This window comes from Oryza glaberrima, chromosome 1 (assembly GCF_000147395.1).
Source record: "Oryza glaberrima chromosome 1, OglaRS2, whole genome shotgun sequence".
NCBI lineage: Eukaryota > Viridiplantae > Streptophyta > Magnoliopsida > Poales > Poaceae > Oryza > Oryza glaberrima.
In genome coordinates, this window is record NC_068326.1 from 26128847 (window position 1) to 26269024 (window position 140178).

The following is a 140178-nucleotide window of genomic DNA, read 5'->3' on the forward strand; positions in this document are numbered from 1 at the left end:
TTTACATAAATTTTTGATTTAAAGGGCCCTTATTTCTGGTTCAATTGTTAACTCATAGTTAGTATCACTGTCGATGGAACTATGGGAGGCCTGTAATCTCTTGATCTATGCATTAAATAACTCGTATTAATACTGTCAGTTAAACAACAAAGGCCGGTGGTGTCCTTTGCTCAAATTGTAGCTCGACCCCAAACGGCTGACAGTAGCGTCGAGAAGTACACGTTAATAAACATCTTTGAGCTAGCCTGTCAAATCTGAAATCAATACGATTCGCCTAATTTCGGAGTTCAATCACGCAAAAGCTGGAATAAGGTTCACATGCTTCGATTTAGATAATTGGACAAACTATCGTCTCGAATTATCTACTTTATTATACCATTATCTACTTTACTATACGCACAGGAGCGCTGAAGGGATAGCGTGGTGGTCCAACAACGGTCGTTGGGGCAGGACAGTTGTGTAGGGATTTGATTAGGAATCACTGGCGAAAGCCTTGCTAGGGCATGGGCCGGTATGACAACGACGGCACCATTAGGCGTCGTTTCCCTCCTTGGAGGTGTCGTTTTGGCGTTGACCTCTCTTAGCACCAAGAACCTTCCACGTGCAATGGTAGCCATTGGTGGACTCCTGCAATGCCTTCGAAGCTCTACAAGCCTAGTGTGTTTGACGAGGCCTTTGCCGCCTTGGTTTCATTTCTAGCTTTGTGGCAGGTATTCATCATCCTTGTTTGGTTACTACTGGGTAGAGTCGGAGCTGCTTTGCTGTAGGGGTGCGACGAAACTTGGCAACGATGACACACACCACGATCTCCTTATAGGGTTGTTGATGCTAACTGTGTGTAGGAATTTAGGCTGATGTCCTTCGTGGGTGTCGTTTTTGTTTGTTTATTTAGCGTTGGGGTAGCATTGCAATGAAGTCGAAACTGATGTGTCGCTTGGGTGGTAAGCTTGGCAATGATAACATGTGTGGGTTGCCGTGTCGCCTCTATGGCAAGCTTGACCGATGTCTTATGGTGGGCTCCGTCGTGGTAGTGTAAGTTAGGTTAGCTATTGATGTGGTGTTGTAGTTGTAGTTTTTGCTCAGTTTTTCCTAATTAACTAAACACTGTAAGGTTTGGTCCCGTTTTCTCCTTAAAATGGAACACCTTCTTCTTAATATAAAACGTCGGCAACGGCCTGACCGTTCGAAAAAGAATAAATCAAATACTTTTGAAAATAAATTTAACCAATAGCTTAAAAATGAATAAATGTATTTTTTGAAGTAGGAGTAAACAATTATATGAATAAGTTGAATAAGCTCTTTAGTAATGGATTAACCTGAGAGTTGCGAATTCATGATAAATAGAAGGAAGGAAACAAATATACTATGTGGATAAAATGAAATAGAAGAATATGACTACTATCTCACACACTCGGAGACTATCTATAAATCCTTGGCATATTTCAAAAGTACCAAAATGCCATTATCTCACTACTTCTCCTTTTTTTCCCATATAAATGGTTGAACAAGATATTTAACCATACAAAAATTATAAAATTAAATGAAATAAATTTATGATTCTTAATTTTTGAAAAAAAAAATACATGAAAAAAAATTCAAACTGATAAAAGTCATATATAACAACAAAATTAAAGTCAAAAGAAGTAAAATTACACAATCCATACGGAGTACAACTTTTTTTTTTTTTGTTACTTTACGTAGTACTACAGATTTAGACTTAGGAAAGTGTGATTTTACGATGTGAATTACACTTTGGCAATCTTTTATTACCGAAATTTAACTTTCGGCAATCCATTTATTCAATTATTTCATTTTAGACTAGGTATTTTTGAATTTGTTGTAATTTTGACCACCCCAAGGCGATGTTTGTCTAATGGAAATGTTAAATAATTTCCCACCCACCAAAAAACATCTTTAAATCCTAACCATTCATTCCCCCTCTTTCATTTAATCATAACCCTTCATTTATTTCCCAATCCTAATCCCACCCCCCATTTTCCATTATCCAAACAGACCCTAACACTTTTTCCTAGGTACTTCCAACTTCTCCCTCTGCAAAAATATGACATGCGTGTAAACTGGGGAGATTGTCAACATGAGTAAGGTTGTGTTTAGATCTAGGAGTGAAATTTTTTGCCGTGTCACATCAGATATACAGACACACATTTGAAGTATTAAACGTGGTCTAATAACAAAATAAATTACAGAATCCGTCTGTAAACTGCAAGATGAATTTATTAAGCCTAATTAATCCATCATTAGCAAATGTTTACTGTAGCATCACATTGTCAAATCATGGCGCAATTAGATTTAAAAGATTCGTCTTACAATTTACACGCAATCTGTGTTATTAGTTTTTCTTTTTATCTATATTTAATACTTCATGCATGTGTCTAAACATTCGATGTAACAGTGTGAAAAAACTTACCAAGCGATATAAACAGGTCCTAAGTCAGTGACGATGTCCTCGCGGTTATCGTTGGACTCATGAATAGAGCAGTAAAAAAAGAAGACAAAAGAAAAACGTAGTACGAAGAGCAAATGTTAATAAAAAGATGATTTAAAGTGAAACTTAGATTAGATAATAAAAGATGGTCCAAAGTGCAAAATTAGAATTCACTTAGAAAAATTTAAATTTTACAAATTTAGTTCGCTTAAAATCTAGCAATACCCTATTTATTTCGAACGGATTTATCTGATGTGTTAGATTTTTTTTGTTTGATTTAATTTGTTTTTCTATTGTATCATTGTAGGGAAAGACATTGCCCAACTGCATGTCTGCATATATGGCTGTGTTCGCTGGAGCGAGTTTCATGCACGGAAAACGGAACAGTCTATTAGCGCGTGATTAATTAAGTATTAGCTATTTTTTTTAAAAAAAATAGATCCATATGATTTTTTTAAGCAACTTTCATATAGAAATTTTTTGCAAAAAAAGCACCATTTAACATTTTGAAAAACGTTTAGCAGTTCGAAAAGCGTGCGCGTGTAAAACAAGATCGATGAGTTAGGAAACTACCTGGGGCAACAACACAGCCATAATATGTAGGGAAATCGCTTAGTAAAATGGCAAAAGATACATCAGTCTAAAAATACATCAAACATCAAACGGATTGAAATTGAAACATGCCAAATAGAAATCGACGGAGGGGTATGTAGAAAGCCCCGAGCTTACTGGAAATTTGGAGTAGTAAGCACTACGCAGTTACGAAAGTAACGCAGCACCGAAGAAAATCAACGGCGCTAATATTGTCTATTACCTTTGATATGCTAGTCAATCAAAACATCTATAAATTATTATCTTCTGAGATGAAAGGTTTAACATCGGCTGACAGCGGACTCAAATAGTTAATGTACAATACTCAGACATTGTTAGCATTAGAACAGAAGAAATGGTTAGCCAATCAGTCGGATGCCGTCTCCGTGCAGCTCGGAAAGGAATGCCGCATTGCCGCAGCTTGCAACCATGTCATTTCCTTGGCGGAAGACATGATGATGATAAGTCATATCATCGTCCTAAACAATATTCCTTCTATTCTTTACTTGTCACAGAAGCCTCAGTCCGCAATTGCAGGACGAAAGAGTACAACTACTGTACAACTTGCACGGGCTGCAAAATCATAGGAGCCCCTCGAGCACAAGCGCAATGAACCTTTAAGAAACCACCTCGGTATCCCTTGCTGACATCCTGTAACTTTGTTTGAAACAAGTCCAGCAAACGCAGACCCTTTTGAGTGACACCGCTGTCCTTGTCTGGGCTCTGTTTTACTCACATATCATCGTTGTTCACAAGGCAGTGTGTGTGCTTGTGATCAGGAAAGCCTTCTCGCATCTGATTGGAGTTTATACATCACATTTCACATAAGAGTTGCACCAGGAAGAGAGGAGGTTGCATCTGCCGTTTGCATTGCAGCAGGCACAAATGGAATTGGTGCCTGGTGCGGTTCATTGATGAAGCCCAGAACTTTCAAAATCTGTCTGCATTTGCAGAAATCAATGACAAAAGGCATGTTATGAATATGAAAAGGTAAGACAAGTGATACTTTGGAATCTTTTTGCAGAATATCGTGTATTAACGCGCCACTGATCAAAGACTCAATAGGACCCAATGAAACAGTTTTGACCAAATAATTGCAGTTTTGTAAAATACCCAGCTAAAGTTGTAACAAAGTGATAGTTTTGACCAAATAATTGTAGTTTTGTGAAATTTACTCATATATAAAACAAGGCAATAAACAGTTGAGAAGTGGGTGCTCTGCTAGTATTTGTGTCAACTAGTCGTTTTTGGTGAATCAGTCTGTTGGTGGTAACTATATGCTTAAGTATTTACTGCCCATAAAATCAAAAATGTAAAACGAAAAAGGAGCAAGCTGTCAAGACTAATAATAATATTGGGAAAGTACCTGGGCAAGATGCTGTGCATGTTCCGCTGATTAACAAAGGAACAAAGAGGAGTTCGTAGATTGGGGTACTTATTCAAAGCTATTTCAAGCTGGGGTGGAGGTAACTAAAAGTAGCATTGTGAAGCCATGTCAGTACAGTAGTGTATTGTATATCAAGGAGTGCATATTTTTTATAACATACATGCAAGAATGCATTCAGTTACTTAACATTGTACCTGCAAAATAACATCAAACGAGCGTGGCTGAGTCTGATATGCCAATTTTAAGAACCCAACCCACAGCTTTGGCATTTTCCATATCTGCAGCATGAAAAATAGCATGAAGCTTAAGAACAGCGGATAAAGAACTACTCAAAAAATATTGCAAACAAAAGAACTACTCAAAGAAGTTCCATCCTACTGTTTTCGCAAAATAAACAGGATAACAATAAGAATTGTGACAGATGAAAATGTTAGCATTATCATTGATTTGTTGAGGCACTGATAAGTTTGTGTTTTCATACACATGATTAGTGTACAGGGAGCGTGACTAAACTACGGATGTTAAGTTACAACACTTAAGGGCACCCTCTGGTCAGTATTTGATGTTTACTCCCTCTGGTCAGTATTTGATGTTTAGGACAATATTCAGTCAAACTTTTAAAACCCAACCATCAACATTTTTTCAAACGCTTAGTTCTAAAAACAAAAGAAATCATATATGTAGATTTGCCTCGAAAAGTACTATCATAATAATTAATATCATAAACTTATTCTAATATAAAATTGATAGTCAGAATCTCAGGATTTAGTTTGAGCAAATCTTGCCCTAAACGTCAAATATTAGATATAGCACAGACAGGTATCCAAGATAATGCAGAAAAGTGAATGGTTAATCAGTAGCTGGCAAGGAAAATCAAACAAATAATGTACCATAACTAACCTGCTTATTAACAAGCCTGGAGAGTATTTCCATGACAAAATCAACCTGATGAAAAAAATAATGATCAATATTTTAAGGTTTTCATATGGTTTTGCCTAAAGAGGTTTATTTGGAATATTAATAAAAAAACAAAAATGACAAGAAAAGGTTGTATCTATATGGAAAATATATTTTATTACATCTTACTGATAGACAATCATATTCATATATTCTAAAATGATATGAAAAGTGATAGCAAATAACCTTCCAACATATAACAAGATATATAAATTGCGCATAAATTAGAATGGAAATCACTGTACCAAAGCTGGGAAAGCATCAAGTGCTTGAATAACTGTTCTCATGAAAAGAAGTGGAATTGGTACATTGTCAACCTACATAACAATCCAAACAGTTAATCAAAGAGAAGAATATGTAAAAGAATAATAGGTAAAGAATAACAGCAGTCAAGTTAGTACCAATTTATTCAGTGACTTCTCCAAAACTTGCTGAGTAAATACCGTGCGCTGTTCAAAGCAAGCTGTGCAAGCATCAGTGACCTGAAAATATTTTCATTTCCATCAGAAACGAGAAAAAACTCATGTCAACCAAGAAAAAGGATATCTACTGCACAGGTGCATATGCATGTCTGTCTTGAACTCTTGATACAAAATCCATCAAGACATCCAATTTGTGTACTGGGCACTAATTTATGCTGTTGAGATGTTGGAATATAATGAATACATCAACATAACCAATAGCTCACCTTCTTCAGGGCAACTCTATCCTTTTCAGGATTAATATCATGAATGGCTATAAGAACTTCAGCAGGGGTTAAAGCCGGACCAGTATGAGCAGATCCCTGTCAAAAGGAAATTTACTTAAACCCCATCCAAGAAAATTTTTATATCCTAATAAAAATCAACTTACAAAATGCATAGTTAATAATAAGCATTGACATGGTTGTTTCCTGTCAATACAAATATTAAATAATTTTCGCGTTAGTATGCAAGTAATTTACAATCACTTGCCAAATGTGCCACAAGAATCAAGATAATTAGTAACTCCCTATCCTTCTATACTGGCATTTGAATCGGCAAAATTCTTCCCTCAACAGTTAAATGAGATGCTATGATTAATTGTCACCAACTATGATGATCTCAATATATATTCCATAGTTACAATTCTACTCAAACAATTATAGTTACAATTCTACTCAAACAATTATAGTTACAATTCTACTCAAACAATTGCATAATTCTGTAAGATCTATGTAATATCTATTAACTGAATGTTGAATAAGGACAAATACGATCACCTGCAATATCCGAGCAAGTGCATCTTGGAATCTATCAGGTGGGAGATCAACTAGTCTTGGAAATATGGGCAGCACCTGGGACCAGTGTAAAACAATCAGATCAATATGTGCAGCAAAATGCAGCCATATCATGATGACAAAAATGTTAAGTTCACAATCATGAGAAGCATTCAGTACTTGCTACTCCGTAGACATAAACAAATGATTTTGAGAAGAATAGATTATAAACAAAAGGACAACGGAACATAAAACATATTCCAAAATCCGATATAATAACTTCAAAATGACTTTTGGCACGTATTTATTATCAACTGCAAATAATTTTGCTTTCTAGATTGATGTGTAACTCAAAAATAAATTAGAACTATTTCAGGTTGACACCCTACGATTATTCTTAGTCTACAGCCTGATAAAGCATCCACGAAGTACAAACTGAATACCTATGAGTCACCAGAAATGAAATCTTAATCGATGCTTAGACCTTCGGTGCATCAGCTAGAATTCTACTTGCTTGGACTTGGACAGATTATCACAAATATGATAGCAGAAATTATTTTTTTTTTTAACCCTTGGCTAGAAATATTACAGTCCCTCTGTCCCAAAATATAGCAAATTCTCCGCCTACTCCCTCCACTTAACCAATCACAACCATTCCTCATTCAAATCGACCTACTTAATCTCCACGGAAAACCTCAAAAGTGTATTTTGGATTTTGGGATGGAGGGAGTAGTGAATCTAGCGAGCTACTTCCTCTGTCCCAAAATGTAAGCATTTTTTAGGTTGGCGTGGATATTAAAAAAGTAGATGTGAATGGTTGGACAAGGTATGTGATTGGTCAAGAAGAGAAAGTAGGTGAAGGAGAATGGTTGTGATTGGTTGAGAGGAGGAAGTAGCTGAAGAAATAGCTTCATGTTGGGACAAAGTACTGTGCTAGAAATAGCTACATTTTGAGACGGAGGTAGTAGCATATACAAGGAGAGAATTACAAACTGCACACTGCATGATCTGAATTAAGTGGTCCATGCCACCAGCCAATTTCTAAGTGCCATTGCATAGCGACTAAATTAGCTATCCTGACAACTCAATCCAGATTGTGCAAGGCATGCAAGTATTTCTATTTCTCAAACATTATCATGGCAAGGCAAGTATTTATATTTCTCAGATAACAAGCAACTAGACAGTTAGACAGTTAGAAGATGCATAAACAAAATAAAAGAGACCACTACCTCTTCCTTTGGAAATGAAGATAACAACGGAATGAGAATAGATGCATCCTGCCAGAGAAAATTACAAGATTCAGCAAAAGCACTAAATAACCAATACTACTAAGACGACAAACAAAACAATTTGCAGTATGATGATACACAGAGCACAGAGCAGGCAGAAATTCTTCAAACCTTCAGCTTGGTTTCATATAGATGTTTAACTGCCGCTACAAGTTCGGCTGAAGGAGTTGAATCTTCTGTCAGAGTTTGCAATATCTTTAAGAAGAGAAGATAATGAGTATAAGGAATATCCATGCTTCAATAATGCATAATGATGAATCAAGAGAAAGGATGGTAATACCAAGGTAACAAGCTCTTCACTGCCTTCAGGTGGGTTATGAATAATAGCCAGCATCTCAGAACATGAGGATCCCAGGTTTCTTACAAGATTGGGTATATGCCAATGGATACACTGCATGATTTTGCGACGTAATGAGCAGACAGTGGTTGTGATCCAATAGTCAAAATTCAGGACTTTAGAAGTTGAAAGTAGAACCTGCTTGACAACTTTTGGAGACCTTCCATAAACATTGAACAGATGTTGAAGAAGAATGGGCCTCTGGAAGAAGGAAAATGGTTTTACTACCTCCGGCAGAAAAAAAAAACAGAACAAGCTAACATTGTTTACATCTACAGACCTTCGTGCAAAGTGCAAAGAACAATGAAGTATGGCGTTTGGCCTCAGATACAGATACTGCAGATTGCTTAGGTGAAACCAAATCGGTCTTATTGCATGTACTTTCAGAAGGTTCAGCATCTGAAATATGGGAGCCACTAACCGAAGTTTCCTGGCTGCCTGCCTCAAACTGCTTTCAGAAAAAAAAAACCTTCAATATCAGTCAAATGTTCAATCAAAATGCAGTGTATATGTCAAAACTTAAGACATTTCAATGGCATCTGAAGAAAATTAGGACATTTGATCTCTTGTATCATTGAGAGTCAAACTACAGTGGAAAATTGAAAGAAGTATAGGGGAAATTTTGATTAGGAGGAGATATTAGAAGTCAACTAAACTAACTTTTTTCTGTGTGTGGTGTGTGCGGCGGCAAGGGGGGGGGGGGGGGGGGGGCTACACTCGATTGTGTCATAATTAACCCCCACAGAACATTTATAGTAAGTTGGGCAAATGCTTGAGCATGAATTGACATTAAATGTGAAAAGGTGTTTACTTATTTTGATACACTGCAACAAAAATACTAATGTTGATTTATCAAACTAGAGTTGAAGTGTGGACAATACAATATTTTGGATGGGACAGTAACAGTTCCCATCCTGACGTCCATATTTTTTTTTACAGTAAAACAAATACAAACAGAATAGACTATCGTTAAGGAGAGAATATGTAGGCCTCAACCATACATTGCATTTGCTACTGTTGAGTTCAGAAATAGAACAATTAGGATGGCACATCAGTTCCCACTCCTAGTTGAGTCTGAGTGCATGATAAAGCACCAAGCATAACAAGGAAAATCATCAAGAATTACCTCAGGTGAAGATTCTTTCAAGGATGTGAAATTAATGTCCGTCTCCACACCATGTTTATTAGCAATTGCCAAAAGACTGTCGATGGCAAACTGCTCAACTCTTTCTGATGCGTATGTTAGTTCATAGAGTTTTTTTGTAACCTACCAAAAATACAAGGATTAGCATTACAAAACCAGCACTAAATAAAAAAATGGCAAATTAACAGAACATAAGCATAGAGGCAATGATCCTACAGACCAATCTAACTGCCTTTCCCCTGACTTCATCTTGAGAGTGAATGGCACACTGCAAATTCATAATACAGGAAACATGATAAGTGAACATAGACACATAGTAAACCCATATCAACATTGTCCTTAATTCACAAAAATAAGTAAACATATCAGCCATAAATATGTTTAATCTTGGATTGCAACAGACATACAGACAAAAGTAACTTCCATATACACATCACCAAAATGCTTCTAGTGTAAAAAGCAGAAGCAGGTTTAATTCAAGTTGTCTTACCCTTTTCGTTACATTAGAATGTGAAAAGATGTCAAAAAAAAATTAATCACTCAAAATGATTTATGATAAGATCTACCAGTTAAAAAGGAAAAGAAAATGCAAACCTTAAGAGCAATATCTAAGCAATCTTGTCGAAGTGGAGGCCGTGCTAAGATAAGACTCCACACGGTTCCAAGGCCTTGGGTGACACGATCACCATCACTGTCCTTTGTTTGCTGGCTGTTGCCTTGTGACACACAAATATCCTCCAGTAATTTAAGCATAGACTCAGGCAAGTATGGTGCATCACACAGAAATTTGCTAAAAGATTTGTCTGAAGCAGGTAGCGAGTGAATCAAGGACCTTGCCTAAGAACGAAAGAATGAACATATATTAATACCACCCAAATTTCAACCTTCAGAGAAAATACAAAACAAATATCAAAATAAAGATTTCTTGCTTACAAGTGATATAAAGAAGTTCTCATAATTTTTAGAAGCAGGTGCGGTGCTTTCTGGTGAATCAGCAACACTCACACTGTGCAGCTGATACAGCACATGCATTGCTAGTTCATGACCCTGTAAATCACATGCTTCAGAAGTTAAATAGTCATGCAATGATAGTTACGAAGCACCTAACGTGTGGTGCCATGGATTGTGATGACATTTAGGGGCTCAAATTTGCATATGACAACTGCAGCTAGAGACAAGACAAACTGAGCAAACTCGACACAGTTAAAATCTCTCTCTCTCTCTCTCTCTCTCTCTCTCTCTCTCTCTCTCTCTCTCTCTCTCTCTCTCTCTCTCTGTGTCTTTCTCTCTGATCAAGGTTGATTAACCAGCACAAGGTCAACCAGAAGGAAGCTTGAATTAGCTCAAGCGCACTACAGACAGGACGTTCACCAATAGGATATCACATGTGAGTCCACCAAACCCAGAATCACTAGAATGGTTGAGAACCCTAGAGAAACACAACAGCTGCCAAAAGATATATAGCTCAAATAGGATAGAATGGGCAAGAATGACGTTAGCTCAACGTTATGCATATTCAAACAAATCCAGCTCAGACACCTCGAAATATATTTCAAGCATAATGTTGTGCTCAGGATAAAGCTCCTTCTGAAATTTGGTTCCACAAGTTCAGTCCAAATATATATATAAAAAAAGAGCTAATCCCAGTTTTCTTTCTTAACTGATATCTGACAAAATAGAATGATCTAAATTCATATTACAATCATAAAAAGACCACAACCAATACCAATGTTTAAATGCTAAAGAACCTAAACCCAAACCAAATCCTTTTTTTAATCCAGGTTTTGTTATCCTAGCAAATTTGATCGATTGAACACTGGATGATAACCGCCTCCGATAATGCTAAATGCAAAGAAAGAAGTAGTACGCTATCAGTAAAGTACCTGATCATGATAATGGTATATAATGTGTCTCTGAATCAAATCCATAATATTGTCATCAGCAGTACTCTGGAATAACAGAAACCTGGTGTGAGAACAGCACATATTGAAGTATTTCCAGAACACTAGCAAAGTTAGCTTGGGGATTAAAATTACTAAACATATATGTCACAGAGAAGAAACAAGTAATAATATGTCAGGCCATAAATATTACAGTACCAAAAGAATACCTGGGCAATCAAATGAGCAAGGAGGGAAAATCTTGTGTTAACGCTGTTTTTCTTGTAATCATCGATTATCCGTCTAATTGCTAATTTGTGCAACAAGATTTTCTCATCGTCACTTAATTCCAGATGAGATGGAAGAACTGGCAAATCATGATTAGTAGTATCCTCCGGCGTTGATGCCTTCAAAACTGGGGAAAATGGATCAACCTCCAATTCCACGCTATCCAATTCATTGTTTGAAGTAGCTTCTGGAGACAATGGATTGACCATCTCTTTATCAACATCAGAAGAATGAAATCCAACATCTGCTAATGCCTGCACTTCAAATTTCGGCTCCAGTTCCAAGGCATCATCCAAAATCTCACTATTTTCCTTTGGGAGTGATTGATTGGGTTGACAAGATGTTTGCTGCACGTCTTCATTTTTAGATAGGTCTCCTGAATAGTCTAAAGAGTTTTCAACCTTCCCTGAAACAGGATAAGGTACATTTGACAAGTTATTTGTCTGATGCACGCCGGTGGTTTCCCCCTTCACATGTATGGAACTAGTGGCTGCAGGGGCAACTGTCCGACGAGGATCAAGGCGACGAGGATCCTGCAATACATTGACAGTTTTCACAATATGCACTTTCTGTTGACTGCAAAAAATGTGAATTAAAGATAGATCATATCATACTCTTCTTGGGTCACGCTTAGAATCATGAACGCCAGACACAACAGGCACATCTGACATTGACATGCTGACTCCATCTGCAGGAAGTGTGAACTGCGTACTGTAGGGCATTGAGTGGGAGTTTGCTGGCAAGTTTTCTGTCAGGGGACTGGAGGAAGATTGAATTTTCTTTTGCTGGCCATTGTTGCTGGTAGCTAATAGAATTGAAGTTTCAGGTAGATGTTTCATTGTTTCTATTACAATGTCAGCCATGACATCTGCTTCTACTGTTGAGATGAGAATGCCAAGGGATTCAGCTCCTCTTTCCCCTTCAGCAAGTAAAGCACCAATCATTTCAATCATCTTCTCAACAGGAGACATATCACAATTCAAGAGAGCTGGATCAGAGGAATGATCCACATTCGCTTCATTGTCAACCTGCATATTAGAATAATCAGATGCTCCCTGAAATGGTGGGTTTAAAGCAGCAGAGGTATCAAATCTTGCTCTTTTAGCTACGCCATCAGCTGTAGCAAAAGCATCACTTGATCTGGCAGCAGGATATTTCCGACTAACATCTCCGTAAGGCATATCCAACGTTGAAGGTTCATCCTATAAATAAAAGAACACTTTAACATTCCTCAAAGGAACGTGCATAACCAAGGAAAACTAAAAAAGCAAATGCCAAATTTATTAATGCTGCAATATATATGCATACAGCAGTACAGGCATTACCTTGCTAGCACGAGAAGCGCGCTCAATATTTCTAGTCATCTTCTCTACTTGCCTAATAATCTGTTCTGTTGCTTCACCAGGGCTCAGAACACGAAGCTGCCTTACCAGAGTATCCTTGGACTGTCCAGACAAGAATGGCCACAATTAATTTCAGAAATAACAGGGAGCATACAAGGCCCAATTAAATGCACGAACACGGTTAAGTCCATCAAACAACATGAAAGCAGGAAAGGAAACATGATATTTGCAAATCCTATATAGACATGGGAAAGTAGTAAAGCCAGATCCTAGAACAGAGCTAAAAAACCCAGTTCATTTAGTTAACTAGAAAAAGCAATGGGAGGCAGTACAAGCTACTTTATATGTATTATAAAATCCAAGAAGCATTTTAAGCTCACACAGCTCACTAGTTGATACTACGAGTATTTAAGTATTATTAGCATTCATGTGATGGCACAGTTACATGGAACTTAATAGATGAAAGAAGATAACCAGATATCCACTAAATAATTAGAACAGAAATGCACAAACTGGACCATATAAGTCATTAGTTGATTATTATACACAGCCATCCTTCATGTGTACGGAAAGCAGCCATTAAGACAACTATACGTCCTACATCTATTATCAGTGTCACTAACTAATTTCATCAAAATTTATCATTAGATAATCATTAATCAAGTGACAATCATTTCACATGACATTTTTGCAAGTTAGCTAAGTTAATTTGTTTTCGTGACAATAAACCACAAGGACAACTTTACATTTTTTTTTTACTGAAATGAATGGCTTTTGGTATGATTATTTAAACAGTTAAATCAAGGACCGTGCACTAGAATCTACTAGTGTAGGCATGTAACACTAACAAAACAAGCTCAAGGATTAAAAAACTAAACAGGAGAACATGCAAAAAAAAAAAAAAAGAAGAAGAAGAAGAAGAAGATAGATGAGTACATTTTGTATACTTTGAACTCTAGAAAATGGTAAAGATGGCATATAACTATAAGGTGAGCTCACCTCAATCATTGCCTGGCAAGGACTCCTTAGAAACCCTAAAAAAGCTGTTTTCAGGGAATACCGCAGACTTGCAGGATGAGCTCTTTTTGCAACCTCCAAACTAGGGTCAAAACCAAGTAGCACTGGCAGTATGCGTTCGTAGTAAACAGGTCTATTCTTTGCAATTGCTGCAAGACTGGAAAGTGACAAACATTTATATTTCCAAAAGATAACAACATAGTTTGCAAGGTTGTACTGATAGTAAGATAACTTCCAACAGGAAAAAGACATTCCGAACATTAAAATCTTAAAGTAGTAGGCAACCACATGGACATAGTACAGTTGCAAGCTTTGCTCATTGGTAAACCTCATCACTGCCCATGTCTGTTGCGGCCAATTATATAACTGAAGTAAAGAACACAAAAGCCTAAATAAATGTTACAGTACCCACTTCACAAAGTACAACACTATGGGGATATCACTATAGATGTGTGACAGGTCAGAGACAACATAAGAAATAGTTACTGTGCATAAAATGAAACTGAATCAGAAACAACAGTTTATAAATGACACAAATAGCTATCCGCCAATCCATATATGGAGGCGACAACTCAAAACGAGCAGAAGGTAGAGGGAACTGGTACAGAGTCTTACGAATTAATGGTGCCAACTAGGAAGGATCCTTGATGAGCACAAGCTGACTGCAGTATATCCACAAGGAGGATGAGAGCCCTGTTTGCATCAGCTTCGAGAACAGCAGGGTTAAGGCTGGGATGGAATTGAGATAATCTTGAACTATCAAACAACCTCCTGTTCCTTCCTGTTTGTACAGCGAAAATACATTTCATTACTTTGATTGCAGGACCACATTATGCCCATTAATTCTTTGCAAAAATCTGCCTTAAAATACCTTCAGTTGGCTGCATCCGGTCACTTTTGGATTGAGGTGCGAAACACAGGATCCATGTTTCAATGAACTTTACAGCAAACAGTTTAGTAGCAACTGGGACAGACTGTTGTATATCACATGAAGAATAGCATTAGTCTTGGATTGAGCAGAAACAAAGAACTAAACCATCAATTCAAGTTTCAAAGTAGTCTTTTTTTTTTTGCGAGGAAAGTAGTCATTAGTTACAAAGCTGTGTATTTTCAGTAGGATGAGCAAAGAAGAGGTAGTCTGGCTCCTTTTCTTCATATCATATCACAAGGGCAGGGATGGGATTACTGTGGAATAATTCCCACTTTCGTAGTGCTCTGTGCTCAACATAGTCACAAATACACTCCACAAAAGAAAGTTTTTCCAGAGCACTAGATCATAGTTTTACATAAAATAAAGAGAAACAGTATAATAAAAAACCTGATATATGTAGGTTTTGTACTTTCATTTTATCTGCTAAATAGTGCTTGCAAATACACAACAGAACAACCACAGTATCAACGTATTATTGAAATTACGCAACGCATGAACTTGTATGCTACTAACCTCATGGATCAGATTATGGACTGCATCTTTAAACTGCTTCATCCAAGCCCACATCTCTTCAAGCCAAGCATCAACCCTTCCACACTTATTAATCTACATTCAGCATTAAAATGGAAAGTGAGTACCAAGAGCAAGCTATCAGTAATATCTTAGTGATAACACTTTAAGTAGCATCAATTCAATCAGGACAAAATCACAAAAAAATTTTGAAAGGGAGACATTACTTCATAGTGATTCTACATAACGTTTTGCATTTTCAGAACTAAATGAAAACATATGGGTTTTCTCTGACCCTACTGTGTAAAATACTACCTTAAATCTTCACGGGTATAATCACAAAACCATTGCTTGTAAAATAGTCAAAACAAATAGCTAACAAACAAATCTATGAGCATTGTATGGCTCAATTAGTTTTTAACTACTGAAAGAAGCTTCAAGTTGTTCTTGATCACATAGAGTCCTATTAGGATAGTAATATTTTTTTTATAATTACAGTACAAATGTAAGTTTAATGTTTTAACATGTGATCCAGTGGATAACATTTTCCTGGAAGCTTCTTCAAGGTTATAAAGTCACAGTTTACAAAAGGAAATATTATTCTTTGCTAGTATCAATCAGCACTAGTTATTAAATATGAATTGAACAAACATGACACATTTTTCACACTGCTTCAAATGTATACAGCTGGTACAGTTTATGTTGTATTTATGCAGAATCTTTTGTCACTTTGTAAGTGATATAGTTGTGCAAGATTGTCGACTTACTGTAGTAAAGTCACTTTAACTGATTGATTTAAGAAAAGAACACCAAATTGGCATGCAACAGCTTCTGTTCCAACTATTCTAGCACCAAACTGACATGCAACTACTTCTGGTCCAACTACTCTAGCACAAATATATACGAGACAAAGCACGCTCCTTCACCAATCGTCTAGAACATAGACCATTGGTAAATCATCAGAAAAAATGATTTCTGGGAGTAAAAGTGAATAATAGAAGCAAGCTAGACACAGTATTAATGGAGTCACAAGGATTTAAAGGCTTGTTCACTGGATGCACCATCTGAAATGGTTTGACCCTCTAGTGGTATCACAATAAGATTTGCGATTGCCGAGCACTTTTAGCATACTGACAGTAGAGAACAGACAGTACTACTCTTCATAAGCACTTTATGATAGGCAGAGGCTGTATCTGTCCTGCATAAAACTGACCCATGGGAACATGTGAAACAGAATAAATGAAAACAGCAAACAGCAAAGTACTGGGTTTATGCAGTGCCTCCAATAATACTGAAAGAGCAAAACATGCATTGCAATCAAGAAGTGCTGGTCTCTGAGGTTATAAACACGTCTTTTCCAAGAAAACAATTTAATATTTTGTATTTCCTTTGGCACAATTTGTTTATTTCTGAGACATACTCCCAAAACAATTAGGAGAAGCAAGTAAAATAAACCTCGTCAAACGATAATACCAGCATCGCAACGGTAGTAATTACAACAACAATGGATTTATTCATTAATAAATATCTGTTTTACAAAAAAGACCTGAAGTGTCATCTCTTCCAATACAGCAGCAAATAAATTTGTCCCACTAGCTATGGATTGATTAACAACCGCAGGATCATCATGTTTCAGAAATGATAGCAAATTTGGCATCAGCACAACCAAATCTTCTGTTACATTTGAGCCAAGCTCTCTCAGCAATCTGCCATCAACAAAGAAATCAATAAGAACATTAAAATAGTTTCTGCCGTGGGTAACTAGAGAACACAGAAATAAGCATTAGATATATTAGTGAACTATATGTTAAAAATTAGGTCCTTTTTATTGCTTGAGAAGTTAACAAACTTATTTCCACTTTAACAAGTCAAAGGAGATCAAGGCGTTTCATGCAAAACCCTGAAAAAAGATATATTCGATCAAAGTACACGCTTCCAAACCATGCAATCAGATAGATTATATTACCTTAAACAAAAATATTTCTGCATCCAACCGTGTTTTGACCCTAAATCTTCTCAACAAAGTTCAAATAATAATTTAAATTAGTGCCTGAGTATGGATTGTATCCCGTGAGTTTTTCAATACAATGAGGTCAAACAGACTTTTCTTCACTGCCCTGTCCTCGCATAAAATAAATTCCCCGTTCTCAAAAGTTAGATGGCATTTAGTACTTCATATAATATGAATTCCTTGTTCTGAAAAGCTAGATAGCATCTAGTAGTTCGTATAAAACCAATCATCAGTTATTGGCAGCGTATACAAAATTTATCCATATTCATGCTATTACCAGTGCTCGCCTAAACACTAGAAACTATTCCCCACACACTCAACAGGCATTTTATTGAAAATCTCTAACTTGGCCAAATTCGTAATCGTACAAAAGCAGAGCTAAGCACATCAACCTACAATAATAAATCCCACAGCAAACCCTATAAATTAAGTTCTACCGGAGCACGAGACGAATCACGGTGCGAGAGCTTTATCACTCATCTGAGGATTTTATTTCTCGAGACAAGAGAGAGAGGGGGTTCGCCGCTTACCTTAGGGCACGAGACGAATCGAAGCGAGGGGAAGGCGCATCGCCACGCTCCAGCGGCGGCGCCCCGGCAGCGTCGCCTCGAGGCTCCGGCCACCGGGCGCCGTCCGCCTCGAACTCCATGGCCCCGGGGGGTGTGAGGCCCCCCCCCCCCAAAACCCTAGCTCTGGGCTGCAGCCCCCTCCCGGGGAAGGCGGCCGCCGCGGAGAGCTAGGGCCCCCCGTATCTGTGGCTGGCTGGGAGGTGGAAGCAGCGGTTGCGGCGATGGGGGGCTGGTCTAGGGTTTTGATTTGGGAGGGAAGGCCGCCGCGGAGGAGGCAGGCGGCCGGTGGAACCGGGCGGGGCGGGGCGAGGCGCGGGCGACGTGGGGACGGGGAGAGAGAGAGAGAGAGAGAGAGAGAGAGAGGGGGTAGGAGAGGACGGGACGGGAGGGACAACGAGGAGAGAGAGAGTGCCCACACCGGTTTGCGCGATATTATGGAGGCGGGGGAGTGGGATACTGGCGTGTGGGGACCCTGTAGTTTAGCTGGGACCCACGTGTAAGTGTGTGGTCCGTACACTCTGTTCAAGGGGAGCTTGCTACGTGGTTGGGCCAGTGGAGCGGAGGCCCATCTTGCCCGTTAAGCGATCAGTTAAGTGGAATTTTTTTATTTTAAATTTTATTTATTATTAAAATAATTACAAAAAAATTTTCTATTTAAAAAATTTACAAAACTATTCACGCCATCGCCCTCGCCCTCCTAGAAGACGATTTTGCCGATATGGCAGACGGCCGTTGCCCTCCCATAACGGCCGGCCACAGAGGACACTGATTTTTTTTTTTTGCAAGCAGTCCCCTTGGGACCGCCTGCAAAAGGGCGGTGAGGCGGCGTGGCATTTTTGCAGACATACTTAAGCCTTAGTCTCAAACTCTCAATGCTTCAATAGCATTTCTTATCTCTGTTGAATGTCAAAAAAAAATTCTTAACTTTGTGTTATCAAAAAAAAACTACCTCTACTACTGTAAAAGTGGAGTCATCATACTTCTCCCACCACATAGAAAATTAAAAATAAAAAAACTGAAAGATAAAATTGAATCATATAAAAACCATTCGTCAGAAATCCTCCTAATGTAGCTATAAAGCGTGAGCATAGAACTATAACACCAAAAAAGACAAAATTTCGATGCTCTGGAGTCTGGATGAACAAATGCATCATTCCTGCAGGACTGCAGGTCCCCTCATAATACTGGAAACAAATCAAGGCTACTTCAGGGCGTTGACAGAAGGTTTGAGGGTTCTTTTGTCAGTTTTGTGCGAGAGCGGAAGAAGGTTTGGGTTTAGAGCATACCCCAAAACCGCCCGTACCCTTTAAAGGTTCAGTGCCTAAAATCGAAATCATTTGTAGGATAGTTGGATGTATTCATGTATATAGTATTCAACAATACATCATTCATGCCTTCGCACAAAAAAAATCCTTCAACATGGCTAGATTTTTGGTTAAGGTCTAAAATGGTCTTGATAGCCATCGGATCAGGCAATCAAGATAAGATGAAAATGAAGATGAAGATTAAGTTTTTTACACAAAACGAGGTGGTATTAACGTATGATTGATTAAGTTTTAATTAGTACAAACTTAAAAAATAGATTAATATGATATTTTAGAGCAACTTTCATATAAAAAGCTTTTGCACGAAACACACCGTTTAACGGTTTGAAAAATGTACCACAAAAATCTTAATCTTCATTCAACTCTTTGTTAGAGAAAAGAACAGCACCAAACGTAACATCCAAACGCAGAAAGTACCAAGGAAGACCACAAGGATAGATGCGAAGGGGAACAACTATGAAAGTACAGAACATGGTGCTGCAAGCCTCTTCAAGCTAGAGACTACTAATGCCTTGAAGCTTCAGGTTCAGTTGCTGTTGTCCACTGCTGCAAATTGCACTGCTTTGTTGGCAAGACAACAAAGAGTATCTAGTGTGTAAACTTGTTTCCCAACTTATGCACAAAATATTCATTGTCAACTTGATGACAGTATTCTAATTTGCTGGTGACTAGTGTGTGAATTATTATGGAGACTTGTTTCCTCTTTGGAGCAGAAAGTGAAAGAAAAACAAGTAGCAGAACTTCAGATAAAACACTATCCGGGAACTACTTTTGTTTTTCTGAAGGATCCAGAATAACAGATCGAGTTTCTGAACGATCAAAAAGAGAACTGTTATGTCAATCTAACAAAGTAGAGTGCGAAATCACCGGTGTTAAAAGGTGAAAATATTGGAAAATAACATGCTAGCCCTCCATACATGATTATATACATCGATCAAAGAATTGTTAACCCTAGATTCTGGAAGTGAAATCCAGAACAAAAAGAAGTTGTCCGTCCATATCCCGGAGGACCCGGACTACAACAAAAATGCGTGATGATCAGTATGATCACTGATCAGTCGCGGTTGCAGAGAAGCATGACGACGCATCGCCGGATGATGTACAGCCTCGCCTTGTGCTCCTTCAACATTCTGCCGAGGCCTCCTCTTCTCCCTTGGCTCCTTGGATTGCCCATACTGTTGGAGAAATCAGATCACACCTCTGAAGAAAAAAGACAGCCCTCCTTCACAAGTGTTTAGTGCTTAAGTGCTTCTGCTTAGCATGGTGATGCCTGTTGCATTTGGCGTGCTTATATAGAGGAGAAGCGCCCAAATCTCTAGCTCCTTTTCTTTAAAAGAAGCCTTCTATTGTCTAGCTGTAAACTACCAATAATATATCATACATTTTGATGTACTGGTAATATTTTTAGAGTGGGTAGCTGCAAGTACTCCACAGAGCACATGCCACGGTTTCTCAACTTGCACGAAGTGTGATGCAAGATCGATCTGGGGGACAACGCCTCTAAAAATTTTGTGGCCTATAATGCCTCATGAATCTTGCTCTGGGATTTGTTTAGCTATACGTATGGCTAACATTCCAACTTGTTTGACACTAACTTGGTTCTGTCTGGCCCTGGCCATACATATCTGAGTTTCTGTCCTCGGTTTTGCAAGATCCTGATGTGCTGAGATCGTCAGATTCCCCCAAATTAATGATCTGGAGGCTAACTTCTGGTCATCAATGATCTGCTGTGTTATTGATATGTCTGCAAAGATTGCAGACAAGTACATGATCGTAGATTGCATTTTGTTTCAAATCAGTCTATAGAGGTTTGTAACTTGCAAGCACCTCACCTAAAGGAATAACACAAACTAACGCAGGCGTCGGCAGTTTTGCGACCACATACTGTAGATGATGCATGTGTATCCCTACCTAATTCTTACCGGTTAATTAGTAGCAGCACCAATACTGTAGAGAGTAATAGCGGATTTTGGGTTCTTCTATTTGGGCTAAATCATCGGACGTAATACGAACAATGACCACTGGTTGAATAGCAAGAGAAGATTGTAAATGTGTTACGGGTTGGCAATGAGGAGCTCATCAGCCATTAACAATTTATCTGGATTACATGTTTGCAAATTTATCTTTTGGGAGGGTTTTTAACACTCTCCCTTCAGCTTTGACAGCCTCTTGTCAAAGACTCAAAGTGCAAAACCTGTATAAAAACACTCTCTTTCTTAATGAAATTTGGCCGACCTACTCTTTGGCCGGCCCGGCATACATGTTTGCAAATTGCAACAATTAACAACAAGCTCTTGTTTGTACAGATTACAGACACGTACATGATATGGATTGCATTTCTTTAAAATCTATCTATAGAGGTTGCAACTTGCAAGCATTTCGCCTTTGTTTTCTGAAAGGGAATACGAACTAACCACACAGCCGTAGATATGCATGTGAAACCCTACCAAATTCTCGCCAGTCAGCACACTCTGGCAGTAGCGTCTCTCTCTATTTGCAGGACTAAATGGCACGTCACCTGAACACGAATCGCTGGTTGAATAATCAGACTGCAGAGAGGCTTGAGTGTGCTGTCAGTTGACTACTAGGAGTTCATAAGCCAGTTTAGTAGTAGTAACAGTTTTCTCACTTTTCTCTGGATTGCAACAACGGCAAGCGCTCTTCTTTGACCGGCTTTTAAAAGACACACAGAGCCGTGGTCACACAATTTGTTATGCCAACGTTAGCGTTTGTGCCCACCGAGGTTTTCAGTCAACTGGCTTGTGCGCCAATGTAGCGATTCTGTCCCGTAGACGAGTGATCGATGCGATGGTATAGGACGTACGTTAAACTTGAGGTGCCGGCCAAATCCCGTAGCCGTTTTAACTTCGTCCTGATGCGATGTATCCTGCATATGCATGTCCAAAATGGATGGATCGTGCTTAGCTCATGGGAGTAGCATCGATATATTGGCCCTGTTTGGATCCGGAGGGCTATTTAATAGCCCTCCGGAATCTTGCTATTTAAGAGTATTAAACGTAGATTACTGATAAAACCCATTCCATAACCTCTACGCTATTTTACGAGACGAATCTAACGAGATATATTAATCCATGATTTGCTACAGTAATCAGCCGCTAATCGTGGATTAATATACATCATTAGATTCATCTCGCAAAATAGCCTAGGGGTTATGGAATCGGTTTTATCGATAATCTATGTTTAATACTTCTAAATAGCAAGATTCCGGAGGGCTATTTAATAGCTCGGAGCATCCAAACAAGGCCATTGTATTATTGTGTGGCCAGTCAAAGAGTAACTTGGATAGGGCCGGTGGCTTGTTATATATATACTGGATTAGTTGCGCTCCTTAAATTTTCAGAACCATATGGAAGTGTACTCTCTCCGTCTAAAAAAAGACAAACCTTGGGTTTCCGTGTCCAACTTTGACTGTCCGTCTCATATGAAATTTTTTTATAATTCGTATTTTCGTTATTGTTAGATGATAAAATATGATTAATATTTTATGCGTGACTTGTCTTTTTAATTTTTTTCATATTTTTTTCAAATAAGACGGACGGTCAAACGTTGGGCATGATAACCAGAGTTTGTTTTTTTGGACGGAGGGAGTAGACGTGTAGGATAGCAACCCTGACGAACTGATACTAACGTTCAGATCGATGGTTGATTGCACTGCACTGCAGATGAAAGAAAAAGATTCTTGCCGCTCGGTCAAGGCATGGAAGCAGACAGGACGTATTCGCAAACCTACAAAGAAAAGGTAATTAATGGCTCGCGATACGACGCATTGGTCAGCGATGCCGAACAACAAGCGGGTCGACGGCTGTATCGGCATACCCGGCATCGGATGGCCGATGGCGGATGGCAACATTAGCTGCAGGATCCGATCGTGTATCCTGGACTGTTTCTAACCTCCCTGAACAAAACGAACGGACGTTAATAATCAAGCACCAGGCGGTTTGACTTTAAATGCCGGATGGACGAGCCGACGTATCGATGATCCATCTGGTTACTGGATCGGGCCAGGAAAGTTTGCAGGTTGGTGCATGCGTTTGCACGGAACTCACCGTGAGCTACCCACGGTCAAGGCGTCGTACGTACGCATTGCACGTACGTACAGCTCGATAGCTGCACTGGAACTGCACCTAGCTAGCGCCTAGCGCGACCTACATTGAACCTTCCAGCGTCCGTCCAAGTGTACGTACGGTCAGAGCTAGCGCGCGCCGCGCGGTATATAAACACATCAACAAGCAGCCCCGACTCCATCGCGCACCCACACCGTCGCCAAAGTGTTTTTTTGGCATGCCAGCGCCCGGTTAATTAGCTGGCTCTCGCGCGCGGACGCATTTGCTAGTAGTTGCTAGCTAGCTCACTCGCTCTCGCGGCAGAGAGAGCCAGCGACGAAGGAGCGCGCGCCGCGCGGAGACCATGGAGCTCGTCGTCGCCAGGAGCCACGGGGCGAAGAAGCGCAGGGGCGCCAGCCAGCTCGGTGGCGGCTGCAGGGTCGCGCGGGGGAACGAGGCGAGGCTCCGCATCATCTTCCGCTGCGTCGCGCTGCTCGTGTGCTACCGCGACTGATTGGCCGATCGATACCTCTGGCACCGACGGACGCGGTCGGGCTGCCGCTTATTCTGTTTGTTTCGGTGTGCGTGTGTGTTCACAGTGTTGCTGTGTCCGTGTTCGCCTGATGGTGCGTGTGTCGTCGTCTCTCTCGTTTTTTTTCCTCGCCGGTGGCTTTTCCTACCGATGACGTCCTTCGTCTCTTTTTTGGGCCTTCTTTGGCGCAGGCGAATTAGAGGGTACATATACCGCATCTTCAGGCAACATGGATGTGATATACATGGTCAGATTTGATCATTTCACAAAAATGGGGAATAATTAAGCACTTGATAACAGAGTGCATATTTGCGTAGTTTACCTATTTGATCATGTATTCATGTATTCCTTAAATTTTCAACGGTCTCGTGATTGTTTGCATGATAACTAACTTGATCCCGGAGAACTTCATCCCTAGGAAGGGGCTTGAACACCAACATAAGTTAATATAACTTTGTGTTACTCCCTCCGTGTCCTAAAATATAAGCATTTTAGCATAGTGACATGTCAAAACATTTTAAACTTTAACTATTAATAGCAAAAATATAAAAAAAATCAATCATGTAAAATTGATGTTACTAGATTTATCATTGAACAAACTATCATAATATGCAACTCTTTTTATTTAAAACACCTTAATTTTATAGATATTATTGGTCAAAGTAACATCTTGAAGACCGTGTCAGAGTTCAAAATTGTTTATATTTTGGGACGGAGGGAATAGGAACCAGCTGGGCTACAACTTGGAGTGGATCATCTACTTTTCAAGAAGTCCAAGCGAACCCAAGAGACAACTATACATGAGAAGCAGCAGCACTTCCAAGAAATCATCGAACAAATCAATTGGCGAGCGGAAGCTCTTGGCGATGGTGACAACTTGGGTGGTCGGGGGCTCCCTTGTCGATTTCTCCCTACCTCCCTTTTACCACTACTTGTTCTAGAAGCTTCTGGCACCTTCCACCACTTGTATCTTCCTATTTGTTCCCCATCCAAATCTCTCCTATGTACTAGACTTTGCTGCTACTTGTACGGCTAGATTGTTAGTTGAGTTGGTGCTGAGATTGGTTGATTTGGGTTGCTAGCAATCTGGTGTCAGAGCTCACCAAGCCTACCAAACAAGCTACCATGGCAAGTGAGGATAAATTTGACACGCTTTTGAGGCGGATCGAGGAGTTCAAGCGAAGGCGGGAGGAGGCAGATCAGAGAAGGAGCGCTGATTTGCTATCTCTCAAGACGGTGGTAGAAGTGTGGATGACCAAAGTCCAGAAGAATGCCGAAGACTTGCAAAATTCGGTTGGGACAAGCAGTCCAAGGTGACGCCCACCATGTGTTTGACAAAATGCTCTAGCTCCGACGTCAAGCCCAATTCCCCTATTGTTTGTGGTGGTCACGTAGGCCACGACTGACACGACCTCTATGGAACTAGTAGTTGTTGAGAATGCCATCCATGCAACTACATCGACAATCGTTACTAAGTAACTCGTTGATGAGCGAGTGGAATCATGATGAGCAACTCGTTGATGTTATCATAGATGAGGCCTTTCGCAGTGCCCTACCCTAGACCGGTGCTATGGGGCGACACGGAGGATTTTGTCCGACGTGTCGCGTGGAACCAGGACCAAACTTGGTTGCTCGTCCCCAAGCAGAGCAACGCGCAACCTTGCTCGGTCGAATCCACGCGCCGCCAGAAAAACGCGAGGAGCGAGCGCTGTGGGCGTCGATGCTTGGCCGCCCGTGACCTCGCGCACGCAGCACTCGGAGAAATTCCAGATTCGCCCACGAAAAAAATCCCTTCCCGCGCCTGCGATTCATCCTACCGCCACCGAGTCCTTTTGCCCGCGCCGGCATCGGCCTTGCCGCCATGAGGACAAAATCCATGGCGGCCTCGGCATCGATTGGAATGGCGTCGGAGCAGCTACCGCCCATCTCAAGAACCCAAATCTCACTCACAAAGGATCCCCCATTCCCACAAGAAATCAAATCTCATTACATTACACAAAACCAAGAAAAGATTCCTCCGCTCCCGTGCCGAGATCCGACGCCGAGCTACCAACAAAATCACAAAAGAAAATCAAGTCACACAAAATCACACAAGAAAAATCAATAACACAGAACGCCGAGGCGAGGCGGCGGCGTCGACCACGCCGCCCGTTCTTGAGCCGCCGCCAAGAACGTTGAGGAGGAGCGCGCCCTCCTCCCGGTCGCCGCCTTGGCCAGGTCGACGCTGAGCTCCGCCGCCACGCGCACCGAGATCCGCCGTCGCCACCGCCACGTCCCTGGCCGCGCCGACCCCTCCCTGCCTCCGCATGGCGGCGGACTGAAGCTGCTGCCACCCCTGAGCAGAAACTGAACCCCACCGGCGGCCGCCGCCGCCTCCTCCCTCCGCCGCCAACGCGAGTACGCCGCCCCCATCGTCGCCGCCGCCACGAGGCCGCTGCAGCCACCGAAGCTGGTGATCTTGAGCACCACCTCGTGGGCGATGGGGTTCAAGAACTCGCGCGAGCCGGCAACCGCGGCTGCCGGAGAAGCAGAGCCAGCGCCGGCGGCGGAGGGAGGAGAGCCGGCGCCAGCCACCGGTGGAGGGAGGAGGGGAGCCGGAGCGGCGGCTGAGGCAGAGTGCTTCTCGGCGAGCTCGCAACCGGGATAAGGAGAACGGGAGCAATGTGGAGAGTTCGAGAGAAGGGTAGTTGCGAGAATTAATTTCTTGGGCTGGGCACTCTTGGTCCCCTGCATTGTGGTCCCATGTAAAAGAAGGAAGGTCACGAGATTAAGGTCACTAGCACTGTGGGGTGTGTGACTTAGAGATGAATTTAGGGCCAAAATCCTTGCTGGATTGGGATGAAGGCACGGTAGCGTGCCTTGCACTGCTACTGCCCTGAGATAGCACACGTCCCTACAGTTGTTGAAGACCGCGGTAGGGATAACGAGGTTATCCACCGCGCCCTCCAAAAGGCAGGAGAAGGGGATGCAGGCCGTCGGCCTTGGGTGATTGGGAAAGGGGCTGCGGCTGAGGTGTTTGGATGCCGCGAACCCCCGCAACGCCTCGTCGATCACATGGAGGAAAAAGTACACCGAAGGTCCCTCAACTTGTCATCGAGTTACAAAATCGTCCCTCAACCGCAAAACCAGATATATGACATCCCTCAACTTATAAAAACCGTTCACTATAGGTCCTTCGGTGGTTTTGTACCCGGTTTTATCCTACGTGGCGGCTGAGTCAGCGTGGGACCCACGTGGGCCCCACATGTCAGGATGCCACGTCAGCCTCACTCTTCCCCTTCCTCTCCCTTCCTCCTCTCTCTCTCTCACTCTTCTCTTCTCTTCTCTTCTCTGGGGCAAGCCGGCCGGCGGTTGGGGACGAGGCGACAGAGGAGTAGGCGGCAGCGGCTGTGACGCGCGAGAAGACGAGGGCAGCGGCCGGTCAAGAATGGCACCGACGGCGCTGCGTCGCCGCCGCCGGCGAAGCGGCCCCGCGTGGGCGGGCGCCGCGGCGTTGGGCGCGGAGGCGGAGCCGGGGCCGGGCGCCGCGGTGGTGGGCACGGAGGTGGAGGCGGGGCGGGGTTGGCCGCCGCGGCGGTGGCCGCGGAGGTGGAGGCAGGGCCGGGCGCCGTGGAGGTGGACTCGGCGGACTCGGAGCCCCGGCTTGCTCCCGCGCCGCATCCTCCCTCTCTCCGTGTGCTCGCTGTCGACGTCCCCACCTCCTCCCTCTTCGCGCGCGCACGCTGCCGGAGCTCGCGCAGGTGTACGTCGTCGTCGGCCGCGACGTGCTGGTCAGCCCGGTGTCAAAAATGTCTCCCGGTAAGTCAGCCTCGTCGTCAGGCAGAGGAGGAGCGGTGGCGGCGTACCATACGGTGACGAGGATGATGTTGGAAGCGGATTCGAGAGGGCCGCAGCAATGACCGCCGTGTCGTCCAATCGTCGCCGATGGGAGCACGGCGAGTGCCCAGATGTAGAAACCATGGATGGCGTCGAGGACGCACATCTTCAGAGACAGGATGTGTTCGCATGAGGAGAGGTCGTAGTTCACTGGTGAGTCGGTAGCCTCGTCGCCGTCGTATGGCGGCGCCACACCCACCAAGCAGCTGGATAGCTTCGTCTACATGGATTCGCAATCAAACGACAGGTTGGATGTACCCGAGTTGAGGAGAATCGATCCCTTGCAATTTGACCATGACAGGGGAGAGCTGACCGGCGAGGAACTGCAACGTCATGAGGCGCGGCAGCTCATCAGGCGCTGGATGTGCCGCTTTCAGCGCGGCGACCCTGAGCGCGACCTGGATGGGGAGCGGCGGCGTCGACGACTCTGCGCCGCTCGGCCTCATCGTCGTCGGCGGCTTCGGGTGGGGGCGCCACACCACCGGCTTCTTGTCGCTCGTCCGCGGCGGGGGCGCCGCGCCGCCGGCTTCTCGTCGCTTGTTCGCTGGGCCGCGGCCGGACCGGAGTGGCGAGCGTCGACGACGACGAGGCATGCGAACTGGTGAGCGGTGCGGACCTCTTCATCGGTGGCGACATCAACGACGAGGGCGAGGTCGTCCGCGCATACCTCCTCCGCCTCCCCCGCCGGCCGCAGCCGCGCGCCGCCATCGCCGACGCCCGACGGCAGCGACTTGATGGCGGCGTCGTCGAGTCGATTTCCGCATGATGGCCGCAACCGCACGCCGCCATCGCCGACCACACTAGGGGGACGGGGAGGCCGGCGAGCCCGCGCGCCGCCACTCGGGAGCCACCGTCGCCGGCCGCACGCGTTGCCGCTCGTGCGAGAGCAGAGAGCGAGGGGGAGGAAGGAAGGAGAGAACAGAGAGAGAAGAGGGGGAAATAGAGTATGTGCTGATGTGGCAAACTAACATGTGGGGCCTATGTGGGTCCCACGCTGAGTTAGCGGCCACATAGGATAAAACCGAGGTTAAAACCGCCGAGGGATCTATTATGACCGGTTTTGGTTAATTGGGGGACGCCGGATATCCGGTTTTGTGGTTGGGGGACAATTTTATAATTCGATGACAAGTTGAGGGACCTTGGGTGCACTTTTTCCATCACATGGATGGCGAGGGCGGAGAATTGATCTTTGGGGCCCTCGCTGAGGCGCACGTAGATCGTCAGGGCCTCTACCAGAATTCGTAGTGTGATTGGAGTTATAATAGCAAGACGCTGCATCGGGATAGCATACATGCGCACAATTTTCGGTCCAGAAGGAAGCAGATCCGTCAGATGCGCCTGACGCGGATCGCGTCGCGCCACTGGTGAAACCGTCGATGGCAAAGAAAAGAGTGTATAACAAAACGCACGGCAGAAGTTTGTTCACAGCGTAGGGCTTATTGGGCTCTCACAGGCTTCTGACTTGCTAAGTCCACTGAAATCCCAGGCCATCACCAAATACAGGGCCGGGATTTTGGCCCATTCCGAACGACGCATCGAGGGAACGGGCCGAATGCGTGTCAGTGTGTTTCTGTGCCATATGCGAGCGGACCAACTGCCGGTCGACGCCAACGCCAGCCGTCTGCTTCGTCCTCACATCCAAGTCCGGTGGGCGGTGGCGAGCCTGGGACCCGGCGAGACAACCCAGCTACCCCGACCGACTTGGAAAGGGAGAACGCAACCGTCCCCCGCATTCCCCTCCTCTTCAGAATCAGCAGCGAATCACTCTCCTCTCTCGTAGTCCCTGTCAATCCGACGCCGTGCATGCAGTTAAATCTTCCAAGCCACACGAATCCGCAGTTTTGTCACAGGTGAGACGTGCCTGTGAACTGGCACGGTGGCAACTCACCTCTCCCTACCTTTCTCTGGTACCAAATCTTTCCAAGGAAGAAACCAAGCTGCATGCGGCTGCGGTAGGACCACCGGTGTTAGGACACACTGGAGTTGTCAATCGTCTTTACAGCCAAACCACCACGCATTTTTCGTTCTGTACAGCATAAAATATGAATGACTTGTCTGTGCTGAGATTCTTTCTTCTATCATGCCTAGCGCATGCTCACGAGTCAAGCCATGCGCAGAAGAAAGGTTTAACCAAAGTTTTAAGAGTAATTTGGAACCATGCCATTATAACTTTGCAATGTTTAAGATATGTCATCGGTATCTCAATGACATGTAGGACCTACATGAGTCAATGACATGTGAGTTAGGATGACATATCTCAAATTTTACAAAATTATAATGGCATGGTTCCAATTTTCCTAAGTTTTTTAAACCGTAGCTTAATTGGGCCTTTTTGACAATGTTGGACCAGCCAACCTAAACACTTTCATGGAACTGCCTGGTAACCAAACCAGCTGCTACACTACCGCTTTTGATAGGAGCAGCAGCCGGCCTGAATTGACTCTAGCTTATTGCCTTCGAATTAGGCTTGAAAAATACTACTACTTAGTACTCTGTTACAGTCTAAAATATGAGATTCCACCAATTAATCAACAATCCAACAAACCAATCATCTGGACACGCTGTCTCAGGCGGCCATTGGAATTTTAAATTCGAGAAGTGATTCATTTTCTAATTTAAATCCGAGTATTTAAAAAGTTTCATCTCTCCTCGATTTAAAAGAAATCCTTTTTATAGCTTCTGCTCGTCAGGCTTTAGAAGGTGTGATGAAAAGTGCCAACGCGCCTTCACATTTGGCAATATCGGAAAAACGAAGCCTTCCTATTTATTTGCCGTTCCGTGCACCGAGCAATCTCGCGGACGCGTAGCCGGAAATCGAATCAGGCCGCAGGGCTGAGAGAAAAAAATAATCAGAAGCAAAGGGGGGAGAGAGAGAAAAAAAAAAGTCGAGGAGGCGGCAGCAGGCGGCGGCGAGCGAGCGAGCGAGCGGAGGAGGAGGAGGAGCAGAGAATGTCGGCGCTGCAGAGCTGGCGCAAGGCGTACGGCGCGCTCAAGGACACCACCACCGTCAGCCTCGCCAATCTCAACTCCGACTTCAAGGTCCGCGTCGAGCTTTTGCACCCTCCCCCAATCCAGTGGCGCAAACTGGTTCAGTTCATCCGATTTGCCGCAACCGACTGGGGGACGAGGAGTCCAGGAGGGGGAGGCGTTTGGATCTGTGTTGTACGCATCCATTGGGATTTATTTTAGTTTGCGATGTTTTTCTTTTCCCCTCTGTAGGATCTGGATGTGGCGATTGTGAAGGCCACGAACCACGTCGAGTGCCCGCCCAAGGAGCGCCACCTGCGAAGTACGTTGATTCGTCCTCACTACCAATCTGCCAATCTCCTATATCCTCGCTTGCGATTTTCTGCTTAATTTAGTTCAGTGTGTGTGGAATCAGATTTGAGAATTGAGATTGTTCGGTGGGATGGAGGGTACTTGCTGTTGGGGTTTTCCCCATTCTCTGTTGGGTTTGGTGTTTGATGGGTTGGTGGTTGTGTTGCAGAGATTGCAGCGGCGACGTCCATCGCTAGGCCTCGGGCGGATGTCGCCTACTGCATCCATGCTCTTGCTCGTCGCCTCGCCAAGACCCGGAATTGGATTGTAAGCACCGTGCACTCCTGTTGAGATTTTTCGTGTTTATGTTTTATGTTTGTATCTTTTATGCTTAGGTTGCGTTGAGCGCTTGCCATACTGTAGTCGAGTAACAGGCGGGTTGCAAAACTGAAATTTCTGCAGTATATAAATGTAGTCATTTATGTAACTGCCGCAGTGTAAGAAGTTAGGATACTGAGCTTGAGCTTTTTGTGGTTTAGCGGTGGTACAGTGGTGCTAATGTGGGCATCCAACCATCCAGGATAGTAGAATGTACATTTAAATTATGTTACCGCTTATGCCCTCGATATATCTCAAACTTGAAATATAACTTAACTCAATTGATTAACATTCTCTCTTCTCTATATCTGAGATGGTCTGCATTTTTCTGGTCTTTCTTGTTGATTTTGATAGCCTTTTGTTCACCATCCATGGTTTCTCTATTTTTCTGGTTGCCCTGAATCATGTTTTTCGATTCTGTGATGTTCTGTCTCATATTAAATGCTTGCTTTGATCTGGATCTTTTTTGGCTGATTTGGTGAAACTCAATGTGCTACTTCCTCCGTTTCACAATGTAAGTCATTCTAGCATTTTCCACATTCATATTGATGTTAATGAATCCAAATAGATATATATGTCTAGATTCATTAACATCAATATGAATGTGGGAAATGCTAGAATGACTTACATTGTGAAACGGAGGGAGTAAATCGGCTTGGTCCCAAACAAGTTTTTCTGATTTATGGTTTTCGTGCCACCACTTCAACAGCAGATCAGCAATACTTCAGACACTCTTCAGTGTTCTGTTCTATTTGCAAGTATTCGCTGGTCCACATCTGGAGCCAATTAATGTAACATTCATTTCATGCACTATGTAGGTTGCACTGAAGACACTTGTGGTGATCCACAGGCTTCTCCGGGATGGTGATCCTACATTCCGTGAAGAGTTTCTTACTTTCACACAAAGAGTGCGGATTTTGCAATTATCAAACTTCAAGGATGACTCCACCCCTGTTGGTTAGTAGAGCACATCAATTTTCTTTAGTATCACCTCCTAAATTCCCATTGTTTCTAATACAACTTTTTATCCAGCTTGGGACTATTCTTCATGGGTTCGTACATACGGTTTGTTTTTGGAGGAAAGACTGGAATGCTTCAGGGTCTTAAAGTACGATATTGAAGCTGAGCGTTTGTCGAAGCAGGGTCAAGGGCCTGAAAAGGTTTGGTTATTATCAATCTCATTTGGTTATTGTAGTCAAATTAGCTACCATGATTATAATTAGAGTTACAACATTTTGTCAATTATTGGTTTCTATCTTGCTGAATTCTTCATATTGTGACTTTTTCAGGGCCACAGTAGAACCAGAGAATTAGATTCTCCGGACTTGCTGGAGCAATTACCAGCACTGCAGCAGTTACTCTATCGACTTATTGGATGTCGGGTGATTTTCTCTTTTGCCAGTTTGGACTAATGGGGGAAATAAACATTCTAAAATCTAATTTTCCAGTCTGTTTTTTGTGAAGATAACCTGACAGCTTTCTTTCTTCTTATGCAGCCAGAAGGAGCTGCAAATAGCAATTATTTGGTGCAGTATGCTCTAGCTCTGGTAAGCTATGTTTTTTCTTTTACACCAGTGTTTTTCTTCTTGTGGATGCAGATGTGTTTCTTTTTATTACCCAATCGCTCCATTGCAAACATCTTGGTTGCCTTGGCACTTCATAATTTGTCAGGATGAAGAGCCATATCCTGCTATTACTGATATAATTGAGCAGTTCCTTCTCTGGACTAGAGTCTATTCTTAGAATAAGGGCATCTTTTGTGCAACATTGTATCTGTGCTATCTTTTCGCTCATGTCATTGCTTGCTTGTACAGATCTTTTGCAATATTTTGTAGAGCAAACTATGATCAGGTGGTGATGCCTTAGTAGAGTACATTCCTAGAAATTTTCCTTTGTTAAAATGGTTTTATATCTATATACTATCTTAGGACATTTGGACAGTTCTTTTTTCAGAATTTAAATCTTTTGGGGCATTCTATTTTGTGTTGATATCCTTAGTCATATAAGGAAATAAAAGTTTCTTTGGTGTTTTTTGTAATAACATTCTGGTCATAAGAAAACAAAAACGATCACTGTCCTTTTATGAATTAAATTTCCAGTTAGTGTTATGAATTAAATTTCTTGATAGTTTTAGTAATTTAATTTTATATTAGTTTAATATGGTAAGTTGAGTGAATCTCCTTGCTTTGCACAGGTTCTTAAAGAAAGCTTCAAAATCTATTGTGCAATAAACGATGGAATTATCAACCTTGTTGACAAGGTAATTTGTTTTTATATTGACAGCACTATACTGTTTATTTTTGTTCTGGCAAGTTGTGCATACTAATATTTTCTTTTGTTGCTCGAAAATGATGCAGTTTTTTGAGATGCCAAGGCACGAAGCACTCAAAGCCCTTGAAATTTACAGGAGAGCTGGACAGCAGGTGATTCTAAGATTCTGAAGGATGGTTATCTGAAATTTGTGGTATTTCAAAGATGATGATAATGGTAGAAATAACACTGTTATGCTCTAGGCTGGAAGCCTATCGGACTTCTATGAAAACTGTCGGGGATTAGAACTTGCAAGAAATTTCCAGTTTCCTACTCTGAGGGAGGCAAGTATTTTTGTGCTAACTGTGCAACTTCTTGTATTGTAAATCAGAATCAGATAAATCATTGTCATCACTTTCTTTTTCTATATTTGTTCCAGCCACCACAATCATTCCTTTCGACCATGGAGGAGTATGTGAGAGAGGCTCCACGCATGGTTCCAATTAAGGAACCTTTGGTCAGTTCTTAGTTAAAATGACCTGCTATTTCTTTTAAAAATGCCTTCTACGTTTCGATATGCCTCCTTTATATTATAATAATCAAGCAGCAGCCCTGATGATGATGTTTGTGCAATATTTATCTTCAATTGAAATTTGAAACCATAGCAAAAGAAGAATCACATGTGTTGTGTCACCACAGTAAAATAATCACATGTTGATTTGTACTAAAATAATCATTCGATCTATAAAACGGATTCTTAAACTCTTAATAATTGTTATTTCACCAGGAGTTTCCTGAGAGACTCCTCCTGACATACAAACCAGAAGAATCAGAAGAGATTCCTGAGCCTGTTTCTGCTGAGGAGGAAAAACCACAAATTGAAGAACCTGCTGTTGCAGTGCCATCTACTGAAGTAGTTCCACCACCACCTCCTAAACCTGAGGTCGTAGACACCGGTGATTTATTGGTAAGTAGAAGAAACCATTTACTGCATGCTGCACTGGTTCATTTATCACAATTTAATGATATGTACGCTCCTAGGGATTAAGCGATCCAACCCCTAGTGTATCAGCAATAGAGGAAAGCAATGCTTTGGCCTTGGCTATTATTCCTACAGGTATTTTGTCATCCTTCAATCCAGTGATGCCTATCATGAACCTTGTGTTAGATAATTCTGAAAATTGTGTGCAATATAACAGGTGGTGAGACGTCAACAAGTGGCACAGCTACACTGCAAGATAAAGGATTTGACCCTACAGGATGGGAACTTGCTCTTGTTACTACCCCGAGCACCAACACAAACTCAATGGCCATGGACAGTAATTTGGTGGGTTTTCTTACTCTTTCTCTGAGGATATTTATGGTTAGTATAATGTCCCGCTTTGGATTTGGAAACTGTTATTCTGCTGTTAGTGGCTCCTGCCAGCTTGTCTTGGTTTTGGATCGGACGGGGTTTTAGCCATAGCTCCCAAATCAATCTGGCTGGAAAAGCTTTGCTGGTTCATTGTTGGTGAAAACAGGGAGCACAACTACTCATATATATCTGTTTATCAGAAAGCATTTAAGTGAGAAAAAATGATAACTTTGTAATTGGTGTGAATTGCAAGTAAATGATTTATTTCCTAGAATTAATGGACCTCATGGAGTCTTGGGCTAATCTAGAAAGTGCTTGTAACAAACTTGGTTAAGGTTAAGTCCATGAAAGACCTGCTGACATGCTCTGCTTCTCAAAGAAAAAGTTCATTATGCTAGCAAATTCTGCAATATCTCATCCTAATAGTGATTAACTTTGGGCTTGGACTTTTCCTTTTGCGTTTTCAATTTATTTGGGCAAAAGTGTCCCCAACCTCAACTTTCAGGTGAAAATCACGCTTTTCATAGACACAGTCTTTGGATTTGCTTCTAAATTTTAATGACTGAGCTGATAGTTGGCATCTTTACAATTTGTTCTACTTTTATACTTATGATCTCATAATGGTAATATTTAAAATTTTGAACTGTTGAGTGATTCGGGTTGGGTTCAGTAACCATGTGATTTTTTACTCCATATTTGCCATTATTGGTCTAGCTGATCAGGCCAAAATTTATTCTCTTGTTTTTGTCTGCAGGGTGGTGGATTTGACAAACTCATTCTGGACAGCCTATACGACGAGGGAACCTACAGGCAGCAGATGCAGCAGCAGCAGCTGTATGGTTCAGCTGCCCCCAACCCTTTCATGGCGAGTGATCCTTTCGCTATGTCGATTCAAGTAGCTCCCCCACCATCAGTTCAAATGGCTAGCATGGCTCAGCAGCCCCAGCAGATGCCTATGATGATGCAGCCAAATCCCTTCGGGCCACCACTACAGCCGCAGCATGCAGGCATTGCTCAGGCACCCAACCCCTTCCTCGATGCTGGGTTCGGCCCTTTCCCAGCATTAAATGGGATGCACCCGCAAGCCAACCCGTTTGGAACCGCCCAACTTTTGTAGGGTCACAGTTAACACACGAGATGGGCACTTGGGCAGTGCAAATTCAAGTCTATTGAGTTGCATATTGCATATTCAGAAGTGAGATTTGCAGATGTCGCAATGGTATACATACTTTGTATTGGCTTCTCTTGGGCTGTGTGGCCGCTTGGCGATCTTGATTTTTTGTAGTTCAAGCCTGTAAACCTCCTGTGCAGTAGTATTTGTTTTTTTTTTCACCATTTGTGACGGCGGCTGGTCTGGGACGATTCTCCTTGTAAAGAAATTTATTTTCTCTGATTCATAGTTACATGTCAAAAAAAAAGGTCGTAAAACTGGTGATAGCTACCAGAGTATATATACTTTTGTAACTAAAGATATTTTCAGTTTATGACTTTGTGCATCGAACTGTAGGAGTAGCAATGGCAATTCTGCTATGATAGCTTGGAATGCTCGCGGATCCATATCGTGGCATATGTTACAGCTATTCTTTTGTTTTACCCCCAAGTTATGTCTTTTATGGTCAGAAGCACGCCGACGAAACGACAGTAGAGGGATACTCCCTGTCGCTCGTGAGTGTAATCACGTGGGACACTGGGTTCGCTACCTCATCCATCGACGTGGTACGAGTAATTCTTCTCATCGATTCAACTTTACTCCTAGAGATTTTACTCCGGTCCTATAAAAAAATATCTTGAGGTATCGTGTCACAATCCTCAACCCACCCACCGATTAATGCCCAACACCGGAAGCAACCGATAATTCACAGCAGTAATCACTCAAGTAATTTGGATATAATTGAGAGGAATTAGCAATGTAGATTGGGAAGAGAAGCAGGGGACTAATTTGGATACAATTGAGAGGAATTAGCAATGTAGATTGGGAAGAGAAGCGGGGGACTAGGAATAAGAGAACAGAGCCTAGGATTGGAAGAACAGAGAGATGAGAGGAAATTGGAGAGCCTAGGATTGGAAGAACATAGAGATGAGAGGAAATTGGAGGAGGAAGAAGCCTTGGCTTCAGTTCTGTTGATTTCTTCATCGATGCCTCATATGTTGCTGTTCCTTCTCTTTTAAAGGCATGCACCCTGTTTGCCTGGATCAAAGCCCAGTGCCTGAAGCCCGACCCATAGGACGTGACATTCTCCCTTCCTTTAGTTTCGGCTTGTCCCCAAGCCGATGCCTTTGATGCCTCCAGGATTCCATATTAGTTGCAAGGAGCATAGTGTATCATGATCATTAAGCAATAGTGACTCCCAAAGCTTGTTATCCTGCCTTTGCAATGTTTGTCCTTGTGGTCCTGGTTTGGAAAGCTCCTCAATAATTTCCCGCAGCCAGGATTTCTTCAGTGAAACAACCGTAGTTATTACCCTGACTAGATGATAAGAAGAATAGCCCAACCCGAGATCGACAAACTGATCACTTGTTGCAAACCATCCAATGGGTCTGGGCCATATTACAAACTCCTCATCTGAAGTTGGTAGCTACAACATGTCAACTGGAATCACTTCATTCAGATTAATTGACTTGGAGTTCAGTGATACCCATGAATATGTGCAACTCTTTGTATACCAGTCACTAGTCTTCATAGTAGGCTGTAGACATTGCAGTACTGCACTAGAGAGAAACTCACACTGTAATGTCCAATTTGTAGCATCTCCAAACAATCATAGTCTTCACCAATAAGAAATGTCGGTTGTCATGGGAAGCCATCCATTTTTCAAGGGATCTGCTACACAAACACACCATTGGCACAACTACTGAACTGGGGCAAAAGGATGGATTGAGTGCATGCATTGTTAGTTGGAGCTCATTATACTTTGCAGACCAGAGAGTGAAAACTGAAACCTGAACCTCTATAGAAGTTCCACCCGACCAAGAACACTTGAGGTTGTGCCAATTATGCACTTTGCCAGCTAAGAGAGGAATTGCACTCTTCTGTTGACACCTGATTACCTGCCAGTACTCATGCTTCCATAACCCCACGATAGTATGACTTCCTTTGATCTTGCACTTGCATGAAAAACTCTCTCTAGCATGCGCAAGTAATGTAACAGCACATGCATTAAGAGGAGGTGTCCATGGTATTTTCAGCTGAGCCATCTCCCTCCAACAAGAATGTATTTGTCCACGCAATAGCTCCAATCCAATCAACAATTCCAAGCAGTTCATTTCCTTGTATATAGCAGATTGCCACTGTGTCGAGCTTTGAAAGACTTGATCATCCAGCACTAATAGTCCTTGAATATTCTCCCATACATAGTTGGAAATCCAATTCATATTTACTTGATGACATATCTCCAATACTTCCTTGATCACCTCATTTAACAGAAAATAAGGTGGTGGCCAAGGCCTCAACTCAATAGAACACGTCCTCTCTGAAATCAGTGTTTTTGAAGCCTCACCTTGACAATCAACCTCAATGGAATTGAGTACACAGCCAAATAATTGTAGTGCTCCAACTTCAGCTTTAGCTTCTGCTTGAGAAGGTGGTTGCCGGGGATGTAAGAGCTTCGTCATCACCACGCCTCAGTTGTCTTGACTCAACCACGGATCAGGCCATGGTAAAGGCCGAGAACCTAAGGTCATCTCAGCTTTGTACCATGGAATTGCCGCTTTCCATGGTGGTACTGGTGGAGAGCTACCTGTTTTCTGTAGTGTGAACTTGGAGTTCACTTCAGTGAGCTCAACTAAATCCTCGGTGGCCATGTCATCGTCATCATCATTGATCATTTGTTCATTGCCTTCCGTCAAACACTTGGTAGCTGTCACCATGCACAACTCATTAGTATCAACCAAGCTGATTGAATTGGCCTCATTACTGACCTCCAATGTGTTGGGGGACTGATTTGGTGTTGGTGCTTGTAGCTGCCACAACTCTGGTGATATCAACGCTCGTAGTTGACTCAACCTTGATGTTGCGGCATGTCACGAGTATCTGATTGATCATGTCCTTTATCTCAACACACAAATCATGGAAGGTCTTTTCTGATTTATCCTCCGCCTTGCCCATGTCAGCCCAATTCTCCTTGGTCGCGGTGAGGGAAATCGGTGGCACCACAACTGCTGATTCGTCTGAGGGCGTGGATGGACTCATGGTGGCCGGGAACACATGTTCTAGAGTAGTAGAAGTGCTCTTGGCATCAGACTTGATGTTGGCGCAGCTTGGTACCGGCGTCGAACACTTGGTGGGCGTCATGTCGACACCGTTCCCGTTGAAAGGATGCTCGTGCTGGACATCAAGTAGACAACACCCATCATAGATATTGCGCCCATTGGTGACAGATCGAGCCCTCTCTGCATCACAGCTTGACCGGAACCACACGAAGGCCTCAACACCCAAAGGACTCGTGGTGAGGACTTGCACTGCCATAGCTCCATAGGTGTTGTAAACTTGATGCAGCACCTCGCTGGTCACCGGGTAAAGGACTTGGCTCACTTGGACAGGAAGAGCAGCGCCTGCGCCATCTCCTAGCCAGCTCGGCATTTCACCGAACACCTGGCGGGCACCACCAGCACCAACCCCTCCATGGCTCAAATTCCGCCTCCAAAGGTCACCATTGCAACTGTGTGTCGCCCAACACGCCTCCTTGCTTGGAATCCCACGAATCGACTGCTCTGATACCATATTGTCACGATCCTCAACCCACCCACCGATCAATGCCCAACACCGGAAGCAACCGATAATTCACAGCAGTAATCACTCAAGTAATTTGGATACAATTAAGAGGAATTAGCAATGTAGATTGGGAAGAGAAGCAGGGGACTGGGAATAAGAGAACAGAGCCTAGGATTAGAAGAACAGAGAAATGAGAGGAAATTGGAGGAGGAAGAAGCCTTGGCTTTAGTTCTGTTGATTTCTTCATCGATGCCTCATCTGTTGCTATTCCTTCTCTTTTAAAGGCATGCACCCTGGTTGCCTGGATCAAAGCCCAGTGCCTGAAGCCTGGCCCATAGGACGTGACATATCGGTATCTCACAGTACCAAATCGTTTTTTATCGTTGAACGTTGAATCTATCTAGGTAGGATGGACATTGTTAGATTCAACGATCGAAAATATTTTGATAGTACTGGTACCTCGAGGTGTTTTTTTTTAACTGAAGCAAATCTCTTACTCGTATTGCGCTCGTGCGTGTGGGCAAAATGCCAAAATCGATGGCAGTACTGCTTTGAGTTCTCGCTTTGATCTTCACAAAGTTTTCACCCTTTTGCCAACCGAACATGGCTATTCCTCTACGGTTCAGTTTTATACTAGTGCCACAACGAGCAGCGTGCAAGGTCGGGGGATGCAACTCTCAACTTTTCTGCTTCGTTCGCTTGGTTACACGCGACGATCAGCGAGGAGCTGCACGTGGTCCGATCCTTTTCCTTTTGCTTGGGGAGTAGTACCATGTTGTCGAGATGATTTCGACGTGGCGAGGCACGATAGAGTGTCGTATATCAGCACATGAGTACACGAGGCAGCGCGCATTAGCGCCGTCTGGAACGAAAGGCATATTTTCTCTCTGCTGCATCACAACACAGGAAAATTTCTTTATTCGAGCGCTTCGATTCTGCACCATTTCACATACTCCCTCCATCCTATTTTAGCCACGGTCAAGGATTTTGTGTTCAATATTTTATCGTCCGTCTTATTTAAAATATTTTTATAATTATATTTTTATTATATTAATGATAAAATATGAATAGCACTTAGTGTTATTTATTTTTAAACTTTTTTCTAAAATTTTTAAATAAGATGGAGAGTGAAATATTAGACACGAGAACTTATAACCGTACTTAGAATTGAGAGGGAGGGAGTATAGGGCCTGTTTAGTTCGCGAAATAAAAATTTTTGGGTGTCACATTGGACGTTTGACCGGATGTCGGAAAGAGTTTTCAGACACGAATGAGAAAACTAATTTCATAACTCGTCTGGAAACCGCGAGACGAATCTTTTGAGCCTAATTAATCCGCCATTAGTAAATATGGATTACTGTGACACTTATGGCTAATCATGGACTAATTAGGCTTAAAAGATTTGTCTCATGATTTACTCCCTAACTGTGTAATTAGTTTTTCTTTTAATTTATATTTAATACTTTATACATGTGTCAAATATTTGATGTGATGTTTTTGAGAAAAAAATTTTGGGAACTAAACATTGCCTAAAGATTTCTGCAGAAATACTCCTGTGATTCGGCCGCTTTGAATCTGCGCGGGACCCGAATGAAGCCAAGCGCACCACCTCATCTCAGGCAAAACGACGAAAAGAAAAAAAAAAATCTGATCTGCTCGGATCTCGCGGTCGATCTGATCGCGCGCTCAGCCGCTCCTCCCCTGGATCCTTCTTCTCCCCCTCTCCCCTCTCCCGCCTATAAGAGTCCCTCCCTCCTCCCCTTTGCTGCGCACTCACCTCTCATCGTCGCACGCACGCCCGCACCTCCTCCCCTCTCCCCTCAAAACCTCCGCCGTGATCCGGTGGTGGATGCAGCCGCGTGGGCGATCCTTCAACCGCCGCTCCCGGAGCTTCTCCCGCGCCCGCCTCGCCATCGAGGGGTCTTAATCTCGCCGGCCTCCTCCCCTCTCTCAGACTCTCAGTCGCTAAACCCTCCCCTCTAAAATCGCACTGAACGAACGGTCGAACGATCCCGCCGAGATGGACGCCGCGGCCGCCACCGCTGTTAATGGTAAGCAGAAGGACGTCTCCTCCCCCCCACGGATCGGATCGGATCGGGCCTGATCTGTTCTGTTTTGCCCTGCGTTTTGTTCTCGTTCTGCTTGATCTGGTTTGGGGATGGATGGGGGCGTGGGGGTGTTGGTGTTGGTGTGTTGGATTTTGCGGATCTCGTTCGTGCGGAGGGCGTTGTTTTTGCGGGGTGATGTTCTGACGCGTCTGCGTTTGTGTTCGCAGGAGTGCTTGAGGTGGAGGAGAGGAAGGCGCAGAAGAGCTACTGGGAGGAGCACTCCAAGGACCTCACCGTCGAGGCCATGATGCTCGACTCCCGCGCCGCCGATCTCGACAAGGAGGAGCGCCCCGAGGTGATACCACAGTGCCACCTGCCTAATTCCTTCTCCGCTGTCCAGTGATTTACTGGTGCTTAGCAGTAATTTCTGTGAAATGTACTGGTCATTTTCTTATCCGCTTACTAGATCTGGGGCGCGTGCATGCACTTTTTGGTACTTTTCCCAACCAAATACAGTTCCTACGTGGTAGTAAGTGGCGCGTGGTAAATGATGAACCGGGACAAACTGGTCGGCATTTCGTGCATTGCTTTTCTAGAATTGTTCAACACAGATGTACTCAAAGGAGAACGGAGGTTGGAGAGCCTGGTGTTCGTTTTTCTTTTGAGAGAGTGACTGATGTTGACTCGTATGTTTTTGGGTAATCCTTGAGTCAAAAGTGATTTTTCTTAGGCCTTGTTTAGTTAGGGAAACTTTTTGTGTTTGGTTGTCACATCAGATATCGGATATACGGACACACATTTGAAGTATTAAACATAGTCTAATAACAAAATAAAAATTACAGATTCCGTCAGGAAAGTGTGAGACGAATTTATTAAGCCTAATTAATCCATCATTAGCAAATGTTTATTGTAGCTCCACATGGTCAAATCATGGCGCAATCAGGTTTAAAAGATTTTTCTCGCAATTTACACGCAAATTATGTAATTGGTTTTATTTGTCCATATTTAATACTTCATGTATGTGTTCAAACATTTGATGTGATGCGTGAAAAGTTTTTGTTTTGGGAACTAAACAAGGCCTTAGCAAAATGGAGTGTACACATGACATGACAGCAGACCTTGACATAGTAGCATCACATAGGGTCCATATTACATAAGGTGTTTCTTAGGTAGACAGCTGAATTGTTGTCACTGTTTTACTTAAAGGAAAAATTCTGTTTTGCTGTTTCCTTTTTCCAGACTAGAAGATGATGCTAGACCTTTTACTTTAATGATCACAGACCTGTTTGCTGACTGTACGAAGTAAAACTCTTTTCACAAGAAAAATACCCACTTAAGAATTTCTGGGGACTGTACTCGCACGAGAATGTGTTACTGTAACTGTCAATAATACTACCATTAGCAGGTGAATGAGATTGTTCCCTCTCACTCAATTGTCACAGTAATTATTAACCTTTTTAAAATTAGCATAGTCACATTGATTAGACATGTTTTTTGGATGCTGGAAAATGTTTTCCTGGACTTATGTTCTAACGTATCTCTTCTGACACTTCTGCAGATATTGTCTTTACTTCCTCCTTACGAAGGAAAATCAGTACTGGAACTTGGTGCTGGAATAGGTCGCTTCACTGGAGAACTAGTGAAAACAGCTGGGCATGTTCTTGCAATGGATTTCATTGAAAGTGTGATTAAGAAGGTTTAACATTCACATCTCATTTAAAACCAGTTTGGTAGCTGAACTATGATTGGCTTCTTTTATCTCTACATGAATGTTATGCCTGATTCATTTAGTCTTGTGTGTCGTTTCTTGTAGAATGAAAGCATAAACGGTCACCACAAGAATGCATCCTTTATGTGTGCGGATGTCACATGTCCAGACCTGATGATTGAGGATAACTCCATTGATCTGATATTTTCAAACTGGTTACTGATGTATCTTTCAGACGAGGAGGTAATGAGCAGATAGTACTTAATAGGCCTCATATCGTGTCTCATTTCAAATAAATAAGCATATTTAAGATCTGTTGCGATCCTTCTTTGCACATCTGAATATGTCTTAGGAAATGAACCCTGGATGATATAAATCGACTTTGTGTTGAAACTTGGTATGTCTTGGCTATGTCTTCTGAGTTTGCTAACTCATACTGTTACTGTAGGTTGAGAAGCTAGTAAAGAGAATGGTAAGATGGCTAAAGGTTGGCGGCTATATCTTCTTTAGGGAATCTTGTTTCCATCAGTCTGGAGATTCAAAAAGGAAAGTGAATCCTACACATTACCGGGAGCCAAGGTTTTACACTAAGGTCAGTATGCTAACTATCTTGTTTCTGGTTCCCTTCTATCATTTGAATCTCAAGCTTGACAGTTCAAGGTTTTCTACTAGACTTGCCTCGTTAAATGTTACCCACTTTACTGAATCTAAACTATACACACAGTATGCTTATAGCAGCACTGAGCAATGTTATTTGCGCTACTTTGTAACAAGTTGTGATGATTGAAGGCTAACAGATTGATTTAAAAATAGGTGTTTAAAGAGTGTCAAGCTCTTGATCAAGATGGGAATTCCTTTGAACTCTCTGTACTTACTTGCAAGTGTGTTGGAGCTTACGTGAAAAGCAAGAAAAATCAAAACCAGGTACTTCTTTGTCCTTGCACATCCACATACACACTCATGTCCTGTGATCAAGTGAACTGATGGACTTGATGCCATACTATGCAGATATGTTGGCTATGGCAAAAGGTTGATTCAACAGAAGATCGGGGGTTTCAAAGATTTTTGGACAATGTGCAGTACAAAGCCAGTGGAATATTACGCTATGAACGCATCTTTGGAGAAGGCTTTGTGAGCACTGGTGGAATTGGTTAGTAAATGCATGTATTTTTTGTCATTTTTAAATCAGTAATATTCTAATTTGTTCTAATTTGTAGTATGCCTATTCTTTTATCTTCGTTCACCAGAAACTACAAAAGAATTTGTGGACAGGCTGGATCTCAAACCTGGCCAGAACGTTCTTGATGTTGGATGTGGAATTGGGGGCGGTGATTTTTATATGGCTGACAAGTATGATGTTCATGTTGTTGGTATTGATCTTTCGATAAACATGGTTTCTTTTGCACTTGAGCGTGCTATTGGGCGTAAGTGCTCAGTTGAGTTTGAAGTCGCTGATTGCACCAAAAAGACATACCCAGACAACACGTTTGACGTCATCTACAGTCGTGATACTATCCTTCACATACAAGTACGTTTTACACATTATTTACAACCCATTTGGATGTTTTGTTTCTTCCTGGTTTATTGCTCTACAGCCTACAACAGTTTAAATATTTTCAGCTTGAAATGGACTGTTTTAGGCAAGCCCTGAGAACCTGTATATACATTTGTAGTAATTGTTAGTGGGATTGTGGGAAAAATAAATTCTTGGAACTATTTGAATTACCTGCCACTAAATATGTTTTACCCTTTCTTTGATGCCAGAACAACTGTGTTTTGACCAGTGCTGTTTTTGCTCTTTGCAGGATAAACCCTCACTATTTAAAAGTTTCTTCAAGTGGCTCAAACCTGGGGGTAAGGTCCTAATTAGTGATTACTGCAAGTGCCCTGGGAAACCTTCAGAAGAGTTCGCAGCTTACATTAAGCAAAGGGGTTATGACCTTCACGACGTCAGGGCTTACGGACAGGTGCTTTTGCTAGCTACACTCTATATGATTAATAGTACTGTTTCTTTCATGAAAGTGTAGAGCTATGGTAACATCTGTTTGGTAAATTATCCAGATGCTTGAGAATGCTGGTTTCCATGATGTCATTGCTGAAGACCGCACCGATCAGGTAATCCCCCTCTGGCGCTACACTGGCTGCATTCCCATATTCTCTTCAACTGAAATGTAGATATGATTTTCTGTGGTACTGATCATATTCAATCTTGTATTGCAGTTCCTCGATGTTCTAGAGAGGGAGCTTGCTAAAGTTGAAAAGAACAAAAACGAGTTCGTCTCTGATTTCAGCCAGGTAATTTAGGCAAAACTGCGAGTTTAGTAGCTGCCTTCTTTCCATGTTGCTGGTATGCACATCAAATTCTTTGTTTCACTTATTTTCAGGAGGACTACGACGCCATTGTGAATGGATGGAAGGCAAAACTTCAAAGGAGTTCTGCTGGTGAGCAGAGGTGGGGGCTGTTCATCGCGACCAAGTGATGAATCAAGATGCGCACCGTGGGGGGGACTCGCAAATAAATTGGTTTCATGCCGTGTGTCCATCATATTACATTTTTGTTGTCAAGTTATTTAATTTCGAATTCGGTGTACTTCTTGTGGAGCTTTTGATGTTGTTGGGACAAAAAACAAAAATAACCAAAGTTCAGCCCGCGTTGTTTTCGACTTCTTGAGCTGGAAAGTTCAGTTGCATAAAGAAAATTCAGGTGTACTCGGTGTGAAACTTTTGATGTTGTTTGGATATAAACAAAAACCAAAGTTCGGCCCCCATTGTTTTCGACTTGTTGTAGAGCTGGAAAGTTCAGTTCCTTAAAGCAAAAGCGTTATCCGTGGGCAATTGCAGAACAGCAAGCCGGAATAACTAGCGGCGTGAAGTCCTCGCACTTAATGCATCTCCCGTCGCAGGCTCGCAGCTTCCCGCGTTAGTTTCTACAGGGACCGGGAGGGAAGCCGAAACCGCAAAAACGAGCCAACGACGCCACATCCGTTTCTCACGAGCCAAGTAGTCAACCAGGAACGGGTCCAGATCCCCCACGCGCAATGCGCAAAGGGCGTGGACGTGGCGGAGAGAGACGAGAGGCAGGTAGCTGAAAGGAAGTAGCGGCAACCGGCAGGGCAACACGGGTGGCATGGACGATGACTTCAGTCTTCAGAGTTTGGCCAAGACACAGGCTCTCTTCCTCTACAAGGCTGCCCCTACCTGCCTGTCTGCCTTGCCTGTACCGCTGTACGCGCGTGATGGCGCCATGTGCATTGCTGCATTTTCTCCTTTTAGAGAATGCTAGACAGGCGGGCTTCTGGAGTTTTAGAGAATGCTAATCAGCTCCCTTTTTATTTAGAAAAAAAAAATCAGCTGCTTTTATCTCAGGTGCAGACTCCAGAGGTCCTACTGGCTACTGCTGGCGTGGGGATGCACAGTTCTCACCGCGGTAAACGACGAACTTGGTAAACGAACTTGCACCGTCCTTGGATTGTTCCTCCCTGCAACGTTTGTCTTCTCTTTTGATTTGTAAACCAAAGATTCGAGAGGGACTGTGGTGATATATATTCTTCTTTTCTTACGATGGCAGATGATGCCGTTCCAACCGTCCACATGCCATTGATTTTTAGCGTCGAATGGACAGTGTGGTCTTGAAGGTAAACGCCAACATTGGTTCTGTGTGGTATAAAAGTGACCCAAGGGCTGCACACATACACAAAAAATAATGACATCAAGAAAGAAAACAAGTGGCAAAGCTCCACATTATCATGCTCAAAACCAATGATAATTTTCGATGGTCATCGGTAAAACTAAAAGGTTCCATTAGGACACAGAAAATTTTACAAAAAGAATCATAGAATATAGTTAATTTCTTAAGTACTACTTAATACAAAATTCCATTAAATTTACTCAGTTGAAAGGAGCCAAAACTACCACCCGTCTTAAAATGGAGGTACCTAATACAATATATGAGATATCATCTGATACTATCAATCACTATAGCTTATCCATAGTACTATATGAGCCATATATGAGCCATATTGTAATTTGTCTAAATTCATAGTATTGATATGTATTACAGTATTAGATAGCTATATAGCGAAATAAAGGTAGTACTTAATACTCCCTCCGTCCAAAAAAAACAAATTTAAAACTAAAGTGATACATCATAGTATTACGAATCTGGATAAAGATATGTCTAAATTCATGGTATAAGGATTTATTACATTTAGCACTAGGTTTTTTTTAGAACAGAGAGGGAGTACTCTGTATTTTAGCAATAGAGGCAGTAACACCTTGCCCTTAACGGAAGTTCCGTCATAACTGACGCTGATCCCGCCTGTCCCACCTGTCCACCACGCCGCGAAATCGCGAATCCCCCACCGGCCCGAGCCACGACTGGCCAGCCACTTTGCACGCCCGTGCCGCGCCTCGCCTCGCCTCTGTGCGACCGGCCCCCGCACCCACCCGCGCACGACGCAGACGCGCGCGCGTCACGAGGCCCAAAAATCGCACCAAAAGCTACGGGAAAACACAACACCACCACCACCACCGCCCCCCCACGTCTCCGTTTCTCCGCCGCCGCGGCGATCACAAGGAGATCTCCCCTCTCTCTCTCTCTCTCTCCTCGCGCTCGCTTTTAAATGCCACCGAGGCCCACGGTGTGGGCTGGTCCACCGCACGCCGCGCCCGCGCACGACGCCGACGATGCCGGCGGCGAAGAGGTCGGCGTCGGCGGGGTCGGTGCTGGCCCTCACGGTGGCCGGACGCCGCGCCGCGCGGGCCCGCCTCTGCCTCCGCCTGGCCGCGCCGCTCTCGTTCCTGCTCCTCCTCGCCGCGCTGCTCCGCACCCAGCCTCTCCCGGCGCCGCCTTCCGCGCCGCCGCCCTCCGGGGGCCCCGCTAGGGTCGCCTTCCTCTTCCTCGTCCGCGCGGGCGTCCCCCTCGACTTCCTCTGGGACGCCTTCTTCCGCGTGAGCCCCAATCATCCACCTCCGCTGATTTTCGTTTAGTTCGTTCATTTGTTCGTCCCTGTTTGACTATTCGATTGGTTCTGATCGACCGGGTGTTCGGCAGAACGGCGAGGAGGGCAAGTTCTCGGTGTACGTCCACTCGGCGCCTGGCTTCCAGCTTGACCGCACCACCACGGGATCGTCGTACTTCTACGGGCGGCAGCTTGCCAGGAGCGTAAAGGTTCGGCCATTTCTTTTGCGTGATCTCTTGCTTCTGATGTGATGGCGTGTATCGACATGAGACCTGGGTACGATTTGAGTAGCGAGGAATATGGTTGTGCCTTGCAGGTGGCGTGGGGCGAACCTACCATGGTGGAGGCAGAGAGGATGTTGTTCGCCGCCGCCCTCGAGGATCCAGCGAACCAGCGCTTTATTTTGCTCTCTGATAGGTACGGTACATTCCCCCACATGCGAGTGCCCTGTTCTTGCTCGTACATAGTTCAAATTTTATGGGGAGTGGACCATGATTAAATGTTCAACTGTGGTCTGTGGCTGTCAGACTCGTGATTGGTTTAATAGCTGAAGGTTTAGTAATGGCAAATCGGCAAGTGAACTCGTACGGAACCAGTTTGTACTTTGCAGGACTCTATAGAGGGCATTCTTCTTAGTGATGCATTTAGATTGTGGTTTCCTGTTGTGGTGCTGCTAAGGTTTCTTGAGAAGCTCTCTCGCTTTTGCTTGGTCTCATAAGTAATGTTAGAAAAAAAAATGCAACTGTGAAGGCATACCATAATTCTGTGAATGCCTTTTCTTGGTTTCCCTTGTGGGTGCTCACCTTGAAGAGTTTCAAGACTCCTCATGATGAGTGTTACCCATCTCTATAGGTTAGAGAGAGTTAGAGTGACATTCTGATCATATTCCCCACTAGTCAGTATGCTTTAAGTCTTTATGTTGTAGTTTGAATTTCAATTTTTTTTTATGTACCAATGTTTATCATCTTATAGACGTTTTCAACATTAACATTTCAAAATATCCTTTTCTACTGCAGCTGTGTTCCTCTGTACAATTTCAGCTACATATATACTTACTTGATGGCTTCGCCTAAAAGTTTTGTAGACAGGTAAGAGTAAAAAGATCATCTGAAATCTTGCAAGTTCATGTTTGTTCCTATAGGCTACATGCCATATTTCAATTTTTATTTCTCAAAATTAGTATGTTGATATTTTCCAGTTTTGTTGACAAGACCGAGAAGCGTTACAATCCAAGCATGTCTCCTGTTATCCTAAAGGACAAATGGAGGAAAGGATCACAGGTTTCTGTAATTTCTTGCCATTCTTGTTCTTGTAATCAGTATTTCATTTTTATTCAGAGTTTTACCCTGAACCATCTATCCTCTCATTTCAGTGGGTAGCATTGACCAGAAGACATGCAGAAGTAGTCGTTGGCGACAAACTTGTCTTGCAAGTATTCAGAAGGCATTGCAAGGTATATTGCCTTTTGAGTTTATTCTTTTCGACATTGGAGTACTTGCTTAGCTTGATTTAGTCCTTTTCAATCCTTCACATGTCAACCCATTTCAAGAAAATTAGTTATTAACCAGGTTACTAGGCTGTTCCAAGTATCCTTTTCAATTTCCCTCAAATTTCTGCTGTAAATGTTAGAACCTTTGTGACTTGAACTTCAACTTGTTTAGCAAACATGTTAGTAGGTATGTGGCTTGCTTATATGGGATGTGAATGTGAGACTAGTTTTCTGTTCCCTTGTTTGTAGATATTTGATGCCTTACAGTATTAAATAATCAAATGATACTATCTAATCAATTAAGAATGATAGTATCCTAGTGCTCTGCTGCCTCGATGGCAATGCTTTGTCTGTATATATATGCTATTTTTTAGGGGAAAAAAATGCCAACCAAGTTGCAGCATAATTGTCTGAGAAAAGTTCCATCAAATCTATACATGTTCAGTTCAGTCAAAAAAAAAAAAATCTATATATGTTCAGAATGGGGGTTTTGTGCTATACATTTACATTTTATCAGCAATACCTTTTCTGATAGCCTATATCATCCAGCTACATAATTACTGCATGATAAGAATATATATATTTATCTTAGCCAATTGTTTGTTCCTTGTAGAATTGTCCTTATGCACAATGCGAGCTGATTATGTTCTCATTAGATTAATCCAACTTCTAAAAGTTGTGTAAAACTGAAAAAAAAATGAATGGAGTTAAATTATTCTTATGCTGAATTAAGACAACTGTTCGTATTTATTTTGGTCCATTAATCCTACATATACTTCTATATGTAGCACTAACGATTCTATTGAATTTGACCTGATTGTTGCAGATGGTAGTAACTAAGGCTTTGCTTGGACAGAAGCCTAATTATGTAAGTGTTTACTTTAATTTGGATTCCTTTTCAGTCTAGTTTGAAGAGAGGATCATTTTAACATACATTGGCTAATATCATGTATAATAACAATCATTGACTTTGTCTTCCAATTCTTAAGTGACACCATTTCTTTACCGTAGGTATAAACAACTTTTCATATGTAATACTATCCTTCGCTCAATGATATACTAAAGCGAGTTTTTATTCTGCTGTCTGACATGTAGTTTTATATGATGTGAATGCGAATAGTCTTTTTTGTTTTCTCTTGATCACCAAAATCAAATGATTTATCTCATTTTTACACCCTTCTAAGGAATGTTTCATTATGTACCCAATAGTACTGTTGTTCCCTGAATTAATTATATTTATCAATACCTATGATTGTTGCACTTATTAAGTATTATGCTTCTCTTGCAGCGAAGATTAGGATTTGGACTTCGTCGAAAGCAGATATCGGTAAAGTTTCAACCGGTCACATTCTCTTTTATCTATTCTCAAGATGTCAAGCACGCATTCAGATGGAACTTTCATATATTTATTTGACAAATGGAAGTTCAGATTGTCAAACTTGTTCATATGTTTGCATATGAAATGCTACCGTCAATTTCAAGCTGTTGCTCACATCACAAAAGTTTCTTGCAATTGAGCTCTTCACTGAGACATGATATCCATGCTAAACCTTGCAGAAAGGATCTACTCGAATGGAGCATGATTGCATTCCAGATGAACACTATGTGCAGACATTATTTTCAGTAAGGCTTGTTATTGTTGATATTGATTTGCAGACTGCAGGACATAATCGTATGTTCTTCACAACAATTCATAATGTTTCCCATTCTTTTAACTTTGTAGATCAATGGACATGAAAATGAACTGGAAAGAAGAACTTTGACATATACATCATGGAACCAGTCCTCAGATCCTAAAGACAAAATGACTTGGCATCCAATGACATTTGAGTATGAGTCAGCAAGTCCTGAGCAAATCAATTCAATTAAGGTAATATCTGTGGATTTTGTTTTGTCATCTTTTTTTTTTTCTTTTTCAGTTGGCTTGTGAATGATAAAAAAGCTCTAGTGTTCTATCTCACTTGTTTGCCTCACAACCTGTCCATCTCGTAGGAAATTCAATTTAGATAGTGTAATCAATTCTCCTTGTTTTGTCCTGAATAAAGAACTAATCTACTCAGAAACATGTATCTGCATAGCAGAGGTCCTTTCCAGTTTGCGAACTCCAACCTTTGTTACAAGGAATGTGTTTCCATGTTTATGTTGACTGGTTTCCCTGTCTATACTACCTGATGTTAAATTCTATTCCTAAGAATAAAGTCAGACACCGCATCCTGTAGTGCAGGACCTCTACCTTCTATGGCACGTTATTCTGTTAATTGATTCTCACTTAAAGTTTGCTGCATTTTACAGGGTATTGATCATGTGAATTATCAGATGGAGCACAGAACTGAGTGGTGCCAATGCAATACTACATCCGTTCCATGTTTCCTATTTGCCAGGAAGTTCTCCTACAGTGCAGCCATGCATCTATTAGAGGCTGGGACGGTCGGTCCACTAAAATCTGCTCTACTGGCTTAACTATTACTACAAAATTTTGATCACACGAGTTCTCATTTTTAGTTTATCATGGCCGGCCATAGTTTATAGTCCATCAGCATCATTAGGTTCAGTAGCATCTGCAGCTGAATCAGCGGAGCGACCGGAGTACCATAGTGTATTATTATTGATAGTGTTCAGATTTGTGCATAGACCACTGGGACAGAAGAGGTTTGATGTACAGAGCATCAGTTTTGGAGCTTGTCAGCTCGGCTACATTGCAATATCCAACGACAGAATGAGGCAGGATCAGATCAGGTATCTTGTGACGAAGAATGAAGAATGCTCAACCCTTCTCCCGATGGTATTTACTAATTACAGGATAGGAAATCTGTAACAATATCTTGATAAATGATCATATACACATTAACAAATTTAATAAAGTACAAAGAAAGTATTTTTTGTTATTCCATTTTTCCGCAAGAGAAACATCCCAGCAATTTATCTGTTACAAGTTCTTAATCTCATAGTATTATGCAACTTATGCAAGCAGGGAATAGATGTAATCGCCGAATAAAAATTGAAAATATACCTTTTTATTTAATATTTTATGTTTATATATATATGCATGGGAATGATTTGCAAAAATATATCTCTCCCGCATGATGGGAACGGGGGACTGTTAAAAACACGCGACATAGCTTCGGTTCCGCAGGTCGGAAGCGCGGAATAGGGTCGATCGCGCTGCCCTGTCACGCGGGAGCGGGAGCGGGAGCGTGGTGGAGAACGCGGTCCCGCGTAACCATGGCGCGGCACCGGCTGCTTAGCAGAGGAAGCTAGCTTGCGCGGCTGCTTAGCTATATATATTATTTGCTTTGATTTGCTTTGATTAAGGCCAGGGTGATTAATTAGGTTAATTAAGTAATTGGTGCCGCACCACTGGCATGCGGGAGCGCTGGTCTGCGCCGGTGCCGCGGGATGGTTCTGCGGTACCGCTCGTCGGTGCCGCACTATGGTTCCGCGGGACCGCGGTTCCGCGCATCCGTCCCGCGGGATCGAAGCCGTGCCGCGCTGAACGATCTGACCGCGTATTGATGCTGTGATTACATAGCGATCCCGCGTTAACACTGTGCGGAAGAGGTATATTTTTACAAATTATTCCCATGCATGTATATAAATGCAAAATATTAAAAAAGAAAATATATTCTCAAATTTTTTTCTGTAATCGCCAAGCTGTTCAGCACACTGTTCATGTTGTGCAATACGAAATATCCTGCTAGCCATATGATCCATGGAACATATAATGAGAAACTATTTTTCTTATTTATCAGGCACGTTCCTCGTTGCAAAGTCCCAGAAGTTAGAAACCTATCACACCTATGCTATACATCCCAACAAGAAGCCAAGAACCAGAATAATCCACGAGATGCCAAGATTGGCCTTATTTTTCAGCCGTGTTCTACTTGCTCCTCTTGTAGATCTTGTGCAGAAAAGATTTCAGAACCGCTCGTACTGCTTCATTCGGTTGTGCTTCGATGGCTGAGATCAGCTTTTCATAGCTCTCCCTTTCATACTCAGAAAACACCCGCTGAAAGATTAAAAAAAAAATCAGGTATGATAAATGAATTTGTCATGGCAGGAAAGCACGCGGCAACTGCAGAAAGAAATGAGTAAACAGATACAGATCACAGCATTTTTTGGGTAAGCGTCTCGGTTGCATATAATATCAAGGCTTCATTGCATCTTTTTGTAAAAAGTCGAACATTCAAAATCAAGGATTGAAGGCTGAAACTTGGCTGGATTATACCATCTTAAGAAAAAAAAAGACACATATTTTTCAACATTGAACGACAAAATGGAAAACAAAAAACCATTTTATGTATAAAAAATATTTTAAAAGAAAACAAAAATAATGGGGGAACACCTGGAGATGAAGTTCGTTATATAGATCCTTCACTTTGGCAACACAAGCTGGATCTGATTTCCCATAATTTTCCTGCAATCATGCCATTCACAGAATAAGACGCCATGCTTAACTATGCAAAGATACAGTTTAGTACTGCGCGGGGGCCTTACAAACAAGACTCCTTTTTGTTTCTCATCAGCGCGCTCAAGTGCTTGAACAAATAGCCAAGAACACTTGAAATCTTCAATGTCACTTCCTATCTGTGGTAAGATTGCTTGGGGATCAAGTCCAAAGAACATTTGATAGTGTACTATGAAACTTGTGATAGTACTGCAGGAGTGTACTTACCTTGCCAATAATTTCTGGTTCACCAAAACAGTCCAGATAATCATCCTGGAAAGAAAACCTTACTAGCGATACTGATATGAATGAAAACAGAAAAACCAAGAAGAGAAGCATTCAAGTGGAAAAGAGAACGAAACATCAAGATGATCTTACCTGGCTTTGAAAGTAAACACCCATCTCAACTAGGATATGCTTCACTTGAGCATAATTGTCCAAACTCTCACCAAACAACAGCAGTGCGCATGCAACCTTGTAAGGTTGAAAAAGTTTTGCTTGTGAATACCGAACAAAAACAACCACAAAACTCAACCTCACTACAACATGTGCACAAGCATTTTTCCACAAGATGAATTACAAGTTGTTTCTAGGACTATCAAGTTTCATTCTGAGCTATATGTACCCCTGTTTGTGAGGAACCATGCTCATGAGTCATGAGTCATGGTACAGCGAAAGCTGATCATTTGAATTAGATTTCTAAGTTTACTTTGATTAGCCACATATTGGAACAGTGTAAGTATTCATGAAAAGTATAAAACATTTCCCCAAGGGGCAGCAAAAGCGGAAACATTTTCTCAGTTTGAAGAAATCGACGAGCAACAGCCTGAATTGATGCTATAAAAGTTTCAAAATATTATATGGGAGTCATTCATTTTTACCGGCAAATAAAATGAATAGTAAGCTGTCTTATATTCCACAATGCGCCTATATCTGCATAAAATTCAAAAATGATTATTATCAAGCAAGAAGAGTAAAAATGAAACTGACAAACAACTGCCTTCTAGGGCACTAAGCAAGCAGTATGTCAGTATGACACCATGGAGAAATTCGTAATTCAGTGGCATACACATGTACATTATACTTGTTCAGATCTTTCCTTCCTTCATTTGTTGTAATTTGATCTAATAACTGGCCTGAAGTTGTCTGAAATTCAACCTAGGGAGGAAGCAACAAAATTATGCTTCAGTAATGAAATTGGTTCTCAAATAAGAGATATCCTAAGAATGTAAAACTACCTCATTGAATAAATCTAGGAGATCAACATAGTAACTTTTTCCACGAAAATAGCGCCTAAAGATCCTTGAAATTTGGCTGCGAAGGACGAGTCCATCATTTATAGCTATGAGGCCGACCTGCTCAAGGTAGAAAATATGAGCTAAATCACCATTTAACCAAGACAAGGAAAGGACTCAAATTGTAAACAGCATTAATCTACATATCTATATCATTCCTTGCATCTTATGCTAGTTACTAGATAATCAAGCTAATACCATGATCAAACCTATCCCTAGTGTGGAGCTGCCCCTTGCTATTTAGCCAACAGTAGCATCTGAGAACAATATTATCATCCGTTATTATTTTTACCTTTTCCTTTGTTTAGTTGGAGTACAATCATAACATTTTAACAACACTCGAGAATCTACAGTAACACAAGGACATTTCTATGTGGACAAGTTAATCCTACTTGACAAACCTTGGGAAGCCTAAACCAACAGGGTTTTCCTCGTCGAGTTTGTGAGTTATCCATTATATCATCAAGAACCAGAAAATAGGCCTGAAGCTGCAGGTTACTCAAAGAACAATAAAGTTTAGAAAATATTTTGCTAATATTGTTGTTTCATAATCCCAGGTCACTAAATCATACAAGTATCATGTACCCATTCGATGCCCCAACCAAGGATGCATGCAAGAAACAATTCCTCCTCGCTCGGTTCTGTTGGGCTAGCAGCTTTCAGTATTTTGTAGCTCTCAACAACAGCCAAGCCACGGTTCAATTTTCCTGTACACGAGCAGAGATCTTAAATGACTAAATCACTTGCCAACCATATCGCAATGTGCCATTGTTTGGTTTGGTCGCATTGTTTCTGAATAGCATGTTTTTCTCACCACCAAGCACGTTGTAGTCCAGCATCTGTTCAGAGATAAGGTTCAGTGATTTTTTTTTTTCAGCTAAACATTGACAAATTGCATTTAATACCAAAAAAAAGAAACAATGAAGAAGTTGCAACTTGCAGATCGTACCAAAGCTAAAGAGACAAAAAACATCAAATATTTCATGTATTGTAGTTTATCTAATTAAGGACAGTGCCCCCCAAAAAAAAAGAAAAAAAAACTAGAGGAGTTACGAGTTGCACTGACGCTCTCGAGCCATTGGATGGCGTCGTCGTTGAAGTCGAAGGAGGGGTCCTTGAGAAGCTCTGCCTTGAGTGTGCCGTACACCCGCCGGAACGTCGCGGCCGCTGTCTCCGCCGCCGGTCCGCTCGCCCCCGCACCCGCGGCGGCCATAGACCCCAGACCCCCACTCCGCCGCGCCGACCCGCGTCCGCGTGCGGCAGGCAGAGCAGACGAGCGGCGAAGGACCGAGGAGCAGCGTGCGGCCCAGCCGTCCCGATGGCGACGACGAGACGGGGCAGGCGGCTTCCGTTGCGTTGCGTCCGGTGTGCGTGCGTGGCGCGCGCGCGCGCGGCCCAATCGATCTCGCGCGGTGGGGGTCGTGACGTATACGTCGTGTCGCGTTGCGTTGAGAAATTTGCTGCGGTTTCTCCGATTCGTCACGCCGTGCGCAAGCCAACGTGCCGTGCGTGCGTGCGTGGGTGGACTGGAGCGAGCGACACCGGCGGCCGCGCTCTCGTGGGGTCGTCGACGACGTCGTTGGCGGCGTCGTCGTTCTCGACGCCTCGCGATCAGACGGCGACGTGGTCTGTCCCCGCCTGAAAGGACCGACAACACGTGTCTGTCTCGACTCCGGCGGGAAAAATCGCCCGCGTCTCCACCACTGTTTTCCCTGCGCGGGATCCAGAGGCGGTGAAGGACCGCAAGGATTTCAGACTTCAGAACTATACCTGCACTGCACTACCATCAGAGTTACGGCGTTTCAGCGTGCGTATGTTTCAATTTTCAGATGAAAATGGGAAGCAGATTCAGCCAAAGACCATGAATTTGATGGGTAATCACAATAGATCAGCAGGATGAAATTGTCTGTTCTGGAGTGTGGCTTAGGCAATTCAATGCAGAGTTTCAGAGTTCTGACTAATTCAAGCAATTCTGACTCGTATACAAAAGTAGTACCTCTCTAGCCCTGGGAAGTGGCAAAAGGACTTAAAAAAGGAGGATAAATAGAGGTAAAAATGCAATTGCACTCTTGCAGTAAGGTTGGCCTGGTTAAGGCCCTGTTTCTTTCAGCTTGGGATTATTATAATATGGATTATTGAGTCAGATTACTATAAGCTAGATTGTTATAATCTGTAGTAGAATAAGTGGTTAGTTGTTTCTTTCCTAGATTATTAGAGCCTAGATTATTGGGTTTGCAAGTCTAAAGAGGGAGTGGGGTGGCATGGTGGGTAATTTTTCACCCAATAATCTAGAAAATGCTCACCTAAATGAGCTTATCAGATTATAATAAGCTGGGCTCCAGGTTATAATAAGCTATCTTTCAGCTTACTCCCAATAATCTGGATTATAATAATCCTAAGCTGAAAGAAACAGGGCCTAAGTTTGCTCATCCGAGGTGAAGTGCGATGAGTACCGCTGCGCCAATCCGCAGAAGCCAAGCGTTCCTCCCGTATGGATCATCACCACTTTGGTTCTACTGTCTCCAACACATAGATCCACAGCTTGCTCCCAACCAGCTAAGGTGTACATTGGATCCAACAGGATACCAGTTTGCTGCGCAATCTGGCGGCATAATGCAATTTCACCGTTCAGCACCTTGCCAAATCTGAACAAAAAAAAAAGGCCCCAAGAAAAATCAGTATTCGAACGCAAATTCTAAAGATTCTAATAGCAAGAACTAAAGGCATGAGAAGGACATAATTATTCACCAAAACAAATAATAATCAGAACATCAAGTCCACTTCAACCGCCGACTATAATATTACCAAGAAAATTACTAGATACTAATAAGGAAACTAGTACTTAGTAAATGAACACCCTCAAATTACAAAATCATGAATACGTCCAGAATGTTCTGTAATTTATAGTGACATGCCTTGAAAATGACCCAAGACAGCATTGTATTGCAGAAACACTTGAGAAAGCAGCATGTATTGAATAAAATGAATGCAGCATATTAAATTAATTGATTGAAGCATACCGTCTTGGTGAAAATCGTTCCACCCATTCAACTAAACTGTCACCAATATCATTTTCTCCCACCATTTCATGGTAGTTGTTATGGCAAAGCTTCTTAAAGTCAGATATTAAGGACTTCTCTCGTTCTTTATATCTTTCGAGTGTGTCAGCAAGCATGACAGCAGTTACTCTCCAATGCAATCTGCAAGGATCGTGAGAAAAACAGTGATCTCTAGCAAAGATGGATGGAGAAAGCAACAACATAGACATGGAAATACTAGGTGATGAACATTTTGATTGACACGATTTTTAATTAGTATTGCTTGACCAAGTTAAAATGCACCACATTTGTCATCAGAGACATTAATTTATCCCAATTTTTCTTTGATAGATCAAGTGCAAGAACTGTTCTCATTGTTGTGCTTTAGATATTCCAAAAGTATCTCCAACAACAAAGCCTTTATATAAAAGAAATGGAAAATCATGATACCTGTAATACCATTAGAAACTCTCAAAAGTTCAAAGTGTACAAAAGCTGTAATGATAACTCTCAATTTATTCTGGCAGCATAATATGCAAGTAGTATTAACAAACGCACCCTAGACATACCGCTCCAAGAGCTAACCCCACAGCTGTTGTGCCTGTCCCAGCATCTACCACGACATGAACATTCTCATGTTCATGAAATGACGACAGATTGTAAAGGTACTCCACTAGCCGAATAACACCTGAAGGTACAACAAAGCCATGTGAAATATGCAAGATTCCCTTTTCTTTGGGGCCCAAGTTAAAGGTTTCAGATTAACAAGTGAATAAGAAAACAACATACTGTGAAAGCAAAATTGACGGCCCTGATCCTAATACTCAAAGTGAAAATTTTCAACCTCTAAGCAAATATAGCAATACAAGGACACATGCATTCTAAGTTATGGGTATTAGATTATTCTGTTGTCGAAAATTTATTTTTACTGATGAACGGAACTAAAATCAGGAGTTCAGGGCAAAAACAGTCCATTACTTACCTAGCAATGCTTGGACGTCACCAGCCCCTTCCTTAATAATAACTACTCTTCTTGAACCAATTTCACAACCATTATCTTCATCTAAAACAAAATCCTCTTTGCTAATATCATCAGCCCACAACACTGTACCACCTGTGCCTGCAACTTTTCTGGCGTGATTGTAAAGCATTTCATCTCTGTGTGCGTACACTGACCGAGAGGCATAAGCCACATTGCCAAACATCAAAGAGATAAGATTGTAGCCTGTCGGGATATCTGGCTGTTCACCTCTCAGCAATATGTGTGGCCTCATTCCCCACTCAGCACAGTGGACCGCTAATGCAGTAAATGAAAAAAAAATGTGAATGCTATGAGCAAAGCAACATTTTCGTTGGACTCAACCGAATTCAAGAAAGAAAAGCAGTACATTCACTATATCAGCGCGCTAATCAAGGGACAAATCTGCATGACCTAGAGAGCAATTTTGCAGGGATGCATTGGGATCGTTTACCAAGGCTTATAAGGTCATAGCTCATGTAAAGAATGAACTGGAAATTACACACAGATTCAAGTGGAATGAAGAAAAACAAAATGGGTAATCCATATCTCACCAGTGGCCGCAGCATGGGCGCTCTGGCAACCCCCACAAGTCACCTGCAATCCGAAGTCCAGAACAGTGAAGATACCATCAGATTTGAAAAACAAGATGTGATCAAGGCTGGGTGAAGGGGAATGCAACGGTGAGCACGGACAACGTCAGTAGCGCCGCGGCGGCGCAGGAGCGGCAGGAGGGCGTCGAGCTTGCGGGCCTTGTTGCCATTGGCGAGCGGGTGGAGGAGATCGTCGCGCACCACCTCGAACCTTGGGCGGCCCTCCTCTTCCCCCTTGCCTCCGTTGCGCTTAGGCGCGGTGGTGAGGTTGGAGAACGCGAAGTGGTGAGGAGGGGACGGCGGTGAGTGGGAGGGGAGGACGGAGATGGTGTGGACTTGGGTGGCCGGAGAAGGAAGCATCCACTCCGTGGCGGAGAGAAGATTTGCGACCGTCCTGCCGCCGCCGGCGAGCGCCGGCGATGGCCGCATGAGGAGATGGGCAGATGGCGGCCGGGGACGGGTCACGTAAAGTCAAAGTACGCCTTCATGAAGCGTTGGCGGAGAACATGGAGTGTTGGTACGTGAGACATTACGGTCCTGATTGGGTGTTGTTCGGAGTAGCAACTACTAATTGATAACCAGTTTACGAGAATTTGGAGAAGCTAAAAAATAACTCTTAGTTTTTTAAAAAAAAAGTTCTGTAAATATATTTCTCAAGATCTGGATGAAGGTTTTGATTATGAGAAGCTCGCTAAATATGTCTGATATATTGGTATCTCAGGTCTCACGATACACCATATTTTTTTTTCTTTTCGGTGAGTGGATAAACTAGAAAATTTGGAAACCATTCTCTTAGACATACAACTACAAGTCTACAAACCATGGAGCTAACTAGGGATGAAAACGGTTGGAAAAACCCTATACCGTTTTCATTTTCTTTCTTTTTCTTGAAAACGGAATCGGAACGGTAGACCCGGAAATGGTAACGATATCGGTAATATCGGTATATCGGAAACGGGATCATCGGAACGGAATATATCGATATTGGTCAAAACTCGAAAGTCAAAAATTCATGTCGAAATTAGCGGAGTGTGGCATAGCACACATTTAACTATGCACGTAGATATTTTTTAACTTTATTCTTGCATCATCACACTCCACATAACACCGTTATATGATAATTAATGATATGATAATAAGTTTGACAAACAATATAAACAAAGTTCAACAATGCTTCAACATCGATAAGTTGAGAAGACCAAAGTTTAGCAAAATCCACATGCAACGTCATAGGGTTAACAACATTTTCCCCAGTCACTTCCGCTTTTTTATAGGATGCAAGCATACCAGGCTTTCTTCATTCATAGGCTTCCGATGGGTTGGGCTGGCTGAGCCGCTGGGGAACTTTTGGAATTTTTTCGGAATTTTAACGGAAATTACCATACAAATACGGTTACCGATAAAACGGTCAGAAAACATCCGTCCCATTTCCGCTACCATTTCCAGAAGATATTACCGTTTCCATTTTCGCCACTGTCGGTTACTGATACCGACTAAAACGATCGGTGCAAACTGGAAACGGTAGCTGGAAATTTCCATACTGTTTTCACCCCTAGAGCTAACCCATAACTTCTACAGCAATACCAACAGTAAATAGTCTCATTATACTTTGGTCCTAACATGCACTACATTTCACGACAATATTTGATTTGCCATTAAGACCTTTTTTTTCTAAAGATCTATAGGGAATAATTCCAAATTAAGATCAATATAACCTATGCAAATCGAACGTTAACGTGCATACCAAATGAACTTTGTTAGGACTTAGGGTATGTTTGAATCTCCAACTTAATTTAGCTTTTCATTAGCACGTAAAATGAGATAAATCATTAGCACATGAATAATTGAGTATTAGTTATTACAATTTAAAAAATATGTTTATTTGATTTTTAAAAAAACATATATATATAAAGTTCTTTTTTGAAAAAAAAAGTATAATTCAGCAATTTGAAAAATGTGTTAATGAAAAAGAAGGAAGTTATAGTTTAGAATTGAAGAAAAGAATGCAGACTTAGGAGACAATCATCGTCAACAATTTATTTTAGTGAGATGATGCCATGATGACATCATGCATGTGACATACATATGCTGCCATGCAAGTGAATACTAACATGGCAATAGGCAAACTTACAATTTCAATGACAAGTTGTAAGCGCAAGGAACTGACATTCCGGCTCCAGCTACTACTACATGCTAGAAAAATGAGTGGTAGAACAAACTGCCAGTCGGAGACGACAACAAGGGAGGTGGACATGACCATATAACTGATTGGCATATCTTGATCTTTGATGGCACTATGGCAATCACCTTACAGCCAAGTGAAAGGTGCCAACCAATTGAGATGGAGAGATTTGTCTAAGAAATGAAAATGAATTACTCCCTCTGTCCAAAAAGTCCCATCCAACCAAAATCTCTTATATTTTGGGACGGAGAGAGTACTTGGCTAAAACATGCATGCTAAGGCCATGTTTAGTTCCCCAAAAACATTTTGTAAAAACATCACATCGAATTTTTGGACACATGTATAGAGCATTAAATATAGATAAAAAGAAAAAACTAATTGCACAATTTGCATGCAAATCGCGAGGCAAATCTTTTGAGCCTAATTAGTCCATGATTAGCCATAAGTGCTACAGTAATCCACATGTGCTAATGACGGCTTAATTAGGCTCAAAAGATTCGCCTCGCGGTTTCTAGGTGAGTTGAAATTAGTTTTTCATTCGCGTTTGAAAACCCCTTCCGACATCTGGTCAAACATCCGATGTGACACCCAAAAATTTTTATTTCACCAACTAAACATACCCTAATTATACAATAAAATCATCTTAGGCCTTCCTTAGAGTGGAGGAAGCTAGAAATTAATAGAGGAATTGAACTAAATCCTGCTAACTCCTCTAAAATCCCTGATTATTTTTTTTAGGAAACCCCGTTAGTTTTAAGTCCTAACGAATAAAATTAAATTAGCTGGTCACATCGAGCATTCATATGCTCCTCCTTGCATGATAAACCAACAAAACATTATGCGCCTGAGGTGATTGACACATCCACAAAGTTAAGATGTGGCGCATTATTCTTCAGTAGTGCAAATTGAGAATATATAAAGGCAAAATCCCTATCAAGTATCAAACTGTATTGGAGAAAAAGAAAGCAGAATAATTATATTTGACTGAAAGCAGTAGGAAAATACGTAAGTATTACTAAGGTATTCCCTGGGTTAATGGTTACAAATATTTTTTTTACATAAAGGAGAAGAAATTTAAGGATACTGACACCAAAAGCACGCACCGAAAAATATTCTCGTGGAGATTTTGGATGGATACCTAACAAATGCAGTTATGTACTGTAGCCTATTGCATCTTTTTTCATTTTTTAAGGGTAATACTAGCCTATTGCATCCTGGAAAGGTACGGTACATTTTGTTCCTTGTACATCTGTAGATTCGTCAGTGTGCCTTTTTGGTTTTTCTTTGTCTACCCGATCGAGAGGAGTCTTTCAGTGTCTAGGTGGTGTCCAATTTTGCCTTATTATCATGGGACAAAAATTAGTGGTCCTAAACTTCATACCAAGAACTAGTTTTTCTTGGTTCGTCCATTACGAACAGATGTTGTCGTTAATAAAAGAGCTATTTCAAGTCGTCCTATCAAAGAATTTTCATATATATATACTCGATAATGGTCTTCCAAACTATCAGTGGTGGGCAATTGTTTGGAGCTATATATAAGAAAAGAGTCATACATATGCCACTGGATGTGTCTATACGTTTGCAAGTAATCTGAGAAATCCCGTTGACGAAAACAATATGCAGTTGGCATGAAAACAATATGTTTGTACCCTTATACACATCTCTCACAGGTTCAATCATGCATTAATTTACTGTAGCATTTCAATCTAAATTATTGATCATGAATCAAATGGTCGGGCGTGCGCCTAATTATACACTTTTATCATTGTCCTCTTTTGGTTAGCGACACGGCAAATGATCCATATTCCTTTTGTGCTACTCAACCTCTGCTAGACTACCGATCCGGATGAACCGTAGAGAATGCAAGTATACTACTGTTACCTCCGTTTTTTTAATATATAACTCAATTTTGTTTAAAAAATGCCAAAAAAAATGTCAATTGCGTTATATATTAAAAACATGTGATGTGAACCGAACCATTCCTTATATAGACAATTGTATTCTTAGCCATGTTAGTAACTCTAATGGTGATTTATCTTTATTTTCCCAACTTTGTAATCTTATCCTATTTTTTTTACTAAAGCTTGTGCTTGCCCGGTTGCCCCTATTCTGTTAGGATGGCTTTAACAATGCGAAAAATTCATGCTAAAATAGGAGCAAAATTCATATCAATAGGCTTGATATCAAATCATGGACAAAATTACAAATCCATCGTGAAAGTAGGGACAAATTGCAAGGGCAATACATGTCTTTACACCATTATATTAAGTCCTCTAAGCGAAACATCGGCAACACAAGATTCAGTTAAGAAACAAGGATAAAATCACAAAGTATAAAAGAGGCAAGAACACATTTTTCCGTTTCTTTGTAAATCTGATGCGGTCTCAGCCGAGGTTGGTACGGTAGATGCACGGGCGAAGGGACCATGCGTGTCTCACCTGATCGACTAGCCGAGGTCGGCAGTACAGCAACCCATGCCTGATGGAACAGCTGATGTTCTCGCCTCACCTAACAAAACTTTAGACTTCAGTTGAGCCTAAGTCTGAAGTCTGAACTCGAGTCGGAATAATTAATCGCTGCTGTCCTGGCCTAGATAGCAGAGTTCCTTTCACAACCTTGGTCGTTGTCTGTTTGATATGAGTCAGTTTTTGGTCACGTAGTAACCTTTACGTTGCAAGAACAACCAACCCGATCGATCGACAACAACGCGAGCTAGGCAGAGAAGATGAAACACCAAAAGGGAATCAGCGTGCAATCAAAGTTACTTTTGACAGATATCTATTCATCTTGACCGCAAAGCAACCATTACCATACATGTACCAATCGACCACCCGAAAACAACAGCTGAGAAAAATTTCCTTGATCATCTTTTATTATATTATCTGTCATTCGGAGATCGAGATGATGCCTATGCTAGCTAATCACCAGCTATAGACATAAGAAATTTTCAGTGACACTGCCAATTAATAATGCAACATCACGCAAGCATCAGCACCGCATCATTGTTAATTCAGAGGAAATCTACTTATAGATCTCCGACTGGTGGTACAAACAACTTTTGTTGGGACAAATAAAATAGAGAGGCCACGTCCTACTCTTACCAACCATTGTAGTTGGCGGCAATAATTAGACGATCTGTAGGTATCGATCATATTTCCCTTCGAGGCGAGAACTACGAAAGATCATATATGTCTCAATCATCGAACAATGCACTCTACAGAATATCTTTACCAAACTTAATTAAGAAGAGATAACGAAAAAATAAATGAAAAGGTTGGCGAAAATATGATATAACGCACACATGCACACGAAGGAAAAGAAAAAGTTGATTAATATGGTGACCCCAAGCGCTTTACATGCATGCGGTCTGATAAAATACCAGTAGTACATTTCATTCAATTCGCAATTGTTAATTGGATCATATCGGTTAGTTGAACTATTTACTCTCACCATCCACAAATATAAGCGTTCCTATCTTTTTAAAATACAGATTAAGATAAAAACAAACGAAAGTTATTCTTTGTTTCTATTTATGATAATACCCCTCATTTTACAGGCCAATTATGTTTTGGGTGTGTGCATATGGGTTAGCAGCTAATGAAAAGCACAACAGCAAAAATATAGGAATGCTTATATATTTGTGTATAGAATTTAAAAAGGTAGAAATGCTATTATTTGTGGATGGAGAGATGACATAACCAAATTGAATTAAGATAAATGAAATACCATAATTACTTTTTGAGTAAATTGTACTAACTGTAAAAACCACTACTTGAAAAACCATCTATCACCACAGGAAAATTTATGGCGAGAGTACATCTCTCAACATAATTCAACATATGAAAATTTGACTAATTTAAACCAAAAGAATCTATCGGCGGATGTATAGAAAATATGAAAATTCAAAGCCCTTAAAACTTATATGTTGAAAATTTATATTGCAACAAACTTAATACAAGGAACTATAATTGTGCCAACAACAATTACATACTGTGAGGTGCTCAAAATTATTAATGCAACGATAATGTAGCATGGACGAAGAGATTACGCCAATTTCCACGAAAATAAAAATTATGGCAATAAAATTGCCATGTCGCAATGTTAGTTTTCCACGTCACAATGTGGCTATAGCCCACTATATATTGCAACAAAAAATAAACTATAACAACAATGGTACATTTTTTTAATATAATTTACCAATTGCACGAAAAGTTAGATCATGGTAATAGAATAATACATTTACTACAAATAATATTTTGTTGCAATATTTTCACGGTGATAGAAAAATTTCTTGTAGTGTAAGTTGATAAGTGGATATGATCTAGTATATGAACTTAGCAATTAGACATTCAAGTGCAACAACTGGCCTGCAACAACTTGGCCAGTAGGTGTACAAGAACGACGATTTAGAATTTGGTGCAACAACTTGGCTACGTATGCTGTTTTAGTTATTGAGTGCTCCACAAACTTTTTCACGATGCCAATATACCATTACATAGCAATATTAAGGATATTACCTTATAATACTTGATTTAATCTATAGGACCTTACAATCCTTGTTTTAATCTATAGGAATCACACTGTTTATCCAATTTGCACCATCGGTTTGGATTTTTTTATTTCACCTTCTCAAATCTTAACCGAAATACAATATTTTTTTACACAATAAAATTTAATTGACTTTTTCATTATTGAATGACAAAAATTATGTATGCTTATAGACATACACACAAGTATATTGATAAACTAAGTACTTAAAAACTAACGTGTAGAAAAATACTTGAAATAATAACGTTGTTGCAACATTTATTAAGTTATTGTATTAAAATCGTACTCACCTTACAAGATGTTATACTCCTACACTCATTTGTTAAGTTCTTTGTACTAGATTGCACCTATCTACCAAGTTATACATGCATTAGCACACTCACTTCTAAAGTTCTTGTTCTAAATTCCACCCACATGCCAAGTCAATGTACGATGTATATAATTTAGTCTAATTTTTTAAATAACCAACACACATAATCTACTTTGTTTCACACCCTAAATATCTCCTGGGCTTAATTAATTGCACATAAATTAAAGGAAAGTCAATTTTAACCTTTTACATGTTCCAATATAAAAAGAACGGAATGGCCATTGCTATTTTAAAATTTTCAAATCAACAAAAAACTATTTTTCTACATTTTACGGCATTACGTACGAGTGACCATAAACATCTCCTGGACTTAATTCCACATGAACTAAAGGAAAGTTGATTATAGTAACATTATACATATTCCATCATAAAAACAAGGGTTAATTGGATCCATATCGTTATAAATTTATTAGTTTTAAAAATTACCATTACAATTCAATGTGTATTTGAGATATACCACTACTTACTCTTTTAGCCTATTTTATAAAATTTATTAATCAAATTGTCCATGTCTTCTTCCTCCCTCTCTCCTCTTCTCTCTTCAACCGTATCCAATCCCTCTAGCCCATGGATCCACGGCATAGATGATAGAGCGGGCCTCCTCACATGCAGCCATGGTGTTAGGGTCGGACATCCGGCGAGAAGGAGGTTGGCGTCCATGAGGATGAGCAGGGTAGAGCGCCAAATGCCGCGCTAGCCAGTTGAGAGCGTGACATTCTTGACAGGGAGGTGGGAGACAACCATACGGAGGATGTGTCCATGGTTGCCGCCACCGATTGGGGAGGTTTTGGAGATTTGGGGTTTTGGGTGCTTGTCTTTCCGTGACGAGTTCCGAGTGAAGAATGCATGCTCGCCTCTATAGTCATGAGTGTTGCGCTGGCCTCGCCGCTGACTACCGCGTCACTATGCTTGAGCTCCGACATGTTCTATGCTGCCGAGCTCAAGCGCCGCTGCCATCCGCACCGTCATTAGAAGAGGAGTGCAGAGCGCCACCGCCGCCACGCTCGATCGTGGGAGGAAGAAGAGTGCAGCGGATGAAGGTAGAAGATAAGGGATAATTTGGTCCAAGAAAAATATAAAAAAAATACAGTGAAGGGATATATAGTGACATATCTCCGATTTCAACATATTTATAATGACATTGTTTCAATTAGGTGGATAGTAATGGTATATTTTTAAACCGTAAAATTTAACCCAAACAACAATGATGGGACGGTCATCATCATTTTTTTTTTCAAATCAAGATGTGCCCTCTTATTTGTTTTTGTACAAGTGACCATAATTGCACACGAATTAAAAGACATTCGACCTTTAGCACCGCACAGATTCCACCATAAAAAAACAGAAGGGAATGATCATAATCGTTTTATTTTATTTTTTCCGAATCTACACAGGAGAACATCATATCCTTCTGTTTCTGTACGAGTGGCCGTGACCATCTCGCGCACATGAATTAAAGGGCAATCGACTTTAAACACTTTAAATTCCACCAGTAGTTAAGAAACTGCCGCCCCCCACCATACCTCCAGAAAATATTTTCTACAACACTAGGTACTATTACAATATACGAGCAATGCTACACGTACTAAATTTTTCTTACTAAACTTTTACTAACAATCATCTCAACCGTTTGATTTAAGTAGATGGAAGTTACAAAAAATCTAGATGCACTCATAGCATGACACATCAGTGTTAGTAAGAATTTAGTAAGAAAAAGTTAGTACGTATAGCCTTTTCCACAATATACCTAGGTGTAGGTGTATATATGCGGTTTAAATATTATATAAAATTTTTATAAACTTTGATAAGATAGATTATGATAATATAAGACACACAAAGATACATGTCTAAATTTGATCTATTACATTAAGAAGAAAATAACAAATTTTATTTACGTTGTACAATGTACTATGCATTTTCTGATTTTTACCCTCAAGTCAAAAGTCGAATTTAGCTTGACATGTTTCTTTACATACTTATATAATCCAATTAATATAACTATTTTTTTAATTTTTTGTAAACGCTTAATTCACAAGCAAATAACGGGTGCCAATTTGTGTGGTTGTATCTAGGCCTTTGTTCCACTGTACGTCTGTACCAGTGTACCACTGCATGCGGAGAGACTCAAGGCTGTGTTTAGTTCCATGTCAGAATTGAAAGTTTGAAGAAATTGGAACAATGTGACGGAAAAGTTGAAAGTTTATGTGTGTAGAAAAGTTCGATGTGACGGAAAAGTTGAAAGTTTAAAGAAAAAAAGTTGAAATCTAAAGAGGGCCAGAGCACACAGGCAAACTCAGGCCTTTGTTTAGTTTCAAGAGAATTTTGCTCAAAATCGTCCCATTGAATCTTTGGACACATTCATGGACATTAAATATAGGTAAAAAAAACTAATTGCACAGTTTGCATGGAAATCGCAAGATGAATTTTTTGAGCCTAATTAGTCCATAATTAGCTATAAGTGTTACAATAACCCACATATACTAATGACGGATCAATTAGCCTTAATAAATTCGTTTCACGGTTTCCAGACAAGTTATGAAATTAATTTTTTCATTCGTGTCTGAAAACCCCTTCTTACATCCGGACAAACGTTTGATATAACACCCTAAAATCCTAAAATTTTCTTTTTCGCGAACTAAACATCCCCTCACAGCACAGGCAACCGATGGATCGGAGAGGGCATATGGTGCCGATTTATTTATTCGCTTTGGATATCCATCACGCAGCCGCTCCGGTTGCGTCGTTGTCGGCCACTCACCACGAGAGCGCGCGAAGAGACCCGACAAATTTATAAAACGGAGACGGGCAGAGATCGAGTAGCCTCTCACTTAACCAGAGATTGAGGAGCAGCAGCTAGGTAGCTAGCTGAGAGAAACAGTAACTCTTGCCAATGGCGTCGACTGCAGGTAGAGGAGAGGATGATGAGAGGGAGAAGAAGAAGAAGGAAGGGAGCGGCAACGACGGCGACGCCGGGAAGCTGCCGTTCCTGGGGATGTTCAGGTACGCCGACGGCGTCGACAAGGCGCTGATGGCGGTCGGCACGGTGGCGGCGATGGCGAACGGCATGTCGGAGCCGCTCATGACCGTCGTCTTCTCCGCGGTCATCGACTGCTTCGGCGGCGACGACGTCAGTACCGTTCTCCACCGGGTCAGCAAGGTATTGTCACACGTACTGTGGCTGAGTTTGTTTGTGGTGGTTTCTAACCACGACTCTCTCGTTCGTGCGGTTACGCTTCTAAACTATTAAATGATATGTTTTTTTTTAAAAAAAATTATATGTACAAGTTGTTTTGAAAATCATCTTAATCTATTTTTAAAAACTTTTAGCTAATACTTAATTAATAATATGCTAATCTACCACTTTATTTTTTTCATGGGATTAGTTCCCGACCCACACCAAGCAACACAGCCTATATATATACGTACCCGCGGCCTGCCTGTTGTGGCAACTCTGATCGATCGGCGGCAGTCAGCCAGGACCGGGTGGAGTATAATTTTTACCGGTCAAATTATTTGAAAATGGTAACTGACAGAAACGAAAACGGTAAAATATGGAACGAAAACGACTGTTGTTTTATCAACTGTTTTTATATTTAAGTGGAAATTATAGTTTTATAATATAGTAATCACCATATTTCTAAGAATAAATTCACAAAACTATAAGTAGTTTTGCTAAATTATCATAAAACTTCATATTTAACATGATGTATCGTAAAATCACTCACTTATCACTAAATTTATCACAGAACTACATATTTAAAACATATTTAAAGTATTGTATCACAAAACTACAGGTTTAATATAAATTTAATCATAAATTTCGGACATTTATAACTCAACATAGTATTAGTGTTAAGGATTTAAACCCCCAAAATCTGTAGTTTTGTGATAATTCTATTATTAAATTGATACTTAGCCTTAAACTTATAATTTTGTGATAAATTTATTGTTAAATTTATAGTTTTGTTATACATCACTTTAAATCTATAGCTTGTGATAATTTAGTCAAAATATCCGTAGTTTTATGAATTTTACTCTATTTCTAAATATCCAATATTTGTGATACATGTCTCTGTTTGACCTATAGTTTAACTTCTCAACCAAATAGCTATTTTGAGTACATTAATAAATATGAGAGAGATTGTAATTTATATAGTGCAAGTTTGAATTTCCGTGATCACAACATATAGCCATGTTAAATCAAATATGTGATTCTGTAGCTCAATGATTCCTGCATTAAGTACTAGTTTCCAATTGATTTTCTGATATTTTTAATACCGTTTCGATTTCCATTTTTCAAAATAAAATAAAATATAGCCACAGAAATGATTAAAGTTTCTTTTCCGACCTTTTATTTTTCTAAATGGAACATTAGCGCGAGACCACCGGACGAGATGCTCTCGTACGCGTAGCGGAGTATGTTGTCTAAATCGCGTTTAATTTACTGTAGGTGTAATCAACTACGCTTCGTTTGGCTCACCTTAATTACCTCACCCTGATGCAACTGCAGTTTCAGATGTCCGGTCACGATCTAGGCGTCTCTAGTGGAGTCAATCCGTTGCACTAGATTACGTGAGTGGTCCGCGCTTGCCCCCTCCGTTTTACAATGTAAGTCATTTTAGTATTTTTCACATTAATATTAATGTTAATGAATCTAGATAGATATATATGTTTAGATTCATTAACATCATTATGAATGTGTAAAATGTTAGAATGACTTACATTGTGAAACGGAGGAAGTAGTAGTAGGTGCCTAGACGCGCGGCAAGTGGGTGGAATCATGGAACAACCGTGATGGGGCCCACGCTTTTTTCATATTGTCGTGGTTTTTAATAATCTTGTTTAATGCCACTCCTTAGGTATGTTTAGTGTAGGTGTTTGACAAATATTATCTTAAAAAAGTGTTTGGCAAATTAATTTCATTTATTCTGAGATGAAAAATAGTTTTACTTATTTTTTTTAAATGAACCACACTAGACAACGTGAAATTTCTTCTGACAAAATAGAATAAAATACAAGACTACAGAACCGGAGGCTATAATCATGATAAAAAAATAGGATACTACACCACATGCTGACAATGCGGGAAGGAGCGCAGCACCAAGCAAACCACTGGTATGAATTTATAGTTGATCCACGTATGCACATCCCATTGAATGGGACCTCCCAAAGCATTACCTCCATGGAGACCATTAGGGATAAAACGTTTGGAAATGGTAGCATTATTTATTATTTTTAGAGAAACGACATCAGTTCGTAGATTTATGAATTTAACTATTTAGTAGAGACTTTAATACAACACTGACATATATTTTTTAAAAAAAGTAAATTTTGTATATTGCTAGAAATAGAAATGGTAAAAAACAACATTATTTTGATATTTATTTTTATGGAAACGATATCGGTTCGGTTGGGAATTTCCGTACCATTTTCACCTATAGACATCATGACACCGAAGCATTGTAGCCTTTTCAAGGAATCTTAGATATGATTTTCACATAGAGGATCATGTTAGTGAAGGAGAGGAAGATTACTTGGCAATGCTCTCAAGGGGGATCGCGGCACCCAAAGCGTCGTCCTTTTTTTAGCTTAGGCTTTTTTGCATGGAACCTACATGCTTTCCTGTTGCCGTTGTGGCCTCACCATCCACCTAGCCAGCCACAACCATTCAAACCATTGCCAACACATGGCTAATGCGCAGCGACACCCCTCTACCCGACTCCTCGCGAATTGTTCTCGCTCTTGTTACCCGACCCATTTGTCCCACTCTCACTGTGGAGCTCCATATGGCTGAATCTAGAAGCAGATCGGCCACAATTTTTTTTTTGTTTTGGGTAGCGGTGGGGGTGGGGGGCTCTATAAAGAAGGGGAGATCAGATCGGAAAAAACAAGATGGCGGGACAAGATGACCCGCCATCACCATTCTCAAGATGCAACAGCCCTCCTCCCCTGCTGCCTAAGCCACTGGCACACCCCTCACCATGGTACTCCTTGCTACCATATCTAGAAGTAGACCTGCCATACAAAGAGAGAGCCAAGCCAGGTAGCAAAAGACAAACTGCTGCCACCATTTGACTCTATGTGGCCAAATCCAAGCACATTGTCTTGTCAACCTCTTCTCCACCACTAGCCACCAGCCTCATCATCGATCTAAAGGCATTTGTCTCCAGCCTTCATGCGGGTGGGCTTGCCCCACAGCCATCACCAACCTCCACACCTAAACCACGGTCGCCATCGTCATGCCTTGCATCCGCCGCTCCACCATGTGCATTGGCCTCCTGCCTCACCACCGCCCCCCGTCAACCACCGACCACCTTGCCTGAATATGGACATCTAAAGTAGCAAAAAGAAAAGGTTTCATGGTATGTAATTGGGCCATGTAATCAACTAAATGGGACCATTGAATAAAATAAAAGAAACTATGCCAATCGTTGGGTACATACATAGTTCTTCCTAGTCTCCACTAAGGAAATACCCTATATCTAGCTACAGAGGCATGGATCTAGGCACGGCCATGACCACCGCTCGTCTCGAACACCTCACCGTGACCACTCTAGTGCACATGAGGGGGAGAAGAAAATAGTCCCACCTTTGTTATCTTGCAGCCGTCTGGACCTCTGATGAGTAGCTTAGGTGGTGCAAGGGAGGTGGGGGTGGTGGCAGCAATTGCTTGAGCTCCATTTGGCCTGGTCACCCTTGGAAGTGACACGGATAGGAGGATGCCTTGAAGATTTCAACCACTTTCATTTTAATTTGTGTTGCAAACGACAATACTATTAAGCTTTGAATATATTTGTTTTCAAAAAAATGATCTGAATATGTGAAATAATTAGGAGGTATATGACTAATCCTAACATATAAAACAAACTCCAACATCCACAATAATTTGCATGACACAATGACTACAAATCAGACATATATCATATCAAACTTGTATCAATTTACAATATTAATTTGGTCCACCGACCTAGTTGTGAGGTTTCATACTTTAGGATCGCATAACCTCATTTTATACACATCATTTAAACAGTTATCAAGAATTGAAAACGGGATGACAATTTATATTATGATTCGTATTTTGCCCTACAATAGATTTTTTTTTGAATGGAGCCTACAATAGATTATGATTTCATATTTCACCCTACAAAGTACAAACTTGTAATGCTGCATTCTATCAACAAATTTAGTCACATTTATATTTTTCTCCATATGTATATTGAGTTTAGCCTTACAAGTTTGTAAAGTCAAATATGACATGGTAATTTAGGTTAATTTTTTCTAACTATTTATTAAGGCATGAAATGACTTTCCCATGGTAACCTTAATATTCGAACGGGGAAAAGATAGAATTCCAGTTTGTGCTTCTATATGACTTACTTTCACTCAATATCTCAAAATGTTTTCCCTATTATGATTTTTTTCCTTTTCTTTTACCCTCTAGCATTTTCTTTTACCCAGGTTGTTCTGTATTACATCTACTTGGGAGTGGGAACATCAATGGCTTCTTTTCTCCGTAAGAATGCTTAATCTCAAGCTATATGTTGGGGGCATGTAAAACACCACAATTAACATATCGCCTCATAGTACATCTTAACGATGTAGATGAGAGAAGGGTAAGAGAGGAAGGGCATATATATGCACAACTATATTATGAGCACAAAGTACAAACGAGTGACATTAGTTGTCATATTTTATGTCTCTTGCATATGCCTATATGTTGAATTTTAAGTTGTTTTTAGTTGAACTTCCAAAAGAAAAATACCCCTATCAACCATTGTACATGCCCTTAAACCATCAACTCCGTAGAAATTATTTAAGATCACCAGCAAGAGTAACATAGCGATCCACACACCAAGAGTATAAAAATGGTTTCTAAATTTGTTGAATGTTTGGCTATTTTAATGTCATAGTTTTACTACTTGTTACCATTCCTGAACTTCATAGTCAGATCAGCAAAATGATATTAAGAGGTTTTGGTCTATTACTTCATGAGACAACAGATTAATTAATTACATTTGCCACAATTAGAAAGCAAATTTACCAGTAATTTTCTATTTACAAATTTTCTAGAACAATTGGACATGTTAACAATGCAACAAAATTTCTGTTTAGTTGGGTTGTACATTCACATATGACAGAATCTCATGAGTGCTCCATCTACCTATTCCAGAGGTGTCATGTTGGACAATGGCTGGAGAAAGGCAGTCGGCACGCATTCGATCTTTATACCTCGAAGCGATTCTCACACAAGACATTGCATTCTTTGATGTGGAGATGACAACTGGAGAAGCTGCTTCTAGAATATCTGCAGATACCGTACTGATCCAAGATGCCCTTGGTGAGAAGGTAACAAGACTAAAAAGTACACTAGACTAGTCTAAATGAAACTAGAAGAAAACTTCCATTAGAGCACCATTTGAAAAGATGCACATGCATTGAGAATTTTTTTCTTTGGAAATAGCATTAACTAGAAAGATGTGTTTTTAGTGTTACTGGGTTATATACTTATATAGTTCATCCCCACAAAATGTAGTTAATGTTATTTCTCTCTTCTCTCATGAAGCCACATCATCATAATTATTTGTACCCTTTAGATAATAGATCTATGGTACAAATTGTCTCTTCTTTCTTCTCTCACAATAATTAGTATCAATTATACATAAAATATGCTCACCGTGCACTATATTTGCAACCACGTGCAAATTATATAAAACATTAGAAGTCATTTTGTTTTGGTTTAAAAAAGCATACTGCAACTTATTTGTACATATTAGGCAACTTAATTTCTCACAGCAACATGTCAGGGTAATTACCTAGTTTATTAATAGTACGACACTCTGTTTTTCTAAAGAGGGGGGGGGGGGTCCAATTTCAGTACATAGATTTCCATGCTCATGACATAATGCAAAGATCTGATGTAACACTAATAATTTGACTACTCATGTTCAGGTAGGAAAATATATACAGGTTTTGACAGCCTTTGTAGGTGGTTTTGTCATCGGATTCATAAGAGGCTGGATGCTGGCTCTTGTTGTGATGGCTTGTATACCTCCAAGTATTTTCTCTTTTGCATTAGTCTCTCGATTACGGGCTCAAATATCTGGAAAGACGCATGTATCATATAGCTATGCGGGGAATGTTGTTGAGCAGACCATTGGATCTATACGAATGGTATGTTCTAATTATTTCAATTTATGACAAATAATAATGCTTAGTTTTGTACATCAATAATAATGCTTACTTGCAACTATTTAACATAAAAAAACATTTAAAAAAAACAGGTTGTCTCCTTCAATGGTGAGAAGAGAGCAATTACAATGTATAATACTCTCATAAAAAAGGCATACAAGGCCACTATCATGGAAGGGATTATCAGTGGTTTTGGAATAGGCTCTATCTTTTTTGTTGTTTACTGCAGTTACTCTCTTGCATTTTGGTATGGTGCCAAGTTAGTCATTAGCAAAGGCTACACTGGAGGGCAAGTCATCAATGTCGTATTTGCAATTTTGACTGGTTCAATGTGAGTTTCCTAATTGTTGACTCTGTAACATGATATGCTAGAGCACACTAGTACATATACTAAACATTTTGATATAGTTTCTCAGCTACCATGTTATTATCAAGTAAAAAGACTGAGGCATACTAGGCACTTGATGCCTACTTCTACAATAGTTAGAATTAACCACATTACAATATAATACTCCTTTGCCATATGCCAAAATCAAGACGAATAATGCTAAAAAAAATAAATTAAATTAAATTAAATAACATGACACAACTATTTTGTTACAAGTATAGATTTTGTAAAGCTTTATAATTTTTCATCATATATGTAGGAATAGGGTTTGCAACTCCATGCCTAGGTATCCAGTTCTCTTTAAAAAGATTTCTTGTTATTGATACAATTGTTATTTCACCCAATTATCTAATTATTATGGTATTAACCTATGATTATACTAAATACCATATTTCTCAACAGTGTTACTTTTGAAGCATAAGATAATATGAAACTTGTTCAACTCAACAAGTGGACCCAAACTTCATGTGTCAAATAACTATGTAGTGATGATCTGCACTATTTGGTCAACTACAAAAATAGGTTTTTTTTACACTAAATGCATCTTTTGTTTGTAACAGGGCTATAGGTAACGCATCACCCTCTATTTCTGCTATTGCAGAAGGCCAATCTGCAGCTCATAGGTTATTCGAAATAATCAATAGAAAACCAAATATTGACATCACTGGAACTTCTGGAATAATATTAGAAGATATCAAGGGGAATGTTGAACTCAAGGATGTGTGCTTTAGCTACCCCGCAAGGCCTGAACAGTTGATACTAGATGGCTTATGTCTACAAGTACCTAATGGTACTACAATGGCAATAGTTGGGCAAAGTGGAAGTGGTAAATCAACAATAATTAGTTTGGTAGAGAGATTCTATGACCCACAGGATGGTGAAGTGTTAATAGACGGAATTAACATCAAGACCTTGAAACTCCACTGGATAAGAGGAAAAATGAGTCTTGTTAGCCAAGAGCCATTGCTTTTTATGACCTCCATCAAAGATAACATAACCTATGGTAAAGAAAATGCTACAGATGAAGAAATCAAGAGAGCAGCTGAGCTTGCAAATGCAGCAAACTTCATTGATAAGTTGCCTAATGTAGTTCCTAGATACGCCATTTGTTTCCAACAGTACCATATATACTAGTGTATTAGAATTAACTATCCCTTTTATCTTCACATGATATAGGCATATGACACAATGGTGGGTCAACATGGTGCTCAGCTTTCTGGGGGACAAAAGCAAAGGATTGCCATTGCAAGAGCTATCCTTAAAAATCCAAAAGTCCTCCTGTTGGACGAAGCTACTAGTGCATTGGATGTAGAGTCTGAGAGGCTAGTTCAAGAGGCACTAAATAGGGTCATGATAGGGAGAACTACACTCATTGTGGCCCACCGTTTGAGTACAATCAAGAATGCCGACTGCATAGCAGTGGTTCACCAAGGAAAAATAGTTGATCAAGGTAAGCCATACTTCCATACCCATTACTTGGTATTTTCTCCGTACTAAATAATCATTGTGAATCAGAGGTAGTTCAATTTGTTTCTCCAAAAATGAATGTCCCACAGGTTCCCACGATGAGTTGATCAAGGATCCCGATGGAGCTTACTCTCAACTTATTCAGTTACAACAGACTCATACTGAAGAAATGCATGATGTACAATATAGTGAGGTGTCAACTTCAAGACTTAAAAGTAGAAGTTTGTCTTTGGAACAATCAATGATCAATGATTCTCCTAGAAATAGAAGAAAAAACTCTTTAGCAAAACATATTGGCTCATCTGGATCCGATGGATTGCACAAGCATGGTCTTACAGATGAACCTAAAGATAAAGAATGTGGTGACAACAAGGATATTAATAAAGCACCAATCAGGCGACTTTTTAATCTCAACAAGCCAGAAGCACCTATTCTACTATTAGCTATTATAACTGCTTTTGTGCATGGACTTCTTTTCCCGATATTTAGTATAATGATGTCTGGTGGTATAAGAACTTTTTACTATCCACCACACCAACTTCGAAAAGATTCTAGGTTCTGGGCATTGATGTGCATTCTAATGGCAATCATTTCTCTGGTATCGATTCAATTAGAATATTTCTTATTTGGAATGGCTGGTGGAAAACTTATAGAACGTGTCCGCTGTTTGTCTTTCCAAAGCATCGTCCATCAAGAAGTTTCTTGGTTTGATGATCCTTCCCATTCTAGGTTTGTTACTCAAATGGATTTATAAGTTTCATTCTTATATCTAACACTTTTTTTGAATGTCAATTCACCCTTCTAAATTTTACAGCGGATCACTTGGAGCAAAGTTGTACATTGATGCTTTGAACATCCGACGCCTTGTGGGAGATAACTTAGCCATACTAGTGCAGTGCATTGTAACGCTTATTGCAGGATTTACTATAGCATTTGCTTCTGACTGGAAGCTCACATTGACCATCATGTGTCCGATCCCTTTGGTGGGTTTGCAAAATTATGTACAATTGAAGTTCTTGAAAGGGTTCAGTGAAGATGCTAAGGTGAAAACAAAGTCCCTAGTATGAACAAAGCAATTTCTACCATTTCTGTTTTTTATATAAAAAATTCACAGACAATCCTGACACTTTCCACATTTGATGAAGATGTGTGTTTTGTTAGATGACACCTAATTTGGTATTACAACTGACATATTTCATGATTGGCATCGCATAATGAATTTTTTTCTTGCAATATTAGTAAATATTGTTTTGCTAACTGCTAGCGATTTCTACAGGTGATGTATGAAGATGCAAGTCAAGTTGTAACTGAAGCAATTGGTAGCATTAGGACTGTAGCGTCTTTCTGTGCAGAGAAGAGAGTGATTAAAACATACAACCAAAAATGTCAAGCTTCAATGAAAGAAAGTATTAGAAGTGGAATGGTTGGAGGCCTAGGTTTCAGCTTTTCATATTTAATGGTGTATCTCACATATGCTCTTTGTTTCTATGTTGGTGCACAGTTTGTACATGGGGGGAAATCAACCTTTAAAGATGTCTTCAGAGTAAGAGATACACATTTGGCATCACTTATATAAGGTTGTTTTTATTCAATGACAATATGTCAATCTTGTAATCGCTTTGCAGGTTTACTTTGCTTTAGTTTTCACAGCTTTTGGAATTTCTCAAACAAGCGCAATGGCATCGGATTCATCAAAAGCCCATGAATCCGCAGCTTCAATATTAGCAATCATAGACAGAAAGTCCAATATTGACTCAAGCATTGATGAAGGAATCATACTAGAAAAGGTTAATGGCACAATAGAATTGAATCATGTGAACTTCAAGTACCCATCTCGCCCAGATGTCCAAGTTTTATGTGATTTTACCTTAGGCATCCCCTCCGGAAAGGTACAGTTAACTTGGTACTTTTAATTGTTTTTCCTTTACTTCTAAGGGTAAAACATTTAGATGTTGTGCACCCAAAAAAAAAGCAGCAAACTAGGAGCGCATTATTTTTGGAGGAAATATCTTGCTTCCTACAACTATTGTGCTTGTACGCTCTTAATATAGGGTGTGCACTCAATTGTTACAAATATGAGTTCCTATGCACTAAGGTTTGCCTTTTTAAACTTGATAGTTCCTACAGTATGTTGGATTGCCCTGATCCTTGTCTTCTCATCCTCATTGAGCAAGGCAAGAGAACTAAATATGCCTTTCAAATGAAAATTACCAATAATACAAATTTCTCTATATTTATTTTCCTTTATAATTAAACTTGTACTGACATGCTATAAACCAATTGTCATATGCAGACTGTTGCACTTGTTGGAGAGAGCGGCAGTGGAAAGTCCACAGTAATTGCTTTGCTGGAGCGATTCTATGACCCACATTCTGGCACAATCTCACTAGACAGAGTAGAACTTAAAAACTTAAAATTGAGTTGGTTAAGAGATCAAATGGGATTGGTAAGCCAAGAACCAATACTTTTCAATGACACAATTCATGCCAACATAGCATACGGGAGGAAAGGACAAGTAACCGAAGAAGAGATTATAGCTGTTGCTAAGGCAAGCAATGCTCATGAGTTCATATCAAGCTTGCCTCAGGGATATAACACTACTGTCGGAGAAAGAGGAACACAACTATCTGGTGGGCAAAAGCAACGGATAGCTATAGCAAGGGCCATCTTGAAGGACCCAAAAATACTTCTATTGGATGAGGCTACAAGTGCCCTTGATGCTGAATCAGAGCGCATTGTTCAAGATGCACTAGATCAAGTTATGGTAAGCAGGACCACCATTGTGGTAGCACACCGTCTGTCCACGATTAAAGGGGCAGATGTGATTGCAGTCATCAAGGATGGTTCAATCGCTGAAAAGGGACAACATGACTCTCTCATGAGGATCAATGGTGGAGTCTATGCATCGTTGGTAGACCTACACTCAAAGACAACATAAAAATATGTATTTTTTTTCTCCCCTAGGTTTGTTCATCTACAAGGTGGGAAAATGCACACAATATTATGCATCAAAGATATATGGAACATCACTTATTGCCTATACTTTAGGTTTTGTTTGGCCTAAGACACCAAGGTAAAATTGCACAATAATTTGTTTTCGTAGTTTCAGGGTATTGGATGACACGACATAAAGAGATGTAATTTCTTTTACCCTAGCGTTGTTCATCTACAAGCTGGAAAAATGCACACAAATATTATGCATTAAAGCACGAGAAAATTCCTTCTATGCTCCTGAAACTTTAGCCGATCCCTTCTATATCCCTGAATTTCCTTCTATGTCCTTGAATTTTTATTCACCTCCTTGTATACCCCCTGAGTTTTGATTTTGATCCCTTCCATACCCTAACCGTTAAATAGGTTAAAAAAAAGTCAATTTAACCCTTAGATGTGGAAGAAATATGTAATGATTTTTGAAATCTATTGTTAAAAATATAATAATTTATTGCGTGACTATAATATTCATAAGTTTATTTCATGAGGAAGTATTTGTAATAATTCTATGTATAATAATTCCTCATGAAATAAACTTATGAATATAATAGTCACGCAATAAATTGTTATATTTTCAACAATAGATTTCACAAATCACTACATATTCCTTACACATCTATGTGTAAAACTAACTTTTTTACACCTATTTAACGGTCAATTAGTGGTCAATTGATGGCAAGGGTATGGAAGCGATCAAAATCTAAAGTTAGGGGGTATACAAAGAAGCGAAGAAAATTTAGCGACATAGAAGGGATCGACTAAAGTTTTAGGGGCATAGAGGGAATTTTCTCAAGATTGTATGGAAAACCACTTATCACCTATACTTCAGATTTTGTTAGGTGTAAGAGCATCTCCAACAGCCTCTCCAAATGACTCTCCAAGCCAAATTTTAGCCATTCCAGTGAAAAAAACACCCTCCAACAGCCTCTCCAACCGGATGGCTAAGCCATCTGGCTGGCCAAAACCCTCCCTCCACTAGCCAAATTTGGCCAGCCAAAATGACTAGCCAACTATGGGCCCTACGCACATTAACATCCGGCTATTCTCTCTCGTTGTTGCACGCGACCGCACGGCCGTCCGCGGCCTCCGTCGCCCGCCGCGACCGCCGCCGTTGTCCGCGTTGTCGCCGGCTGTGGCCTCCGCCGCCGTCCACGCCATCACCAGCCGCGGCCTCCGCCGCCGCAGTCCGCGCCATCGCCCGCCACGACCGTCGCCGCCATCCGCGTCGTCGTCGACCGCGACCTCCGCCGTCGTCCGCGAGCCCCGCCGCCGTCTGCTCCGTCACCGGCCGTGGCCACGCCGTTGCCCGCCGTCCACGCCGTCGTCCGCCACGCCCGCCGCCGCCATCCGCGTTGTCGCCCGCCACGGCCACCGCCGCCGTCCGCGCCATCGCCGGCCGCGGCCTAAGCTACCGCAGTCTGCGCCGTCGCCCACCACGACCGTCGCTGCCATCCGTGTCGTCGCTGACCGCGACCTCCGCCGTCGTCCGCGAGCCCCGCCGCCGTCCGCGGCCACACCGTCGCCCGCCGCGACCGCCGCCGCAATCCGCGTCGTCGCCCGCCACGACCGCTGCCGCTAGCACGAGCTCTGCAGAAGAACGAGCAGAGGATGGGAGAAAAGGGGAGGAAGAAGAAAGAGAAGAATGACAGGTGGGGTCCATTGGTTAATAGAGAGTGGAATGTGGAGAGTCTGTTGGAATAGAAGATAAATTTCACTCTCTAAATTTTTGTTAGGCTGGCCAAATAGGTATTTGGAGAGTCAAAAATGGCCACACTGTTGGAGATGCTCTAAGACAATACAGGTAGAATTATACTATTCTTTGTTTTCATGGTTTCAGCGCATTATTAGATGACCAATGCATATAGTAAACAAAAAACATATCACTCATTCCCTCTAGTCCTTCAACATTTATCTAAAGTGAAAATTACCTCATAATCTATGAATAACGGGTATTTCTACAATTTTCCACTAGCAGAAAAATAATCGCACAATATGCCCTAAATTTAAGCTTCAAGAATGAAAACTTCACATAATTTTTGCAAATAGATTTGTGAGAAATGATAAATATTTCATAAAATGCAAGTCTCATAAACTTACTATTTAGATTTGGTTTTAGGAGAGAAAATTTAGCAGGATTACCTTTCGTACATCAAAAGTCTAACGGACACTATGGTGCCCATCAAGGGTAGGGACAAGGGTGAGACAATTAGGCTTGAACGCTAGAGGTGGCAATGGGGCAGGGCGAGGGTGGGTTGGATAGGAACATCCCCGCCCCCCTCCTCCGCGGGTTCACTGGCCCTAGCCCCAGAGGAATAGACATGACGAAATCAATGAGTGCTAGACTTAAAACCAAATTCCCATTAAAATCTTATACAAAATATTGTGAAAAAAATGAAGATATAAAGAGACTTACCAAGAACAAATCAACTTAGCTAGGGATGAAAACGGTCGGAAAAACCTTTTACCATTTTCATTTCCATTTTTTAATCGAAAATGGACTCAGATTGGTAGATCTGAAAAAAGTAGTGATATTGATAATATCAGTATTATGTCGGAAAAGGGGCCATCGGAATGGAATCTACCGATATTAGTCAGAAGTTGAAAATTCATGTTGGAAACAATGGAGTGTGGCATAATCACACGTTTAACTATGCATGTCGTGTAACTAATGCCGCGGCTCACCTTTTAGCTCAATGTTCAGAGCTAAAAACTTGTAATATCTACCGTGATATAATCCCTGAGCCAATCCAGGAAGTACTGCTGTCTGATCTTAATTAATCTAAGAGACACCGCATTATCTATAAAAAAAAAACTATGCATGAAGATGGTTTCTTTTGGCTCCGCCCCACCCGCAATTGTTAGAGCATCTCCAAACCAAATTATAGCAACCACATGAAAAAAAAATGTCCTCCAACAGCCTCTCCAACGGGCTGACCAAGCTATCCCGCTGGCCAAACCCTGCTAGCAACTGGCCAAATCTAGCCAGCCACAACCGTTGGCCAATGGTGTGCCCCATGCCCTCTCCCCCTTCCCGCAATCTCTCCTCTTCCTTCTCTCTCCTTCCTCAAGAGAGCACCCATGGCGAGTATTCCGGCGTCGCTCCTTCCCGCCTCATCCGGCTCCCCCGGTTGAGCCGCCACATCCGACACCATCACCTCCACCCCCGGCTGCATCCTGCGCTGCCGCTTGCACTCCTCTCTGCCTTCCCACGCCGCCGCATCTGCCCCTAGCCACATCCGCCCCTGTCCCTGACCATCTGACGCCATTGTTGAGGTTGCCGTTGCTGAGGTCGTAGTAGAGAGCCGCCGCCGCCGTCGCCAGCCTTTGCGCGGTCGGCGTCGCGCTTCACCGGGGAAGAGGACCGAGAGAAGAGGAAGAGGGAGAGAAAGAGGAGGAATAATGTGTAGTAGAGGCTAATATGTGGATCCCAGTGTCATAGGCTGATAATGGAGAGTATAGATGGAGATGCTGTTAGAGTGAGGAATGAGTTTGGTTTGATAAATTAATTGGAGAGCTGACCATATGAATGTTTGAAGAACCCGATTTAGAATGGGTGTTGAAGATGCTCTTGCTCCCCACTTCCTCTTCTACATCCGCCGAGCTGCCGACGAAAGGAAGCAGCCATTGGCTGCGGCAGCGGCGGCTCGAGGAGTGCAGAAAAGCGAATCTAGAAACGCGGTCTCCCAGGCCCATTAGGCCTTAGCTAACCTAGCGTTGGGGAGTTGTGGGCCTGGCCCATTAACCAACCCGCCGCTTGGGGGTCAATCAGCCGAGGTCGCCCGAGGACGGGGAGGGAAGGGGCGACTGGCTGGGCGAGCTCCACTTCTCGCCTTCTCGAGGTCGAGGAGCCGATGAGCACAGCTGACCATGGCACCGGCGACGGCCCGCGGCTCTAACCCTAGACTAGGGTTTGAGCCGGCGGCGGCTGGCGGACTGGGACGGGCAGGCGCCCGCGCTTTGTAGTCCTACGCAAGGCTACAAGGGGCGAGAGCGGCGGCGACTGCCGCTGCCGGCAGCGCGGGCGGGTCGGGCACCAGGATGGCGGCGTCAGCGGCTGGTGGTGGCGTGGGCCGTGTGATAGCCGGTGTGAGATGCTGGAGGCAGCAAGGCGACACCGGCATGGACACAATGCCGACCCCAAAAGGTAAAAAAAAAAAACCCTGCAAGTAAGTAGGGGATTTGGGCATCTTCATATGATTGTGTGATTGATTGGCTACTTGGTTTGGTAGAAGTTTATTTGTTTGATTGATTGGAAGTAGGGGCTCTGGTGGAACTGCGTTGTCTGCGATAATGAAGAAATGAATCAAGAGTCTAACAACAACTGTTAACCCGGTAAAAACTCAGACACTAAAGATGAGTATACAATTTATCCCAAATGTCATTGCTGCTTAATTCTGCAAAAAAAAAAAATGTTTGGTGCATCATGTACAATTGGTAGGCCTCTCTAAGCAGTTTAGCCCATATCGCCCCTTCCCCTTGGAATGCTTTCCGTACTCATGACATTTGTTCTTGAGCATCCCAGAGACGGTGGTTTTGCTCTTGCTCATCACCACGTGCAGATTTGTAGGTGACTGGCTAACCTACGTTTAGAGGAACTATAGAGCTAGTGAAATTTGGTATCTTCTCTATGCATCCCTTAAATATTGCTGTCCCGGATTAGTATATGAAGTGACATAAAGGGGGAGGATACTGTTCACATGCTCATTCTTGTGATGTCTTGAAAACGCTTCATCGTTTGGTGTAACTAGTTAGTGCGTACACACAGACAGAGTTGAATTTACTGTCTGTGGCTACCAAGATCATACGTTCAGAACCATAGGTCTTTCATGCAACAAAGTAACAAACTACCAAAGAACACCCTCTAGTTTAGCATCAACTTCTCAAATCACAAGTAGCTAGAATTTATGGCTAAATAAGTTATACACCATCAAAATATACATCATTTTACTCGGAATTAGAGCGGAGTTGTACAAGTGAAGCATATGCACCATCCTTGATCCGCAATAGTGCTTCATGCTTTCCTTTTTCTGCAATTTTTCCTTCCTTGAGGACTGCAATCATATCAGCCCCTTTGATCGTGGAGAGGCGGTGTGCCACTACAATGGTAGTCCTGTTGACCATGACTCGATCCAATGCATCTTGAACAACACGTTCTGATTCTGCATCTAGAGCACTGGTTGCCTCATCAAGTAGCAGTATCTTAGGGTCCTTTAGGATGGCCCTTGCAATTGCTACCCTCTGTTTTTGCCCACCAGATAGTTGCACCCCTTTCTCACCTACCACTGTGTCGTATCCTTGTGGCAGGCTTGATACGAACTCATGGGCGTTTGCTGCCTTGGCCACAGCAGTGATCTCTTCCTCTGTTACCTCACTGTGTTTCCCGTATGTTATGTTGGCACGGATTGTGTCGTTGAAAAGCACTGGCTCCTGGCCTACAAGCCCCATCTGATCCCTCAACCAGCTGACTTTTAAGCTTCTAATTTCAACTCCATCTAGTGAGATATTACCAGAATCAGGATCATAGAAACGCTCTAATAAAGCAATTATCGTGGACTTCCCACTACCGCTCTCTCCAACAAGTGCTATGGTCTGTAGAAAAGGAAGGAAAAGGTTTAGTCATAACTATTTCAGTGCATGGAAATGCTGAGATGCAAAAAATAAAATGTAAAGTTGTGTATCAACACATATGATGTCACAGAAGTGGATGGGTCACACTCGCATCTATTTTGAAGTATGTTACTAGTTGTATTATGTAAATAGTTCAATAATCAAGTTAATTTTCTGATGGAAATTTTGGGCATGCACTAGTTTCAAGAAATAGGAAAAAGGAAGACAAATAGGTGAATGTGGAAGTATACCTTTTGGGAAGGAATGTGCAAGGTAAAGTCACTGAATATTTGAACATCAGGGCGTGATGGGTACTTGAAACTGACATTATTGAAATCAATGCTGCCAGTGATGTTTTCCATTATCGCTCCCTCGTCGCTACTTGAATCAATCCTAGACTTCCGATCGATAATACTAAAAATGGAAATGGCAGAATCCCTTGCCTTTGTTGCATTAGTAGACAATGCACTTGACTGCGAAACACCAACGGCTGCCAAAACTAAAGCAAAGAAAACCTGAAAAGCATCCAGCCCATTTGTGAATGATACTAGAATTAATATTCATATAGGCAATTGTTACTTGAAATACTTTAGGATTTCTTACTTTGAAAACATCTGAAAAAGTAGTTTTTCCCTGACTTACGAACTTTGCACCAACATAGAAGCAAAGACCGTAAGTCAGATATAACATCAAGTTTGAGAAACTTAAGCCAATCCCTCCAACGATTCCGCTTCGAATTCCCTGTTTTCTTAAAGCTTCACATTTCTTGTTGTATATTGCCACCACTCTTTTCTCTGAACAGAAAGATGCTACAGTTCTGATGCTGCCTACAGCGTCAGCCGCAACTTGGTTTGCATCCTCATACATCTCCTGTATAATGAGATCCCATTATAATGGCAATCAATTTAATTCTAGATCACTTGTCTAGATCATTCTCAATAAAACAGCAAGCAATTTTTACAGTTGTAAGCTGTAATGTGTCACCTTAGATTCTTCACTGAACCCCTTCAAGAACTTAACTTGAGCATAGCCCTGTGCACCCACTAAAGGAATTACACAAGTGATGATCAGTGCAAGCCTCCAATCTGCCGCAAAAGCTATGGCAAAGCCAGTGATTAGTGTAGCTACAGCCTGGACTATAAGGGCCAGGTTATCTCCTACTAAACGGCGGACATTCAACGCATCGACTGAGAGCCTTGTACCAAGTGCCCCACTGTAAGAAATAAGATGGCCTCTTAGCATTGGTTTAAATGTAAATATTTTTTTTATAAAAGATAAAATAGCAAAAGTACATTAGAGTAGCGCACCTGGAATTGGAGGGCTTATCAAACCAAGCAACCTCTTGGTGCATAATTCTTTGAAATGACAGTGTACGGACACGCTGTATAAGCTTTCCCCCAGCAATTCCAAACAAAAAATATTCTGCTGGGATTGAAATCAAACAAGCAACCCCCAGAACAACAGACATCAATGCCCAAAATCTAGAATCTTTTCGCAGCTGATCTGGCGGTTCATAGAATGATTTTAGAACACCTGGCATTATTATACCGTATAGTGGCAAAATGACTCCATGCACTGATGCTGCTATAGAACCTAACAAAAGAACTGGCACTTCTGGCTTATTAAGATTAAAAAGCCGTCCAAATGGTGTTTTTTTAATGGCCTTACTGTCAGAGTGGTCAACCTTTTGTTGTTCGCTTGTCATTCCATCCTCATGTATATCAACAGGCAATCCTAAGGGGCTCTTGAAGGAATACCTGTTGCTCTTGCTGAGAAAATCTTTAGTTCTTGATCGTCTGAATGACAAACTAGTACTTTTTGATCTGGAATCTGGTAGTTTATGCCTTTCATCACGACGAGTCTCTTGTAGCCTAATTAGCTGGGAGTAAGCTCCATCGGGATCCTTCACCAGTGCATCATGAGGACCTGTGTACGCAGGACATGTTTTGGTATAATGAATCATTTAAGGTTGACCGCAGAAATTTTCTATAATAGAAAAACAGTGCATTTCAAGTTAATTCAACCTTGTTCAACTATTTTTCCTTTGCGGACGACTGTGATGCAATCAACATTCCTCACAGTGCTCAAACGATGAGCGACAACGAGTGTGGTTCTTTCTACCATCATTCTATTTAGTGCCTCCTGAACTATCCTCTCAGACTCCACATCAAGTGCACTTGTTGCTTCATCGAGCAAAAGGATTTTTGGATCTTTGAGGATGGCTCTTGCAATTGCAATTCTCTGTTTTTGTCCTCCAGAGAGCTGAGTACCGCGCTGGCCAACTAAAGTATCATAACCCTGGTATGACATGAAAACATTGTTAGCTGATTATTTCATTAATATACAATTAAATTTGAGAACTTGGAGCATTCAGTTTTTCCTTTCTTACATTTGGTAACTTGTCAATGAACTTAGCTGCATTTGCAAGCTCCGCTGCTCTCTTGATCTCTTCAAGCGTTGCATCTTTTTTACCATATATTATGTTATCTTTAATGGAGGCCATAAAAAGCAGAGGCTCTTGGCTAACAAGACCGATCTTCCCTCTTATCCAATCAAGTCTCAGTTTCTTGATGCTAATTCCATCTATTAAAACTTCGCCAGACTGTGGATCGTAGAATCTTTCGACTAGGCTGATAACAGTTGACTTTCCGCTTCCACTCTCTCCGACTATAGCCATTGTTGTTCCACTCGCTACTTGTAATGACAATCCATCCAATATCAACTGCTCTGGTCTTGCAGGGTAACGAAAGTACACATCCTTTAGCTCAATATCGCCATTCATATCTTCTAAAACCATGCCATTGTTATCATCGGAATCTATCTCTGGTTTCCTCTCAATTGTTTTGAACAAATTGTATGCTGCAGATTGACCTTCCACAACTGCAGCAACTGCAGGTGTTGCATTGCCTAATGAGCTGTCACAAACAATTGGAAAGTGCCATGTTCAGAACATTATATACCATATCAAATGATAAAATTTTAATGGCTATTTTGTTGTAAATCTTTCAACTTTAATGTGATTTTAGGAGAAATAGCAAGTAATGTAGGTAAAGCAGTGAAACCCAATGCAATCGTTTGCATATGACATGTAATGTACTTCTCAGGAGAATATTCTCTTCGTGACGATTCCAAAAGCCTAGCGTTTGTCTACTTCTCCTGTTAGCGCAGAACATATTGATTAAACCTGCTCTTGCAATTGCTAAGGATACCTTGATTTAGCTATTAGGTACTTATGTCTATATCTCAGTTCATGATCCCCTTTTACTAACTGGAATTAATAACTACTCCTTAGCAATTGGTATGTCTGCCTAAAATGGTAATAGGGCCTAGGGATTATGTATAGTCAAGCAATTGACTTGACCATCAAACTTTAAGTTCATTCCATTCTGTTTACAAGAAACAAGTTACTTTCATGCATTGGCAATTAGCATTGTCTTTTTGTAAATAGTAATCAAGAAAATATTGAAAATAATTTAAGGTAATTCTGAAAATCATCTTGAAATCCTGAGAAGTTTTCTAAAAAACACCTGAGAAATGAACAAAACTGCCGTTTGCACTTCTAAAATTGCATGCTAACCAGCCTTCTTGATTTTGAGGTAATATATATAAATTTCTTGTTATATTTCCATCAATCCAAATAATACATGAATAGATTGGGGGTTCATTATTGTAGTGCACTAAACAGCATGTATTTTGATATCAACAGTGGAGGATTTGCTGAAACTTACGATGCACCGGTCAACACGGCAAACAAGATAGTAATGATTTTTCCTCCTGTGTAACCTTTCTCAATGATTAGCTTTCCACCATACCAGAAGGCTAATCCATAGCTGCCAAATACGACGCACATGACAGAGCCCATGCCAAAACCAGTGATAATGCCTTCCTCAATAGTAGCCTTGTATGACTTCTTTATAAAATTACGGTACATTGCTATCGCTTTCTTCTCACCATTGAAGGACACAACCTGTTAACACGGGATATTTATCAAACTTACTGTCTGCTACTCCAAAAAAAGAAGTGTGTTATAGCATTAAACAATTCATATAAATATGTGAAACTCACTGTTCTTATAGATCCAATGGTCTGTTCAACTGTGTCCCCAGCATCACTATATGATGTTTGTCTCTTGCTAGAAACTCTAGTTAGGGCCTGTGCAGAAACTGCACCGGCAATAGCAATTAACGGTAGCGATGTTAGCATGACAAGAGTGAGAAGCCATCCTCTAGTGAATGCTATGATAAAGCCACCGATGAAGCTTGATAACAGTTCTACAAGCTTCCCTCCCTGTAAAGGTTAAGATTAAAAATCCAAGAACACATCAGCAACAGTAGCACAAGGTGCAACTTACTGCCTGAATATATGAAATAATACAGTTAGTAAATATGATAACTATATCCGTTTGATATATCTTCCTAAATATGCAAATAATTATGCCTGCCATCAACTTGTGTCTATCCACACTTTTGTTTGCACTGTGATGAAAATATATGTTTTTTTTTCAGTAGCAATTTAATAAAAAATAGTATGTTCCTTACAAGGGAGCTACTAGGTATTTAGTACCTTCTCACCAAGAGCACCTTGAATTAGGAGGGTATCACTAGACATTCTAGAAACTGCTTCACCAGTTGTCATCTCTGTGTCGAAGAATGTAATATCCTGCCTCAGAACGGCTTTCAGGTATAAAGAACGGATGCGGGCAGACTGCCTTTCTCCTGCCATAGTCCAGCATGATACCTCTGGGACAAATTAAGGTGAGTTTTTTACTGGCAGTTGTACCATTAGCATGTGATATATTTAACCGAACAGATTAGATCGAAGATGCTGAGGATTATATGGTTAGGGAACGCATTTGGTACTTCTCACTGGATAAGTGCATGATGATGTTTATACTGTGTTAGTGTATCACAGTTGAGAATAACCGAATTCTAACATGTAGTAACAACTGACAACCATGATGTTAATAATGAATATTATGTATTGGTGATTGCGCATCCATGCAAGAGCAAATTAATTACTTATCCTAAGGGTGTGTTTGGCAAATGGGATATGGCAGGTGGGATTGGGAAATGGAAATGGATGAATGACTAGAATTAAATGAGGTGTAAAGAATGAATGGTAAATGAGGTGTGAAGAATGATAGCTAGGATGCAATATTACTTTTTGGAGGGTGGGATATTATTTCTCAATCCCATTTACCAAACAAAGCCTAATTTCACACTATCCTACAAAATTTCTTACTGACTTATGGATACTGAGACCCTTTGAATAAAAAGTGTTAATTTTGCTTTGGAATCTGATGGATACTCTGAGACCCTTTAAATGAAATTTCTTATTGACTTATGGATACCCGGAGACTCTTTGAATAATAGGAACAAATTAGATATTGAAAGAATTTCTCATACTGTTTACTACAAATTCCCTTGCTGAATACTATTTATATGTTTCACATCCATAATTTGAAGCTACAGGTTCCACTAATTCTTTTTTTTTTCTTTGTTTTTTTTCAGCGAAAAGGGCAGGAGCTTCTCTCTACTTCACTAAAGAGGTGTTCCAATCAGAGAAAGGACTTTTACTTACGAAGAAAGGAAGCTACTGAAGTTCCAATTCCCAGATATATGAAGTTGAGGACAACCTGGAGGAGAAAGAAGATCCAAAGTTAATTTGGCTACCGGCCGGTGTATCTCCATCGCGTATCACTAAGCGCCCGCGGGCACTCACCTTGGTCACGCTGCGGAGGACGCTGCCGCTGGTGTTCGCGCCGAAGGAGTTGATGACGTTGCCGAAGAGGACCGTCATGAGGGGCTGCGAGATGCCGTTGCCGAGCGCGCCCACCGTGCCGACAACCATCAGCAGCACGTCGAGGCGGTCGGCGTACCGGAACAAGCTGAACAGCGGCACCTTCTTCCCCGACGACGACGACGCCGCCGCCGCAGCATCCTTCGTCTCCCGGCCATGATCATCACCTGTTCCTCTGCCTGACTCGTCCATTTTTCTCGCCGGCCGGCTAGCTACAGCCTATTTGCTCGAGCTGGGTGACATCACTGGGTGGAGGAGGTACCTGCATATATAGGCATTTCCTGTGCAGGATTTTGACTGTTACGCGCACTCCTGTTTTTTCGGTGCCTGGAAAATGGAACTGACGGGGAAGGCGGGATGTACTAGCCATGTGATTACGCCAGGATTTTGCAAAGATTACACAACCACAAGTATGAGCGCGACGAGCCCAAGACCCGTGTTGTTTTTCTTCAGCTGTACGTACTGCTGTTCCTTTTCTGCGTGATCATTAGCTGAATTTTCAACTGGGGCCGAAATCTTCGTCGTGGCGTCCCGATGCATGTACGTTCAGGCAATCGATGCTGGCTAGCTGGGCAATAGGACGTCTGCGCGTACATACGTTACGTGCGTGTTATACGTGTGAATCTTCCACGTGATCGCAAAAAATGCCTAGCGCCACACATACACGTGTGTAAAATACCGATCCATGTTTTCTGATGCAGATACCAACGGTCCATTTCGTACGAGCTTTGAGCAAACTAATGCTCCCTCCATTTTAAAATATAAAAAAATCTTGATTAGATGGAACACATCATACTACTATGAATCTGATTCGTACTTAAAAAATATTTTCTGTCCAATCAAAACTTCTTATATTCTTCTTATATTTTGAAATAGAGAGAGTAATATAAACCTGGAGTATCCTTTATGGTAGATCAGATCAATACATCTAGAACTAGGAATTCTTCAGGTCACTGTCACCTTAGCGACACACCCTCATGAATGTGCCACTGCAATTTGCAAATGGCAAGGCCTTCACCTAGCTGGATTTGATTCCACATTTTGACTGAGCAACTTTATCGTTTTCGTGAGCACACTTCTTAAATTGTTAAAAGTATATATTTCTTTTAAAAAAACTTTATATATAGAAGGTTTTAAAAAATAAAAAGGAATCTATTTTTAAAATTGAAAATAGTTAATAATTAATTAATTATTCATTAATAATCTATCCCTTTCTAGTCAAGCCGAACGTCCAGTTAAACTTTACTTACTTTGACCAGGAGAGAACTGGTGGACACCATAGGAGGCAGGAAGGCAGGAGGCAGACCTGCTTGGAAGCCAAGAAAAGCACACGTTGACGTCGCTAGCGTTTTGGGATTTTCCGTAGCCCGATTCGAGGTCTCCTAGTCCTCGCACGTCCACCAGCTGTGCAAATATTCCACGAGAGCACCTTTCAAATTTCAATACTCCAGTTGATTGTTCAGCGGCTCGGGTGCTTCCTACACAAGGCAGCATGACTCCTGCTGGCACGTCTTGTTCATTTCGAGTCATGCTTAGCTAGGGTAGGATAGGCTCGATCGGCTGCAACAAGTTGGGCCATCTCGAACTTGTTGAGCTTGAAAGGGTGGTAATGGGCCATAGGCCATGGGATCTTTCATAGTCCAACTCAATCATTTCTCTTAACCTCAAAACATAAAAAAAAAATCAGCCCAACCTTTCAACTTTTGAAATTTATAGACTAAGCCCTTATTTAGTTCCCAACTTTTTATTTAAACTTCCAACTTTTCCATCACATCAAAACTTTCCTACACACATAAACTTTCAACTTTTTTTCTTCAAACTTTCAATATTAAGTCAAACTTCCAAATTTATCGTGGAACTAAGCACACCTTAAAATTTTGGGCTCATCTTCTCCATCACCTCCGTCCTCTCCTCCTCCGCTGCTGTAGGCTGCAGCCTCATCCACTCTAGCCGCCCACCGCCACCGCCGCCGCCTCCTTCTCGCACATGCTTGGTGAGCTTGAGCTCGTCGGCTCCCTTCTCTTCTCTTCCGCCACTATGGACCACGAGAACCCTCTCGACGCTGATCTCTCACAGCTGGGGATACAAATATGAGGGGCGTTCATATATAGACGTACACGTCAATAACCATCTACCATGTCATAAAGAAGCCCTCTAGGAAATGCCCTCCTAATGCGTGCTATAGATTTGCAAAAGTTTGAAAAAATATTTTAAAAATATTTTAATAAAAAATATAAAAACAAAAAAGAGTAAATTTCATATTTGGGACAAATTTTATTACCGATGTTTCGTTTTGGACCACCCTTTAAACCAATGTTTTTATTTTGGACCAAGTAATCTTGCGTTTCCTTAACTTTGGACTACCCCGACTCTCTTCTCGAGCAGATGAACGACCTCAAGTACGTCGGCTTCTCCTCGTCAAAACCCCCTCAAATGTATGTAGATTGTTTCTTTGACATATGATAATTTTGATGTAGATGGATAAAAGAGTTGAGGGATGGTTCAAAGTGCCACAAAGATAAAATTACCTGGTTCAAAATGTAAACATTAGTTAAATGGTGATCCAAAGCGAGACACCGGTGATAAAAAGGTGACCCAAAGTAAAAGTAGTCAAATAAAAAAATTTGTAGAATTTATAGGCTAAAATTTTGGACCCATTACTAAACCGATTGTCCAAAAAGACCATCTCAAAGTATTTTAGTATTGACCACCAAGTTTAACTGTCAAGTTTGAAACTGTAGTTAGGGTCTGTTTGAATCTCTAACTTGGTCTAGCTTTTTAGCACAAGCAAAACGAGTCAAACCATTAGCACATCTGTAATTAGTATAAATTATTACAAAATTTAAAAATAGGCTTATTTTATTTTTTAAAGAAAAAACACACTATTTAATATTTTAAAAAATGTGTTAACGAAAAATAAGGAAACCTAGTTTGGAGTTTAAAAAAGACGAAGCCTTGGAGTTTAATTTTAGGCTATTATTCGTTCACAGAAGTTATACATAGCCATGTAATTTATGAATGTAGACAGAAATAATCCTCATAATTCCATCTATTCAGTTTGCTCCAAATTTTATTGCTAATGCTACAGATCTTTTTCCCCGTGAGGACTATCACCGCGGCGCCGAATTGCCGAAATCGCGACGATGTACATTTGCATCTGCAGTGCCTTTTCGGATAAAAAGCGTGACACGTTGTACCCCAACCCGAATACCCGATGGATCCGTCCCCGAGAATTCTTCCCGTTTCCCGCAAAACGCCACAGGCCGCACGCCGAGGAGAACAAACCCACCCCCACCGACCATTTCCTCTCCGGGGAGGTGGCGCTGCGGTGCACGGCGAGAAAAAGCCCCGCACACCGTCTCATCTGGTTGTGAGCTAAGCCATCGCCGGAAGCAATTAAGCAAATCGAGACGTCTCGAGGAGGCCAAGCTAGCTCGCGCGCAAATTAATCGCCGATCGATCCTACGATGAAGCGGAAGCGGCCGGCGGCGCTGCGCGGCGGGGAGGAGGCGGCGGCGGCGGCGCTGAAGCGTGGGCCGTGGACGCCCGAGGAGGACGAGGTGCTGGCGCGGTTTGTGGCGCGGGAGGGGTGCGACCGGTGGCGCACGCTGCCGCGGCGCGCGGGCCTGCTGCGCTGCGGCAAGAGCTGCCGCCTCCGGTGGATGAACTACCTCCGCCCCGACATCAAGCGCTGCCCCATCGCCGACGACGAGGAGGACCTCATCCTCCGCCTCCACCGCCTCCTCGGCAACCGGTAAGCAATTCTTGATGCACCGAAGGCGATCGCTCGTGTGCAAAGGTCGTACTGCTCCTCCGGTGAGGTGACCGCCCGTGCATGTGCTTGTAGGTGGTCGCTGATCGCCGGGAGGTTGCCGGGGCGCACGGACAACGAGATCAAGAACTACTGGAACTCGCATCTCAGCAAGAAGCTCATCGCGCAGGGCATCGACCCGCGGACGCACAAGCCGCTGACGGCCGCCGCCGATCACTCCAACGCCGCCGCTGCCGTCGCCGCCACTTCTTACAAGAAGGCGGTGCCGGCCAAGCCGCCGAGGACGGCATCCTCGCCGGCCGCTGGCATTGAGTGCAGCGACGATCGTGCCCGACCGGCCGACGGTGGCGGTGACTTCGCAGCGATGGTGAGCGCCGCCGATGCCGAGGGATTCGAAGGAGGATTTGGCGATCAGTTCTGTGCCGAGGATGCAGTTCATGGTGGCTTCGACATGGGTTCCGCTTCCGCCATGGTGGGTGACGACGACTTCTCCTCGTTTCTTGATTCTCTGATCAACGACGAGCAGTTAGGCGATCTCTTCGTCGTCGAGGGCAACGATCACGAGCATGGCAATGGTGAGATTGGTCATGGAGACGTCATGGAATCCAAACAGTAATCTTTCGGGAGATTGATCAGGGAATAAGTTGACCATGAGAAAACATGTAAGAACAGCTTGTCTGCTGAGTCATGACCGGTGATGTGTATGTGATGGAAGAAAACGTATGTACGACTTAATGCTTGCACCTATACTACTCCTGTGTGCATTATTCGAGTGATCAATTTGAGCATTTGCAGCTCACAACCCTGCAGGTTTGTCTGTCTATATATGCACGTATGCGCAGCTCATTAGTGTTATTTTTTTGTTTGCTACATCTGTTCTTATTCCAGAACATACTGCCATTGATGTCATCCGAAATGTTTCCGCTGTTGCGTGTGGATTCAGTAAAACACCTAACAGTCTAACACTTCATTTTGTTCGAGAGTGCCAGTCATACTAGGAGACGCACAAATACACAATTTCAGGTAAAGCCTGCCATATACACTTCATTCTGTGGATAAAGCCTGCAATATACACTTATCCAGGACAGATTAACTATCACTTAATTTCAGGTTTCCATGTATTCTGCACACTGACAGACAGCGCATAAGTGCACAGAGTAATGCCAAGCATGAAAGCAAAGAACACATCCAAAACCTAAGATATGTATTATAACCTCTTATTATAGCATCTGAATACCAGTAAGCAAGAACACTGGTCTGAACCTACAAACGTCAATCACAGCCAACAATAACTTCAAACTTCAATCAAAACAGATAGGCAATATAATGCATCGCACAATTTGACAGAGCGGAAATGACCTTTGAATCAAGAAGTAGCGACAGCATTCGCGCATTCAGTGTGAGTACACAACTGCTTCTCCTTCTCATGGGCATGCAAACTTGAAAATGCTTCAAATTGCAAGCTCCATATGTATGGACATTGTGTGTGGAGGAGTTGAGGAAGAAGAAGGGTTAGGGACACTGGCACTGTGCTGGCAGTGGATGCTATATAGCAACGACGCTGTTCGTCCGCCGAGCGATCGGGCCGGCCGTCGCCCAAATGGACCGTCAGGTTGGACTGGACCATGAAATTCAGGCAACTTATCTCCCTCTTTATATCTGTACAGAAATGTGTTCTGTTCCAGGTACGAAAAAACTATTTTGGTAAGTTGGATTGACCGGTAGCTACGAACTTGCGGTTTGTGAAAAAATGTTTTATTCAGGAGTAGAATTTTCCCTTCATGCGATCTACTTAAATTCTCCATCAGAACCTAATAATTCAAGAGCTTCACATGAGAAATGTTTTGAAATTTTTCAGAAGAATTTTGGGGCGTTCCTATTTAGCAGTACTGCAGTAGACCACTGCACCGAGATACGTCGTCCGGTAAGGACTTGTTGGATGGGCCGAAATTTCGGCCCATCACGGAGAAGCCTTAAGGAGGTCGCGTATTTCTAAGTTTCCGCTTTCAGTGCCAAGCCCATCTGGACGCTCACCGGAGATGGCGTTCGCCGTCGCGCCGCCGGTAGCGCCGCCTCCACCTTCTCCCGCGGCGGCATGGGGGAGGCGCCGCGCGAGGGCAACTCCTCCGCGGTTCGCGCTGGCGGAATCTACCAGAGACGGCGACCCGGCCCCGCCGACGTTCGAGCGGCTGCGGGAGCAGCTCCTACAGCTCCACGCAGAAGCCGACCTCACCCAATCCAAAGGTATACGCATTCCGGCATCCCGTGGCTGCTATTCAGATCGGCTCTACTGGTTCAGTAGTTGGGGAGTTGTGGAATGATGAATCCTTCGGGGACAGGGGAACTTATCTGTTATATGCTCCAGACTTGTGATAGTACGTTATGATCCATGTCAAGTTAATTTTGATTGGAACTGAGTAGGATCTTGTAGTCAAATGGTGAGATTGTTTGTGTATGTGCATGCGAATTGAGTGGACAGCCACTGTGGTATCTGCTGCACTCAAATTTGTGGTTTGTTCTTGTAGCAAATAGCACGAGGGTAAGGCTTGTGCGGTTGACTGAGGCTGCTGAGAATCTTAAGAAAAGAGCTGCGGTCAGCATCCGAATGGGCAAAGAGAATGAGGCAGTGGATTTACTTGTGCAAAAGAAGAAGCTGACCAAAGCTCTTGAAAGCATAAAACAGCGCATTGAGGTGCTTGATAAGCTTTCCATGAAAATCAGTGAGGTACTGAGGTCATGTCTTTTTTTTTTAACGAATATATTATGTAGTTTGTGCCAAAAGCTTATGGTACCTAGCTACTGCCAATTGCCAAAACATTAATCAGCAGTTACATGCTGTACTGTTGATGTGCTAAATTGGCAATTCTGCTGATTGTGTCAAGTACGAAAAGTTACAGATTCTCTTTCTTTATAGAGTTGGTCATTAACAAGAACATATCTGATATCTCACATATACCACTCCTACTAAGGAAGCAAATTTCAAATTTATGTTCATCTATGCATTTGAAATTCTATTATGTAAATGATCCTACTATTTTCTACTTTGTTGGATTCAGGCAATTTCAGTGAAGCAGAACATGTTAATTGAACATGCATTGCATCCAGGGATGTCTAATGGCAAAGAATCCAATGACAACATAAGAGTTTTCTCTAGTAAAGTTGGTGATGAGACTGATGAGACTACTAGCTCTCCTGCGAAATCATCTGAAAAGGCATTTGATCTGCAACATGTGGTGCATTCAGGCATGACTGGCCAGTTGGAGCAAAGTGAACTTCAGATGTCCGATAGCTTCACATTTTCCAGTGATCTTGAATCACCAAACAGCATAACTAACCATTCTTCTTATGATGCTTTTCTAGACCATATTGGTTTTCAGCTGGATTCATTAGAATGTGAAATTGAACAATATATCAGTTCCCAACTAGCAGAACAGGTGGACATTCAGAAGCCAATAAATGCCAAGTGGCAAAAATTGTCTGACATATTGAAGCTTGTAACTGAAACTAGAGAAAGGTGAGTCAAGGAGGAGGAGGAAGAGAAACACAGCGTATTCAAAGGGCATGATACTTTTTAATTATACAGTTACTGCATGGCTACTACATACTTAAGCTTCATAACCACCCATTATTTCAGGATTGCAAAGATTGTGGATAATACAGTAAAGGAGGCTGGATCTGAGGACTGAGGTCATAGCGAAGTATATAAAGCAATGTATTGATGACATCAAACCCTGTTTCTTTTATTTGTAACATGGTAAGTTGTGTCATTGTTTTGATTTCACTGCACATAGCTTAGATTATCACTATTTTCTTGTATGAGACGATCTTATGATTCTTTAATATCAATTGTTTATTGTCTACCTGCCTCTTTGCTTGTATACCTAAATATCAATACAATCTAGAAACAAATATGCAAGAAATCCTGAAGCTGAAGTTATGATTGAATTCATTCAACCAGCACATGGACTTTTACTTCTAACCAAGAAACAGAGTACTTCGAATAGCGAGGTTATTTAATAGGTTACCCACACATGTGCATGCTTTAGTGTCTGTTTAACAAAGTATAAGACAGCAACTATCACTATGATATCAGGTATTCATATACATTCTGTAAATCATACTTATAATTTTCCAATGATGTCCGCAAGAGTGATCTTTCCACACTTTGCAAGGCCAAGCTGATCAAACTGGTCTGAGATCATTGCAATGTCTTTGTCATCGATCTTTCCTATCTCTTTGAGTTTGTAGATCAGAAAGTCCGATTTGCTGTGGCATAAAAAGAAAAAGACCACAAAGTTAGGACTGGATAACTGCCTTGAATACAAAAGGTCACACTGTAATGCAACATTATAAATTACTTTCAGATTAATACAATAAAGAAAAAAACAAAAGGTAACGAAAGTAAATTTCATGAAGGACCGTGAGGTGTTAATTTTCATGGTGTCACCTACATCACGGGCATGTGACCTTGCCCTAATGCCCTATCTATATGTTTATTTGAGTAACTCAACTCTGTTTCTTTATCAAACATTTTTCAATGTTCAAACAAAACTGTACTCTGGCCCTAGTTTCATCACTAACAAAGAAAAATGTTCTTACATTTTTGGTAATTGAACTCTTGGTATTCTTATTGCAAAACATGAAAACGTACTTGTTAAACAACATATGCAGGTATATGGTTTCATGGAAAATTTGTGCAATACCTTACAGAAGCATCATGGTCTAGGTCTGCAGCCAGTGGCTCATTGTCCATTTTCTTCTGGAGGATCCATTTTGTAGTTTTTCGGTTCCTTCTATCCATCCTTAGATCTGTTAGGAACAGGAAGGCCTTGGCAACTGCCAAAGTGCTCACTAACAAACACACTGTTGCAGAGAGCCTTCCTGCTGGTGTTGAGAAGCCATAATCCCCATATCCAACTGTTGTCACAGAAATGACTGATAAATAGAAGCTATCAATCCAATTTAGACCCTCCACCTCATGCACTATGATTGTACAAATTGAGATGGTGCCTACAACAACCCCTAACGCAAGTAGTACTTTCATCCTCCCTCTTGATCTTTTCTTTTCAGCATCAATCATATAGGTGTCAAATACCCTATTAAGCTTGTTATCATCCATTGTGCTAAGTAAGACTGTTCTCTGCTTGTCAAGTACATTTGTCAACAGCTCATTTAGCACAATGTCAACAAAGCGAACACCGATTAGTAGAAACAAGCATGTAAACACCTTTGTGAAGGTAGTGCAAGGGACTATGTCACCGTATCCTATGGTGCACAAGCTTATGATGGTGAAGTAAAGGCCATCAACTAACTTCAGTGTGGACCTCCCCTTGAAGCCTTCAACATTTGTGATGTATACAAGGACTCCTATTGAGATGTACAAGATGACGCTAATGATAGCCTGCCTTGCAAATGATGGTACGTGTTGTGCAGCATGGCTTTGCTCATTGAACTCATCTGCGCAGGGAGTTTCTTTGATTGATGTGAACATAGAAGGAGAAGAATGCACCCGCTGGAAATTTTGTGCGGTAACTATATTGCCATTTCCGCTAGTAGGTAACGGATGATTGGGAGTATTGGGGTTACCTTTGCTATTTGTACTTGGGTGAAAGGAAGTCACGAACCTGTTTGGGACATCGGAGGATTTTCTTCTGTCTTGTCTTGAAGAGTATACTTGATCACGGTGGACTACAGGCAGCAGGTGCTCTTCCATGGTAGACATGTTAGATCTTGAATTCATCAGCTCACAGCTTGCAGTTCTCAGGGCTGTACTCATCAATTTATATCCATGGCAGTTCTGCTGTGATCTCGGTGATGGAATTGGTAACCACGAGATGGTCGTCAATCAAGGATGTACACTTACCTGCTCTTTCTGGGTTGAAAGGAGTGTATCAAATCTCAAAACATATCTTTCTTATTTATTGCAACATTTATATCACGTAGTTTCCAGTATATTGCATAGTAGCTGATACAAGAGGCAATTGATGAAAGGGAAGGAAAAGACGGGTATATTCTCTCTTTCGATATCTGAAACAGCATTGCTAGATCTATATCCTAATTAAATTAGATTTACTATGCTGTCAACGCTCACCTGAAACTATTCATTTCACATATGCTATCCACATCAGTATGTTGGCTAAAGGACTATCGTCGTAGTTACCTGTGTTGTGGCAGGGATAATCTTTCACTGACCCACTATTCGTGCACGTGCACTACTAGGTGTTCCCGAATTAAATCTGATGTTACATTTTATGTTGCAGATATCAAGATTAACAATGGCTTGTTAGCATTCTATATCAAGATTAACAATGGCTTGTTAGCATTCTGATTTTGCAAGTTGGCCTTCCCTTCTCTGGGATGATCCATTGACATAAAGGCAATGACATATTCTCCAGGACTCTGTTCTACAACAGGGGTTGCCTTTTTCTGGATGGGAACATGTCAGTTTCTTGCGGCTATGAGATCTTATTGCCGGTGAGGGAGGTAAATGCTGCGCCGACTGAAAGGTTCTCAAGCTGGGGATCCCTGTTTCCGTGTCATCTATGTATCTTCGAGCTGTCATTTTCTGACGGATCTTGACTGGAGTATCTTGTCCCTGATGATCAGTCTCTGCGTGACACTCTGAAGAAAAGGCTGTGCAGATGAAAACTGTAAGACCTTGCCTAGAGGCTAGAATATAACCGAGCACTGGAGTATTTTAGAGAACCGGGCAAGCAAGCATTCTTCAGCCTTCCAGCTTCCTGGCATAAATGTTGATGAATTTGTCGCCATGAATATCTATTAGCCCCTAACAAACTTATCTAGCTTGATCATCTATCTCGTTGATTAAGACACAGTTTCCACCTGGGGACCGTGTGATCGACGGAGTCCTGAAATTTGTTACTGAAGCAGTCAAGCAGAGGATGTAATACTGTGCTGTAACCAGATCTTCACGTTGTTCGCTAGACCGGCAAACCGGCATTACTACATATGGTCTGATTGGAATTTGATCAGTTCGTCTGTTCGTGGCCATGGGTGACGATGGGCCTCGCAGGACTCTTTGGTTTTTATATGGGGACCTAGAGCTTGCCACCAGGCGAAGTCTACACGCCGCTGTTCAGTCTTCAGTGCACCGGAGGTGTGGCGGCTTGGCCCGGCACGGCACGGTGCGAGCTTATACGGTTTTGCTGTTGCAGTGGGCTTAGTATGTTGGGCCTTGTCTCGGCCGGCCGCGCGGTGGGCCTGGCCGCGGAGGGGAAGCAAAGCGACCAGGTTAGGAGTTAGTAGGAGTGTAGGACCAAGAGGCGGGGGACGCCAGACAAAAAAACGAAAGAAGAGCGAGGAGGTGCCCGTGCTCCGGCCGGCCAGACGCCGTCATGGCAGCTTAGACGTCAGCGTCTCGCCGATGTCAATGCCCTGTAATCCTGCACTGTCACATGCGACTTGTGAGTCGTGTTTGTGTTTCTGTGTGAGAGAGATCCGGATCTGCTGCAAATCTATGGTGTGTGTGATGGCTTCCGTGTTGGATCCGAATCCAAGAGTTCAGGTTTATCTACAGTGTACGTGTAATAACAATTTTTCTTTTCGCAGTTACTAACAATATAAGTTGCAGCTATACTAATAACTGCCGTACATCCTCCTCCCTCGGCGACGCAATTTCTTTGACTCCCCGTACACCTTGGCACGTCTCTTTGGTAGTACGTATCCAAAGGGTATGTCTGGTTAGCTACATGTTAAAATGTTGACAATACTATAACCTTGGTACTCCCTCCATTTTATATTATAAGTTTATCAAATTTATAGAAAAATATAGTAATATTTTTAATATAAAACAAATATATTATTAAAATATATTTAATATTAAATTTAATGAAACTAATTTAGTGTTGTAGATGTTGCAAATTTTTTCTATAAATTTGATCAAACATAGAAAACTTTGAAAAAAAATCAAACAACTTACAATATAAAACGGATGAAGTAAGTGTTAGTAGTGCTATCTCTTTTTAATATATAATTTATATGTGTGTTGTTGGCACATATTGATAGCAAACCAAACACTAGTAAAGTGACTATTTAAAGTACCGTGAATGAGTGTCGACGTTTGATGTCGCAATTCTGGTATTTGCATAGTATGGGGATCGTCGGCGCTAAGATATATGCGAGACTGAGGTAAAAGAGACGGAGACATGGATTTTTATACAGGTTCGGGCCCCTGAATTGTCAGATAATAACCCTACATCCTGTTGGCCGAAGCCGGTATTGCTCTTATTTATGATAATCACACCAGTACAATGTTTGGGGTAGCCTATCTAACTGTTGCGACATGGCGGTCTGACGATCTGACTCGTAGTCGACAACAGGGTAGCATTCCTCCTCGAGCTCGCGCCCGACGAAATCAGAGACAATGCTAGATCCCTACGGCCGGCCTCTGAAGGTACCGGATAGGGTCAATCCAGGCGTATCTCTGATATCGATATCCGGCGGCTTGTCTTGGCGTATGTAGGCTTGTATGTTGTGGCTTCTGGTGGGTGTTGATTGTCTCTTCATGGTGAGTGTGTGTGTGTGTCGTCCCCTCGTGGGTGTCCCCTCTCCTCCTAGGGGGCTTGTATTTATATCTATAGGTGTCCCCTTGTCCAAGTAGAACTAGGGAAATCAATATAGATACAATCCGAGTAGTCATTGTCGTTTCCATGTAGAACTCTGGGTGTCTTTCCTTATCCGGAACTCCTCCTATATCCGAAGGTTGCTTCTGTATAGGACATGATATGTGGTCGATCCTGCCGAGATTTGTCAACTACTATTAGGTGGGAGCGTATCCTATGCACACAGGCCCTCGCGTGTACACACCGTGTACACCAACTAAAAATTTTCACAAAAAATTCTAGGAAAATTCATACATGTACTTTTAATAGTATTACATCTACGTGCAAAGTCGCATATTCAAATTCATTCTACATAGAGAATAACAAAAAAGATAAAATTCTGACAAAATTGCAACCTTAAAACTGTCAGATTTTTTGTTTTTTTGTTACGGCTAAAATATAATTAATTTGATGTTAAGATTTTAACCCTAGGTGTAATACAATTGAAAGTATGTGTATGATTTTTTCTAGATTTTTTGGTGACATTTTTTAGTTGGTGTGCACGTGTGTACACGTGAGGGCCTGTGTGCATAGGATATGTTGCCCTATTAGGTATGTGGTATCCATAACCCTGACAATGAGCCTTTAGCTGAGTTGGTCAGGTGGCTCTAACAGCACTCCTCACTGGATTCGATTCTCCATGGGAGCGAATTCCAAGCTAGGGTTAAAAAAAATCCCCTTATCTGTCCCATGTCAAAGTATAGCTCTTAGACCCGGACCAGGTAATTAGATGTTCTCACATGGGTTACGATGTGCTATGTAAGGGTGGGGGTAGGAGTTCGGGGGATTTCTTGACGTGCGTAAGAAGGTCTTCTTCCACGCATGATGCTAGGTCATTGGTTGTTCTCACACGGGTTACGTTACGCATGATGCCAGGTCATTGGTTGTTCTCACACGGGTTACGGTGTCGCTGTGTAAAGATGGGAGCGGGTTCGGGGGTTTTCTTGACATGCCTGAGAAGGTCTTCAATGCATGATGCTTGGGTTATGGTGGGGTAAAGTTTAGGGGTTTTCTTAACCTACGTGTGTGAGAAGGTTTTCTACGCATGATGCTCGAGGCTATCTTACTCCTGCAGGTCAAGGTTGTCACTATTTAATAAAGTACCAACAATTTAATATGGCATATTTTGGAGTCAAACCAAAATGGCCTGAAATGTTCATTCGGATTCATAAACTGCCGATTATTAGTGCTGCTTTTAGTGAATTGGAGGGCGTGTCCCGCATGCCTGCTACGCTGATTAAGCGGGAAGGCAGATGGAGCAATCTATTCGTTCAATTTGCTGGTGTTGGTGAGTTGTTGTTCCAGTTTTGTTTTACGCTAAGTTTCGTGCCTTTCTGTACCACTCCTGTTTTGTATGATTGAGTATCGCTTGTGCCCGCGTCTCTATGCAAAGACAGGGATAGCTAAACGATAAACACGAGAACATGGCATCTCATGAACCGTATCAACGTTTTAAATTAAACTGCTAGGCTGTGCAGAGCTCAACGGCAGCTTGTACGTAGCATGTGACGTGCGTTTCGTGTTCCCAATTACTCCACTTGCACCATCTATTACGCCACTTGCACAGTCGCATCCACGGACACGAGACAGCTACATACAGTACTCTCTTCTAGAAGATAGCATCACCAGGAAGTGACAAGAATTACTACTTCCTCCGTCCCAAAATAAAGCTATTTTTAAGGTTGGCACGGGTATTAATAAAGTAGGTGAGAATGATTGAAAGAAGCGTGTGATTGGTTGAAAAGAGAAAGTAGGTGAAAAAGAATTGTTGTGATTGGTTGAGAGGAGGAGGTAGGTGAAGAAATAGCTTCATTTTAGGACAAGACACTGTGCTAAAAATAGCTATATTTTGAGACGGAGGGAGTAGTAATTAAGAAAGAGCTCTTTCCGGCCATCCACGAGACCACAAATTAACTGCGATGCCCTTCGTTTCGGCAATCAATGGGCGAGTCAAAACCGTACGATTCAGCTCATTTTTAATCGGAGATAAACCCCATGAGATTGCATTGGATTGGTGGATTGTGCAATCGATGTGATCCTGTCCTTAACTTTTCTGCGAGGATTATCAACCAAACCCATGCTGTATAATAGCAACGTCGTCAAGTTCTTTAGAGCAAAAAAAAAAAAAAAAAGAGAGAGAGAGAGGCTGATTAAGTGTCCATATCAATTTAAACAGGCTATCTTTATCGAGCACGTGCCTAATTGAGCTTAGAGATCAGATTCAATCCATACATGTCATAATATCCTACTGATTTGAACTCATAAACCTAGTATTTTATATGTGACTTATGTTTCTTAAATTTTTTAAAAAAAATTTAAATAATACGGACGGTTAAAGTTGTGTACGAAAAATCATGGCTGCACTTATAATGGAGCAGAGAGGGTAGTGATGATACATGTCATGTGTGAAAGCTTAGCAGAAATTTGATGTTATGTTTATATAGGTTAATCGATCTTAGCTACTCCCTCCGTTCCATAATATAAGGGATTTTGAGTTTTTTGTTTGCACTGTTTGACTACTCGTCTTATTCAAAAAATTTTAGAATTATTTTTTGTTTTTTTGACTTACTTTATTATCCAAAATATTTTAAGCACAACTTTTCGTTTTTTATATTTGTATAAATTTTTTGAATAAGACGAATGGTCAAATAGTGCAAGTAAAAACTCAAAATCTTTTATATTATAAGACGGAGTGAGTACATACGGAGTATTGAAACTAGAAAAAGGCAAATCTTGGATGATGGTAAATTAAGATCTAGTTGCATGCCCACAGCCCCACATGGATGGCCTCTTAGTTTAATCATCATATCAAGTTGACCTCCGTACTGGCGCCGCCTTTGAAGCGAAGCATGAGCCTTGGAGACCAAGCATCATATCTGCTTCATGATACTCTGATACTCAGATCAAAAACAGAAGGTGGAAATAATACGAAAAGTCCATGAGCTGCTGGCTCTTGGTTACGACGAAGTATATAAAATAACAGGAGGTTTGACCAATTGACAGGCCATTAATTTGAGACTAATTATTAAGCAGAGCACCTTGGACGCCAAGAAAATCAAAAAGGGGAAGGAGGCCTCTGCCTGCCTAACGGAACAGAAGGCGACTTCTGACTTGATGGATCGCATGACTGTAGTGTAACGCCGCATATAATATAAAGGAAAAAAGGCGTACAATGTACGGCATTAATTCCTCTCCCATTCTCTCTATGACTTTGCGCTCCATGGTTTTCTTGGAGCCCATAATGTGCATTATGGTCATGTTTGGCATGTGTGTGATAGCTAAGCGAAAAAGGCAATACACTAATATTAGCCGTTAATGGATCTTAATTAGTAGTCCAAGTTAAAGGGGAAAAGGAGGAGTGTAAAATATGAATAAAATGTCTCATCCTAATAACTCTAATATATCAGCAGCTCCAACTCCAATAATTTCTAAAGCTAAAAAAAAAAACTTGGAGCTGTAGAGGTAAATTATTTGCTAAATTAGAGCAATAAAACATATATCAAAAGTTCATGATAAAGATATTTTGTTTTCACGGCAACATTCTGGTTTCGGTTTCGAACCCAACTACAAAAGGTGCGACGTGAATAAATATGTAATTTAACTTGCAGGCAACAATTCGAAGTCACCGATCATGTAAATATTCATCAACTTTAAATTAGTATGGAGATTTACTGGTAGGCTGCAATAATATGTATTTCTTCTTTTGTGTTCATGTGCTTCAAACCTGTTTTGTCATCATATTTTTGTTGCTTAATTCATATTTGGTTCAACTTAGAGAAAAAAAACTTTATAATAAGAGGCAGTAGCCTATGTTAAAACAAAGACAGGATTATTATGTATTATATTTAAAAAATATGAAAGAATGAAAATATTATTTATTGTTTATGTCCTTCTCAGAACACTATCTCAACTATAAAATTAAATAGAGTTATAAAAATATAAGTTTAAATTCCCCGCAAAAAAATATAAAATTAAATGCTTTTACATAATAGCTAAGCTACGTGTCACGGATAGATACATTTGATGCCATCCGTGCAGGAAATCGCGTGGTGTACATGGAGGCAGGCAGAGGCAGAACGCCACAGCGCGCGGTACGCTCGGTAGCGTTTTGTTCCCAGCAATCCAGCGCGCGGACGGCAGCGCGGCGCACGTGCGTGTGTTTGAATTCCAAGCAGATCGCGGATCATTATCAGGACGAGACACCAATCCGAACAAGCGACTTGATTTACTTTTTCGATCAACTACTAATCGAAGTCGTCGTTTTCCAACTCATTCGAAATGCCAGTGTTCGCACACACGCGCCGTTGTCACTTCATCTATTACGAAAATAATAACACATTACTACTATAAATCTTGAAAAAAAAAACTTAACTATATTCATACTAATAATAGTATACATATGATGTACTCCCTCCGTCCCCTAATATAAGGGATTTTAATATTTTGCTTACACTGTTTGACTATTCGTCTTATTAAAAAATAGAATTATTATTTATTTTATTTGTGACTTACTTTATTACCCAAGTATTTTAAGCACAACTTTTTGTTTTTTATATTTAAAAATAATAATAAGACAAGTGGTCCAACAGTGCAAGCAAAATATCAAAATATTAGAAGACGGAGGGAGTACTAAGTAGATAAGTTTATCGTAAGACAGAGCTGTAGCTAACTAGTTGAAGGAGGATAAAAAAACTTATCTCTGCGTTGTAACCTTAAAATCAGCAATTAAAGACAGCATGTAATGATGAGAAAGATGATGCTTTACCGTCACCGTTTATCAGAGAGCATCTGCCCTCGAGTAAATTTAATAATAAAGTTAACACTACTAGTTATAAATTATACCTAACATGTATAATAGAATAGCTACAGAGATTTATTCTATTTTTTTCTATTCTCTCTCTTTCTCTCGCTTCTTCCATTTAATATTATAAGTCACTTTATTTTTTTCTACTCAATTTTTTTAAGTTTGACTAATTTTATAGAAAAATATAATAAAACACAAAATAAACATTTTATCAAAATATTTTAAAGTTTGTCTTAGAAAAAATAAAAGGACTTATAATATGAAACAAATTAAGAGAGTATATAACTAATGCATTTATCTTGCAGCATGGGTATAGCTACCTCTTGCATAAGAGCCAACATTATTCTCTATTTTTTATTATCTCTTTCCTCCACATGTGCTTGTACTTTGTCTACAGCACACTCTTAAACCTGCACTTACTCTCCTCCGCCCGGAGGGGGGGGGGAGGGGAGCAGGGAGTAATGAGAGTATTAGGTAGGAGTACCACAAAAGAAGTTAAAAAAATATCTTATAAAATAGAGATTATGTAAAAACAATCATGAATTATGTAAGGAGAACATATTTCTTGCTGCTCACACATGCCGAAATTGACAAGTTTGTCTACCAATGGGCAGCCGTCATCAAGCTTAATGTATGGTGCATCAAGGTTCCTAAAAAAGAAAAGCATGTGAATCAAATCATGAAGATGGTGGTTCTGCTCATGATGATGTTAAAGACTGGTGCTGATCATGATGATGATATAGGAGAACTATGGTGATGATCCTATGCATAGTTGAAGTCATATTCTTGGCGTTCATTCGAACTGGTTAATTAGCTTGAGATTCATTAAGAAAACTATTTGTATTAAGCCAAATGTTTGGTCAATTTTATTATACAGATGAAGTAGTGGAAAACTTAGGGTACTTGTTTGGTCATGAATCTTGTTGATATTTACTGTTAAACTATGTTACCAAGAACTGACAAAAAAAATGCTTCCCATAAGACAAGGTTACAATCATTTGTGGTTAATATTGGGTTGATGTGATAATGTGATATAAACTGCTAATAGTGTTATCAATTCCATTAGTTTAACAAATATTGTCACGAGTTTATAATTCGTTGGGAATCCTAAAATCCGTTACGGAGGATATAACGGAGGTCCAAGAAACCCCGACGGGCTTATGGTCCACGATATTCGATTGGAAATGTAAATTGTCGATGATACATAGAATCGATCACTGTCGATTACAAATCCCCGACACACTCGTTCTCGACCAACAATTCCCGATCGTAAACTTTCGACTGCAGCATTCCCTACAGTTTTTTGGATCACCAACGGTGATTTCGCCGTCGGGAAAAGTTGCATGCTCTGTAGTGAAAGGCAACCAATCAGTGAGACAAGGTATGCGTGCAGCATTGAAACTATTTTAGCTGCGTTAGTTGTCCGGACAAGAATTGTGCTGTTGTACGGTAATATAGTTCCTCTCACTGTCTTTTTTTTTTTGAACGGAAAGTTCCTCTCACTGTCATGCTGTCATATACTCCCTCCTTCACTAAATGTTTGACACCGTTAACTTTTTTAAACATGTTTGACCATTCGTTTTATTCAAAAACTTTTGTGATATGTGTAAAACTATATGTATACATAAAAGTATATTTAACAATAAATCAAATGATAGAAAAAGAATTAACAATTACTTAAATTTTTTGAATAAAACGAACGGTCAAATATTTTTAAAAAAGTCAACGGCGTCAAACATTTTGGAACGGAGGTAGTATATCTTCTCCACTATCTTAATATATACAAGAGCATCACGTATGTACTGCAGAATGCTCGATCATATGCATGCCCTTCAGAAAATATACGTGCAAGGATTGGGTGGTCAAAGCGCACATTTATCTGTTGACACCTAATTAGCTATATTGCTAGCTATACGTACCTGTCAAGCGGCATGTGTACTCACGTAATCATCTGGATCAGAAAGACACTTTCTTTTCCTTGCGGTGCAAGCTCTGGGTTTGACTATTGACCAGTCGTATAAAATCTACTCCCATTTTGGTTGGATGTGAGTAGAACGAATTTATATATAAAGTATGTACAGATTTATTATATTAGGATAAATCACATCTAACCAAAATCTCTTATATAGTACAGATTCATTGCACTAGAATAAATCACATCTAACCAAAATCCCTTATATTTAGGGACAGAGAGAGTATGTACTACACACAAGTTTCTTAATTGCACGTATGTATACTAGCTAGTGTTCTACTCTAATAATGTAGCTGCACAGGGGTATTGTATACTCCCTCCGCCTTAAAATATAAGTATTTTTCGACTTTGATATGGTCTTCGAGATTCTATTTTGACCAACAATATCTATAAAAATAAAATGTTGTAAATAAAAAGAGTTGCATATTATAATAGTTTGTTTATGATAAATCTAGTCATATCAATTTTACACAATTGACCCTTTTTATTTTTGTTTTGCTATTAGTAGTTAAAGTAAAAATTAAATACCTAACTTGACACTATGCTGAAAATCTTATATTTTAGAACAGATGGAGTTTATGACTTCGATCGGGGATCCAATTGTGAGGGACGTATACTTGTTCTGGGAGTACGAGCATCAAATTATTTTGAGCAAATTAAGCCCGTTGGTTTCAGCTCCTTGCTACTTCATCAAATTAATTATTACGGCAGATTATTTGATTCACATCTTTAAAATATATTTCTCCAAAGACTTTCTTCTACCGTATTACTTATACAACTTGCTTTTATAAACTACTAGTATTAAGTTTTTTAAAAATATATTTAATTTTTCATAATTTATAGAGATAATCCACGACAATAATTCGGGGCATGATTAATCATGTTTCGTGCTCTAAATTCGTCATAGGACTTTTAGAGCTAGCCATCCAGCCCCTTGTACAGCTGTGCTAGCTAGCTAGCTTCACTTATTAGATGCATTGCGAGTATATGTTCATTTCCACTCCTCTGCAGGTACAGCCTGATGACTAAATGACAAGAGGTTAGTTTACCAAATGAGAATGACCACCCCTGTAAACTGAAGCATGTGCGGTTAGTAGGTTCACGAGTGCGCGGCGCCAAGCTGCATCGCTCTTACCCTCATTTTATATTTCTAGATCATGTAATCTTAATGTTTTAATCATAAGCGTAGGGATATGCTCATAAGCGTACAATAGTTTAATTGTGTACAATAGAATTCAAATCCTAGTAGCATATTTATATTAAGTTATACACCCATAATTTCATTATCATAATAAAGGCGCTTCTGTCCACAAGACCATACTCCCTCCGTTAAAAAAAAACTCAACCTAGCCGAGAATGTGATATCTCTTAGTACAATGAATCTGGATAGCTTTTTGTCCAAATTCGTTGTACTAGAAAAGATCACATCCCCTTTAGGTTTTTTTTTTTCACAGAAGTGCGACTGATTTGCACATGCATATATACAACTGGATAAGTGTCCAAGAAATTGACGGTAGATGGTAGAGATTATACAAACTCGCTAAGTTTTTTTAAAGAAAAATTGAAAATACCGCTTACGTGCAATCATGTTTTCTGTTAAATTTGACGAGCGTTTCTACTATAGTACTGATTAAGTGCGTGGGAATGTGGAACTATTGATTATTAATTAGGTTGATATATACTACATCCATGCTAAGCCATGGCCGGGCATGGAAACACAAAAGTTTAAGGCTCTGTTTAAATTCTAATTTTTTTCTTCAAACTTTTAACTTTTTCTTCACATCGAACTTTTCTACATACATAAACTTTTAACTTTTTCGTTACATCGTTATAATTTCTTTGAATATCTAATTTTAGCGTGAAACTAAACACAGCCTAATGCATATGATGACGTGGATTTGATTAAGTAGAATGGACGGACCATATATATCACCATATCGGCAATTAGGTAAGTACGGGTAAGCCGTCCTACTCTGATTGAGATCGTGGGCCTACGAACGTGCGAATATACAGAATTAATGGTGTGCGGCCGCTATCTCTGCTTGCCTCTGTAGACGCGGGTTCACAGCTTGACATCGATCGATAATAGCTGGCGATTGGCTTCTCACTGACTAGATGATACATCGTGCTTTCCTACGAGATACGTGGATGAATATATATTATACATTATATTATATTAATGATATATGTACATATTTAAATAACATGAAAATAATATGGAGATAATTATTTGACATTGATTACATATTGAGTTTTAAAAATACAATAAATTTATAAATGATATATCATATTTGCATGATATTTAAAATACTTTAGATAATAATTGCTATTAGGTAATGATGTGGCACACTTGCATGTGATTTAAAATACTTTATATAATAATTACTAGTGTATGATAGTGTAGCATACTTACATACTGAGTTTTAGAAATTAGTGTGCATCAACTATTAGGATTCGAAATGTCCATAACTCTCCCGAGCGTCCAGATTAATAATTAAATACAGTGTCAGCAGTCTCGGTCGCGCGCGTAGCGTGTTTGTACATAGCTCTCTGTTAATTACTGGTAGGTCGTCATGTGCTGTAACAAAAAAGGCAGACAATATAAATACCACAATGGTTACCGATCAAACCATCTATAGTAACCGAATCGTGTATTCTAATTAATCTGATGTGGATATAGCAACCTAATATCGAATATAACATATCCTAGACTATAAATTTAGACAGAAGTTCTATCCAGATTTATAGTCGTATAATTAGAATGTATCCTATTAAATTCTAAATTACTATATTATAACATGGATGAAGTAGCTAACTTTTCAAGTTAATAGCACTCATCCGGTTACCCCTCCACGGTAGCGGGTCGAATCTAACTACAGTCCATCAACACGACACCACACACGTCGTGGTGTGTACCATCACAGGTTTTCTCTTGTCTTGTCAACCGGCTATTCGCGACCTGCCGTTCCACCATCTGAGGTCATACTCCCTCTGCACCCCTCCGCGCCGCAATAAGTTTATTTTTAAGGTGTTCTTTTAAATTAGAGTTTATAAAAGTAGAGAATAATTATATTGGAAGTAAATAAATTAAAAATAGTTATATTATGATTTATTATTAATAAAATAAAGGTATTTTTGTTTTTCCGGTTTCATATTAGCGAGATGGTAAAAAATAAATTTATTTTAGCACGAAAAGTGTCCTAGCGAGGGAGCAGCTAGGGAGACCCGCGTAGACCAGAAAAGCGGCTGGCCACCAACGTGCGTAAAACATCGTCCGGGAAAACTTTTTGCAGTAGTTAACAAATCTCCTCGCTGACATTAACAACTCTCCTCGTTGACATCACGTACATATACAACTCGATCGCGAGAGGTTCCCTTCCCGATCGGCGCGATTGACTGGACTTTCTCCAACGGACGCGTACGTCACCCCTGACGTCGTGTGCAGTTAATTAACCTGATAGGCTGCCACGAGATGTTGCTGGTAATATGAAAGGAGCACGGCTAATAGTACGAACCCCTGGCCCCTTTTATCGCGGGGTCAGGAAGACGACGGATATAAAACCTAAATAACCCCAATTACGTTGGGGGAGGCTCATGGGTGATCGCCAGCAATCGGTTTGCCCCCCTCCCCCTATACTCCTCCCTCTTCTCCTTCCTCTTCTCCCTTCTTCTCTTTTTACTACAGTACACACAATTTTTTAAAAAAATATAAGTTAGAAAATTTTATGTATAGAAATACTATATATAAAAAATTTGAATTCAAATTCAAATTTGAATCGGATATGTAAACTTTTGACTTATAAACTTTAGATGTATAGGAATACTATATATGGAAAATATTTGAATTCAAATTCAAATTTGAATAAGATATAATTCAAATTCAAATTTGAATCGGGTATGTAAACTTTTGACTTATAAACTTTGGATCTATAAACTTTAGGTGTATAAACTTTAGATGTATAGAAATACTATATATAGAAAATATTTGAATTCAAATTCAAAATTCAAATTTGAATCAGATATAATTCAAATTCAAATTTGAAACGGGTATATAAACTTTTGACTTATAAACTTTAGATGTATAAACTTTAGATGTATAGAAATACTATATATAAAAAAATATTTGAATTCAAATTTGAATCGGATATATAAACTTTTGACTTATAAACTTTTGGTCTCTAAACTTTGGATGTGTAAACTTGAGGTGTATAAACTTTAGGTGTATAAATTTACTAAAATAGAAAAGTAATGTGGTGCCAAAAAAGAAAACCAGGTGGAGGGAGGGAGGGAGGGGGGATGGGATCGATCGCTGCCCCATCCCTAGGGCGATCGATCACCGAACAGCGTTTGCGAATTACGTTGCCAGAACGGTGATTTCATATATGGTGAAGAAAAACCCCAATGACGTGGCAGTGGAGGCCGGCAGCCCGCCACCCACCAGGGTTGACCTTAGATTCTTATGCTTATGTGAATGAGCTTATAAAATACTCCATCCGTCTTAGAATATAAAAAAGTTTTGGTTAGATGGCAGGGACGGATCTACATTATAAGGGCCTGTGTCAGGCGACACCGATGACTTTTGGCAAAACTGTAACATCCCGGCCTAGGGCTTAATGGGATTAATAGAATACTCATATCAACAAGTTGCAACTTCTTTTCCGAAAGCCAATCTCCAAAGAAGTGAGGACAAAGTGTGCAGAAAAGACATGTGTTGGTCTGTGAGGGCAGTCTATGACCTATGAAAGCTGCCAGATGTAAGTGGGCCCGGCCTGGGAGAGGCGGGTCGTTACAAAATGGTATCAGAGCCGACTCTCGCGGTTTCATGGGCGCGTGTGTCGCAGTTGCGCAGGCATGGTGCGCATGGCTGGTGTAGACCGGGAGTGGTTACACAGCATGGCACATACGTTGGCACTGGACACATGGACTAGGCATGGTGCGCATGGCTGGTGTAGACCGGGAGTGGTTACACAGCATGGCACATGCACTGGCACTGGACACATGGACGTGGCCAAGAGAGGAATATATGACCTATGAAAGCTGCCAGATGTAAGTGGGCCCGGCCTGGGAGAGGCGGGTCATTACAAAAACCACCATAATCTAAGCATAATTAGTATACTATGCCAGATGTAAGTGGGCCCGGCCTGGGAGAGGCGGGTCGTTACAAAAACCTTTAGCAAAACTGCTTATTCATACATTATAACACCATAATCTAAGTATAATTAGTATACTATGACACAGATAGACACGTTATGACACCAACCTACACGTTATGACACCAACCTATGAAAGCTGCCAGATGTAAGTGGGCCCGGCCTGGGAGAGGCGGGTCGTTACAAAAACCTGTAGCAAAACTGCTTATTCATACATTATAACACCATAATCTAAGCATAATTAGTATACTATGACACAGATAGACACGTTATGACACCAACGAATCAATTTTCTGGATCCGCCACTGTTGGATGGGATACATGCTAATACTATGAATTCAGACAGGCAACGTGTCTAGATTCGTAGTACTAACAAGTGTTGGATGAAGATTAATATTTTCGTGGCACGCTTTTCAAACTGCTAAACGGTGCATTTCGTGCGAAAACTTTCTATATGAAAGTTGCTCTAAAATATCATATCAATCTATTTTCAACTTTGTAATCATTAAAACTCAATCAATCATACGTTACTACCACCTCGTTTTGCGTAAAAAAACTTAATCTTCATCTTCAACACCACCTAAGATGTGTCTCATCCAATGAAAAATATTATATTTTGAAATGGAGAGAGTAATAGTTTTATGATGTTTCTTTTTTATTTTGTATATCAGTTATCACACACTAAAACCTAATAGGTGCTGATTGCGAACATCACATAGGTATTGGATTTCCCAACCGAAACCCCTCAAATGGCACTGATGAGGAGTAACCAAAGTTGTCAGTTTAGAAACTAGTAGCACCTTTGAGGTTCCACGAATGTGGGAAAAAAAAACGCTGGCTCGATGCATCGGCTTAAATTAAGTTGCTCCCTATCACCCCCATACCACCATCGATTTATCCAACAACATCCTCCAAATCACAAAACACAAATCACCCATCAATCCATCTAACAACAACATCCCCCGCACAAAATCACATAGCACAAATCACAAAAATTTCAACCGGATATCCATCAACAATTGCACATTATAGAATCAAGCATTCATCAAAAACCAAATCAAAGGAGGTGCAGTCACTCACTGCAGACGAGAACCCCGCCTGCCGCCATCGCTCATTGGGGCGCCGAGGTTGCCATTGCTGCCTCCATGTGCGAGAGCCATCGACGCCACTGGATCCATCTGCGGGAGACATCGCCGGATCCGCTCATGGGAGCCCATGCTTGTCGTCATCTGAACCAATGGATCTGGCCACGGGAGCCATCGTCGTTGCAACTGACAAATCCGAGCGCGGGAGCCACCGCCGCCGCAGCCTATGGATCTGCACATAGTCTCCGCCGTCGCCACCGACAGATCTGCCCATGGGAGCCATCGTTGTCCCAGCTAGCAGAGCAGCCCGCCGGAGTCACCACCGTTGAGGGGGAGGATGCCACGATGCCACAGCGGTGGAGAGGGGAGTAGGAGGGGCTGCGGGTGGCGGTGGTATAGAGACAGAGAGGATATGGAGGGTGTGGGAAAGAGACGGAGAGTAGATCGAAGTAAAATAATAAACATGGGACATGTGGAATGGGAGAGAGGCTCGAGCTCAGCGGATTATGGGGCTGTTTGGTTGCTGCCCTCGCCTGGAGACCATTGCTCAGGCAGGTCGATCCGACCATAGGCGACCGAAATCGGACGCCTGAGATCGACGCCTGAGCCAGGCGCAAATCTGAGGGCAGCAAGCAAACACGCCCTATTTCTTCCACCCCGTTCGGCTCAACATTGTTTTCTCGATATGTGTCAGTTTAATAAAAAAAACGCACCGGTGGCTATTTTATAGGTACCAGTTAAATTGTGTGATTGAAAAAACATGCACTGAAACTTATATTTGGCGGTTTTTTATTAAACAACACCAATAATGTGTTGTAGGTGCCGATTTTAGTTTAGATTCATATGAGAGATTAGAAGGATGGGGAGAAAGATCATGTGTGCCGTTTTTATATTAATCGACACCTATAAGACGTCTCATATCACTTTTTTTATAGTGAAAATTTCTTTAAAAATTAAATAAATCCATTTTATTCGTTTATAATAAAAAAATACTTTATTAATTATATCCTATCCCTCGTCTTGTTTTAAGTGACGGTGAAAAGCTAAAGCAACTTGCACATTAGAACTAAGCTCAAGTATTTGAGTGAAGCCATGGATACAAGCTGTTCTAACCGATGACATCTACACCCTTCATCTAAAATAAATCAAATCTTAATGTCTAGATTCGAACTTGTCTAGATTCATAAGAAAAACTAATTTATTTTGTGATAGAAGGAGTATGCCAATATAAAAGGCATGTGTTTTATACTCCTCCGTCCCATTTTAAGTGCAAACATAAGTTTTCGCGCTCAACTTTGATCGTCCGTCTTATTTGAAATTTTTTTACAATTAGTATTTTTATTGTTATGAGATGATAAAACATGAATAATACTTTATTCGTTACTTATGTTTTTAATTTTTTTCAAAAAATTTTCAAATAAGACGGGCATTTAAAGTTGTGCGCGGAAAATCATGGCTGCATTTAAAATGGGACATACGAAGTATTAATTTGTCCTAATTAAACTGACTGCATATATTCCAAAACACAAGTGAATTTGTCAATGTAATCATTCGTATTTTAGGACAAATATACTATTAAAGTTTAACTAAATTTGTAGAATAACATTATCAACATCTATAGTACCTTATTAGGCTACGATCTTCACTTATTCCTCACAAAAAAAAAAAACTCTTTCCACTACAATAGCATCTAGAGGAAATCCCTGTTCTAGCCAGCTCTAAGCAATATATACTACTACCAGCTGTATCATATATTAATCATCCACATAACTCCCTTCTGAATTTTCATACCCCATCTTAGTGGAGTAACATGCATCTATGACCTTCGCCTATATAAAAAAAATGTAAGTACAAAGAAACAAAAACGCTTCCAAAAAAAAAAGCACAGGACTACACCTTTTTGTCCCCATTTTTTTGTAATGATCCTTCCGAACATTTTCTCCATAGACCATTTGGAAATAGCTGGCGCAGTGATATTTTCTATTCGTCGTCCAAACCCTCCTCTCCGTCTCATCTCTCCCTGCGTGCGGCGGTGTGTGTATGTGGCCAACCCAATAAATACCCGCGAAAGGGTTGAGGCGTTGAGCCGCGAGCTACGACTCAGGAATCCGGCGCCGCAGGCCGAGGCGATCGAGCCGGGCGTATATATCTTGTACACACAGTAAAGCTGCCAGCAATGGACGCGGCGGCGAACGGCGGCAGGGATGGCAAGGAGAAGAAGGCGAAGAACGGCAGGGACGGCGAGGACAAGAAGAAGGAGGAGGACGGCGACGCCGGGAAGAAGGTGTCGTTCACGGGGCTGTTCCGGTACGCCGACGGCACGGACCTGCTGCTGATGGCGGTCGGCACGGTGGCGGCGCTCGCCAACGGGGTGTCGCAGCCGCTCATGACCGTCATCTTCGGCCAGGTCATCAACGCCTTCGGCGAGGCCACCAACGGCGACGTCCTCCACCGCGTCAACCAGGTGAGCCTGCCTGCCTCCCCGCCACAGCTAGCGCCGCCCGTCCGGCCGTGATCCGCGCGCGGCTAACTTTCCGGTCGATTAATCCTCTCGCCATCGATGTGGAAGGAAACGCGCGCCGTGGATTAGCGGCGTGCTCGATCGAGCTTTGGCCAATTCAATCAATTCCACTCCCTTTCATTTCATTCATTTCGCGGTCTTTGTCTTTTTAGATGTGGGTTTGATCTTGAGAAAGCTCCGGTGAAATTTGTTGATGTTTTGGAGCTCGGAGAACGATGTGCTCGTATCTTGACTTTTGGCGGTATTAACTCCTCGTCGATTTTGCCTTCGGGGTTTTTTTTTTTCAGTCGTCTTCTCGACTCATTTCTTTCCTTTGCTTTGCTTCTTGAGAAAGGAAAAAAAGAGAGTATTCGCTTGTGGAATCAATTCTTCCGACAAGTTGGGATAATTCTTCGATCTATGGAACTTAAACCAAAAAGCCTCTCGTACCGCGATATTCTTTTTTCAACTAAATATTGTTGCATTTTATTTTCTGGGATAGTACTTTTCTATATTTCTTCTCTCAATCTCTCTCTTCTTTTTTTTTAAAGATTCGCACGTCTATTTATTAAGGATAATGAATTTGTTTATTTTTCTCCCAAAATATTCAGTGGTATTGTAGCTTGTTTCTCGTTCACCTGGGAGCTGGCTTTTATACCGGCAAACTTTACAGTGTGCAGCTTTCAGTTAGCTATGTTTTTGTAGTAATTGTTCAATAAAGTAAATATGTTATGCCAAATGATTGCAACTTGTAATAATAAGTTAATATTCCAACAAGAGACAACAGAAGAGTTAACAGAGTATCAATTTTTTTTTGGAGCAAGAAGGATCAAAGTCCTTCCCATTTCCAGTAAAGAAATGTCATATAGGATAACAGAGTATCAATCAATGTAATGGTTGGAATCTTTTTCCTATCAAGAGGTCAGAGATCGACACGTTATATTTTTTAATCTTTTTTGAATGAGTGGTGATGATACACACTGTCAAATTTGTCGGTTCGCCGTTTTTTATCACCGGCAGTGTGTCATATTACAGAAAACTTCTTTCCATAACATTCAGCTTGCAGTTAACTACTCCTAGTGCATTATGAATTCGTTACCTTTACGGTTACACGTTATTAAAGGTAGTGATGACATGAATACACTTTTCACTTTGGTGTCATTTTCTTTCAATTTCTCTAGGCGGTTCTCAACTTTGTCTACCTGGGCATCGCGACAGCGGTTGTTTCATTTCTTCGTAAGTAATAGAATTTACTGTTCTGTTGGTATGTGTATGCACTTGGCACACTGCACATGCGTCAACTGTTGCTGCTAGTTATGGATTATCATTAGTAAATTAGTCATGATTAAGAGAACGGTGAGAGCATATGCTTAGCAAGCTGGCAACTTATCTAATACTACTACTCCATATCATCCTTTTGCCAATACTGGCGCTTCAAACCTGCACGCTGCCATCAATGCAGAGTCAAAGTTTGACTTTTGGTAATATGAGTTCAAAGTTCAAACAATTCTCTTTATTAATGCTATCACAGTCCACAAAAGGTCACTCACATAATTTTTAAGATTGTGAATCGAATATTCCTGTTAAACCTATCCTCTTACTATTGAATAGGAGATACAGAGCACACATGTTTTACTTTTCCCTTTCGAAAGTGGAAAATGAATAAGCATATGTCAAACTGCACATTAAAAAACGGTACTACTACTTTTGATTTAGCAAACTAAACTGATTAGAAAAAATGAAACATAATTCTACATGTTCAAGGCATATGGCGCTCACATCACTGTAAATAACCAATGCCAATTTGATGTCTGTGCAGAGGTGGCGTGCTGGACAATGACTGGAGAACGGCAGGCGACACGCATTCGATCTCTATACCTCAAATCTGTCCTGAGACAGGATATAGCATTCTTTGATGTAGAAATGACAACTGGGCAGATAGTTTCAAGAATGTCCGGTGACACTGTGTTAGTTCAGGATGCCATTGGTGAGAAGGTAATCACCTTCTCTCAAGTTCAACAGAATTGTCAACATATAACTTTATTATATGAAGAACAATAGCCCTAACTGACATACTACAACATAAATATTTTTTTCCTGTTGTGATGAAAAATTCTGCAGGTTGGCAAGTTTCTACAACTTGTGGCTACCTTCGCCGGTGGTTTCGTTGTAGCATTTGTGAAAGGTTGGCTTCTATCCCTTGTCATGTTGGCCTGCATCCCTCCTGTTGTCATTGCTGGTGGAGCTGTATCGAAGATGCTAGCAAAAATCTCTAGCAAGGGTCAAGCATCATATAGCGATGCAGCGAATGTTGTTGAACAGACAATTGGAGCCATAAAAACTGTAAGTTCATTTGTTAGAATAATTTCACTCCCTCTACCTCCATCTGAAATGGCATGAACTCACCAGTTTTGTGTGGTTCCTATCTGAAAACAGGTTGTTTCCTTCAACGGTGAAAAGCAGGCTGTTGCATCTTACAATAAACTCATAAACAAGGCATACAAGGCAGCTGTTGAGGAAGGACTTACGAACGGTTTTGGCATGGGCTCCGTTTTCTTCATATTTTTCTCCAGCTATGGTTTAGCTATATGGTATGGCGGCAAGTTGGTAGTCAGCAAAGGATACTCAGGAGGAGACATCATAAATATCTTGTTTGCTGTCATGACTGGGGCAATGTGAGTTCTTAATTTATTATGATATTTTAATTTTAACGAATGGAGGTAAAAATTTCCATTTCCTTGTGGCAGGTCTTTAGGGAATGCGACCCCATGTATGGCAGCCTTTGCAGAAGGGCAATCTGCAGCTTATAGATTGTTCAAAACAATCAAGAGAAAACCACAGATTGATCCTGATGACATAACTGGGAAACAGTTGGAGGACATCAGGGGTGATGTGGAATTGAAGGATGTGTACTTCAGCTACCCAGCAAGGCCTGAGCAACTGATATTTGATGGATTTTCATTGCATGTTTCTAGTGGCACGACAATGGCTATAGTTGGGGAGAGTGGAAGCGGCAAGTCCACTGTTATTAGTCTTGTCGAAAGATTCTATGATCCACAGGCTGGTGAGGTTTTGATTGATGGGATTAACATCAAGAGCTTGAGGCTTAATTGGATAAGAGGGAAGATTGGTCTTGTCAGCCAAGAGCCATTGCTCTTTATGACCTCCATTAAAGATAATATAACATACGGCAAAGAGGATGCAACAATTGAAGAGATTAGGAGAGCAGCTGAGCTTGCTAATGCAGCAAATTTTATTGACAAATTACCTGATGTATGTGATAACTCCAACAAATTAACTTGCATGTCTAAGTTTTTTTTTTTTTGTTATCAGATCTGGGTCTAATGTTTTCTCTTATCTTGTACCAGGGCTATGATACAATGGTTGGTCAACGTGGCGCACAGCTCTCAGGGGGACAAAAGCAAAGAATTGCTATTGCTAGAGCAATACTTAAAAACCCCAAAATCCTTCTGTTAGATGAGGCTACTAGCGCATTGGATGTGGAATCAGAGAGGATAGTTCAAGAGGCACTGAACAGGATCATGGTGGACAGAACCACACTTGTGGTTGCTCATCGCTTGACCACAGTGAGGAATGCTGATTGTATATCAGTTGTTCAACAAGGAAAGATAGTTGAGCAAGGTTAGGATCCCCTTGCCACTGTTCATTTTGTATTGATTGTGAGTTATTCAGCTTAATTTAACTGCAGTGATCAATTTCTTACACGAATACTTGCATAGGTCCCCATGATGAATTGGTAATGAACCCCAATGGTGCTTATTCGCAACTCATTAGGCTACAAGAAACCCACGAAGAAGAAGAGAAGAAATTAGACCATCACATATCTGATTCAAGGTCTAAAAGTAGAAGTTTGTCATTCAAGCGATCGATTAGCAGGGATTCTGCAGGAAATAGTAGCAGGCATTCTCTAGCCCTTCCCTTTGGCTTGCCTGGCTCAGTTGAATTGCTTGAAGGCAATGATTCGACTGTGGGGGAACAGACAGAGCAGGGTGGTGATGGTGAAGTCCAACAGAAAGCTCCTATTGGACGACTGGCTAGACTAAACAAGCCAGAGGTACCGATACTTTTGTTAGCAACACTGGCTGCAGGAGTTCATGGAGTGCTTTTCCCAATGTTTGGAGTAATGATTTCCAATGCCATCAAAACTTTCTTTGAGCCAGCAGACAAACTAAAAAAGGATGCTAGCTTTTGGGGTTTGATGTGTGTTGTCCTGGGTATAATTTCAATAATATCAATACCGGTGGAGTACTTTATGTTTGGAATAGCTGGAGGTAAACTTGTAGAGCGTGTCCGTGCCTTGTCATTCCGGAGTATTATTCACCAAGAAGTTGCTTGGTTTGATGATCCTAGGAATTCCAGGTTGGTTGCCCATTCTTTATTGGTTGTTTTCTCTTCCTCCTAAATATCAAGGAATTTTACACATTGGGAACTGATGATGAAATTTCATCCTACAGTGGAGCGCTTGGTGCAAGATTATCAGTAGATGCTTTGAATGTCCGGCGTTTAGTTGGAGACAATCTTGCATTGGCAGTTCAGGTCGTCTCAACACTTATCACAGGAATTGTCATAGCGATGATAGCGGACTGGAAGCTCACTTTGATCATCCTTTGTGTGATTCCACTTGTGGGTCTTCAAGGTTATGCTCAAGTTAAGTTCCTGAAGGGGTTCAGTGAAGATGCCAAGGTAATCCATCAAAGGGTTGTTCTTCTTCTTGTGATAGATTGTTTTGCAAATAACTTCTGAAACTAAATATTACTCATATTTTTATTAATTATATAAAGCTAAGATTATGATCCTATTAAGTTCAAGAAGTATGATTGAGTTTCTAAATTTCATGACGAATAATGAGAAACAACATTCACTCTAGATACATTTTTCACAACTTGCTTAAATTGTGACAATGAATTCCTGGTTTGGCAGATGTTGTATGAAGATGCAAGTCAAGTGGCTACTGATGCAGTAAGCAGCATCAGGACTGTAGCTTCCTTTTGTTCTGAGAAAAGAGTGATGACAATGTATGATAATAAATGTGAAGCTTCAAAGAATCAAGGAGTTAGAACAGGAATGGTTGGAGGCCTTGGTTTTGGTTTCTCATTCTTGATGTTGTACCTAACATATGGTCTCTGTTTCTATGTCGGAGCACAATTCGTACGCCACAATAAAACTACTTTTGGGGACGTTTTCAAGGTTAGTAAATGCAAAACTTTAATATTAAACTTTTTACCCTTCAGAGTTTTCCTCTTCTTAAACTCATAATCCCTCCATAAACAAGAGATCTGCTTTTATGGGGGTGATTTGACATAGTTAGTCATGTTTTGCAGGTTTTCTTTGCATTGGTGTTGGCAACTATTGGAATATCTCAAACAAGTGCGATGGCTTCTGATTCTACAAAGGCCAAGGATTCAGCTATCTCCATATTTGCTTTGCTAGACCGCAAGTCACAAATTGACTCGAGTAGTGATGAGGGTAGGACATTGGCCAACGTCAAGGGAAACATTGATTTCCGACATGTCAGCTTCAAGTACCCAACCCGCCCAGATGTTCAGATCTTCAGTGATTTTACTCTTCACATACCCTCTGGCAAGGTTATCCAATTTATATGCTTGTTGCATAGTTATATTTTCTGCATTAACATATCCAGCAACTTACTATATGGATTTATGCAGACCGTTGCACTTGTTGGAGAGAGTGGTAGTGGAAAGTCCACAGCAATCGCTTTGCTAGAGCGATTCTACAATCCCGAGTCAGGAACCATCTTGTTGGATGAAGTAGAAATCAAGAGCTTAAAGGTCAATTGGTTGAGGGATCAGATGGGGTTGGTCGGCCAAGAGCCTGTGCTCTTTAATGACACAATCCGTGCTAACATAGCCTACGGGAAGCATGGGGATGTCACTGAGGAGGAGCTCATCAAAGCTGCAAAGGCATCCAATGCACATGAGTTCATATCGAGCCTTCCCCAAGGATATGATACCACCGTGGGGGAGAGAGGGGTGCAGCTATCTGGTGGCCAGAAACAGCGGGTGGCTATTGCGAGGGCCATATTGAAAGATCCAAAGATACTACTTCTAGATGAGGCAACGAGTGCCTTGGATGCTGAATCTGAGCGCATTGTGCAGGATGCGTTAGATAATGTGATGGTTGGCAGGACTACGATTATTGTGGCGCACCGCCTCTCGACGATCAAAGGTGCTGATATCATTGCAGTTCTGAAGGATGGTGCGATAGCGGAGAAAGGAAGGCATGAGGCATTGATGAACATCAAAGATGGTGTCTATGCTTCACTTGTTGAACTCCGTTCAGGCTCATCATAATACTCAGGATAAGATTTTTGTTTTTTATTTACCCTCTCTGGGGATGTAATATATCTTCCTTGACCCTTTTTTGTTTTACAATTGAGGGCTGTAGTAGTATTAATTATTTGGATTTTAAAGTGGGATTTGAGAAGGTGCTCTCTGTATGTATCTACGCGGTGTCGGTTTGTTAAGCAACGAGAAAGAAATATTGTCCTACAGATGCTGATATGTGGGATTGTCCATGTTCGATGTGCATGACTGCAAATGAGCTCATTTTTGTGCTGTACGTTTATACCTATGTGGTTATCCCAAGATTACCGTATATGATATGTAAATTCTGCACATACATTTTCATATGCAGCACTTCAAATGCTCTACCTATGTCATTATCGGGAATTAATTAACCAGATGGGGAGAAGCAAAACATACCATGATACCGACGCAACTGAAGATCGTGTTTGTTGCCGTTGGAGGATCAGTGAGGCACACGCACGCGCCGGGATCCATACCGCCAACGGCGCCACCGCGCGAGCAGAGCGGAGATCTCGACGAATCCCCCCCGTACAGCAAGCCCAGCCACGGCCGCCGGCGACGCTCCCCGAGTTCCGAAGGCCGCTCGCCGCCACCGCGACAACCGCGTGGTCCCGTGGGCATCGAGTAGCCCCAGCACCGTGCGGCGCCTACCGTCCGCAAGCGTATCCCAAGGGGGCCCGGCCGGATGATGGCCGCCGCCGGCGGCGACGGCGGCGGCAGCCGGCAGGCATCGCCTCTTTCGCCGCGCACTGGGCCGCTTGGGGAAATCGAACTCTACGGCGAGGCTTCTGAAGCGAAAGGCTACGTCGGGCGTTCTTGGGCCAGATCAGGCCGGTTTAGAGGCGGCAACGCAATTTTGCTTGGAATAAGTTCACTTTAGGTCCCTTAAGTCAAAAACTTATCATTAAACCACAATAACAGATAAGTATGATACGTCCTCAACTCCGAAAACCAGTGAAATAAGGTCCTAAAACGGTTTGGAAAGTGATTTTAACTGACGTTGCACTTAAAGTTAGAAAAATACTATGAGACTCACATGTCAGCGAGTGTTATGTTAAAATTAAAAAAAATCGTGGTGGGCGCCGGCGTCAAGCCAGGCTTGCCATGCTCAGCCCCAGCCACCGCTGACACACTCTTCTTCTCGCCGGCCTCCGCATCCCTCTCGACAACGCCTCTGTACCCGAAGCTGAAGTCGTCCCGCTCCACGCCGTCCGCTGCCGATCAATTAGTCAAGTAGCAAGAACAGAGCATTATAAGCTCGCCGCCATATGCAACCACGGAAATACGGGTGCAAGGGAGGGTGGTGTGTGTTGTACCTTTACGCGGCGAGGCGACGGTGATTCGGACTTTCTTGACAGCGATGCAGACCTAGATCTCAATATATTTTTTTATAAAAAGTATAAAATTTTAACTCATCCTATTTTAAATGTAGGCCTCAAATTTCGTAGGCTAAAATATTATGTCCATTTCCACCATGCGTGCTCGCATGCCTCATGTTGGGGATATATAGCGCAACTCTATGGAAAATTGAAGGCAAGTAATGAAGAGAACAACTAGTAGAGATGGAAATGGTCAATTCACGATTATTTCTTAGCGTTGTTTTTGTAATAATCAGGCAAGAAACATTTTCTTTAGAAAAAGATGCAGGAGGCACATCCAGGCTGTAAAGACGACTGACAATATGGTCAGCTGGTAGTCCAGCCGAGAGCAACGTGTGCCATCGTTTGGGTTACTTGGCACTTTCGCACTCTCCACCATGGATGACAGATGTTCTCCGGTGTGGTCGATGTTGTCCGGGAATTGAAGTGGCGAAATACATAGCGACTGTGCCACTGCCACTGCCAGCCGGGCGCCGGCCACACCCGCCAGCCGTCTGGGATCTACGGTGGTTATGATCGCGAGAGCTCGATCCAGCGGCTTTCGACGGTAGACTGTAGAGAGATCGATTGGTGTCAAACTGTCAATAATGAAGCAGTGGAGCGCTGGATCCTTGTGTCTCACTCAGTCATTAATTTGGTCTAAAGATTTCCAAACTGTCAATAATGTTCTGGGTCGCCAAGAACATTAAAATGTCGTGTATGCGACGATTAGTCTCGCTTGGAAAGACTTGGACGGACAACGGGTCGATGGAAACAATAGGACGCAAGGCACGATCAAAGAAGTTTCTTCTCGATCGAATTAACGCAGAGCCTACTTGAGGACGAGAAGATCATGATGTCGTCGTGGATATATACCTTACCATGGATACAAACTGCGTCCAATACTTGACGTCAACACGTTAAGTCCGCAGTCTTACCGCACTAACCACCAAATTAAGTGGAAATTAATTTGCAAGCTGAGAACGATGCCACGGACTAACTGTATCGTGCCAAACTATCAAACGACTCACGTTATACTACAATGTTTTGGGAACTGTTTTCATTCCATGGGAAGATATCCAGTTTTTTTACATATCATTTAAATAGTTATCATTTTTTTAAAAAAAAATTTGACAAGATTCTTACTATAAAACATATACCACTCCACAAACTTGCAAACTAAAATTTAATTTCTATAAATTGTATAAAAAATATACTAACTACGAATATACGTTAACTATTTTCAGTTTACTTCATGTTTTTTTTACAATTTGTAGAAATTGAATTCAGTTTTGTATATTCATGGAGTGATATATTTTATATTAATATGTATATGTTGTTAATTTTTTAAATTTAATAACTATTTAGAAAACATGGAAGAAATAAAAATCTATGCCCCAATGTTTATATAAACGATCGAACTCCATTCGTCCAGATCACCTCATGCATAACACATTACATGCATTTGCAAGCCATACGCTCTCTGTAATATGGATACCAAATTGGGAGCGCTTGCTCTCATGCTCCCGCTTCTACTGCTGCTTTCCGCTACTCGCGTAGCCTACGGCGGCATCCAACCCACGCCGCCTCCCGAGAGCTTCCAAGCCGCCTTGGTCCGCATCGAGCCCGCAGGCATCAACTACACGCGCGCCGTGCAGCGCTCCCGCTCCCGCCTGTCCATGCTCGCCGCCAGAGCGGTGTCCAACGCGGGGGCGGCGCCGGGGGAGAGCGCGCAGACGCCGCTGAAGAAGGGGAGCGGCGACTACGCCATGTCGTTCGGCATCGGCACGCCGGCGACGGGGCTGTCGGGCGAGGCGGACACCGGGAGCGACCTCATCTGGACCAAGTGCGGCGCCTGCGCGCGGTGCTCGCCGCGGGGCTCCCCGTCCTACTACCCCACCAGCTCCAGCTCCGCCGCGTTCGTCGCGTGCGGCGACCGCACGTGCGGGGAGCTGCCCCGACCACTGTGCAGCAACGTCGCCGGCGGCGGCAGCGGCAGCGGCAACTGCTCCTACCACTACGCCTACGGCAACGCCAGGGACACGCACCACTACACGGAGGGCATCCTCATGACGGAGACCTTCACCTTCGGCGACGACGCCGCGGCGTTCCCGGGCATCGCGTTCGGGTGCACGCTCCGCTCCGAGGGCGGTTTCGGGACGGGCTCAGGCCTCGTCGGGCTCGGTCGAGGGAAGCTGTCCTTGGTCACGCAGCTCAACGTGGAGGCCTTCGGCTACCGCCTCTCGTCCGACCTGTCCGCGCCCAGCCCCATCTCGTTCGGCTCCCTCGCCGACGTGACCGGTGGCAACGGCGACAGTTTCATGTCCACTCCGCTACTCACAAACCCGGTGGTTCAGGACCTTCCGTTCTACTACGTCGGTCTGACCGGCATCTCGGTCGGCGGGAAGCTCGTGCAGATACCTTCGGGGACCTTCTCCTTCGACCGGAGCACCGGGGCGGGCGGCGTCATCTTCGACTCCGGTACCACGCTTACGATGCTCCCGGACCCCGCGTACACGCTGGTGAGGGACGAGCTGCTGTCACAGATGGGCTTTCAGAAGCCACCACCGGCAGCGAACGACGACGACCTGATCTGTTTCACCGGGGGGTCGTCGACGACGACGTTCCCGTCCATGGTGCTGCACTTCGACGGCGGCGCCGACATGGACCTGTCCACCGAGAATTACTTGCCGCAAATGCAAGGCCAGAACGGGGAGACAGCCCGGTGCTGGTCCGTGGTGAAATCATCGCAAGCCTTGACGATCATCGGCAATATCATGCAGATGGACTTCCACGTCGTGTTTGATCTGTCCGGCAACGCGCGGATGCTGTTCCAACCGCCCACCGCCTGATACGGGAGATTAATGACCGTTGATTTTGTGCGCCGTATGTAGTACTAGCACTCTAGCAGTGTAGCACGTACAATTGTGCCGTAGCGAATAAGTTCTGCACAAATTATTTTCTGCCATCCGCGCTTAGTTGTCAGTGTTCAGAAACTTCAGATTGCGTAAGTACGCGAGCTTATGTAATAGTCTTCCAAGAGAAATTGAAAGGGCATAATACTGCATGTACGGTTACAATATACTTATAAACATAAACGTTTAAACGCATATATAGTATACCATATGATTAGTACTACTAGTTATTATTTTCCGGTTCTAATGTAAAAATACAAACGAAACTATAGAGAGTGGAATTTAAATGTAACTCTCGAAGGACGACTAGTTGTTTGCATGTCAATTAAATAGTCATGATTTTTTTGCAAAAAAAAATATTGAAAATATGTCTTAACACTAATATATCTCTATCTCCATCTCTATATACTATTATAAAAATTGAAGATGTTTCCGTCAGACTTTCGACACGTCATCCATGTTAGAATCGGTTTTAATTTTATGTTTGTGTTAAGTCCTATCTCTTTTTCTTACGCCAAAGTGTCCATCTTATCTAATACGTGCGTGATTTAATTGGTCCCCACACCTTTTCACGCGTCCATTGCCGCACGCAACAATCGGGCCCGTGCCCGAGCCTGTTTTTCACACGCGTCTTTGCGTGCCACGGCGATTGGGCCCGCAACACCCTTGCGCCCACGATTTTGTCGTTTCTGCATGTCCGATTGGGACTGCATCACCCTCGCCCGCGATTTAAAAATTGAAGATGTTTTTGCCGAAACTATAGTACGTCATCTGTTTCCGATTCCCGTCACGTGTAACATTCATTGCGAAGTCACGACTCGCGAGCGAACTACGAGAGAGAGTTCGTGTGGATATCATGTACGTCATTGTCCTGATTATCCGATTCTATTCGTATTACACGGCACGATTCCTATAATATGTTAGCATGATTTCAAGTCAGTCTCCACACATGCTCGTATGTACTACCAGGGCCGTTACAACGATCCATAAGAATCAGTTTTACTTTCGAAAATAACATCCTAACTGAAATAAAGGATAATCGAAGTTGCAGATTCCGTCTGCCATTGATTCTCTGCCGGACTTGAGATAAAGCTAGGCGATAAATCAAGCTCGTGTTTTGAGGCCTCATTGTTTGGCTTAATTTTAAATTTTAGAACTTAATTTTAAAATTAACTTTTGATTTTTTTTTATCGTACTTTATTTTATAGCATTTGTTTTTGAGTTACTGAGAACATGCATATAAAAGATTTGCACACAAATAGGAGATGGATTCTAATCTCTCGGGTGGACGTCCACCCGTTTCTTGCATGCCACCTAAATGATTATAAAAAAAAATTCCAAAAATAATTATAATATAGGTTAATATGTAATGTATCATATCACAAATATGTAAGTTCAAATTCGACTTCTACAAGTTGTAACAAAAATAACAAATTAAACTCTAACTAGTATACACATATTCACAGTCCAATTTGTTATTTTTGTTACGACTTGTAGAAGTCGAATTTGAACGCATGTTTGTGAGATGATATATTACATATTAATCTATCATATTAATTTTTTTAAAAAAAAATTATAACCATTTAGATGGCATGCAAGAAACGGGTCCACCCGAGTGTTTAAAGCAGTTTCCCCCACACAAATAATCTTTTTTATAAGTGATTTGAATAAGCACATGAATAAACGAAATAATGGGCTTTGATTATTTATCCACCGATACATATGTACAAATTAAATTGGTTCTAGCCATTGCAACGCACGGGCATCTTTTTAGTTACTCTAAAAAAAATACAAGTTAAAATCCAACTTTTATAAGTTGCAACAAAACTAAATTTAACCTTGCAACATGTAAAAGTTCAAAATTGACCTTGCATGTGTTATGAAGTGATCTATCACATATTAATCTATGTAGTTAATTTTTAAAAAATATTTTTACAATCATTTAAGTGACATGCAAATAATTAAGGTCATCTGTTTTTGACAAGATGAGGGCATGTTTGGGGGGCTTCTGACAGCTGCAACACTTCCTGGAATCAAAAGCTCTCACAAATAGTCTAGCTTTTCGTCCGAATTCTGAGAAGCTAGTTGTCGAATTTAAAGAAATGAGCTAGAATTTAGAAGGAAAGAAACACATATTTTTTAGATTTTCAAAAATTAGATACCAACCAGTAACTTATCAAAATCTTTTAACTCCAATTTAGTCATGGACACTAGTGGGCCTTGCAGGCTGCAGGTGCCGATTGTACGTACAGTACTACTTGGAATAAGTTCATCTAAGGTCCCTTAATTTGTCAACAAATCCGATTTTCGTCCTTCAACCAAAAAACCAGTTACAACTGGTCCCTCAACTGTCAAAACCAGTGCAGATGAGGTCCCTCAGCGGTTTGGATGGTGGTTTTGGCTGACGTGGCGCCTACGTAGCTAATTTGACTTTGTCTTTATTTGACGTGGCATTGACATGGTGCTTATGTGGCAATGTGAGCTGGAAAAATAATAAATCTCGTGGGACCCACATGTCAGTTTCACACAGAAATTAATAAAAAAAGGTGGGGCCCACGTGGGCCCCACCTGTCATTCTCAGCCCTCCTCTTCTTCCTCCTCTCCCCATCTGCCTCTCTCTTCAACTCTCTCCCCTCTCCTCTCTCACGACGCGCGCGATGGCAGAGGCTCGGCTCCGGCGGCTGTGGACGGAAGAGGTAGGGGCGGCGAGAGGTGGACCTAGCTGCAGCGACCGGCGGAGAGGAACTGGGCGTTAGCAGCGGAAGCGGAGTCTCGAAGGCTGCCCCCAGGCGATGCGGAATTGACAGCAGGAGCTGCGGGAAGACGGCAGCCGCTGTGGCCGCCCGCGCATGGAGGAGAGGTGGGAGCCAGAGAGCGCGAGCTCCTCCTCTTCCACGACGCCACCGGCCTCAATGCTCGATCTCACCCTCCTCGCGGCGTTAGAGCTCCGTCTAATATTCTTGTCGAGATCCGGCCAGAGTAGCACCAAGCCCACGAGGCCAAGCTGGCCATCGTCCCGCCACAGCTCGATGAGACGATGGTGCTCCTCGATTGGTGAGCTCGAGCCGGTGGCCAGATGCAGAGCGGAAGAGGACGCAGAGCACGTGCTACGACAAGTCCGCCCGGTGGCCGGCCGTGTCCGGTGTTCTGTGTTCATGTGCGCTCCTCCATGGGGGAAGCCGCCCCGGTGTGGCGTGCGACCGCGGGGAAGAAACGGGCTTTCAATTTTTTGCAGCGGCTGCATTTTTCGCTTGATTTCGTGCTAAAATTTTCTGCTGAGGTACTGGCATACTACTCTAGCGACATGTACCAGAGCGTGCCGACTAGCTGCGTCCGCGACGGCGGCGCCGCGGCCGACTTGCTGAGGCCCAAGTCGCAGATCCTGACGCGGCCATCGACGGCGCCGACGAGGACGTTGCCTGGCTTGATGTCGCCGTGGATGACCCCCTGGCCCCTGCGCGTGCAGTTGCTTCACGCCGGCGAGCAGCTGCTTCACGCCGACGTAGTCCATGACGAGGTGGAGCTTGCTGGTCTTCGGGTGGCAAGTCATCTCGCGGAGCCTCACGATGGCGGGGTTCCCGGCGCACGCCACGAGCATCGCGGCCTCCCACACTTCCTCTCCGCCTCCCTCGCCGGCCGGCGCCTTTTTCCTTCTCCGTGCGCGCTCGCCGACCGGCGAGGAAGGATGGCCGGGAGGGAGAGAGAAGAAGGCGCCGTGGATGAAAAGGATGTGGGTCCCACTATTTTTACTTTTGTCCGACTGACTTGTGGGCCCCATGTTTTTGTTTTTATTTTAAAGTTTTATATTTTGCTTCTAGTGCCACATCATCGCCACGTAAGACGAGGACCAACTCAAACTGGCCACGTCGGCGCCATATCAGCCAAAACCACCATCGAAACCGCTGAGGGACCTGCTTTGCACCGGTTTTGATAGTTGAGGGACCTGTTACATCTGTTTTCTGATCGAAGGACGAAAATCGAATTCGTTGACAAGTTAAGGGATCTCAAGTGAACTTATTCCGTACTACTTTGGGGGCAGGCGAGACAAACCGTTCCAGAGGCCTATCGTTGACTCGTGGTAGGCTTGGGACTAGGCCAGGTCAAGTGCCGCACATGGCCCAGAGCCCAGACGAACCATGAGTCGCGCGTGAATGTTTTTTTTAATTTTCAATTTATTTTATTAAAATATTTAAAAATAATTTTTGGTTTTGAAATTTTACGAATCTACAGCCCAACGCTTTCTGAGAGGGCGTTTTTAAGAAAACACCCCTTCTAAAGAGCGTTTTATGTCATGGCACATATCCGTTGACTCATGGTAACGTGGAGGACACACCATTTTGCAGGTAGCCTCCTCCTGCCCTTGCGTTATCAGCTCTGAGCCCGAGATCAGTCGAGCCGGCATGACCCGACTTACACGCCAGGCTGAGCCGGGCTCGCCACAGGATGCACCAACGGTCCATGCATGACCCAATAAGATTCGGGCCGTGCTGAGTCGGTCCGAAGGCACAGAAGCCCACCGAACTCCTCCTTGGAATAAGTATATTTTTTTATCCCTCACCTTTTTGGGCCATGTCCAAATGGTTAGAATAAGTCTATTTTTCATTCCTCATCCCTCATCTTGTTTGTGTCATGGGCCGGGCCGTCGGTTGGCCATCTATACTTGTCGGGATAGATCAGTAGCTCATGTGGCTGTCTGAAACCATGAGACCGGAATTAATGGGCATCAAAGATAAGCTTTCACGGTAGAGCTCGATAAATCGTGCGCTTCGACGTCGGAAGACACTCAGAAAGCTAGCAATCAATCACAGATGAAACTGAAATCATACGTTTGTCTACTGCTCTTTTTACCCCAAGAGCAAGGAAAACAATTACGGTGTACTCAAGACAGCATATAGTACGAAACTGAAATCACCCAAAGTCCCAGTCATGAACGACCCATCTCTGTGGTGGCCCAACTCGGTGGTTACGTGCGTCACTTTAATCTCCACCCAACAACACAGCCCACCACCTCATTCAATCATCCTTCAATCATTTCCCACGTCATGCGCTGGCCGCTTCCCTCCACGACTCCACCAGCCGCGCCAACGTCACCTCCGACTCGCCGCCGTCGCGCAGCGCCGCCTTCGCCCGCCGCATGGCCGCCAGCGTCCGCTCCAGGAGCGCCCTCCCGCCGTCGGACTCCATAAGCCACCGCACCTTCGCCGCCACCTCCTCCGCCTTCACGGTCCCCTCCCCGACGTCGTCGTCGTACCCTTCCACCGCCACGGCCAGCCGCATCTCCTTCTCCAGGAACACCCTGTTCATCCGCTGCTCCGCGTACAGCGGCCACGCCAGCATCGGCACGCCGGCCACGATCGACTCCAGCACCGAGTTCCACCCGCAGTGCGTCACGAAGCCGCCCACCGCCGCGTGCGCCAGCACGTCGCGCTGCGGCGCCCACGACTTGACGACGAGCCCCCTGCCCTTGGTCCGCTCCAGGAACCCCTTGGGGAGGAGCGCGTCCAGGTCGGGCTCCGGCGGCTTGTCGAACTTCTTCGCCGGGTCGTCGCTCGGCGGGCTCCGCACCACCCACAGGAACCGCTGCCCGCTCGCCTCCAGCCCCGCCGCCACCTCCTTGATCTGCTCCGCGCTGAACAGGCCGATGCTGCCGAAGCAGAGGAACACCACGCTGCCGTTGGGCTGCGTGTCCAGCCACGCCAGGCACTCCTCGCTCCGGTTCTCGCCCACCTCCGCCGACTTTATCAGCGGGCCGATGCAGTAGACGGGCGGCGTCGAGACGCCCGGAGGCGCGCAGCTCCCCGCGGCAATGGTCTCGACGGCCCGCGGCTCGAGCGAGCGGAATGTGTTGACGAGGAAGCCCCGGGTGCGGCAGAGGTCGGCGGACGCTTTCAGAAATTCCGCGTAGGCCGGGTCGTCGCGTTCCATGAGCGGCAGGACGGAGTGCGTCGCCGGGAACGAGGGGATGCCGGGGGCGTGCACGAGCTCTTCGCCCATCTCCCCGAAGTTCGCCGTGGTCTGAGCGTGCAGGACCGGGAGGTACAAGAAGAAAGCCAGGATCTCGGCGCCGGAAGTGTAGAACATGTAGGCGGGGACACCCAGCTCGTCGGCGACGTCGAGGGCGGCGTTGCAGAAGAAGTCGATGATGAGGACGACCGGGGAGGCGCCGGCGAGGAAGTCGCGGAGGCCGGGGTTGGAGAGGCGGGTGACCTCGAAGGTGAGCGACTCGTGGTGCTTGGACGCCGCTGGCGGCACCTCCACCTTCGGCAGACGGTGGAACGTCATGGCCGGGTTGGCCGCGGTGACGCCGGCGAGGAAAGGCCCAGTCGCGCCGGTGTTGCCGTACGGTGGGTCGACGACGACGACGGTGACGGCGAGGCCGCGGGCGGCGAACACTTTGCCGAGCTCGATCATGGAGACCAGGTGGCCCATGCCCGGCGACGGGTAGAGCACGACCGGCTTCCGGGCCCTCGTGGTGGCTGCGTCGCCGGCGTCCATCAGTCCGTGACGGATCGAGCACTCGAGCAGGTATAGAATCTCGGATGCGTCGAGACGAGTGGAGATGGGAGCGACGACGAACGAACACGTAAATAGAGGCGCGACGAACGGTTGCTGCGTCACTAGTCACTACTCCAACCCCCGTGGTCCAGTGGTAGGGTCCAGTGGTGAGTGGTGACCGATGAGTGGAGACAGGATTTATACCGCCGCGATGACGAGACACAGACTGAAAGGACACAACCCCCATTTCCGGGAAAACCCCCACAACCCCATTTTTGGCTACAGGTATTCTAGGTGTCACACCAAAATTATAAGTTTAATTGAAATTAGAACGATATGTTGGAAAAATTAGAAGTTTATGTATGTAGAAAAGTTTTGAGGTGTGTTTAAGCCGTGTTTAGTTCCCCCAAATTCCCAACTTTCCATCACATCACATCACATATAAAACTTTTCACACACAAAACTACCAACTTTCTTCCAATTTTAAAACTTTTCCACCATCAAATACAGCCTTAGTTCACGCTAAAATTGGAATTTTGGTTGAAATTGTGACGGAAAAGTTTAAAGTTTATGTGTAGGAAAGTTTTGATGTGATGGAAAAGTTGGAAGTTTGAAGAAAAATTTTGTAACTAAACACGGCCTTGATGTGATGGAAAAGTTGGAAGTTTGAAGAAAATTTTTGGAACCATGTGTTTAGTTCACGCTAAAATTTAAAGTTTTATTAAAATTGGAACAATGTGATAAAAAAGTTGAAAATTTTAAGAAAAACGAGCATGGTGGCCCGCGCAGATTGCACGGCCAGCATCATTATATTTTCTCTTATATAATAGCATATATGTCTTTTCAATGTATTATTCAAATATATTAAAATGATAATATAATTTTAAATTTTATACTAATTTACGAAACTACTAATATGTAATATTCATGTTGTATTTTATAAATGTATTAGTTGTTAATTATTTTTAATATCAAATTTTCGTTATTTGTAAATTATATTTCTATATGGACTCTAGTCTCGTCTTTCAATATTTCTTTTTCTAATTCCGAATTTTTGTTATTTGTAAATTGTATTTCTATATAGACTCTAGGCTCTTCTTACAATATTATTTATTTTTAAATCTGAATTTTTTATTATTTCTAACTGTATTTCTATGTGGACTCTAAACTCATCTTTCAATATTATTTAATTTTTAATTTCAAATATCAGTTACTTTTAAATTTAAATTGTATTCCTATACTGACTTTAGTCTCTTCTTCCCATGTTTTTTTAATTTCGAATTTTAGTTATCTGTAAACTATATTTTTATACAAACTTTAAACTTTACTTTTAATTTTATGTTTATTCTGAATTTTAGTTAGTTTTAAATTCCTATATAGACTCTATACTCTACTTCTAATATTCCTTATGTTTAATTCTGAATATCTATTATTTCTTAATTGTATTTCTATATGGACTCTAGTCTCCTCTTCTAATATTCCTTATTTTTTAATTCCGAATTTCAACTATTTCTAAATTGTATTTCTATATGGACTCTGTTTTTCTTTTTCTCCAATTAATATAAGAATTTCTAGGCCGTGAGAGCGAACGTGGAGGTTACTTTTTCTATTTCTTTAATAAGTTAATAGATTGGGAACTAAACAAGGCCTAAACTCGGCCTTACTCTACTCCATCCGGAACCCGTTGATAATCCACCAGAACTGCTCGCGAAAATACAGACGGAAAAAACTACTGTTGTCGTTAAGACTGGTCACGTACAGCGGCCAACAAACATGACACTGCCTTGAAGTCAGGAAAATGAAAAACGCCTATAAGTCCTTCCCTCGTTGCGCCAGCTCAAATTTTCACCGATGTGAAGCGGGCGACCGCGCTTTGCTAGGTTTCTCGCTTCCTATGTGAGCGATGCAGAACCTCGCCAAAACGAGGACGCGCAGCGAGGAGAAGACGAGGGTCGCGCACGCTGTGGACAGCGTAGCCTTGTGCTCGTGTGCCCTAGCGCCCAAAATCCCCTTCCGTCACAGCAATATCCCCTGTTCGCCCTTCCAATATCCCCTCCCGCCATAGATCGGATTGGAAGAGCAAAGCAAAAAAAAATCTTGGGGATTGAAAGAGAAGAACAGATCGGATTCAACAAGATGAAAAAGAAAAAGAAAACAAAATCATCACAGGATTCGCGCTGCATCAGCTCCAACCGTCACGACGGCGGCAACGACGCCGCTGGCGGTGGCGTTGAGGGCGGCGAACTCGTCGAGGTTGATGAAGCCATCGCCATCGCCCACGAAAAACCCCACCCCGATCTCAACGGCGTCGGAGCATGGCATTGCCGCGCGCCGCGCCT

General features: G+C 41.9%; 13 protein-coding genes, 1 long non-coding RNA gene and 1 pseudogene across 25 annotated transcripts; 9 read left to right on the top strand and 6 right to left on the bottom strand.

Annotated features, from left to right (window-relative positions):
- Window positions 1-3214: 3214 nt before the first annotated feature.
- On the bottom strand, window positions 3215-18320 carry LOC127769017 (uncharacterized). 2 transcript variants are annotated; one of them, XM_052294704.1, is made up of 27 exons: window positions 17899-18320; window positions 16904-17063; window positions 15361-15453; window positions 14788-14890; window positions 14532-14697; window positions 13899-14073; window positions 12882-13001; window positions 12171-12758; window positions 11499-12089; window positions 11272-11337; window positions 10322-10435; window positions 9983-10225; window positions 9609-9656; window positions 9371-9511; window positions 8525-8695; window positions 8383-8445; window positions 8188-8298; window positions 8019-8102; window positions 7848-7895; window positions 6622-6696; window positions 6070-6165; window positions 5783-5863; window positions 5627-5698; window positions 5325-5369; window positions 4619-4702; window positions 4404-4507; window positions 3215-3978 (listed from the first exon to the last, which is right to left on the bottom strand). In XM_052294704.1, the coding sequence occupies exons 1-27, from the start codon at window positions 18015-18017 to the stop codon at window positions 3858-3860; spliced, it is 3882 nt and encodes a 1293-aa protein (XP_052150664.1). In that variant the 5' UTR covers window positions 18018-18320; the 3' UTR covers window positions 3215-3857. The 2 variants fall into 2 exon arrangements, with proteins under 2 accessions (XP_052150664.1, XP_052150674.1); XM_052294714.1 differs by having other exon boundaries at window positions 8525-8692; window positions 17899-18319.
- A 6991-nt stretch (window positions 18321-25311) lies between these two features.
- LOC127769472 (uncharacterized) lies at window positions 25312-28865 on the bottom strand (annotated as a pseudogene).
- A 1610-nt stretch (window positions 28866-30475) lies between these two features.
- On the top strand, window positions 30476-36470 carry LOC127753173 (putative clathrin assembly protein At2g01600). The gene is made up of 15 exons (XM_052278643.1): window positions 30476-30773; window positions 30954-31023; window positions 31222-31319; window positions 32189-32327; window positions 32403-32530; window positions 32660-32752; window positions 32867-32917; window positions 33565-33630; window positions 33728-33793; window positions 33884-33964; window positions 34060-34137; window positions 34408-34587; window positions 34662-34737; window positions 34820-34947; window positions 35729-36470. Exons 1-15 carry the CDS (start codon window positions 30684-30686, stop codon window positions 36089-36091), a joined length of 1707 nt encoding a protein of 568 aa, XP_052134603.1. The 5' UTR covers window positions 30476-30683; the 3' UTR covers window positions 36092-36470.
- Window positions 36471-41441: 4971 nt separating this feature from the next.
- On the top strand, window positions 41442-46209 carry LOC127758309 (phosphoethanolamine N-methyltransferase 1-like). The gene is made up of 12 exons (XM_052283891.1): window positions 41442-41736; window positions 41961-42088; window positions 43292-43429; window positions 43547-43684; window positions 43890-44033; window positions 44255-44365; window positions 44450-44591; window positions 44689-44969; window positions 45247-45408; window positions 45503-45556; window positions 45662-45736; window positions 45826-46209. The coding sequence occupies exons 1-12, from the start codon at window positions 41706-41708 to the stop codon at window positions 45919-45921; spliced, it is 1500 nt and encodes a 499-aa protein (XP_052139851.1). The 5' UTR covers window positions 41442-41705; the 3' UTR covers window positions 45922-46209.
- A 1747-nt stretch (window positions 46210-47956) lies between these two features.
- On the top strand, window positions 47957-52983 carry LOC127760452 (glycosyltransferase BC10-like). Its single transcript, XM_052284720.1, has 11 exons — window positions 47957-48391; window positions 48495-48611; window positions 48719-48819; window positions 49419-49490; window positions 49601-49682; window positions 49775-49855; window positions 50718-50759; window positions 51180-51218; window positions 51449-51514; window positions 51615-51761; window positions 52184-52983. The coding sequence occupies exons 1-11, from the start codon at window positions 48128-48130 to the stop codon at window positions 52349-52351; spliced, it is 1179 nt and encodes a 392-aa protein (XP_052140680.1). The 5' UTR covers window positions 47957-48127; the 3' UTR covers window positions 52352-52983.
- Window positions 52984-53611: 628 nt separating this feature from the next.
- Window positions 53612-60770, bottom strand: LOC127781766 (putative D-cysteine desulfhydrase 2, mitochondrial). 3 transcript variants are annotated; one of them, XM_052308803.1, is made up of 18 exons: window positions 60382-60770; window positions 60241-60283; window positions 59651-59965; window positions 59227-59356; window positions 58651-58830; window positions 58084-58275; window positions 56697-57405; window positions 56445-56469; window positions 56216-56337; window positions 56032-56118; window positions 55574-55690; window positions 55420-55493; window positions 55217-55268; window positions 54714-54809; window positions 54564-54608; window positions 54386-54475; window positions 54234-54305; window positions 53612-53897 (listed from the first exon to the last, which is right to left on the bottom strand). In XM_052308803.1, the coding sequence occupies exons 1-18, from the start codon at window positions 60706-60708 to the stop codon at window positions 53769-53771; spliced, it is 2805 nt and encodes a 934-aa protein (XP_052164763.1). In that variant the 5' UTR covers window positions 60709-60770; the 3' UTR covers window positions 53612-53768. The 3 variants fall into 3 exon arrangements, with proteins under 3 accessions (XP_052164763.1, XP_052164755.1, XP_052164773.1); XM_052308795.1 differs by having other exon boundaries at window positions 55405-55493; XM_052308813.1 differs by lacking the exons at window positions 53612-53897; window positions 54234-54305; window positions 54386-54475; window positions 54564-54608 and having other exon boundaries at window positions 54733-54809; window positions 55413-55493.
- A 9422-nt stretch (window positions 60771-70192) lies between these two features.
- Window positions 70193-81502, top strand: LOC127781271 (ABC transporter B family member 4-like). Of its 4 annotated transcripts, XM_052308224.1 has the most exons (13): window positions 70193-70536; window positions 74838-74892; window positions 75550-75725; window positions 76329-76550; window positions 76661-76899; window positions 77517-78042; window positions 78133-78406; window positions 78513-79152; window positions 79238-79466; window positions 79700-79966; window positions 80049-80312; window positions 80542-80597; window positions 80717-80938. In XM_052308224.1, the coding sequence occupies exons 1-12, from the start codon at window positions 70270-70272 to the stop codon at window positions 80566-80568; spliced, it is 3186 nt and encodes a 1061-aa protein (XP_052164184.1). In that variant the 5' UTR covers window positions 70193-70269; the 3' UTR covers window positions 80569-80597; window positions 80717-80938. The 4 variants fall into 4 exon arrangements, with proteins under 4 accessions (XP_052164184.1, XP_052164169.1, XP_052164190.1 ...); XM_052308209.1 differs by lacking the exon at window positions 80542-80597 and having other exon boundaries at window positions 70194-70536; window positions 80717-81502; XM_052308230.1 differs by lacking the exons at window positions 74838-74892; window positions 80542-80597 and having other exon boundaries at window positions 70313-70536; window positions 80717-81502.
- A 3608-nt stretch (window positions 81503-85110) lies between these two features.
- On the top strand, window positions 85111-92749 carry LOC127776564 (uncharacterized). The gene is made up of 3 exons (XR_008018192.1): window positions 85111-85558; window positions 91702-91775; window positions 92532-92749. It is a non-coding gene; the product is annotated as an uncharacterized LOC127776564 (long non-coding RNA).
- LOC127776556 (ABC transporter B family member 11-like) lies at window positions 85753-93046 on the bottom strand. The gene is made up of 12 exons (XM_052302974.1): window positions 92743-93046; window positions 92602-92656; window positions 91585-91760; window positions 91087-91308; window positions 90750-90988; window positions 89411-89936; window positions 89046-89319; window positions 88329-88947; window positions 88006-88234; window positions 87625-87891; window positions 87273-87536; window positions 85753-87003 (listed from the first exon to the last, which is right to left on the bottom strand). The coding sequence occupies exons 1-12, from the start codon at window positions 93010-93012 to the stop codon at window positions 86359-86361; spliced, it is 3786 nt and encodes a 1261-aa protein (XP_052158934.1). The 5' UTR covers window positions 93013-93046; the 3' UTR covers window positions 85753-86358.
- A 3159-nt stretch (window positions 93047-96205) lies between these two features.
- LOC127758051 (transcription repressor MYB5-like) lies at window positions 96206-97449 on the top strand. The gene is made up of 2 exons (XM_052283673.1): window positions 96206-96574; window positions 96668-97449. The coding sequence occupies exons 1-2, from the start codon at window positions 96288-96290 to the stop codon at window positions 97206-97208; spliced, it is 828 nt and encodes a 275-aa protein (XP_052139633.1). The 5' UTR covers window positions 96206-96287; the 3' UTR covers window positions 97209-97449.
- A 1160-nt stretch (window positions 97450-98609) lies between these two features.
- LOC127753611 (uncharacterized) lies at window positions 98610-104157 on the top strand. Of its 5 annotated transcripts, XM_052279060.1 has the most exons (6): window positions 98610-98836; window positions 99118-99317; window positions 99649-99859; window positions 99953-100106; window positions 100227-100346; window positions 102058-102203. In XM_052279060.1, exons 1-5 carry the CDS (start codon window positions 98632-98634, stop codon window positions 100276-100278), a joined length of 822 nt encoding a protein of 273 aa, XP_052135020.1. In that variant the 5' UTR covers window positions 98610-98631; the 3' UTR covers window positions 100279-100346; window positions 102058-102203. The 5 variants fall into 5 exon arrangements, with proteins under 5 accessions (XP_052135020.1, XP_052134999.1, XP_052134998.1 ...); XM_052279039.1 differs by lacking the exon at window positions 102058-102203 and adding an exon at window positions 102853-104157 and having other exon boundaries at window positions 99649-100106; XM_052279038.1 differs by having other exon boundaries at window positions 99649-100106.
- LOC127753595 (two-pore potassium channel 3-like) lies at window positions 100696-102389 on the bottom strand. The gene is made up of 2 exons (XM_052279037.1): window positions 101296-102389; window positions 100696-100858 (listed from the first exon to the last, which is right to left on the bottom strand). The coding sequence occupies exons 1-2, from the start codon at window positions 102366-102368 to the stop codon at window positions 100714-100716; spliced, it is 1218 nt and encodes a 405-aa protein (XP_052134997.1). The 5' UTR covers window positions 102369-102389; the 3' UTR covers window positions 100696-100713.
- Window positions 104158-120136: 15979 nt separating the features above from the next.
- Window positions 120137-127280, top strand: LOC127776932 (ABC transporter B family member 4-like). Of its 2 annotated transcripts, XM_052303489.1 has the most exons (12): window positions 120137-120688; window positions 121906-121960; window positions 122544-122719; window positions 122846-123067; window positions 123161-123399; window positions 123472-123997; window positions 124093-124366; window positions 124465-125104; window positions 125200-125428; window positions 125666-125932; window positions 126067-126330; window positions 126412-127280. In XM_052303489.1, exons 1-12 carry the CDS (start codon window positions 120401-120403, stop codon window positions 127054-127056), a joined length of 3825 nt encoding a protein of 1274 aa, XP_052159449.1. In that variant the 5' UTR covers window positions 120137-120400; the 3' UTR covers window positions 127057-127280. The 2 variants fall into 2 exon arrangements, with proteins under 2 accessions (XP_052159449.1, XP_052159451.1); XM_052303491.1 differs by lacking the exon at window positions 121906-121960 and having other exon boundaries at window positions 120314-120688.
- A 2606-nt stretch (window positions 127281-129886) lies between these two features.
- LOC127760742 (aspartic proteinase nepenthesin-1-like) lies at window positions 129887-131533 on the top strand. The gene has a single exon (XM_052285041.1). It carries the CDS (start codon window positions 129920-129922, stop codon window positions 131279-131281), a length of 1362 nt encoding a protein of 453 aa, XP_052141001.1. The 5' UTR covers window positions 129887-129919; the 3' UTR covers window positions 131282-131533.
- A 4620-nt stretch (window positions 131534-136153) lies between these two features.
- LOC127760740 (UDP-glycosyltransferase 88B1-like) lies at window positions 136154-137885 on the bottom strand. Its single transcript, XM_052285040.1, has one exon. It carries the CDS (start codon window positions 137837-137839, stop codon window positions 136385-136387), a length of 1455 nt encoding a protein of 484 aa, XP_052141000.1. The 5' UTR covers window positions 137840-137885; the 3' UTR covers window positions 136154-136384.
- Window positions 137886-140178: the final 2293 nt, after the last annotated feature.

Excerpts from the sequence above, each read along its gene's own strand:
- LOC127753173 (XM_052278643.1), top strand. The coding sequence starts at position 30,684 with ATGTCGGCGCTGCAGAGCTGGCGCAAGGCGTACGGCGCGCTCAAGGAC. Across the intron at positions 31,320-32,188 it reads CCAAGACCCGGAATTGGATT|GTTGCACTGAAGACACTTGT; the intron begins GTAAGCACCGTG and ends TGCACTATGTAG. Across the intron at positions 32,753-32,866 it reads ATCGACTTATTGGATGTCGG|CCAGAAGGAGCTGCAAATAG; the intron begins GTGATTTTCTCT and ends CTTCTTATGCAG.
- LOC127781766 (XM_052308795.1), bottom strand. The coding sequence starts at position 60,708 with ATGCGGCCATCGCCGGCGCTCGCCGGCGGCGGCAGGACGGTCGCAAAT. Across the intron at positions 56,470-56,696 it reads CCATCCAATGGCTCGAGAGC|ATGCTGGACTACAACGTGCT; the intron begins GTCAGTGCAACT and ends ATCTCTGAACAG. Across the intron at positions 54,609-54,713 it reads GTGTTTACTTTCAAAGCCAG|GATGATTATCTGGACTGTTT; the intron begins GTAAGATCATCT and ends TTTTCTTTCCAG.
- LOC127769017 (XM_052294704.1), bottom strand. The coding sequence starts at position 18,017 with ATGGAGTTCGAGGCGGACGGCGCCCGGTGGCCGGAGCCTCGAGGCGAC. Across the intron at positions 8,103-8,187 it reads GTGAAGAGCTTGTTACCTTG|ATATTGCAAACTCTGACAGA; the intron begins GTATTACCATCC and ends CTCTTCTTAAAG. Across the intron at positions 6,697-7,847 it reads CTTCATTTCCAAAGGAAGAG|GTGCTGCCCATATTTCCAAG; the intron begins GTAGTGGTCTCT and ends CACTGGTCCCAG.
- LOC127753595 (XM_052279037.1), bottom strand. The coding sequence starts at position 102,368 with ATGAGTACAGCCCTGAGAACTGCAAGCTGTGAGCTGATGAATTCAAGA. Across the intron at positions 100,859-101,295 it reads GACCATGATGCTTCTGTAAG|CAAATCGGACTTTCTGATCT; the intron begins GTATTGCACAAA and ends TTTATGCCACAG.
- LOC127758051 (XM_052283673.1), top strand. The coding sequence starts at position 96,288 with ATGAAGCGGAAGCGGCCGGCGGCGCTGCGCGGCGGGGAGGAGGCGGCG. Across the intron at positions 96,575-96,667 it reads CACCGCCTCCTCGGCAACCG|GTGGTCGCTGATCGCCGGGA; the intron begins GTAAGCAATTCT and ends ATGTGCTTGTAG.
- LOC127753611 (XM_052279039.1), top strand. The coding sequence starts at position 98,632 with ATGGCGTTCGCCGTCGCGCCGCCGGTAGCGCCGCCTCCACCTTCTCCC. Across the intron at positions 98,837-99,117 it reads CGACCTCACCCAATCCAAAG|CAAATAGCACGAGGGTAAGG; the intron begins GTATACGCATTC and ends TTGTTCTTGTAG. Across the intron at positions 99,318-99,648 it reads TTTCCATGAAAATCAGTGAG|GCAATTTCAGTGAAGCAGAA; the intron begins GTACTGAGGTCA and ends TGTTGGATTCAG.
- LOC127781271 (XM_052308209.1), top strand. The coding sequence starts at position 70,270 with ATGGCGTCGACTGCAGGTAGAGGAGAGGATGATGAGAGGGAGAAGAAG. Across the intron at positions 76,551-76,660 it reads CCATTGGATCTATACGAATG|GTTGTCTCCTTCAATGGTGA; the intron begins GTATGTTCTAAT and ends TAAAAAAAACAG. Across the intron at positions 78,407-78,512 it reads AGGAAAAATAGTTGATCAAG|GTTCCCACGATGAGTTGATC; the intron begins GTAAGCCATACT and ends AATGTCCCACAG.
- LOC127776556 (XM_052302974.1), bottom strand. The coding sequence starts at position 93,012 with ATGGACGAGTCAGGCAGAGGAACAGGTGATGATCATGGCCGGGAGACG. Across the intron at positions 88,948-89,045 it reads AGGAAAAATAGTTGAACAAG|GTCCTCATGATGCACTGGTG; the intron begins GTTGAATTAACT and ends CTGCGTACACAG. Across the intron at positions 87,004-87,272 it reads TGCACATTCCTTCCCAAAAG|ACCATAGCACTTGTTGGAGA; the intron begins GTATACTTCCAC and ends CCTTTTCTACAG.
- LOC127760452 (XM_052284720.1), top strand. The coding sequence starts at position 48,128 with ATGCCGGCGGCGAAGAGGTCGGCGTCGGCGGGGTCGGTGCTGGCCCTC. Across the intron at positions 49,491-49,600 it reads CCTAAAAGTTTTGTAGACAG|TTTTGTTGACAAGACCGAGA; the intron begins GTAAGAGTAAAA and ends GATATTTTCCAG. Across the intron at positions 49,683-49,774 it reads AATGGAGGAAAGGATCACAG|TGGGTAGCATTGACCAGAAG; the intron begins GTTTCTGTAATT and ends CTCTCATTTCAG.
- LOC127776932 (XM_052303489.1), top strand. The coding sequence starts at position 120,401 with ATGGACGCGGCGGCGAACGGCGGCAGGGATGGCAAGGAGAAGAAGGCG. Across the intron at positions 125,105-125,199 it reads GATGATCCTAGGAATTCCAG|TGGAGCGCTTGGTGCAAGAT; the intron begins GTTGGTTGCCCA and ends TTCATCCTACAG. Across the intron at positions 125,933-126,066 it reads CTTTTGGGGACGTTTTCAAG|GTTTTCTTTGCATTGGTGTT; the intron begins GTTAGTAAATGC and ends CATGTTTTGCAG.
- LOC127758309 (XM_052283891.1), top strand. The coding sequence starts at position 41,706 with ATGGACGCCGCGGCCGCCACCGCTGTTAATG. Across the intron at positions 45,409-45,502 it reads ACGTCAGGGCTTACGGACAG|ATGCTTGAGAATGCTGGTTT; the intron begins GTGCTTTTGCTA and ends TAAATTATCCAG. Across the intron at positions 45,737-45,825 it reads TCGTCTCTGATTTCAGCCAG|GAGGACTACGACGCCATTGT; the intron begins GTAATTTAGGCA and ends ACTTATTTTCAG.
- LOC127760740 (XM_052285040.1), bottom strand. The coding sequence starts at position 137,839 with ATGGACGCCGGCGACGCAGCCACCACGAGGGCCCGGAAGCCGGTCGTG.
- LOC127760742 (XM_052285041.1), top strand. The coding sequence starts at position 129,920 with ATGGATACCAAATTGGGAGCGCTTGCTCTCATGCTCCCGCTTCTACTG.